The sequence below is a fragment of the Salvelinus fontinalis genome, chromosome 10, assembly GCF_029448725.1.
Source record: "Salvelinus fontinalis isolate EN_2023a chromosome 10, ASM2944872v1, whole genome shotgun sequence".
NCBI classification, from domain to species: Eukaryota; Metazoa; Chordata; class Actinopteri; order Salmoniformes; family Salmonidae; genus Salvelinus; species Salvelinus fontinalis.
This window is the reverse complement of record NC_074674.1, coordinates 38,652,785-38,796,963: the sequence shown is the minus strand read 5'-3', so window position 1 is coordinate 38,796,963 and position 144,179 is coordinate 38,652,785. Positions and strand designations below refer to the sequence as shown.

Below are 144,179 nucleotides of genomic sequence, written 5' to 3'. Positions count from 1 at the left end.
AAGTTACACTTCAGTGGGTGTGTTTTTGTGGGTTCTTCTATCCTTGTGGGGAGCTAAAATTATTTATTTATTTATTTAACACTTTTCTGGTTACTAGATGATTCCATATATATGTGAGGGGGGGGATAATGTGAGGGGGGGGATAATGTGAGGGGGGGAATAATGTGAGGGGGGGAATAATGTGAGTGGGAGGGATATTGTGAGTGGGGGGGGGTATTGTTAGTGGGGGGATACTGTGAGTGGGGGGGATACTGTGAGTGGGGGGATATTGTGAGTGGGGGGATATTGTGAGTGGGGGGGGGGATATTGTTAGTGGGGGGATACTGTGAGTGGGGGGGATACTGTGAGTGGGGGGATACTGTGAGTGGGGGGATATTGTGAGTGGGGGGATACTGTGAGAAGGGGGGATATTGTGAGTGGGGGGATAATGTGAGGGGGGGGATACTGTGAGTGGGGGGATACTGTGAGTGGGGGGGATACTGTGAGTGGGGGGGATACTGTGAGTGGGGGGGGATACTGTGAGTTGGGGGGATACTGTGAGTGGGGGGGATAATGTGAGTGGGGGGGATACTGTGAGTGGGGGGGATACTGTGAGTGGGGGGGATACTGGGAGTGGGGGGGCACAATGTGAGTGGAGGGGGGATTCTGTGAGTGGGGGGATACTGTGAGTGGGGGGGATACTGTGAGTGGGGGGGGATACTGTGAGTGGGGGGGATACTGTGAGTTGGGGGGATACTGTTAGTTGGGGGATACTGTGAGTGGGGGGGATACTGTGAGTGGGGGGGATACTGTGAGTGGGGGGGATACTGTGAGTGGGGGGGGATACTGTGAGTGGGGGGGATACTGTGAGTGGGGGGGATACTGTGAGTGGGGGGATACTGTGAGTGGGGGGATACTGTGAGCTGGGGGGGATACTGTGAGTGGGGGGATACTGTGAGTGGGGGGATACTGTGAGTGGGGGGGATACTGTGAGTGGGGGGATACTGTGAGTGGGGGGATACTGTGAGTGGGGGGATACTGTGAGTGGGGGGGATACTGTGAGTGGGGGGGGATAATGTGAGTGGGGGGATACTGTGAGTGGGGGGGGATACTGTGAGTGGGGGGATACTGTGAGTGGGGGGATACTGTGAGTGGGGGGGATACTGTGAGTGGGGGGGGGATAATGTGAGTGGGGGGATACTGTGAGTGGGGGGATACTGTGAGTGGGGGGGGATACTGTGAGCTGGGGGGGATACTGTGAGTGGGGGGATACTGTGAGTGGGGGGATACTGTGAGTGGGGGGGGTACTGTGAGTGGGGGGATACTGTGAGTGGGGGGATACTGTGAGTGGGGGGATACTGTGAGTGGGGGGGATACTGTGAGTGGGGGGGGGATAATGTGAGTGGGGGAACAGATGAAAACTCTATTGGTAGATTTAAGAGAGTAATTTATGAAGAGACACCCCTCCGCCTTCGTCCGATTGTGTCTTTGCATGTCCTACGTACATAGTCATCCAGCCACGTCTCTGCAAGCAAGAGAGAGAGAGAGAGAGAGAGAGAGAGAGAGAGAGAGAGAGAGAGAGAGAGAGAGAGAGAGAGAGAAAGAGAGAAAGAGAGAAAGAGAGAAAGAGAGAGAGAAGAATTTCTACCCAACACAGCTATGATTTCAAAGTAAAACAGATTTTAACTTGTATTATAAGCTCCACTAAAGCCCCATGAGGTTTGAGGTTTAATGTTAAACCACAGAGAATGTGTCCCAAACGGCACCCTATTCCCTAATAGTACACTACTTTAGACCAGAGCCCTATGGCACCCTATTCCCTATATAGTGCACTACTTTAGACCAGAGCCCTATGGCACCCTATTCCCTATTACAGTACACTACTTTAGAACAGAGCCCTATGGCACCCTGTTCCCTATATAGTGCACTACTTTAGACCAGAGACCTATGACACCCTTTTCCCTATATAGTGCACTACAGAGGGGTGGAGAGAGAGTTCTCATTCAGAGAGGTGGAAAAAGGAATCTCATGCCAGATCTCTGCCTTTTGTTATCTACACACACGCACGCACACACACAACCACACGCACACACACACACAACCACACGCACACACACACACAACCACACGCACACACACACACCACCATCCCTTTTACAGGCTGTTATCCTGGGATACAGTATTGAAGATGTCGGACAATGATAATAGTGACAGAGTAAACGTATGGCGGTATCTGCTGTAATCTATAGGTTTTTTTACTGGTTCTGTAGTGGAACACTTTGTGTCTGTTCCTACGGTGGGCTGGGAGGGACAGACCTAACACGACATGGAGAGACGAGGCGAGGTGTTGACAGATCCCGTACAGTGTAAAGTCAATAACTTACACTGTAACCCAATGTTTACATATTCTGCATTACTCATCTCATATGTATATACTGTATTCTATCCTATTCTACTGTATCTTAGTCTATGTATTACTCATCTCACATGTATATACTGTATTCTATCCTATTCTACTGTATCTTAGTCTATGTATTACTCATCTCATATGTATATACTGTATTCTATACTATTCTACTGTATCTTAGTCTATGCTGCTCCGACATGGCTCATCCAAATATTTATGTATTCTTTATTCAATTCCTTTAACTTTAGATTGTGTGTATTGTTAGATATCACTTGTTAGATATCACTGCGCTGTTGGAGCTAGAAACACAAGCATTTTTTCCCCCCCTACGCCCTGCAAAAACATATGCTAAACACGTGTATGTGACTAATAAATAAGATTTGATTCGATCCATATACAGGAGCAATTAAAAACTACCTGAGAATCAGATGGAAAAGTAGAAGTTATATCTTTAAATAATATTTAAAGTTTTAAATCAATTTAAATAATACTCAACTTGATTTGTTTTATGACCATTCCTATACTGAACAATAAAATATAAACTCAACATGTAACGATTTCAAGGATTTTTTTACTGAATTACAGTTCATATAAGGAAATGAGGCCATTTACATAAATTCATGAAGCTCTAAGCTATGGACTTCTACGTGACTGGGAATACAGAGACAAAGCCTACAAGCCACTGACACAGACTTTTGGAACATCTACATATTTAAAAAGTCTAATAAATTAATTTAATATAGCCTACACCATCACAATAAATCCATAATTTATTTTAGACCGGTCTAATGAAACATATGAAGAAATGTAGCCTATTTCAGAAAAACAGAATATGTCGTCCTTTTGTTAGGCCCTGATACGGCTGCGGGCTACGCTAGTTAACTTAGCAGACAAGATTTGCTTAGAATTCCGTGGCATTTAAACAAAAATAAAGGTTTTTATTTTATAGGATGAAGAATACAATTGAACAATACAACAGAAAGGATATTTTCTCCAAATGATTTGAGGAAGTGCAAACATGCAACTATTCTGTGTTGAGCGGTTACAGTTTTTTACAATCACTTTTCGGGAACCTTGATGTCCTTTTCGGGAACCTTGATGTCCTTTTCGGGAACCTTGATGTCCTTTTCGGGAACCTTGATGTCCTTTTCGGGAACCTTGATGTCCTTTTCGGGAACCTTGATGTCCTTTTCGGGAACCTTGATGTCCTTTTCGGGAACCTTGATGTCATTTTTTCACAACTCGGGACACAAAACTCACAATCAATAATCAAAATGCACATTTTTCAAAACTCTAACACTTTTTCCAGTTGCTTGGATACAATACACATGAAGCTAAGATCATTTGTTCATTGAACTAAAATCACCTGTTCAAAATTACACAACTTAACATCAAAGTATTACCATTTCAAAATGAAAGTCACACATTACATCTGAAATGACTGTCTATTCATTTCATTACAATGATCTAACTATCAATTGATACAACGGCTCAAAATGATAAGTAACTGTTGCATTACACTTAATTATGGCTGGGGGGGCAGTATTGAGTAACTTGGATGAATAAGGTGCCCAGAGTAAACTGCTTGCTACTCAGGCCCAGAAGCTAAGATATGCATATTATTAGTATATTTGGATAGAAAACACTCTGAAGTTTCTAAAACTGTTTGAATGATGTCTGTGAGTATAACAGAACTCATATGGCAGGCAAAAACCTGAGAAAAAATCCAACCAGGAAGAGGGAAATCTGAGGTTTGTAGGTTTTCAAGTCTTTGCCTATCTAATATACAGTGTAAAATCTGGTCCGATTGCACTTCCTAAGGCTTCCACTAGATGTCAACAGTCTTTAGAACCTTGTTTCAGGCTTCTACTGTGAAGGGGGAGAGAATAAGAGCTGATTGAGTCAGGTGTCTGACAGAATGCCCTGAGCTCAGTCTTGTCCGTGAGAGGTAGCTGCGTTCCTTTTCCTTTCTAAAGAGAAGACAAAGGAATTGTCCGGTTGGAATATTATTGAAGATTTATGTTAAAAACATCCTAAAGATTGATTCTATACATCGTTTGACATGTTTCTACGAACTGTAATACAACTTTTTTGACTTTTCGTCTGAACTAAGCGATCGCGCATTGAGCATTTGGATAACTGGGCTAAACGCACGAACAAAAGGAGATATTTGGACATAAATTATGGACTTTATCGAACAAAACAAACATTTATTGTGGAACTGGGATTCCTGGGAGTGCATTCTGCTGAAGATCATCAAAAGTAAGTGAATATTTATAATGCTATTTCTGACTTCTGTTGACTCCACTACATGGCGGGTGTCTGTATGGCTTGTTTTGGTCTCTGAGCGCTGTACTCAGATTACTGCATGGTGTGCTTTTTCTGTAAAGTGTTTTTGAAATGTGACACAGCGGTTGCATTAATGCATAACACGTTAACCTTTTATCCATGTTTATTATGAGTATTTCTGTAAATTGATGTGGCTCTCTGCAAAATCACCGGATGTTTTGGAGGCAAAACATTACTGAATATAACTCGCCAATGTAAACTGAGATTTTTGGATATAAATATGAACTTTATCGAACAAAACATCCATGTATTGTGTAACATGAAGTCCTATGAGTGTCATCTGATGAAGATCATCAAAGGTTAGTGATTCATTTTATCTCTATTTCTGCTTTTTGTGACTCCTCTCTTTGGCTGGAAAAATGGCAGTGTTTTTCTGTGACTAGGTGCTGACCTAACATAATCGTTTGGTGTGCTTTCGTCGTAAAGCCTTTTTGAAATCGGACAGTGTGGCTGGATTTACAACAATCTTTAAAATGGTGTATAATACTTGTATGAGGAAATTAAATTATGAGATTTCTGTTGTTTGAATTTGGCGCCCTGCACTTTCACTGGCTGTTGTCATATCGATCCCGTTAACGGGATTTCAGCCGTAAGAAGTTTTAATGTTTTATGGAAACTGACAAACAATATTCCATGTTTAGATCATGAAAGTTTCAGGATACCGAGATCCATTGACACCAATTACCGTAGAACATGAACCAATTGGACTACATTATCTATGGCTGTAATATTTCATCATCATTCTTTATCAGACACTGTTTCTATGGTCCCATGTACCACTTTTCCAGACCATGTTTTCAAATGTGACATTACTGTATGCTCACCGGCCACTTTATTATCTAGTAATGAGTAGGACCCCTTCTGCCTCCACAAGAGCCTGAATTATTCATGGTGTTGTACGTTAAGAGATGCCATTCTGCACACCATTGTTTTAAACAGCTGTTATTTTAGCATTTGTGGCCTTTCTGTTAGCTTGAATGAGTCTGGACGTTCTCTTCTGACCTCTCTAATATAGAAGTACAGTAATCAATCCTTTGTTTTGCTTTTTACAGTAAGCCAGGTGAGGAACACTACAGTTGATGTTTTACAGTAAGCCAGGTGAGAAACACTACAGTTGATGTTTTACAGTAAGCCAGGTGAGGAACACTACAGTTGATGTTTTACATTAAGCCAGGTGAGGAACACTATAGTTGATGTTTTACAGTAAGCCAGGTGAGGAACACTACAGTTGATGTTTTACAGTAAGCCAGGTGAGGAACACTACAGTTGATGTTTTACAGTAAGCCAGGTGAGGAACACTACAGTTGATGTTTTACAGTAAGCCAGGTGAGGAACACTACAGTTGATGTTTTACAGTAAGCCAGGTGAGGAACACTACAGTTGATGTTTTACAGTAAGCCAGGTGAGAAACACTGCAGGTCATGTTTTACAGTAAGCCAGGTGAGGAACACTGCAGGTCATGTTTTACAGTAAGCCAGGTGAGGAACACTGCAGGTCATGTTTTACAGTAAGCCAGGTGAGGAACACTGCAGGTCATGTTTTACTGTAGTTTTTTTTGTAGCTAATTATTTTGCTTTGATTCAAAGAAACCTATGTTGTGATTTTATTGTATTTCATCAATAAATTTTATATTTTGTTCAATGATTCCACTGTGTCTGTAGTATTCTCTCTACTAGTCCTTTTACAGTGATGTATTTATGTGTAGTACCATAATGAAACATGTATCACATATTTTGTACTACAATATTTAATGATTGTACGAAGAACTACAAAGTGAAACTATAGGTATCTTGTGTGTGGGTGATCTAAATGAATGTTCCTTTGCTATTTCATGATTAATGAGTTATTTGAACCAATGATTGTGAAATTGCAAGGTTTCTTTAAAGATATGAATACACAATGCAATGTTTTGAACATTGGACAGCCTGTGTTACAAGTGATGACCGTTTTTGAGTTTTGAAAAATGACCACTAGGTTCTGAAATTAGTGACAAAGTGATTGTAAAAACACTGTAACAAAAAAGCAGGTCCTCCTATATGATTAATTTTGAGTTATTTATTGAACTTTAGTTGTGCTACAAAAAGTTGGGCCATATACTCGATTTTTAATACATTCTCCTGAAGTCCACGATCAGCTCCTTTGTTTTGTTTGACGTTGATGTATTCACTGTGGTCTAGTGTGCTTTCTACGTTTTTCCAGCTGACTGGAAAGCCGCGGTCCTAACTCCCAGACTCCTCCAGGTTCCATTCTATCAAACTATCAATCATGAATCATAAATCTAGTATCAATTAGTTCCATGGCACAGCACACGGTTTTCCCCTATTAAGGCATAGTGCAGTGTTGTTTTAACGGCATGGCGTAGTGTTTTCAGAGAGGAGTGTGTGTGTGTGTGTGTGTGTGTGTGTGTGTGTGTGTGTGTGTGTGTGTGTGTGTGTGTGTGTGTGTGTGTGTGTGTGTGTGTGTGTGTGTGTGTGTGTGTGTGATTGTCCACGTGTGTGTGTGCGATTGTCCACGTGTGTGTGTGTGTGTGTGTGTGTGTGTGTGTGTGTGTGTGTGTGTGTGTGTGTGTGTGTGTGTGTGTGTGTGTTTGTGTGTATGTGTTTGTGTGTGTGTGTGCTGCTGTTCCTCTGTTGTACAGTTTTAGCATCACTGGTCCAAAGACAAGGCTGTTGACTTTAGTTCTCTATCTCTATCTATCTGGCTGGAACAGCGGGAACAACTGGAGGAAGGAGAGAGGGAAAGAGGGAGAGAATCAAGTCAGCGAGAGAGAGAATGAGAGAGAGAATCAAGTCAGAGAGAGAGAGAGAGAGAATGAGAGAGAATCAAGTCAGAGAGAGAGAGAGAATGAGAGAGGGAATCAAGTCAGAGAGAGAGTAAGACAATGAGAATGAGAATCAAGTCAGAGAGAGAGAGAATGAGAGAGAGAATCAAGTCAGAGAGAGAGAGAATGAGAGAGAGAAACAAGTCAGAGAGAGAGAGAATGAGAGAGAGAATCAAGTCAGAGAGAGAGAGAGAATGAGAGAGAGAATCAAGTCAGAGAGAAAGAGAATGAGAGAGAGAATCAAGTCAGAGAGAGAGAGAATGAGAGAGAGAATCAAATCAGAAAGAGAGAGAATGAGAGAGAAGTCAGAGAGAGAGAGAATGAGAGAGAGAATCAAGTCAGAGAGAGAGAATGAGAGAGAGAATCAAGTCAGAGAGAGAGAGAATGAGAGAGAGAATCAAGTCAGAGAGAGAGAGAATGAGAGAGAGAATCAAGTCAGAGAGAGAGAATGAGAGAGAGAATCAAGTCAGAGAGAGAGAGAATGAGAGAGAGAATCAAGTCAGAGAGAGAGAATGAGAGGGAGAATCAAGTCAGAGAGAGCGAGAATGGGAGAGAGAATCAAGTCAGAGAGAGAGAATGAGAGGGAGAATCAAGTCAGAGAGAGAGAGAATGAGAGAGAGAATCAAGTCAGAGAGAGAATGAGAGAGAGAATCAAGTCAGTGTGTGTGTGTGTGTGTGTGTGTGTGTGTGTGTGTGTGTGTGTGTGTGTGTGTGTGTGTGTGTGTGTGTGTGTGTGTGTGTGTGTGTGTGTGTGTGTGTGATTGTCCACGTGTGTGTGTGCGATTGTCCACGTGTGTGTGTGTGTGTGTGTGTGTGTGTGTGTGTGTGTGTGTGTGTGTGTGTGTGTGTGTGTGTGTGTGTGTGTGTGTGTGTGTGTGTGTGTGTGTGTGTGTGTGTGTGTGTGTGTGTGTGTGTGTGTGTTTGTGTGTATGTGTTTGTGTGTGTGTGTGCTGCTGTTCCTCTGTTGTACAGTTTTAGCATCACTGGTCCAAAGACAAGGCTGTTGACTTTAGTTCTCTATCTCTATCTATCTGGCTGGAACAGCGGGAACAACTGGAGGAAGGAGAGAGGGAAAGAGGGAGAGAATCAAGTCAGCGAGAGAGAGAATGAGAGAGAGAATCAAGTCAGAGAGAGAGAGAGAGAGAATGAGAGAGAATCAAGTCAGAGAGAGAGAGAGAATGAGAGAGGGAATCAAGTCAGAGAGAGAGTAAGACAATGAGAATGAGAATCAAGTCAGAGAGAGAGAGAATGAGAGAGAGAATCAAGTCAGAGAGAGAGAGAATGAGAGAGAGAAACAAGTCAGAGAGAGAGAGAATGAGAGAGAGAATCAAGTCAGAGAGAGAGAGAGAATGAGAGAGAGAATCAAGTCAGAGAGAGAGAGAATGAGAGAGAGAATCAAGTCAGAGAGAGAGAATGAGAGAGAGAATCAAGTCAGAGAGAGAGAGAATGAGAGAGAGAATCAAGTCAGAGAGAGAGAATGAGAGGGAGAATCAAGTCAGAGAGAGCGAGAATGGGAGAGAGAATCAAGTCAGAGAGAGAGAATGAGAGGGAGAATCAAGTCAGAGAGAGAGAGAATGAGAGAGAGAATCAAGTCAGAGAGAGAATGAGAGAGAGAATCAAGTCAGAGAGAGAGAGAATGAGAGAGAGAATCAAGTCAGAGAGAGAGAGAATGAGAGGGAGAATCAAGTCAGAGAGAGCGAGAATGGGAGAGAGAATCAAGTCAGAGAGAGAGAATGAGAGGGAGAATCAAGTCAGAGAGAGAGAGAATGGGAGAGAGAATCAAGTCAGAGAGAGAGAATGAGAGAGGGAATCAAGTCAGAGAGAGAGAGAGAATGAGAGAGGGAATCAAGTCAGAGAGAGACAGAGAATGAGAGAGAGAGAATGAAAGAGAAGGAGGGTGGGGTAAGGGCCTGAGCTGTACATTGATTGATTAAGTGACCAAAGAAGGCTTCCAGCTAGAAAGTAGACCCCCCCCCCCTACAGTACCCAGAGAGAGACCAGAACAACACCCCCTCTACAGTACCCAGAGAGAGACCAGAACACCCCCCTACAGTACCCAGAGAGAGACCAGAACACCCCCCTACAGTACCCAGAGAGAGACCAGAACAACACCCCCCCCTACAGTACCCAGAGAGAGACCAGAACACCACCCCCCTACAGTACCCAGAGAGAGACCAGAACACCACCCCCCCCCCCTAAAGTAACCCAGAGAGAGACCAGAACACCCCCCTACAGTACCCAGAGAGAGATCAGAAAACCACCCCCCCTACAGTACCCAGAGAGAGACCAGAACAACAACCCCCCCCCCCTACAGTACCCAGAGAGAGACCAGAACACCCCCCCCCCCGTACAGTACCCAGAGAGAGACCAGAACAACACCCCCCCCCCCCCCTACAGTACCCAGAGAGAGACCAGAACAACACCCCCCCACAGTACCCAGAGAGAGACCAGAACACCAACCCCCCCACCTACAGTACCCAGAGAGAGACCAGAACACCACCCCCTACAGTACCCAGAGGGAGACCAGAACACCACCCCCCCCCCCCCCCACCCCACTACAGTACCCAGAGAGAGACCAGAACAACACCCCCCCTACAGTACCCAGAGAGAGACCAGAACAACACCCCACCCCCCCTACAGTACCCAGAGAGAGACCAGAACAACACCCCCCCTACAGTACCCAGAGAGAGACCAGTACACCACCCCCCCCCCCCTACAGTACCCAGAGAGAGACCAGAAAAACACCCCCCCCTACAGTACCCAGAGAGAGACCAGAACACCACCCCCCCCCCCCCACCCCACTACAGTACCCAGAGAGAGACCAGAACAACACCCCCCCCCCCCCCTACAGTACCCAGAGAGAGAGACCAGAACACCCCCCCTACAGTACCCAGAGAGAGACCAGAACACCACCCCCCCCCCTACAGTACCCAGAGAGAGACCAGTACACCACCCCCCCCCCCCCTACAGTACCCAGAGAGAGAGACCAGAACACCCCCCCTACAGTACCCAGAGAGAGACCAGAACACCACCCCCCCCCTACAGTACCCAGAGAGAGACCAGAACACCACCCCCCCCCTAAAGTAACCCAGAGAGAGACCAGAACAGCACCCCCCTACAGTACCCAGAGAGAGACCAGAACACCCCCCCCTACAGTACCCAGAGAGAGACCAGAACACCACCCCCCCCCCTACAGTACCCAGAGAGAAACCAGAACCACCCCCCCCCTACAGTACCCAGAGAGAGACTAGAACAACACCCCCCCCCCCCCCTACAGTACCCAGAGAGAGACCAGAACAATACCCCCCCTACAGTACCCAGAGAGAGACCAGAGACTAGTAGAGGAACCCAGTCCAGCTAGTAGAGGAACCCAGTCCAGCTACTAGAGGAACCCAGTCCAGCTACTAGAGGAACCCAGTCCAGCTAGTAGAGGAACCCAGTCCAGCTACTAGAGGAACCCAGTCCAGCTACCAGAGGAACCCAGTCCAGCTACCAGAGGAACCCAGACCAGCTACCAGAGGAACCCAGTCCAGCTACCAGAGGAACCCAGTCCCGCTACCAGAGGAACCCAGTCCAGCTACCAGAGGAACCCAGTCCACCTACTAGAGGAACCCAGTCCAGCTACCAGAGGAACCCAGTCCAGCTAGTAGAGGAACCCAGTCCAGCAACCAGAGGAACCCAGTCCAGCTACCAGAGGAACCCAGTCCAGCTACCAGAGGAACCCAGTCCAGCTACCAGAGGAACCCAGTCCACCTACTAGAGGAACCCAGTCCAGCTAGCAGAGAACCTAGTCCAGCTAGTAGCGGAACCCAGTCCAGCTACCAGAGGAACCCAGTCCAGCTACCAGAGGAACCCAGTCCAGCTACCAGAGGAACCCAGTCCACCTACTAGAGGAACCCAGTCCAGCTAGCAGAGAACCTAGTCCAGCTAGTAGAGGAACCCAGTCCCGCTACCAGAGGAACCCAGTCCAGCTACCAGAGGAACCCAGTCCAGCTACCAGAGGAACCCAGTCCAGCTACCAGAGGAACCCAGTCCAGCTACCAGAGGAACCCAGTCCAGCTACCAGAGGAACCCAGTCCAGCTACCAGAGGAACCCAGTCCAGCTAGTAGAGGAACCCAGTCCAGCTACCAGAGGAACCCAGTCCAGCTACCAGAGGAACCCATTCCAGCTACCAGAGGAACCCAGTCCAGCTACCAGAGGAACCCAGTCCAGCTACCAGAGGAACCCAGTCCAGCTACCAGAGGAACCCAGTACAGCTACCAGAGGAACCCAGTACAGCTACCAGAGGAACCCAGTCCAGCTACCAGAGGAACCCAGTCCACCTACTAGAGGAACCCAGTCCAGCTACCAGAGGAACCCAGTCCAGCTATTAGAGGAACCCAGTCCAGCAACCAGAGGAACCCAGTCCAGCTACCAGAGGAACCCAGTCCAGCTACCAGAGGAACCCAGTCCAGCTACCAGAGGAACCCAGTCCACCTACTAGAGGAACCCAGTCCAGCTAGCAGAGAACCTAGTCCAGCTAGTAGAGGAACCCAGTCCAGCTACCAGAGGAACCCAGTCCAGCTACCAGAGGAACCCAGTCCAGCTACCAGAGGAACCCAGTCCACCTACTAGAGGAACCCAGTCCAGCTAGCAGAGAACCTAGTCCAGCTTGTAGAGGAACCCAGTCCCGCTACCAGAGGAACCCAGTCCAGCTACCAGAGGAACCCAGTCCAGCTACCAGAGGAACCCAGTCCAGCTACCAGAGGAACCCAGTCCAGCTACCAGAGGAACCCAGTCCAGCTACCAGAGGAACCCAGTCCAGCTACCAGAGGAACCCAGTCCAGCTAGTAGAGGAACCCAGTCCAGCTACCAGAGGAACCCAGTCCAGCTACCAGAGGAACCCAGTCCAGCTACCAGAGGAACCCAGTCCAGCTACCAGAGGAACCCAGTACAGCTACCAGAGGAACCCAGTCCAGCTAACAGAGGAACCCAGTCCAGCTAACAGAGGAACCCAGTCCAGCTAACAGCAATATAGGAGAAGGTGAGAAGGCTGAGGTGTGACAATGAACTACAACCAATCGTGAGAGAGCTAGCCCCCCCCCCCCCCCCCCCCCCCCCCACCCCCCCCCACCAGAGAATCCACAGAACAGCCCACATCAGACCTCGACCACAGCCCTAAAACCACAGCAGGACAGACATGGCAGGATCTACCAACCCAGCAGACTCCCCCACCTGTCAACGCCCCCTGTCAGCCCACCGGACAGCCCCCCCTGTCAGCCCACCGGACAGCCCCCCATGTCAGCCCCCCCTGTCAGCCCACCGGACAGCCCCCCCTGTCAGCCCACCGGACAGCCCCCCCTGTCAGCCCACCGGACAGCCCCCCCTGTCAGCCCACCGGACAGCCCCCCCTGTCAGCCCCCCCCCCCCGTCAGCCCTCCCTGTCAGCCCACCGGACAGCCACCCCTGTCAGCCCTCCCTGTCAGCCCACCGGACAACACTCCCACACCCACTGAGGACCAATAACCAGAGATCGTGCTCCTCATTGACTCAAATGGGAAATACATTAATGAGAGGAAACTTTTTACAAAACACCAAGTGGCTAAACTCTGGTGTACGAACACCCGGCGTGCCCTGGAGCTACTGTCAGAGGACCGACTAGGGTCCCCCAGCAACATCATAATACACACAGCCACAAACGACCTGAAAGCACAGCAGGAAACAGTGGCTACAATACTCAAGGGAATTATTGAAAAAGCTTCTTCCACTTTCTCCACCCTGCTACCACGAGAAGACTTTCACCCTGCCATCATGCAGTGGGTGAATGCGAGCATTTCCCGGAAATGTGCCGCAAAACCAATTGTCTACCTGGCCCAGCACTCCACCCTGGACTTGAACAGCCTTTAGGACCAGGTCCACCTCTACAAGGCTGCAGGCCCCAAATTTTGCCAGGACCCTGAAGGACGTCACCCTCAACCGCAGTCGCCAGAACCTCATACAGGATCAACAGAGAAACGGACACCCTCCCAGAACAGCGAGACCCCACTGGAGGAATTGCACCAAGAGGACAAAACACCAAGAGGACCTGCACGCAGAGGATATAACACCAAGAGGACTTACAACAAGAGGATAAAACACCAAGAGGACCTACACCAAGAGGATAAAACACCAAGAGGATAAAACACCAAGAGGATAAAACACCAAGAGGATAAAACACCAAGAGGATAAAACACCAAGAGGATAAAACACCAAGAGGATAAAACACCAAGAGGATAAAACACCAAGAGGACCTACACCAAGAGGATAAAACACCAAGAGGATAAAACACCAAGAGGATAAAACACCAAGAGGATAAAACACCCAGAGGACCTGCACCAAGACCAGAGCACCACCACCACCAGCCACATTTCCAACCCAACAAGTCGACCCCTCCACCCCAAAAACACACCCTATAGAGTTCCCGCCAGACCCCTTCTGTCCCCCCCGCCCCCTGCAGCAAGGACCTCAACATGAGAGCAGGACATATGCCCAGGCCAAGAGGTAGAGCAACAGGCTCAACCCCCACTATTACATCACCCCAAGCCCCATCCTGCAACAGGTCCAACCCCCACTAATACACCTTCCCAAGCCCCATCCTGCAACAGGTCCAACCCACACTAATACACCCCGCAAGCCCCATCATGCAACAGGTCCAACCCACACTAATACACCGCCCAAGCCCGATCCTGCAACAGGTCCAATCCCCACTAATACACCCCCCAAGCCCCATCCTGCAAGAGACCCAACCCCCACTAATACACCCCCCCCCCCCAAGCCCCATCCTGCAACAGGCCCAACCCCCCCTAATACACCCCCCCCCCCCCCAAGCCCCATACTGCAACAGGCCCAACCCCCACTAATACACCCCCCCCCCCCAAGCCCCATCCTGCAACAGCCCCAACCCCCACTAATACACCCACCCCAGCCCCATCCTGCAAGAGACCCAACCCCCACTAATACACCCCCACCCCCCAAGCCCCATCCTGCAACAGGCCCAACCCCCACTAATACACCCCCCCCCCAAGCCCCATACTGCAACAGGCCCAACCCCCACTAATACACCCCGGCCCCCCCCAAGCCCCATCCTGCAACAGGCCCAACCCCCACTAATACACCTTCCCCAAGCCCCATCCTGCAACAGCCCCAACCCCCACTAATACACCCACCCCGGCCCCATCCTGCAACAGCCCCAACCCCCACTAATACACCCCCACCCCCCAAGCCCCATCCTGCAACAGGCCCAACCCCCACTAATACACCCGCCCAAGCCCCATCCTGCAACAGGCCCAACCCCCACTAATACACCTGCCCAAGCCCCATCCTGCAACAGGCCCAACCCCCACTAATACATGACCACAACTATAAATTCCATCTAGACACAGTTGCCCTAGAGCACACAAAGAACTATACCTACCTCGGCCTAAACATCGGCACCACAGGTAACTTCCACAAAGCTGTGAACGATCTGAGAGACAAGGCAAGAAGGACCTTTTACGCAATCAAAAGGAAGATAACATTCAACATACCATTTAGGATCTGGCAAAAAATACTTGAATCAGTTATAGAACCCATTGCCCTTTAAGGTTGTGAGGTCTGGGGTCCGCTCACCAACCAAGAATTCTTTAAATGTGACAAACACAAAATTGAGACTCTGCATGCATTCTGCAAAAATATCCTCCGTGTACAACGTAAAACAACAAATAATGCATGCAGAGCAGAATTAGGCCGATACCCACTAATTATCAAAATCCAGAAAAGAGACATTAATTAAATTCTACAACCACCTAAAAGGAAGCGATTCCCAAAACTTCCATAACAAAGCCATTACTTACAGAGAGATGAACCTGGAGAAGAGTCACCTAAGCAAGCTGGTCCTGGGCTCTGTTCAAAAACACAAACAGACCGCACAGAGCCCCAGGACAACAGCACAATTAGACCCAACCAAATCATGAGAAAACAAAAAGATAATTACTTGACACATTGGAAAGAATTAACAAAAAAACAGAGTAAACTAGAATGCTTTTTGGCCCTAAACAGAGAGTACACAGTGGCAGAATACCTGACCACTGTGACTGACCCAAACTTAAGTAAAGCTTTGACCTGGTACAGCCTCAGTGAGCATAGCCTTGCTATTGAGAAAGGCCGCCGTAGGCAGACATGGCTCTCAAGAGAAGACAGGCTATGTGCACACTGCCCACAAAATGAGGTGGAAACTGAGCTGCACTTCCTAACCTCCTGCCAAATGTATGACCATATTAGAGACACATATTTCCTTCAGATTACACAGACCCACAAAGAATTTGAAAACCAACCCAATTTTGATAAACTCACATATCTACTGGGTGAAATACCACAGTGTGCCATCACAGCAGCAAGATGTGTGACCTGTTGCCACAAGAAAAGAGCTTCAGGTGAAGAACAAACACCATTGTAAATACAACCCATATTTATGTTTATTTATTTTCCCTTTTGTACTTTAACTATTTGCACATAATATGACATTATTCTTTTGGAACTTTTCTGAGTGTAATGTTTCACTTATTTTATTATCTATTTCTATAATGTTAACATATGTTTCCCATGACAATAAATCCCTTAAATTGAATTGAGAGGGAGGGAGGGAGCTAGGGAGGGAGAGAGAGAGGGAAAGAGAGGGAGATATATATATATATATATATATATATATATATATATATATATAACAGGGCAGTGCTCATGATTTCTGGCTTGAAACTGATTACTGAGTACCAAGTCCTAGTTCCATGACAGTTGTTCCAGGAAAAGCCCACGACAGTAGGAGAGTGATTTATCCTGTACCCCCATCTTTCCTTTCTCTCTCCCCTTTCTCCCTTCTCTCTCTCCTCTCTCCTCTCTCCTCTCTTTTCTCTCTTCTCTCTGAGATGATTGTGAGATGTGGGGTGAGATGAGGGGTGAGGTGAGGGGTGAGATGAGGGGAGAGATGAGGGGAGAGATGAGGGGTGAGATGAGGGGTGAGATGAGGGGAGAGATGAGGGGAGAGATGTGGGGAGAGATGTGGGGAGAGATGAGGGGTGAGATGAGGGGTGAGATGAGGGGAGAGATGAGGGGTGAGATGAGGGGAGAGATGAGGGGAGAGATGAGGGGTGAGATGAGGGGTGAGGTGAGGGGTGAGATGAGGGGAGAGATGAGGGGAGAGATGAGGGGTGAGATGAGGGGTGAGATGAGGGGAGAGATGAGGGGAGAGATGTGGGGAGAGATGAGGGGTGAGATGAGGGGTGAGATGAGGGGATAGATGAGGGGTGAGATGAGGGGAGAGATGTGGGGAGAGATGAGGGGTGAGATGAGGGGAGAGATGAGGGGAGAGATGAGGGGAGAGATGAGGGGAGAGATGTGGGGTGAGATGAGGGGAGAGATGAGGGGTGAGATGAGGGGAGAGATGAGGGGAGAGATGAGGGGAGAGATGAGGGGAGAGATGAGGGGAGAGATGAGGGGTGAGATGAGGGGAGAGATGAGGGGAGAGATGAGGGGAGAGATGAGGGGGAGAGATGAGGGGAGAGTGGTCTTCTACCCAGTACACTCAGCTCTGGACAGGAATGATTATGCATTAGCTTCATCATATTATCATATCTCCTTCTTACTTCCCATAAAAGTATAACTTTATCTCTGTGTTTCCATTCCTGTGACCTGTGAACGCGTGTGTGGCCTAAGTATTTGTTGACATGAAGATATGAAAGATGGGAAATGGTTTTTAGCTCAAGAAACACAATATCCGATCCTGTTGAAGGCAAATGAAGTCAACATGAACCTCATCAGAACATGTAGACATAATGATCTTGGAGAGAATGACCACAGACTCTCTAACGACTGCCACAGACTGATCAATCCACTAGCTGTTTTCCGACTCGTAGCTCAGCCTAGAAGTACATTGAGCTCAACATTGGAAGCTTTTCCTGGAACAGCTGTCATGGACCTATGACTTGGTACTCAGTAGTCAGTTTGAAGCCAGAAACCATGAGCACTGCCTCATAGACTCTCTCTCTCTCTCTCTCTCTCTCTCTCTCTCTCTCTCTGGCTCTCTCTCTGTCTCTCTCTCTGTCTCTCTCTCTGTCTCTCTCTCTGGCTCTCTCTCTGTCTCTCTCTCTGGCTCTCTCTCTGTCTCTCTCTCTGTCTCTCTCTCTCTGTGTCTCTGTCTCTCTCTCTATGTCTCTCTCTCTGTCTCTCTCTCTCTGTCTCTCTCTCTGTCTCTCTCTCTCTGTGTCTCTGTCTCTCTCTCTCTGGCTCTCTCTCTGTCTCTCTCTCTCTGTCTCTCTCTCTGTCTCTCTCTCTCTGTGTCTCTGTCTCTCTCTCTGTGTCTCTGTCTCTGTGTCTCTGTCTCTCTCTCTCTCTCTCTCTCTCTCTCTCTCTGTCTCTCTCTCTCTCTCTCTCTCTGTCTCTCCCTCTGTCTCTCTCTCTCTCTCTCTCTCTCTCTCTCTCTCTCTCTCTCTCTCTCTCTCTCTCTCTCTCTGTCTCTCTCTCTCTCTCTGTCTCTCTCTCTCTCTCTGTCTCTCTCTCTGTCTCTCTCTCTGGCTCTCTCTCTGTCTCTCTCTCTGGCTCTCTCTCTGTCTCTCTCTCTGTGTCTCTGTCTCTCTCTCTCTGTCTCTCTCTCTGTCTCTCTCTCTGTCTCTCTCTCTGTCTCTCTCTCTCTGTGTCTCTCTCTCTCTGTGTCTCTGTCTCTCTCTCTCTGGCTCTCTCTCTGTCTCTCTCTCTCTGTCTCTCTCTCTGTCTCTCTCTCTGTCTCTCTCTCTCTGTGTCTCTGTCTCTCTCTCTGTGTCTCTGTCTCTGTCTCTGTCTCTCTGTCTCTGTCTCTCTCTCTCTCTCTCTCTCTCTCTCTCTGTCTCTCTGTCTCTCTGTGTCTCTGTGTCTCTGTGTCTCTCTCTCTCTCGACTCCAGGCTAGCTGATTGACTCCTGACAGGCTAAATGGGCCGTTTGCTCTCAGTACCATGTCAAATACCTGTAATCTACAAACGGCACCCTATCCCTTACTGTATCTAGGGCACTACTTTTGATCAGAGCCCTATAGGACCTAGTCAGGAGTAGTGCACTATAAAGGGAATAGGGTCCCACTATGAGGGCGGCAAGTAGCCTAGTGGTTAGAGTGTTGGGCCAATAACCGTAAAGGTTGCTAGATCGAAACCCCGAGCTGACAAGGTAAAAATCTGTCTTTCTGCCCCTGAACAAGGCAGTTAACCCACTGTTCCCCGCTAGGCCGTCATTGAAAATAAGAATTTGTTCTTTAACAGACATGCCTAGTTAAAATAAAGGTTAAAAATAATAATAATAGTAATAATTGGGACGCAAGACATATTTCATAAGACCTGCCAGGAAATCTCTAGAGAGATGTTTACAGCTCAACCATTTGGTATTCGTATGTTCGTCACTGATGAATTTGTCAACCCTGCATTCCAAATAAACTATTTGTTAAATACTTAGATGAATACATCTTCCTGTGGTCTTCTCTTTCTAAACAGAGAGTTTGGCGGAAAAGCCCCAAACCCAGAGATATAATTGAATGAGTCTGACCGAGTGCAAACAGTTTCTCGAAATACACATTTTTTTTTTTTATATAAATGTTTCTCGTAATTCGTAAAGTGAACTTTTGTTTTGGCCAGTTAAATACTACTCCTTGATTAGACCGATTTAAGTCTTAAGCCAAAGAGACTGGACTACAGACTACATACCATACAAAGGGTGTATCCCCTATGGCACCCTATTCCCTATATAGTGCACTACTTTAGACCAGAGCCCTATGGCACCCTATTCCCTACATAGTGCACTACTTTAGACCAGAGCCCTATGGCACCCTATTCCCTATATAGTGCACTACTTTAGACCAGAGCCCTATGGAACCCTATTCCCTATGTAGTGCACTACTTTAGACCAGAGCCCTATGGAACCCTATTCCCTATGTAGTGCACTACTTTAGACCAGAACCCGATGGGAACATACAGTATATAAGGAATTTGGGAAGTCATGTTTAATAGACCTATTAGTTACATTAAGGACCATTAACAGAGTCAAAAGTCATCTAAAGAATAACACACACACACACACACACACACACACACACACACACACACACACACACACACACACACACACACACACACACACACACACACACACACACACACACACACACACACACACACAGACACAGACGCACACACACGCGCACAATCTTCATCATAAGAGTTGAAAATTTCAAAGGTTGTTGGAAGGACACTTAAGGAAACAAAAGCACCTTCTCTACACAGTCAGGCTGTCCATAGCGGCTGAAACAGAGCACTACCTTCTAGCCAGTCATTTTGCTCTAGTTTTAGGAAGGCCTGCAATGTGAATGGCCATGCACCATAAGCCTACGTAGGTGGCCCAGACTGCCAACCTGCGTCTGATCCCAAACTGACTAGGAGTGACATGAAGAGGCTGATCCCAACCTGACTAGGAGTGACATGAAGAGGCTGATCCCAACCTGACTAGGAGTGACCAAGAAGAGGCTGATCCCAACCTAACTAGGAGTGACATGAAGAGGCTGACCCCAACCTGACTAGGAGTAACATGAAGAGGCTGATCCCAACCTGACTAGGAGTGACATGAAGAGGCTGGTCCCAACCTGACTAGGAGTGACATGAAGAGGCTGATTCCAAAGTGACTAGGAGTGACATGAAGAGGCTGATCCCAACCTGACTAGGAGTGACATGAAGAGGCTGATCCCAACCTGACTAGGAGTGACATGAAGAGGCTGATCCCAACCTGACTAGGAGTGACATGAAGAGGCTGATCCCAACCTGACTAGGAGTGACATGAAGAGGCTGATCCCAACCTGACTAGGAGTGACATGAAGAGGCTGATCCCAACCTGACTAGGAGTGACATGAAGAGGCTGATCCCAACCTGACTAGGAGTGACATGAAGAGGCTGATCCCAACCTGACTAGGAGTGACATGAAGAGGCTGATCCCAACCTGACTAGGAGTGACATGAAGAGGCTGATCCCAACCTGACTAGGAGTGACATGAAGAGGCTGATCCCAACCTGACTAGGAGTGACATGAAGAGGCTGATCCCAACCTGACTAGGAGTGACATGAAGAGGCTGATCCCAACCTGACTAGGAGTGACATGAAGAGGCTGATTCCAAAGTGACTAGGAGTGACATGAAGAGGCTGATCCCAACCTGACTAGGAGTGACATGAAGAGGCTGATCCCAACCTGACTAGGAGTGACATGAAGAGGCTGATCCCAACCTGACTAGGAGTGACATGAAGAGGCTGATCCCAACCTGACTAGGAGTGACATGAAGAGGCTGATTCCAAAGTGACTAGGAGTGACATGAAGAGGCTGATCCCAACCTGACTAGGAGTGACATGAAGAGGCTGATCCCAACCTGACTAGGAGTGACATGAAGAGGCTGATCCCAACCTGACTAGGAGTGACATGAAGAGGCTGATCCCAACCTGACTAGGAGTGACATGAAGAGGCTGATCCCAACCTGACTAGGAGTGACATGAAGAGGCTGATTCCAAAGTGACTAGGAGTGACATGAAGAGGCTGATCCCAACCTGACTAGGAGTGACATGAAGAGGCTGATCCCAACCTGACTAGGAGTGACATGAAGAGGCTGATCCCAACCTGACTAGGAGTGACATGAAGAGGCTGATCCCAACCTGACTAGGAGTGACATGAAGAGGCTGATCCCAACCTGACTAGGAGTGACATGAAGAGGCTGATCCCAACCTGACTAGGAGTGACATGAAGAGGCTGATCCCAACCTGACTAGGAGTGACATGAAGAGGCTGATCCCAACCTGACTAGGAGTGACATGAAGAGGCTGATCCCAACCTGACTAGGAGTGACATGAAGAGGCTGATCCCAACCTGACTAGGAGTGACATGAAGAGGCTGATCCCAACCTGACTAGGAGTGACATGAAGAGGCTGATCCCAACCTGACTAGGAGTGACATGAAGAGGCTGATCCCAACCCAACTAGGAGTGACATGAAGAGGCTGATCCCAACCTGACTAGGAGTGACATGAAGAGGCTGATCCCAACCTGACTAGGAGTGACATGAAGAGGCTGATATTTAAAGAGCTGGTCAGAAAAGGCTCAACGTAACAATCCAATGAGAAGGCCGCTTTCAAAATCAGCACCTCCCTCTGGACTCCCCGACAACAACAATATATTGATTGTCCGCACACACACACACACACACACACACACACACACACACACACACACACACACACACACACACACACACACACACACACACACACACACACACACACACACACACACACCTCCCAGGCATTCTTGAATGTTCCTGACCCTCTCAGGTCTGTTAACATGTGAACTGTTAAACACAGTCCTATCAGTCCTATCAGTCCTATCAGTCCTATCATACACATCAGGCGGACAGTCCTATCAGTCCTATCAGTCCAATCATTCCTATCAGTCCAATCAGTCCTATCAGTCCTATCATACACATCAGGTGAACAGTCCTATCAGTCCTATCAGTCCAATCAGTCCAACCTATCAGTCCTATCAGTCCAATCAGTCCAATCAGTCCTATCAGTCCTATCATACACATCAGGTGAACAGTCCTATCAGTCCTATCAGTCCTATCAGTCCTATCATACACATCAGGTGGACAGTCCTATCGTTCTCTGGTCCGATGGGATCCTTATTCTTATAGGGTTCTGGTCAAAAGTAGTTTGGGGTGCAGCCTCGTTCTCCTTGATAGGCACGAGAAAAACACATGATCAGTCCACATGATCAGTCCACATGATCAGTTCACATTATCAGTCCACATTATCAGTCCACATTATCAGACCACATTATCAGTCCACATTATCAGTCCACATTATCAGTCCACATTTGCAGTCCACATTATCAGTCCACATTATCAGTCAACATTATCAGTTAACATTATCAGTCCACGTTATCAGTCCACATTATCAGCCCACATTATGAGTCCACACTATCAGTCCACATTATCAGTCCACATTATCAGGCCACATTATCGGGCCACATTATCGGGCCACATTATCAGTCCACATTATCGGTCCACATTATCAGTCAATATTATCGGGCCACATTATCAGTCCACATTATGAGTCCACACTATCAGTCCACATTATCAGTCCACATTATCAGGCCACATTATCGGGCCACATTATCAGTCCACATTATCGGTCCACATTATCAGTCAATATTATCGGGCCACATTATCAGTCCACATTATCAGTGCACATGATCAGTCAACATTATCAGGCCACATTATCAGGCCACATTATCGGGCCACATTATCAGCCCACATTATCATTCGACATTATCAATCCACATTATCAGTCAATATTACCGGGCCACATTATCAGTCCACATTATCAGTCAACATTATCAGTCAACAATACCGGGTCAACATTATCAGTCCACATTGCCAATCCACATTATCAGTCCACATTAACAGGCCACATTATCAGTCAATGTTAGCGGACCACATTGCCAGTCCACATTATCTGTCAACATTATTGAGCCACATTATCAGTCCCCCATATCAGTCAACATTATCAGTTAACATTATCTGTTCACATGATCAGTGAACGTTACCAGTCAACATTATCGGGTCACATTATCAGTCAACATGATCAGTCATCGTTATTCGACGTTATCGGTCAACAATATCACTCAACATTATCAGTCAACATTATCAGTCCACAAAGCATTGGAAACAGTAATATGATGGGTCAGTAAGAGGACCTGTAACTAACCAGGTATTGAAGCCAAGTCTTCCATATTAAAGACAACATTAACTCTCTGAGTTAAAGCTTTTATGTTAGACACATCTCAGACAAGGTTAAGACTACTGAAATCACAGTAGGATAAGAGGAGGAGAGACAGAGAAGAGAACAGAGGAGAATGGCAGAGGAACAAAGAGTAGGAAAGAAGAAGAGGAGAAGAGAGGAGGAGAGGAACAGAGAGGAGGAGAGAAGGAGAAGAGAGGAGGAGAGAAGGAGAAGAGAGGAGGAAAGAAGAAGAGGAGAAGAGAGGAGAAGAGGAACAGAGAGGAGGAGAGAAGGAGAAGAGGGGAGGAGAGAAGGAGAAGATAGGAGGAGAGAAGAAGAGGAGAAGAGAGGAGGAGAGGAACAGAGAGGAGGAGAGAAGGAGAAGAGAGGAGGAGAGAAGGAGAAGGAGAAGAGAGGAGGAGAGAAGAAGAGGAGAAGAGAGGAGGAGAGGAACTGAGAGGAGGAGAGAAGGAGAAGAGAGGAGGAGAGAAGGAGAAGAGAGGAGGAGAGAAGAAGAGGAGAAGAGAGGAGGAGAGGAACAGAGAGGAGGAGAGAAGGAGAAGAGAGGAGGAGAGAAGGAGAAGAGAGGAGGAGAGAAGAAGAGGAGAAGGAAGGAGGAGAGGGATGAAGAGGAGAAGAGAAGAAGAGGAGAAGAGGGGAAGAGAGGGACAGAGAGGAGGGAAGAAGAGAGGGGAAGAGAAGAAGAGAGGAGGAGAGGGACAGAGAGGGGGAGAGAAGAAGATGAGAAGGGAGGAGGAGAGGGATAGAGAGGAGGAGAGGGACAGAGAGGAGGAGAGAAGAAGAGAAGAGAGGAGGTGAGGAGGAAGAGAAGAAGAGAGGAGGAGAGAGGAGAGAAGAAGAGAGGAGGAGAGAGGAGGAGAGAAGAAGAGAAGAGGAGAGAGGAGGAGAGAAGGAAAGGAGAGGAGAAGGAATTGCCACATAGGGAGAGATGAGATCAGCTACACACGCAGCTGTCTAGTAATGAGAAGCAGGAGCGTTTGGTTAGGACAATAACATGAAAGGTTGGTTAAGGACAATAACTTGAAGGGTTGGTTAGGACAATAACATGAAGGGTTGGTTAGGACAATAACATGAAGGGTTGGTTAGGGCAATAACATGAAGGGTTAGTTAGGACAATAACATGAAGGGTTGGTTAGGACAATAACATGAAGGGTTGGTTAGGACAATAACATGAAGGGTTGGTTAGGAAAATAACATGAAGGGTTGGTTAAGGACAATAACCTTTCAATATCAAAGAGTTTCTTCTTTTTGTTTTCAGTGTCTTCTTCGTTCTCTCTCCTAATACTATCTGTCTGCCTGTCTCACTTTATCCCCACCCAGCTAGCACAATTGGTTCCCTGGAAGTTGTGGGAATGTATGATATTGGTTTAAAATTGGTTGTGGTAACGAAGCCATATGTTTCCTGAGCAGTAAAACTGAATGATTTGTAAACGTTTTGAGAAAGGAAGTGAACATTTTGTCTCTTCTGGGAATGTTTATTTTCTGGTTGCAGGGAGGCTCAGAGAACGTTTATTTTTAGGTTGCAGGAAGGTTCGGAGAACATTTTAGGTTGCAGGAAGGTTCTGAGAACATTTATTTGTAGGTTGCAAGGAGGTTCTGAGAACATTTTAGGTTGCAGGAAGGTTCTGAGAACATTTTAGGTTGCAGGAACATTTATTTGTAGGTTGCAAGGAGGTTCTGAGAACGTTTATTTTTAACGTGACCTGGCGTTGTTGTGACCTGGCGTTGTTGTGACCTGGCGTTGTTGTGAGTGACCTGGCGTTGTTGTGAGTGACCTGGCGTTGTTGTGAGTGACCTGGCGTTGTTGTGAGTGACCTGGCGTTGTTGTGACCTGGCGTTGTTGGGACCTGGCGTTGTTGTGAGTGACCTGGCGTTGTTGTGACCTGGCGTTGTTGTGACCTGGTGTTGTTGTGACCTGACGTTGTTGTGACCTGACGTTGTTGTGACCTGGCGTTGTTGTGACCTGGCGTTGTTGTAACCTGACGTTGTTGTGACCTGACGTTGTGACCTGGTGTTGTTGGGACCTGACGTTGTTGTAACCTGACGTTGTTGTGAGTGACCTGGCGTTGTTGTGACCTGACGTTGTTGTGACCTGGCGTTGTTGGGACCTGACGTTGTTGTGACCTGGCGTTGTTGGGACCTGACGTTGTTGGGACCTGGCGTTGTTGTGACCTGACGTTGTTGTGACCTGACGTTGTTGTGACCTGACGTTGTTGGGACCTGACGTTGTTGGGACCTGACGTTGTTGGGACCTGGCGTTGTTGTGACCTGACGTTGTTGTGACCTGACGTTGTTGTGACCTGACGTTGTTGGGACCTGACGTTGTTGTGACCTGGCGTTGTTGTGACCTGACGTTGTTGTGACCTGGCGTTGTTGGAACCTGACGTTGTTGGGACCTGACGTTGTTGGGACCTGACGTTGTTGGGACCTGGCGTTGTTGTGACCTGACGTTGTTGTGACCTGACGTTGTTGTGACCTGACGTTGTTGTGACCTGGCGTTGTTGGGACCTGACGTTGTTGTGACCTGACGTTGTTGTGACCTGACGTTGTTGTGACCTGGCGTTGTTGTGACCTGGCGTTGTTGTGACCTGACGTTGTTGTGACCTGACGTTGTTGTGACCTGACGTTGTTGTGACCTGGCGTTGTTGGGACCTGACGTTGTTGTGACCTGACGTTGTTGTGACCTGACGTTGTTGTGACCTGGCGTTGTTGTGACCTGGCGTTGTTGTGACCTGACGTTGTTGTGACCTGACGTTGTTGTGACCTGACGTTGTTGGGACCTGACGTTGTTGGGACCTGACGTTGTTGGGACCTGACGTTGTTGGGACCTGACGTTGTTGGGACCTGGCGTTGTTGGGACCTGGCGTTGTTGGGACCTGACGTTGTTGTGACCTGACGTTGTTGTGACCTGACGTTGTGAGTGACCTGACGTTGTTGTGACCTGACGTTGTTGTGACCTGGCGTTGTTGTGACCTGACGTTGTTGTGACCTGACGTTGTTGTGACCTGACGTTGTGAGTGACCTGGCGTTGTTGTGACCTGACGTTGTTGGGACCTGACGTTGTTGTGACCTGACGTTGTTGGGACCTGACGTTGTTGGGACCTGACGTTGTTGGGACCTGACGTTGTTGGGACCTGACGTTGTTGGGACCTGACGTTGTTGGGACCTGACGTTGTTGTGACCTGACGTTGTTGTGACCTGGCGTTGTTGTGACCTGACGTTGTTGGGACCTGACGTTGTTGGGACCTGGCGTTGTTGTGACCTGACGTTGTTGTGACCTGACGTTGTTGTGACCTGACGTTGTTGTGACCTGGCGTTGTTGGGACCTGACGTTGTTGTGACCTGACGTTGTTGTGACCTGACGTTGTTGTGACCTGGCGTTGTTGTGACCTGGCGTTGTTGTGACCTGACGTTGTTGTGACCTGGCGTTGTTGTGACCTGACGTTGTTGGGACCTGACGTTGTTGTGACCTGACGTTGTTGGGACCTGACGTTGTTGGGACCTGACGTTGTTGGGACCTGACGTTGTTGGGACCTGACGTTGTTGGGACCTGACGTTGTTGGGACCTGGCGTTGTTGTGACCTGGCGTTGTTGGGACCTGACGTTGTTGTGACCTGACGTTGTTGTGACCTGACGTTGTGAGTGACCTGACGTTGTTGTGACCTGACGTTGTTGTGACCTGGCGTTGTTGTGACCTGACGTTGTTGTGACCTGACGTTGTGAGTGACCTGGCGTTGTTGTGACCTGACGTTGTTGGGACCTGACGTTGTTGTGACCTGACGTTGTTGTGACCTGACGTTGTTGGGACCTGACGTTGTTGGGACCTGACGTTGTTGGGACCTGACGTTGTTGGGACCTGACGTTGTTGTGAGTGACCTGGCGTTGTTGTGAGTGACCTGACGTTGTTGTGACCTGACGTTGTTGTGACCTGACGTTGTTGTGACCTGACGTTGTTGTGACCTGACGTTGTTGTGACCTGACCTTGTTGTGACCTGACGTTGTTGTGACCTGGCGTTGTTGTGACCTGGCGTTCTTGTGACCTGACGTTGTTGTGACCTGGCGTTGTTGTGACCTGACGTTGTTGGGACCTGACGTTGTTGTGACCTGACGTTGTTGGGACCTGACGTTGTTGGGACCTGACGTTGTTGGGACCTGACGTTGTTGGGACCTGACGTTGTTGGGACCTGACGTTGTTGGGACCTGACGTTGTTGGGACCTGGCGTTGTTGTGACCTGGCGTTGTTGGGACCTGACGTTGTTGTGACCTGACGTTGTTGTGACCTGACGTTGTGAGTGACCTGACGTTGTTGTGACCTGACGTTGTTGTGACCTGGCGTTGTTGTGACCTGACGTTGTTGTGACCTGACGTTGTGAGTGACCTGGCGTTGTTGTGACCTGACGTTGTTGGGACCTGACGTTGTTGTGACCTGACGTTGTTGTGACCTGACGTTGTTGGGACCTGACGTTGTTGGGACCTGACGTTGTTGGGACCTGACGTTGTTGTGAGTGACCTGGGGTTGTTGTGAGTGACCTGACGTTGTTGTGACCTGACGTTGTTGTGACCTGACGTTGTTGTGACCTGACGTTGTTGTGACCTGACGTTGTTGTGACCTGACGTTGTGAGTGACCTGACGTTGTTGTGACCTGACGTTGTTGTGACCTGGCGTTGTTGTGACCGAGGAGCTTTCACTCAGATTGGAACCAAGTTTCAGCTGTTGTGCAACATTGACCTCCTTCCTCCCAGAGACGTGAAGTTAAATAAAAAGTATTTTATTGTTGAAATGACTTCTTAGTCAATAGGCTACGCTGCCGCCCTAACCTGGTGTGTTAATGTTCAGAGAATCCATTTTGGCAATTTGGTGAAGGTATTTCGTTTTCTAAATATGTTTCTCAAGGATTAATGTAGAGCAAGTCGGGAAAATCAAAGCAACATTTTTGAATACCTTTTTCTCCTAAATGGGATTCTACGTTTATCAACTGTTAAAGCTGCACTACTTTCCCATGTTTCCTCCAACTACCGTGCGTGATGTCATTTAGAATCTCTGAGTCATTACTTCCCCGTGTTTCCTCCAACTACCGTGCGTGATGTCATTTAGAATCTCTGAGTCATTACTTCCCCGTGTTTCCTCCAACTACCGTGCGTGATGTCATTTAGAATCTCTGAGTCATTACTTCCCCGTGTTTCCTCCAACTACTGTGCGTGATGTCATTTAGAATCTCTGAGTCATTACTTCCCCGTGTTTCCTCCAACTACCGTGCATGATGTCATTTAGAATCTCTGAGTCATTACTTCCCCGTGTTTCCTCCAACTACCGTGTATGATGTCATTTAAAAGCTGTACTTTTATCCCATGTAAGAAAAAAATATTTAAAAAAACACTATTTAAAATGTTGTAACGTAAGACTGAAAAGAGACGGTGGGTCACATTTGACAACATGACTTTAAATAGAACCATGTAGGGAAACCTGTAGGAACCGTTAGGCTGAAGTACGGGGTAGTTACTGCGCTTGGCAACCCTACTGCTATTCCCCACACACATTTCATTAATCCACTTCCTCTCCGTTCTGCCAGTGTAATCACATTTTAGAAATCTCATGTGCCTGCTTGTGTCTTTAAAAATTAACGATATGAGGAAATGAGGCTTGATATTATTACAGCCATTCACGAGCAGTTTTAAATAAGTCATATAAATAAGCATTGAATATTAAATGTTCCACGAATCAAATTTAATTTTGGACATTTTGGTACTGTGCACATGCTAAATGCATCCTATTTTGTCTATGTAGAGTAAAATGGTTGACAAGAATCTTCAATTAGTAGGCAGAAACCACCTGATTATTGATCTTAATTAGATTTGTATTGAAGGTTTGGTGATTTAGATAAATCATTTATAACAAGAACATGTTCCAAACCCCCAGCACTTGAGAAACATAGATCAGGACACAACCCAACAAGGATCACAACCCTCCTGGAGAGCAAACAGGATTTTTCTTCCAAGCCCTATTTTAAAGAGATAGTTCACCCAAATGATTAAATGTTTGTGTCCTTACCTTGAAAGCAGTCTTACGAACAAGGAGACTGCAATCTCCGATTTGGTTACCGACCGTCATCAACCATTAATATTAGTACTTCCTGTTCAGGAGCTTTGGTGTAGTGGTAATACTCCGTGTCACATGGACCTTTCCACCTGATAACAGGGATCAATCCCTGCTTCCAACCCTTCCCACTGTTTCTCCCATTAGCCTGTCTCCCCATTTCATTACTGTCTGAATAAAGTGCCAACCCACCTAAAAAAAACAATATAAAATATGATGATAAATTTCACCTTCCAAAAAAATCACAAAGTCGTCAAATTTTGGGTGTTCATTTGGGGTGGCAGGTAGCCTAGTGGTTAGAGCGTTGGATTGATAACTGAAAGGTTGCACGATCAAATCCCCGAGCTGACAAGGTAAAAATCTGTCGTTCTGCCCCTGAACAAGGCCATTATTGAAAATAAGAATTTGTTCTTAACTGACTAGTTAAAATAAATACAACATTGAAAGCATCCTGAGCTGTGGTTTTTATTTTAAAGTTTTTCCACGTTGGTCAGAGGCCTAAATCAAGTCAAAATACGATGAGTTGCAGGAAATCGAGCTTTAAAACAGTAAAATGTTCCCCCATCTGAGGGTTGTGGGGCCACGAAATTCACAATCCAAGCTTCTTCAAAAGTTGGCTGCCCTGGAAATGGTATGTTGAAGTACTGCAATTCCCACCTGAAAAACTTAGTTTCTTAATTTTTTAAAAAACGATTTGATGTTTAATGTTTAAAAGACAGATCGAAATGTACTGGGGGAGGGGTGGTCCAAAACATCTATGTAATTGTAGATGTATTTATGTATAAAAAAAATTGGGACTACAATGAAAATAAGTCCCCAACTTTATTGTGTAATCTCGATCACAATTTTTTTTTTTGGGGGGGGTTGACAAATACAATCAATCAATCATTCCAAACTGTGCAGCGGCCAATTGATGAATGGAAAGAGACATCTGTTACGAAACATCAAAAAGTTTATTGACATTCGGACATTGTCAAGTCAAGCCTTAGATACTGGGTAAGCCAACAAGGTAGGGATAGATGTATATACACTGCTCAAAAAAATAAAGGGAACACTTAAACAACACAATGTAACTCCAAGTCAATCACACTTCTGTGAAATCAAACTGTCCACTTAGGAAGGAACACTGATTGACAATAAATGTCACATGCTGTTGTGCAAATGGAATAGACAACAGGTAGAAATTATAGGCAATTAGCAAGACACCCCCAATAAAGGAGTGCTTCTGCAGGTGGTGACCACAGACCACTTCTCAGTTCCTATGCTTCCTGGCGGCTGATGTTTTGGTCACTTTTGAATGCTGGCGGTGCTCTCACTCTAGTGGTAGCACGAGACGGCGTCTACAACCCACACAAGTGGCTCAGGTAGTGCAGCTCATCCAGGATGGCACATCAATGCAAGCTGTGGCAAGAAGGTTTGCTGTGTCTGTCAGCGTAGTGTCCAGAGCATGGAGGCGCTACCAGGAGACAGGCCAGTACATCAGGAGACGTGGAGGAGGCCATAGGAGGGCAACAACCCAGCAGCAGGACCGCTACCTCTGCCTTTGTGCAAGAAGGAGCAGGAGGAGAACTGCCAGAGCCCTGCAAAATGACCAAGCCCTGCAAAAAGAAACTGCCCTGCAAAAAGAAACAGACTCCATGAGGGTGATATGAGGGCCCGACGTCCACAGGTGGGGGTTGTGCTTACAGCCCAACACCGTGCAGGACATTTGGCATTTGCCAGAGAACACCAAGATTGGCAAATTCGCCACTGGCGCCCTGTGCTCTTCACAGATGAAAGCAGGTTCACACTGAGCACATGTGACAGACGTGACAGAGTCTGGAGACGCCGTGGAGAACGTTCTGCTGCCTGCAACATCCTCCAGCATGACCGGTTTGGCGGTGGGTCAGTCATGGTGTGGGGTGGCATTTCTTTGGGGGGCCGCACAGCCCTCCATGTACTCGCCAGAGGTAGCCTGACTGCCATTAGGTACCAAGATGAGATCCTCAGACCCCTTGTGAGACCATATGCTGGTGCGGTTGGCCCTGTGTTCCTCCTAATGCAAGACAATTCTAGACCTCATGTGGCTGGAGTGTGTCAGCAGTTCCTGCAAGAGGAAGGCATTGATGCTATGGACTGGCCCGCCCGTTCCCCAGACCTGAATCCAATTGAGCACATCTGGGACATCATGTCTCGCTCGATCCACCAACGCCACGTTGCACCACAGACTGTCCAAGAGTTGGCGGATGCTTTAGTCCAGGTCTGGGAGGAGATCCCTCAGGAGACCATCCGCCACCTCATCAGGAGCATGCCCAGGCATTGTAGGGAGGTCATACAGGCACGTGGAGGCCACACACACTACTGAGCCTCATTTTGACTTGTTTTAAGGACATTACATCAAAGTTGGATCAGCCTGTAGTGTGGTTTTCCACTTTAATTTTGAGTGTGACTCCAAATCCAGACCTCCATGGGTTGATACATTTGATTTCCATTGATCATTTTTGTGTGATTTTGTTGTCAGCACATTCAACTATGTAAAGAAAAAAGTATTTAATAAGAATATATCATTCATTCAGATCTAGGATGTGTTATTTTAGTGTTCCCTTTATTTTTTTATTTTTTTTTTCCATAAATGTGCTGAGAATGTTCCAAAGCCTAACAACTATCCTGCACTATTCACAGAAAGATGTGGCAAGGTTGTCTGCAAATTAACAATAGGACAACCCCACTTTCACCATGCTCTAAGAAACAAGTGGTTCTCAGAACGTTATGTGTTATCTCGGCTGTCCCTCTCTCCTTCTTGCTCTACCCCGTCTTATCCTCTCTCTGTCTCTGTCTCTGTCTCTGTCTCTGTCTCTGTCTCTGTCTCTGTCTCTGTCTCTGTCTCTGTCTCTGTCTCTGTCTCTGTCTCTCTCTCTCTCTCTCTCTGTCTCTCTCTCTCTCTCTCTCTCTCTTTCTCTGTCTCTCTCTCTCTGTCTCTCTCTGTCTCTCTCTGTCTCTCTCTCTCTCTCTCTCTTTTTAACCCCCCACTCTCTCCCATTCTCCTCTATCTCCCCTCCTTCCCTCCCTCCATAGTCCTGAGTGACTGTAGTGGGGCAGTGGTCTCCAGCAGGGTCAGTGTAAATGAGATCCAGCCCTAGTCAGGCTCAGCTGGCTCCTTTTTCCTGTCACTTTCTAACTCCGTGAACCCACAGACAAAAAAGAGAAAGAAACAACAAACCGATAGAAAAAAAGAGCTCCCGAAATAGTTAGTCAGATATGATGAGTCAGAGAGAATCAGAGATTTAGAGAGAGTCAGAGAGAGTCAGAGAGATTCATAGATCATGAGTCAGAGAGAATCAGAGAGAGTCAGAGAGATTCAGACAGCGTCAGAGAGATTCAGAGAGAGTCAGAGAGAATCAGAGAGAATCAGAGAGAGTCAGAGAGAATCAGAGAGAGTCAGAGAGAATCAGAGAGATTCAGAGAGAGTCAGAGAGAATCAGAGAGTCAGAGACTCTTTCCTCCACCTTTCCTGCTAGTCACGCAACTCAGCATGGCAAGACCAGGGAGGGGATGGGGAGAGAAAGAGGGATGGGGGAGAGAGAGAGGGGGGAGAGAGAAAAGCAAGAGGGTGAGACAGGAAGAAGAAGAACAGGTTGGTGTGCTGGTCAAGGATTCATCTAACAGACTCTAGAGAAGTATCCGTACGAGCAGCAACAGGGGAATCAGGGACAGTTCTGAAACTGCACAATGGAATTTAGACCTGAGCGGAAGTGTCTTACACACAAGCACACAGCCACGCACATGTTACGGACGTCATGCCAAATCCTCCTGACTCAGCTCATACCTGGCTTTAACTCAGCACCTCTGCTTTGCTAATGCAAAAGTCATGCAGAAGAGTACCAGGTGTTAACTGGTCTATAAGTCAGGCAGAAGGTGTTTGAACTTTCTGTAGCAGCAACATTCCCAGATACTGTGTGTGTGTGTGTGTGTGTGTGTGTGTGTGTGTGTGTGTGTGTGTGTGTGTGTGTGTGTGTGTGTGTGTGTGTGTGTGTGTGTGTGTGTGTGTGTGTGTGTCTCAGCTGAGGCAGTTTAGACATTCTGGAATCTCCTCACTCCCAGACGCCAACTAGCTTTCGAAGTCTCACGTCAAGATTAGATGTTCAGCCATGTTTTCTCAAACTTTCACTTATTTACAGCAGGTATTGAATGTGGCAAGCTAGTTTAGCCTACTCAAACACCCGGCTCATACAGAGAGCGATGCTAGGTTAGCTAGCTGGCTGTGGCTATCCAACACTGGAACTCCTCCAAGTCAAGGTAAGCTTTTGGTTTTATTAATTATTGCCACCGGGGCCCGCCCGGTGTAACTGCTAAACTGCTTGCTGACTGTACTGGATGATTCTGGAGGGTTAAGTAATGCGTTAGTTCTAGTAGTTATGTTGTTGACTTGACGCTAGCTAATATGTTGACAACGATGTATGCTGTGTATAGCGATTAGCGTTTATAATATGAAGGTTTGGCTTGGAAAGGGTTTTTCGCCTGGTCACAGACAGCTGATGTGTTGTGGACTGAAGTCCACAATCGAAGGGAAAAGGTGAGCGGAGGAGAGCGTGTGGATGTGAGAAGGAATTATACAACGATTTGGCTGCTGTGAAAGTGAACTGTGTTTGCGTGTGATCAGGGTTCATTCCGACGATTCTGTTTGAAAAACTTTTCTTAAACGAAAGCAAACGGAACGAAACCGGGATAAACATACCTGAATTCGACCAATAGAAACTCTCTTTTGCAACTGTTGGACTAATGAATACACCCTAGATCAGCTAGATGCAGGCAAGAGTGTACGAGGCGGCATTGAATGTGTCAACATTTGTCACATTGATTATTCTATTTCCTCTCGACCTGTGTGCACCTACGTTGTAAACTTTCATTCATAGGCTAGGTTGTAGCCACCTCATGATGGGTACAGAGAAAATTAGAGTATTGTGTAGTAGCCTAAACCTATCCCTGTTACATTGAACTGGGTGAATATGAATGACAGTAGCCTAAACCTGTCACTGTTACATTGAACTGGGTGAATATGAATGACAGTAACCTAAACCTGTCACTGTTACATTGAACTGGGTGAATGGAATATGAATGACAGTAACCTAAACCTATCACTGTTACATTGACCTGGGTGAATATGAATGATAGTAACCTAAACCTGTCACTGTTACATTGAACTGGGTGAATATGAATGACAGTATCCTAAACCTATCACTGGTACATTGAACTGGGTGAATATGAATGACAGTAACCTAAACCTATCACTGTTACATTGAACTGGGTGAATATGAATGACAGTAACCTAAACCTGTCACTGTTACATTGAACTGGGTGAATATGAATGACAGTAACCTAAACCTGTCACTGTTACATTGAACTGGGTGAATATGAATGACAGTAACCTAAACCTGTCACTGTTACATTGAACTGGGTGAATATGAATGACAGTAACCTAAACCTATCACTGTTATATTGAACTGGGTGAATATGAATGACAGTAACCTAAACCTGTCACTGTTACATTGAACTGGGTGAATATGAATGACAGTAGCCTAAACCTATCACTGTTACATTGAGCTGGGTGAATATGAATGACAGTAACCTAAACCTATCACTGTTACATTGAACTGGGTGAATATGAATGACAGTAACCTAAACCTATAACTGTTATATTGAACTGGGTGAATATGAATGACAGTAACCTAAACCTATCACTGTTACATTGAACTGGGTGAATGGAATATGAATGACAGTAACCTAAACCTATCACTGTTACATTGAACTGGGTGAATATGAATGACAGTAACCTAAACCTATCACTGTTACATTGAACTGGGTGAATGGAATATGAATGACAGTAACCTAAACCTATCACTGTTACATTGAACTGGGTGAATATGAATGACAGTAACCTAAACCTATCACTGGTACATTGAACTGGGTGAATGGAATATGAATGACAGTCATCCGATACACTGTAAAAGGAATACGACCGTGCTCATTCAAATTATAATCTTCCTCCCTCATCATAAACGGCACCGACCGCCACTGGTGTGTGTGTGTGTGTGTGTGTGTGTGTGTGTGTGTGTGTGTGTGTGTGTGTGTGTGTGTGTGTGTGTGTGTGTGTGTGTGTGTGTCTCAGCTGAGGCAGTTTGGACATTCTGTAACCTCATCTCTCCCAGATATGGCAGCTTTTCAGGGCTGTAGGATCAGGGCTGTAGGATCAGGGCTGTAGGACCAGGGCTGTAGGACCAGGGCTGTTAATTCAGGGCTGTAGGACCAGGGCTGTTGCATCAGGGCTGTAGGACCAGGGCTGTAGGATCAGGGCTGTTGGACCAGGGCTGTTGCATCAGGGCTGTAGGACCAGGGCTATAGGACCAGGGCTGTAGGACCAGGGCTGTAGGACCAGGGCTGTAGGACCAGGGCTGTTGCATCAGGGCTGTAGGACCAGGGCTGTTGCATCAGGGCTGTAGGACCAGGGCTGTAGGATCAGGGCTGTTGGACCAGGGCTGTTGCATCAGGGCTGTAGGACCAGGGCTGTTGCAGGGCTGTAGGACCAGGGCTGTATGATCAGGGCTGTTGCATCAGGGCTGTTGGACCAGGGCTGTTGCATCAGGGCTGTAGGACCAGGGCTGTAGGATCAGGGTTGTAGGACCAGGGCTGTAGGAGCAGGGCTGTAGGACCAGGGCTGTAGGACCAGGGCTGTAGGATCAGGGCTGTAGGATCAGGGCTGTAGGACCAGGGATGTAGGACCAGGGCTGTAGGACCAGGGCTGTAAGACCAGGGCTGTTGCATAAGGGCTGTAGGATCATTGCTGTAAGACCAGGGCTGTAGGATCAGGGCTGTTGGACCAGGGCTGTAGCAGGGCTGTAGGACCAGGGCTGTAGGATCAGGGCTGTAGGACCAGAGCTGGCTAGAGTGTGGAGATGAGGCCCTCGCTCCCTGGCATCCTGCCCCGCTAATAGGTTTTTAATGAAGGGAGACTCTGACACAGGTAGCGTCCCAGACCGCACCATAATCTCATTTTAGTACACTATTTTTGACCAGGGCCTATAGTAGTACACTACTTTTAACCAGGACCTATAGTAGTACACTACTTTTGACCAGGACCTATGGTAGTGCACTACTATTGACCAGGACCTATGGTAGTGCACTACTATTGACCAGGACCTATGGTAGTGCACTACTTTTGATCAGGGCCTATAGTAGTGCACTACTTTTGACCAGGGCCTGTGGTAGTGCACTACTATTGACCAGGGCTTACAGTAAAACACTACTTTTGACCAGGGCCTATGGTAGTGCACTACTATTGACCAGGGCTTACAGTAAAACACTACTTTTGACCAGGGCCTATGGTAGTGCACTACTATTGACCAGGGCTTACAGTAAAACACTACTTTTGACCAGGGCCTATGGTAGTGCACTACTTTTGACCAGGGCCTATGGTAGTGCACTTATTTTGACCAGGAACCTATAGTAGTGCACTACTTTTGACCAGGACCCTATAGTAGTGCACTATTTTTGACCAGGACCTATAGGGTAGTGCACGGTATAGGGGATAGGGTACCATCTGGGCCTCAGACTCTGTCTCTACATCTTAACTGTTCAAAAGACCAGAGAGACTCTGTTACACTTGGATTAGTTTTTAATTCCCTCAAATGGAATATAACTTTATTTTCAGAGTCAGAAAAGAGAGGAAAGAAACAGACTCCCGTTTGTCAAAAGAGACCAGTATGAATTTATTCTCTGCTTTTTCAAATACATATACAGACGATTTCTGTTCTGTGTGCTGCTGAATCGTTGGCAGCAGTCTTCAATTTTGAATTTCATATGGAACCCTATTCCCTATATAGTGCACTACTTTAGACCAGAGCCCTATGGCACCCTATCCCCTATATAGTGCACTACTTTAGACCAGAGCCCTATGGCACCCTATTCCCTATATAGTGCACTACTTTAGACCAGAGCCCTATGGCACCCTATTCCCTATATAGTGCACTACTTTAGACCAGAGCCCTATGGGCTATACAGGGATTAGGGTGCCATTTGGGACTCACAGCAAGAGAACTACAACACGAAGGCACTGTGTTGATGGTCTGCTGCTATGAAGCCAGACTCATCCCATGTCTAGTGGTCTGACCAGGTTAGTGAGAGGCCAGGCTCATCCCATGTCTAGTGGTCTGACCAGGTTAGTGAGAGGCCAGGCTCATCCCATGTCTAGTGGTCTGACCAGGTTAGTGAGAGGCCAGGCTCATCCCATGTCTAGTGGTCTGACCAGGTTAGTGAGAGGCCAGGCTCATCCCATGTCTAGTGGTCTGACCAGGTTAGTGAGAGGCCAGGCTCATCCCATGTCTAGTGGTCTGACCAGGTTAGCGAGAGGCCAGGCTCATCCCATGTCTAGTGGTCTGACCAGGTTAGTGAGAGGCCAGGCTCATCCCGTGTCTAGTGGTCTGACCAGGTTAGTGAGAGGCCAGGCTCATCCCATGTCTAGTGGTCTGACCAGGTTAGTGAGAGGCCAGGCTCATCCCATGTCTAGTGGTCTGACCAGGTTAGTGAGAGGCCAGGCTCATCCCATGTCTAGTGGTCTGACCAGGTTAGTGAGAGGCCAGGCTCATCCCATGTCTAGTGGTCTGACCAGGTTAGTGAGAGGCCAGGCTCATCCCATGTCTAGTGGTCTGCTGCTATGAAGCCAGGCTCATCCCATGTCTAGTGGTCTGACCAGGTTAGTGAGAGGCCAGGCTCATCCCATGTCTAGTGGTCTGACCAGGTTAGTGAGAGGCCAGGCTCATCCCATGTCTAGTGGTCTGACCAGGTTAGTGAGAGGCCAGGCTCATCCCATGTCTAGTGGTCTGACCAGGTTAGTGAGAGGCCAGGCTCATCCCATGTCTAGTGGTCTGACCAGGTTAGTGAGAGGCCAGGCTCATCCCATGTCTAGTGGTCTGACCAGGTTAGTGAGAGGCCAGGCTCAAACCATGTTTTTAAATGTAACCTTTATTTTAACTAGGCAAGTCAGTTATGAACAAATTCTTATTTACAATGACGGCCCACCGGGGAACAGTGGGTTAACTGTCTTATTAAGGGGTAGAACAACAGATTTTTTACCTTGTCAGCTCAGGGATTCGATCCAGCAACCTTTCGGTTAGTGGCCCAACGCTCTAACCACTAGGCTACCTGCCGCCCGTTTAGCTGGCTGACAGAGTTAGAGCCAGGTTAGCGAGGGGCAAGCAGACAGTTGTTGGTATGGTAACATGATATCATCAGGCATGCAGCACAGCGGAGTTAACCAAACTATCCCGTATGGTGCTTTTCAAGACAACTGGTAACTCGGGGAAAAAACCTATGTAGAATCATGACGTCAGTGATCTTCAGGTCGGAAAGTCAAAGTTCTAGATAGATGCCCGAGTTTCTGACTTGGAATTCTACGTTGGATAACGGTTCAATTTTTTTTTCCCAGATCGGAGCTCGTTTTTTTTTTTAAGAGTTCCCAGTTGTTTTGAACACACTGAGTTTGGAAGTCTGAGATTCCCGAGGATCCGAGTTCCCAGTTGAGTTGAAAGCGGCATGTGAAGAACAGGAGAGCATTACATTGCTGCTGATCACCCCTTACTGACTCAACAGAGACTGAACTAAACAACAGGAAGAGTAATCTGGAGAAGACAGTCTGTGTGTCCCAATTGGCACCATATTACCTATATAGTGCCCTCTGAACAGAACTCTCTGGTCAGAACCCTCTGGTCAGAACCCTCTGAACAGAACCCTCTGGTCAGAACCCTCTGGTCAGAACCCTCTGAACAGAACCCTCTGAACAGAACCCTCTGGTCAGAACCCTCTGAACAGAACCCTCTGGTCAGAACCCTCTGAACAGAACCCTCTGGTCAGAACCCTCTGGTCAGAACCCTCTGAACAGAACCCTCTGAACAGAACCCTCTGGTCAGAACCCTCTGAACAGAACCCTCTGAACAGAACCCTCTGGTCAGAACCCTCTGGTCAGAACCCTCTGAACAGAACCCTCTGAACAGAACCCTCTGAACAGAACCCTCTGGTCAGAACCCTCTGGTCAGAACCCTCTGAACAGAACCCTCTGAACAGAACCCTCTGGTCAGAACCCTCTGAACAGAACTCTCTGGTCAGAACCCTCTGAACAGAACTCTCTGAACAGAACCCTCTGGTCAGAACCCTCTGAACAGAACTCTCTGAACAGAACCCTCTAGTCAGAACCCTCTGGTCAGAACCCTCTGAACAGAACACTCTGGTCAGAACCCTCTGGCCAGAACCCTCTGAACAGAACTCTCTGGTCAGAACCCTCTGAACAGAACCCTCTGAACAGAACTCTCTAGTCAGAACCCTCTGAACAGAACCCTCTGGTCAGAACCCTCTGAACAGAACTCTCTGGTCAGAACCCTCTGAACAGAACCCTCTGGTCAGAACCCTCTGATCAGAACCCTCTGAGCAGAACTCTCTGAACAGAACCCTCTGAACAGAACTCTCTGGTCAGAACCCTCTGGTCAGAACCCTCTGAACAGAATCCTCTGGTCAGAACCCTCTGAACAGAACTCTGTTCAGAACCCTCTGGCTAGAACCCTCTGGTCAAAAGTAGTGCATTATACAGGGAATAGGGTGCCATTTGGGACACATTTAGTGTTGCGGTAAAGCTGTGTGCCTCTGGCCTGCTAGGGTAACAGATGTCCAGGACGGAGCCCCAACAATGGGAGCGTGGAGAGGACACAGAGGGTGTGGTGATGAGAGAAACACATGGACCCTGGATAACCTCCTCTATACCTACCCTACCTCCTGGTAAAACACATCTAACAACAGATCTAGAACTGTAGCATTGAAACCATAGAAATAGAATGCATAGATAGAACACACAGTATGTTGATTTTGGAAGCAATCATTTGGGAGCGTGACAGGTCTAATTGAAGTTAAATGATTGAGCTGCTACCTTTAAAAGTAGTTGTGTAAACCTCTTCTAACCATTCTACAATCTATATTCTATGCATTGTATTTCTATGGTATGAAGTTGAACCACTTCACAGTTACAAGTCATCATACGGAGCGATGACATCACATCATTGACCTTTGTGTTGAGCCGGAAGCACTTCATACAAAAGACACAAGAGGTGAACAGGAAAAGGAATTCTCCATGAATTCCAGAGAGAATGTGTGCTGCTGTGTAAGCCAGTTTACTTACACTGAGTCTCGTGTATATGTCACAGGCGGGATCTGAACCCTGGTCTCCGACATGGAGAACCAACGTCTTAAACATTAAGCCAAGAGGACATTCCCTCTTGGACCGGGGTGACACAGATTTTCATCACAAGAGCGTGAGTCCGGTTCACCTCCGCTACATATCAGTTATAACAGTTTACTAACAAGGAGAACAGGTCTGGTTTTGGTCACAGAGTTTGAGGGCGAGTGACCAATGATCTCTGATCGTCTTTACAAAGTTTTGCCGGGATTTTGAGAAGATCTTCATTTTGACAAAAAAATTAAACGTTTTTTTTTCAGATACAATACAGCATGGTGAAAAGTGAACGTGGTTGCCTGCTGTCAACATGGCCAGCAGTTCAAATCCTTCATATAAATAATTATCAAAACACAAAATGTTCCCCACTCACTCACGTCACAAATGTCACGAGTCCACAAAGACACAAGACGGTGGCTCTAAAATCTATGACAGGGAAACACATAGATAATGTGGCTAGCGTACATACACATCCATACAAATATACATATATCTAAATGGAACGAAACGATAACCTGGCATTTCACATCAGAAATCAAAGGTCAATATAAAAATATATAAAAAATACAACCAAAGAGAAAATAATGCGTCTTCTGTAGCAACAAAGTAAAACATGAGCCTCAGTCCCCGTTTCCAACGTACAAAACACTGGCTAGTGTATAATGTCTTTTTCAACACACGTGTACTTGGTCCATTGGATCCACAGAAGGGGAAACGGCAGCCATTTTGAAAGCAGACATTTTGTCTGTTATGTAAGCAGCCATTTTGTCTGTTATGTAAGCAGCCATTTTGTCTGTTATGTAAAGCAGTCATTTTGTTTGTGAGAACACCACAACGGAACACTGGTCACATTCTAGATCTCAACTTTAATTGAGATCTAGAATGTGAAGAGACGGAAGTCACAGAGAGGAATAGTGGAATCCTTTATCTCTCTGACCAGCCAGCGAGGAGTGACCTGAAAACTACTGAAAATCTACTGTGTCTACGGACTTCATGACAGAGGGCCTTCTGTCTGCAGGGAGGGTCAGTCTGCAGCCGATACGTCAGTTTATCTCTACTGGGGGCCTTCTGTCTGCAGGGAGGGTCAGTCTGCAGCCGATACGTCAGTTTATCTCTACTGAGGGCCTTCTGTCTGCAGGGAGGGTCAGTCTGCAGCCGATACGTCAGTTTATCTCTACTGAGGGCCTTCTGTCTGCAGGGAGGATCAGTCTGCAGCCGATACGTCATTTTATCTCTACTAAGGACCTCTGTCTGAAGGGATGGTCAGTCTGCAGCTGCAGGGTTGGATTCAAGTCATGGTTGTTCGATGCCGAGAGGTTGGGTAATCTCCTAACCCTGTAGCAATTCTCAGAGGCCTGCGTCATGATGTACAAGTAGGGGAGGAGAGGGCTGGTCTGTTGTCAATGCGAACCTCCCCTACCCCACAACACGGTCCACCACTCCGTAGAGGGATATCTGAGGTGAGAAATTACATCCTGTAGAAAATGATAATCCACATGTCCCCTTCAGAAAAGAGGGTGAATGTGACCTCTCATAATATTAGTGTTCATCTTCTCGAGCCTCATCTTGGCAATCACTCGGTCTCACTAATACAAAATGTTCCCACGCTATATTCCTCTTCCGTTTTGAGGAAATACGGCCTAAAACTCATCTGAAGAAACTACATCAGAGAAACATGTCTCTGAAGCCCGAAAACACTTTGTTCAACTTCCTCACGTGTCATAGGAGCTGATATAACATCCAGATCTCAGCACCCTTTACTTTGTCATGTGATAAAAACATAAATTATAGAAACGTCTCTAAAAAAACCCTCAAAAACAACGTCATCCTCAGATCCTCATCTCGTGATCGGGGCTGTGGTCCAGCATGGGATCCCTGGTACTGATCATGGAGGTCGAGGGGCCCTGGGTTACTCCGAATGGGGAGACGGCGGGGGAGCGGGCGGCGAGAGGGGAGAGAGAGGGGGAGAAGCTGGGGGACATGGCTGCTGAGGAGATGGAGCCCTCGTGGCTGATGGGGGACCGTCGTAGGGTGGCCAGGTGGGGGAAGGTGCGTCCGATAACAGGGACCTTCGGGGGGACGGACTTGGCCCCAGGGTGGGCGACGGCGGTGATGAGGGGCGGTGGGTCGATGCGAGGCTTGGGGTCCGTCTTGGCTTTGGGCTGTAAGGGCTGGCGTGGGTTGGTCTGGTTCTGTGGGGCTGTCTCGTCTTTGAGCCTGGCTATCTCTGTGAAGACGTTGGCTAGTGGTTGGAACTGAGGGCACCAGTTGAGCAGGTAGTCCCAGTTATAACTACCCCTTAGCTCTTCGTCACTGGCCACTATGGCTGTCAGAGACCCGTCCACCAAGGGCTTCCCATCCTCTGGGAAGGCGTACTCTTTAGGATGGGAGATATTGAGTCCCCTCCCCACCCCCAGATACCCTCCTCCCAGCTCGTCTCTGTAGACAGGTAGCTGTCCAGACAGCATGGTTCCACTGAGACTCCCTCCCAGCTTCTTGCCTTTGAACCAGGTGCTTCCTTCCAGGGCGGCCGGCTCACAGGAGATGTCCGACAGCTGGTCAGCATCCTGCTGGATGCCAGAGTCCGGCCCGCGGGCTGAGATGTGCTCCTGCATGGACGAGGAGATGGACGCTACGCGGGGGTACTCGTTGATCATCCTGATCTCATCGTCCTCCGCCGCCTCGGCTGAGCCACGCCCGCTGGAGTGTGAGGGGTCAAGGGAACCCCCCCGGGGGTAGGGCCCGGCCCCTGCTCCACCTTGGTCGCCGGCGTACCCTGGTAACGTCTGATGATAGATCCTCTCAGATCCTCCAGATTTGGAATCGTCCAGTTTCTGCAGAGTGGTTCCCGAGGCCACGGTACTGTTGTCCCGTCCTTTGTTCTTCCTGCGTCTCTTTGACTTGACCAGGAAGATGACCACAGCCATGACCACCAGTAGCAGGACGACCCCCAGGGACACGGCGATGATGATAATCAGCAGGACGTTGAGGTCTGCCCCCAGGCCGAAGGACGTGTTGGTCACATCAATGGTCAGCTGGGCTGTGGTGACCCGGGACGTGTCCAGAGGGCTGTGGGCGTGAACGTCCAGAGTCATGGTCCTGGTCTCCCTTTTGGACCGCCCCCCGCTGTTGCTGCTGCGACTAGAAGACCCGTCCATCTTGAGGAAAACCACCCCGGTTGTTTTGTTGACGTCAAAGTACAGGGAGGGGCTTGGGAGCGAGAAGAGGACGATACCGTCTACACCTCCGTCCTCGTCGTTTGCCTGGACCTGTCCGATGCTTTGGCCCCTCTTCGCTCCCTCTGGAACCTCAAAGGAGAACTCTGGGGAGACGAATAGTGGGTCGTACTCATCCTCACCAGTCACGTACACCTGGACCGTCACCGTGGCCGAGTGGTTACCGGCGTCCATCGCCAGAGCAACAAAATTAAATGAGTTTACCTTCTCAAAGTCAAAAGTCATCTTAGCCCTGACCTCTCCTGAACTCTGGTCCACGGTGAAGGCCTCTCGCCCTGTAATTCCTGACCCTTGACCTCGCTCCACCATGTAGTATCTCAGCTGGCCGTACATCCCAGTGTCGTGGTCTATGGCGTGGAGTATGGTCACGGCTGAGTTGACCGGCTGGTTCTCTCTGATGCTAGCCGTCAGAGTCTCGATGGGGAAGAACGGTCTGTTATCATTCACATCTTTGACCTCTACGCTGATCGGGGTCAGGGCGACATGACCGTGGCCATCCGTGGCCTGGACGATGACCACGTGGGAGGACTGGTGCTCGCGGTCGAGCTGTCGCTGTAACCGCAGCGCCCCGGTCCACTGGTCAATCATGAACAGGTCCATCTCATCGCCTGAGCTGATGCTGTACTTGACCTCTGCGTTGGGGGCCGAGTCTGGGTCTGGGGGAAAGGGAGAGATGGAGGGAGAGATGGGGGGGGGGGAAGGACAGAAAGAAAAGCATTTAATACTGTGTCATAATAAAACAAACAGATGCTTGCAGCTGCACAACAAGAACGACATAAAGACACGGAGACATTTCAGAAAAACAAAATGGTCTCCATTATCACCAGCCATCTCCTCTCCACCGTTTACATTTCTAACCCCATAGTGTAATTATTTATAGTCACCTGAGGCGAGAGATGTGTGTGTGTGTGTGTGTGTGCCTATTCCCTCACCTGTGGCAGTGAGTCGTATTATCTCAGTCCCGGCGCCCGCTCCTTCACTCAGTGACACGGCGTACTCCGCCCTGCCGAATGCCGGCGGGTTATCGTTTACATCGCCAACGGTTATCACCGCGGCAACGCTAGAACTCCGCTGTGGAACCCCTCTGTCCGACACCACCACCGTCAGGTTATAGAGGGGCACAGCCTCGAAGTCCAGCACCTCGGCCAATAGGAGCGTCCCTACAGTCTGGAAGCCCCGCCCCTCCAGGAAGCGCACGCTGCTCTCGATCTGGAAGACGTTCCCAGTGTTGCCATTGGCAATGGCGAAGTCGAAGCCGCAGTTGTCCCGAGAGAAATCAGCGTCCATGGCCTCCAGGGTCAGGATGGTCGCCCCGGGGATGGAGTCCTCCAACACCGTCGCCCTGGAAACACAATGATCAGAATAAATCATTTGGATCAGAATAAGAACTAATTGGTAATCCTTAATATTAACATATTATATGTTACATTAACATGTATAGTATATATTAGCTTCATGTATCTATAGGGCCCTAAAGGGCGCAGCATTCTAAGGCATTGTATCTCAGTGCTAGAGGCGTCACTACAGACCCTGGTTCGATCCCGGGCTGTATCACAACTGGCCGTGAACGGGAGTGCCATAGAGTGGCGCACAATTGGCCCAGAGGCGTCCGGGTTAGGGGAGGGTTTGTCCGGGGTAGGCCGTCATTGTAAAATAAGAATTTGTTCTTAAATAACCTGCCTGGTTAAATTTATTTTTTAAATAAATCTATAGAGTAACTAGCTTCATAAATATACAGAGTAACTAGCTTCATATATCTATAGAGTAACTAGCTTCATAACTCTATAGTGTAACTAGCTTCATATATCTACAGAGTAACTAGCTTCATAAATCTACAGAGTAACTAGCTTCATATATCTACAGAGTAACTAGCTTCATATATCTACAGAGTAACTAGCTTCATAAATCTACAGAGTAACTAGCTTCATAAATCTACAGAGTAACTAGCTTCATAAATCTATAGAGTAACTAGCTTCATAAATCTGTTGAGTAACTAGCTTCATAAATCTACAGAGTAACTAGCTTCATAAATCTACAGAGTAACTAGCTTCATAAATCTACAGAGTAACTAGCTTCATAAATCTGTTGAGTAACTCGCTTCATAAATCTATAGAGTAACTAGCTTCATAAATCTGTTGAGTAACTAGCTTCATAAATCTACAGAGTGACTAGCTTCATATATATACAGAGTAACTAGCTTCATAAATCTACAGAGTAACTAGCTTCATAAATCTATAGAGTAACTAGCTTCATAAATCTATAGAGTAACTAGCTTCAAAAATCTACAGAGTAACTAGCTTCATAAATCTATAGAGTAACTAGCTTCATAAATCTGTTGAGTAACTAGCTTCATAAATCTACAGAGTAACTAGCTTCATAAATCTATAGAGTAACTAGCTTCAAAAATCTACAGAGTAACTAGCTTCATAAATCTATAGAGTAACTAGCTTCATAAATCTGTTGAGTAACTAGCTTCATAAATCTACAGAGTAACTAGCTTCATATATCTATAGAGTAACTAGCTTCAAAAATCTACAGAGTAACTAGCTTCATAAATCTATAGAGTAACTAGCTTCATAAATCTGTTGAGTAACTAGCTTCATAAATCTATAGAGTAACTAGCTTCATAAATCTGTTGAGTAATAACTAGCTTCATAAATCTATAGAGTAACTAGCTTCATATATCTATAGAGTAACTAGCTTCATAAATCTACAGAGTAACTAGCTTCATAAATCTATAGAGTAACTAGCTTCATATATCTATAGAGTAACTAGCTTCATAAATCTATAGAGTAACTAGCTTCATAAATCTGTTGAGTAACTAGCTTCATAAATCTATAGAGTAACTAGCTTCATAAATCTGTTGAGTAACTAGCTTCATAAATCTATAGAGTAACTAGCTTCATATATCTATAGAGTAACTAGCTTCATAAATCTACAGAGTAACTAGCTTCATAAATCTGTTGAGTAACTAGCTTCATAAATCTGTTGAGTAACTAGCTTCATAAATCTACAGAGTATCTAGCTTCATATATCTATAGAGTAACTAGCTTCATAAATCTGTTGAGTAACTAGCTTCATAAATCTGTTGAGTAACTAGCTTCATAAATCTACAGAGTATCTAGCTTCATAAATCTACAGAGTAACTAGCTTCATAAATCTATAGAGTAACTAGCTTCATATATCTACAGAGTAACTAGCCTCATTGTAAACATGCCAGGATATGCTAGATACAGAAACTGCTGAAAGCCAATGAATCTGTGCAGGATCTACCCTTTATCATGATAAAAAAGATGACAGCCACCTATTGGTAGATGACAGGACCTACCTGTACTCTGATTGGTGCAAAACAGGACCTACCTGTACAATCAATTGGTGGAAGACGGGAGCATTATGACATACCTGTACTCTGATTGGTGGAAGACGGGACCTACCTGTACTCTGATTGGTGGAAGACGGGAGCATTGTCATTGACATCTGATAGCTGGACCTGTACTGTGGTCACGGAGGAGAGGGGCGGGGATCCCCCGTCACAGGCCTCGATGACCACGCTGACTGACGGGTTCTCCGGGTCGAACTCTGCCCTCTCCCTGATGAACAGGGTGCCTGTAGGGAGACGAGATAAATCATTTGAAAAGTTTTGAATAAAACACAGGTTTGAAACCCATTCACTTGGACTTCACCTACACGCCAGTCCTATTCAGTCCTTTTAAAATGTATATTTTAGTCATTTAGCAGACACTCTTATCCGGAGCGATTCATTTTTGTGGCTGAGTCGGCTCGGGGATTCAAACCAGCAAACGTTAAGTTACTGGCCCAACGCCCAACTTGCCCAACGCCCAACTGGCCCAACGCCCAAGCTACTTGCCGTCAGAATACAGTAATAGCCTACAGTACAGAAGATAGTTTTCCCATGGTAACAGCACAGCAGTGGTAACAACAGTAATGTGTCTTTGTTCTGTGTGTGAACGGTAGGAAAGAGAATTGAATCGTGTACCGTTGCTGGGGTCGACGTAGAAGCCACCTCGCGTTGACGACGTCACTCTGTAGGTGACCTTTCCATTCTCACCCGAATCACGGTCGGTCGCCGTCACCGTGACAACGGGACTGCCTGGCGGGGAATGTTCTGGCAGTGTAACCTGGGAAACACAGACACAGCTTTAACAACCTCCATAATAGTCAACACAACAACACAACAATCAACAGAAATCTAACGGAATGAATAGAAGCTACACCTCTGGTGAAACAGCGTCCCTGATAACTCAACTACAGGATGACAATAGACTGTCAGCAAAGAGAGGGACAGTTAAGGGTAGAGGAGACGAGACGAGTCTGAAATGGCACCCTATTTCCTATCAAAGTGCACTAGTTTTGACCAGAGCCGTATGGGGACTGTACCCTATAATAGGGAATAGGGTACAATAGGGTTCTGGTCTAAAGTAGTCCACTATATAGGGAACAGGGTGCCATAGGGCTCTGGTCTAAAGTAGTCCACTATATAGGGAATAGGGTGCCATAGGGCTCTGGTCTAAAGTAGTGCACTATATAAGGAATAGGGTGCCATAGGGCTCTGGTCTAAAGTAGTGGACTATATAGGGAATAGGGTTCCATAGGGCTCTGGTCTAAAGTAGTGCACTATATATAGGGAATAGGGTTCCATTTGGGACTGACACAATGTTTAATTGTGTTGTTGTTAACGTGTGGTAAAAGTGAAATTCATATCTTGTCTACAGTTGTAAACATTGTTTTGTTGTTAACCTGCAGTAAAGCTGAAGTCATATCCTGTTTACAATAGTAAACGTACTGAGCTCATATGAACCTTTCCCCAACCCAGACACAGTCGTGATTAGACTTTTATCACCCCCCTCAGTGTGTGTGTGTGTGTGTGTGTGTGTGTGTGTGTGTGTGTGTGTGTGTGTGTGTGTGTGTGTGTGTGTGTGTGTGTGTGTGTGTGTGTGTGTGTGTGTGTGTGTGTGTGTGTGGGTGTGCATGTGTGTGTGTGTGTCCCTGCATTTGCATTCATACGTGTGCTAGTGTGTGTGTGTGTGGTTGGGGGGGGGGGGGGGGGGGGGGGTTGGGGGGAGGGGGAAGCATGTGTGTGTGTGTGTGGGGGGGGGTGCATGTGTGTGTGTGTCCCTGCATTTGCATTCATACGTGTGCTAGTGTGTGTGTGTGTGGTTGGGGGGGGGTTGGGGGGAGGGGGAAGCATGTGTGTGTGTGGGGGAGGGGGGGAGGGGGGGGTGCATGTGTGTGTGTGTGTCCCTGCATTTGCATTCATACGTGTGCTAGTGTGTGTGCTAGTGTGTGTGTGTGTGTGTTCCAGTGTGTGTGTGTGTGTGTGTGTTCCAGTGTGTGTGTGTGTGTGTGTGTGTGTGTGTGTGTGTGTGTGTGTGTGTGTGTGTGTGTGTGTGTGTGTGTGTGTGTGTGTGTGTGTGTGTGTGTGTGCGTGCAGGTGCTTTAATACATCCTGAGTGTCCTGGGAGCTATGACCTTGTGAAGCTAATTGTCCCCGCTGTTTATCAAGTTTAACTAGGTGTGAAGACCTGGAGAGGTAAACGCCTTCTGGTTGACATGTTTAGTGGGCACCTCCTCCTTCCCCTCTCTCCTGCCCCTCTCTCCTGCCCCTCTCTCCTGCCCCTCTCTCCTGCCCCTCTCTCCTGCCCCTCTCTCCTTCCCCTCTCTCCTGCCCCTCTCTCCTTCACCTTTCAACAGATGACATGGGGACATAAATCTACCGTAAATGGCTACCCTATTCCTTAATAGTGCACTACTTTAGACCAGAGCCCTATGGCACCCTATTCCCTATATAGTGCACTACTTTAGACCAGAGCCCTATGGCACCCTATTCCCTATATATAGTGCACTACTTTAGACCAGAGCCCTATGGCACCCTATTCCCTATATAGTGCACTACTTTAGACCAGAGCCCTATTCCCTATATATAGTGCACTACTTTAGACCAGAGCCCTACGGCACCCTATTCCCTATATCACAGGTGTCAAACTCATTCCACGGGGGGCCGAGTGTCTGCGGGTTTTCGCTCCTCCCTTGTACTTGATTGATGAATTAACATCACTAATTAGTTAGGAACTCCCCACACCTGGTTGTCTAGGGCTTTATTGAAAGGAAAAACCAAAAACCTGCAGACACTAGGCCCTCCGTGGAATGAGTTTGACACCCCTGCCCTATATAGTGCACTACTTTAGACCAGAGCCCTATGGCACCCTTTTCCTTATATAGTGCACTACATTAGACCAGAGACCTATGGGTAAAAAATAGTGCACTGTTATAGAGAATAGGGTGCCATTTGAGATAAACTACCAGGGGACAAGGACCTCGTCTCTCCTTTACTACAGAGCTGCTGAGGAAAACGGACCATACAGGAAATGAACAATATCATTTTGTTATAAAACAAACTACTGATAGGAGAACAAATGTTACTTCTACGATATAACTAAATACTTTTGTGTAGTAGTAGTAGTAGTAAGTAGTAGTAGTTAGTAGTAGTAGTTAGTAGTAGTAGTAGTAGTAGTAGTAGTAGTAGTAGTTAGTAGTCGTTGTTAGTAGTAGTAGTTAGTAGTTGTAGTTAGTAGTAGTAGCTGGGTGTTTGTGGGGTTATGAAGGTGGACCAATTGATTGTTTGATTGATTGGTTGATTGAACATCACCTAAAATCCATTTGCCTGCTATAGATCCTGTGTGAACACCAGAACATGTGAATAGATTGATTGACCGATTGATGAATTAACTGATTGATTAACAGTTACCTGGTATAGATCCTGTGTGAACACCAGAAGGTGTGAATTGATTGATTGACTGATTGGTAAATGAACTGATTGATTAACAGTTACCTGGTATAGATCCTGTGTGAAAGCAGGAGCGTTGTCATTGACGTCCTCCACCAATATGGTGATATTAGCCTCAGTGTGGTGTTGGGAGTCAGTAGCCCTGACGGTCAGTGTGTACCAGGTCCTGTCCTCGTAGTCCAGAGGGGCGGTCAGAGACAACCCTCCACTGTAGCGGTGAATCCCAAACTTCCCCTGGGACGACCCGTCCAGCTGGAGGCTGTAGGACAGGGCCGGGCTGGAGTCCACGTCATTACCCGTTACCGAGGTGATCTCTGTGCCGATCAGGGTGTCTAGGGAGGGGAGGGGGGTGGAGGAACGGGTAGGAGACAGAGACATGTTACTGAGAGTGTTGAGGGGTTAGGATATACTGTGCAGTACATTCAGAAAGTTTTCAGACCTCTTGTCTTTTTCCACATTTTGTTATGTTACAACCTTATTCTAAAATGTATTAAATACTTTTCCCCCCTCATCAATCTACACATAATAGCCCATAATGACAAAAAAAAAAAAAAAATGTGTGCAAATGTATATATATTAAAAAAATTGAAATATCACATTTACATAAGTCTTCAGAGCCTTTACTCTGTACTTTGTTGAAGCACCTTTGGCAGCGGTTACAGCCTCGAGTCTTCTTGGGTGTGACGCTACAAGCTTGGCACACCTGTATTTGGGGAGTTTCTCCCATTCTTCTCTGCAGATCCTCTCAAGCTCTGTCAGGTTGGATGGGGAGCGTTGCTGCACAGCAATTTTCAGGTCTCTCCAGAGATGTTCGATCGGGTTCAAGTCTGGGCTCTGGCTGGGCCACTCAAGGACATTCAGAGACTTGTCCTGAAGCCACTCTGGCGCTGTCTTGGCTGTGTGCTTAGGGTCGTTGTCCTGTTGGAAGGTGAACCTTCACCCCAGTCTGTGGTCCTGAGTGCTCTGGAGAAGGTTTTCATCAAGCATCTCACTGTACTTTGCTCCGTTCATCTTTCCATCGATTCGGACTAGTCTCCTAGTGTCTGCCACTGAAAAGCATCCCAACAGCATGATGCTGCCACCACCACCATGCTTCACCATAGGGATGGTGCCAGGTTTCCTCCAGACGTGACGCCTGGTATTCAGGGCAAAGAGTTCAATCTTGTTTCTCATGGTCTGAGAGTCCTTTAGGTGCCTTTTGGCAAACTCCAAGTGGGGTGTCATGTGCCTTTTACTGAGGAGTGGCTTCCGTCTGGCCATTCTACCATAAAGGCCTGATTGGTGGAGTGCTGCAGAGATGGTTGTTCTTCTGGAAGGTTCTGCCATCTCCACAGAGGAACTCTGGAGCTCTGTCAGAATGACCATCGGGTTCTTGGCCACCTCCCTGACCAAGGCCCTTCTCCCCCGATTGGTCAGTTTGGCCGAGCGGTCAGCTCTAGGAAGAGTCTTGGTGGTTCCAAACTTCTTCCATTTAAGAATGATGGAGGCCACTGTGTTCTTGGGGACCTTCAATACTGCAGAAATGTTTTGGTACCCTTCCCCAGATCAGTGCCTTGACACAATCCTGTCTCGGAGCTCTACAGACAATTCCTTTGACCTCAGGGCTTGGTTTTTGCTCTGACATGTATTGTCAACTGTGTGACCTTATATAGACAGGTGTATGCCTTTCTAAATCATGTCCAATCAATTGAATTGACCACAGGTGGACTCCAATATATATATATATATATATATATATATATATATATATATATATATATATATATATATATATATATATATATAGCCCTTATTGCATGGAACTCCCTTCCATCTCATATTGCTCAAAGGAACAGCAAACCTGGTTTAAAAGACAGATAAAGCAACACCTCACAGCACAACGCCTCTCCTCTATTTGATCTGGATAGTTTGTGTGTCTGTATTGATATGGAGGCCAGGCGTGCCTTATTTAAATTGTATGTAGTTTTAATACATTTGCAAACATTTCTAAAAACCTGTTTTCGCTTTGTCATTATGGGGTATTGTGTGTAGATTGATGAGAGGAAACATATATTTAATCTATTTTAGAATAAGGCTGTAACGTAACAAAATGTTGGAAAAGGTCAAGGGGTCTGAATACTTTCCGAATGCCGCTGTACGTGAGTCCTGTACTACGTAAAGAGGCCTATTGGAAATAAAGACGTTATATGAATGTATCATCGTACAGGTCAAAGGTCAAAGGTGACTCACTTTCAGGAATGCGGACCTCCCGGGGCAGAGGGATTGTTGGACTGTTGTCGTTGAGGTCTACGATGATCACTGTGAGTGTGGCCGAACCGGCCAATCGCGGGCTGCCCCTGTCCGTCGCTGTGACGACCAGCCTTTCGACAAGACAAAACAAAACAATCATCAGTGTGATGGTCTGAGGTTCATTACTCAGTGTGATGGACTGAGGTTCATTACTCAGTGTGATGGTCTGAGGTTGGGGTTCATTACTCAGTGTGATGGTCTGAGGTTCATTACTCAGTGTGATGGTCTGAGGTTCTTTACTCAGTGTGATGGTCTGAGGTTCATTACTCAGTGTGATGGTCTGAGGTTCATTACTCAGTGTGATGGTCTGAGGTTGAGGTTCATTAATCAGTGTGATGGTCTGAGGTTCATTACTCAGTGTGATGGTCTGAGGTTCATTACTCCGTGTGATGGTCTGAGGTTCATTACTCAGTGTGATGGTCTGAGGTTCATTACTCAGTGTGATGGTCTGAGGTTGAGGTTCATTAATCAGTGTGATGGTCTGAGGTTCATTACTCAGTGTGATGGTCTGAGGTTCATTACTCAGTGTGATGGTCTGATGTTCATTACTCAGTGTGATGGTCTGAGGTTTATTACTCAGTGTGATGGTCTGAGGTTGGGGTTCATTACTCAGTGTGATGGTCTGAGGTTCATTACTCAGTGTGATGGTCTGAGGTTCATTACTCAGTGTGATGGTCTGAGGTTGGGGTTCATTACTCAGTGTGATGGTCTGAGGTTGAGGTTCATTACTCAGTGTGATGGTCTGAGGTTGGGGTTCATTACTCAGTGTGATGGTCTGAGGTTGGGGTTCATTAATCAGTGTGATGGTCTGAGGTTCATTACTCAGTGTGATGGTCTGAGGTTCATTACTCAGTGTGATGGTCTGAGGTTCATTACTCAGTGTGATGGTCTGAGGTTCATTACTCAGTGTGATGGTCTGAGGTTGGGGTTCATTACTCAGTGTGATGGTCTGAGGTTCATTACTCAGTGTGATGGTCTGAGGTTGGGGTTCATTACTCAGTGTGATGGTCTGAGGTTGAGGTTCATTACTCAGTGTGATGGTCTGAGGTTGGGGTTCATTACTCAGTGTGATGGTCTGAGGTTGGGGTTCATTAATCAGTGTGATGGTCTGAGGTTCATTACTCAGTGTGATGGTCTGAGGTTCATTACTCAGTGTGATGGTCTGAGGTTCATTACTCAGTGTGATGGTCTGAGGTTCATTACTCAGTGTGATGGTCTGAGGTTGGGGTTCATTACTCAGTGTGATGGTCTGAGGTTCATTACTCAGTGTGATGGTCTGAGGTTCATTACTCAGTGTGATGGTCTGAGGTTCATTACTCAGTGTGATGGTCTGAGGTTCATTACTCAGTGTGATGGTCTGAGGTTGGGGTTCATTACTCAGTGTGATGGTCTGAGGTTGAGGTTCATTACTCAGTGTGATGGTCTGAGGTTGGGGTTCATTACTCAGTGTGATGGTCTGAGGTTCATTACTCAGTGTGATGGTCTGAGGTTGGGGTTCATTACTCAGTGTGATGGTCTGAGGTTGAGGTTGTACGTTACTCTCTTCTCCACCATTCATACACTAGCTACACCTTGCAGCCAGTTCCACTGCTTTTTTCCCCATTCTACCCCTATTTTCAGGAAGTGATTAAGACCTGGGACATGAGCTGGATGCCATTCTTCCCCTATATTCAGGAAGTGATTAAGACCTGGGACATGAGGTGGATGAAGTATCAGATAGAAGGACAGCAGTACATCAAGACCTGATTTTTTTTCCCAAACCTCTCGTCAGGGACACCTAGCCGTTAATTTATATTACACATCCACCACACCTGATGCAACTCGTAACTCGTCCGCTAATCGTCAATTCCTTGATAAGGTGAATCTGGTGAGCTAGTTCAGGGCAACAAACAAAATTGTGAAAATGTCTGGGAGTCCCCGAGGAGAGGTCTGAGAACCACTGAGCTAGACTACTGTATGTCTAAGCCACACTGAGCTAGACTACTGTATGTCTAAGCCACACAGAGCTAGACTACTGTATGTCTAAGCCACACTGAGCTAGGCTACTGTATGTCTAAGCCACACTGAGCTAGGCTACTGTATGTCTAAGCCACACTGAGCTAGGCTACTGTATGTCTAAGCCACACTGAGCTAGGCTACTGTATGTCTAAGCCACACTGAGCTAGACTACTGTATGTCTAAGCCACACTGAGCTAGACTACTGTATGTCTAAGCCACACTGAGCTAGGCTACTGTATGTCTAAGCCACACTGAGCTAGGCTACTGTATGTCTAAGCCACACTGAGCTAGACTACTGTATGTCTAAGCCACACTGAGCTAGGCTACTGTATGTCTAAGCCACACTGAGCTAGACTACTGTATGTCTAAGCCACACTGAGCTAGACTACTGTATGTCTAAGCCACACAGCACAAGAGTGACTACAAATACATGTTACATGTACATTTAGCAGGTGGTCGTATCCGTAGCAACTTACAACCACATACCAAAGACATAAAGTTAGAACAAATAAGATCCCTTCATCAGCCTTAGAAATAAGGGTTGGAATTTTAAAAGAAAGAGAAAGAGAAAGAGGAGGGAGTATTGGGCTGTGCTATGCTGTATTGGGCTGTGCTATGCTGTATTGGGCTGTGCTATGCTGTATTGGGCTGTGCTATGCTGTATTGGGCTGTGCTATGCTGTATTGGGCTGTGCTATGCTGTATTGGGCTGTGCTATGCTGTATTGGGCTGTGCTATGCTGTATTGGGCTGTGCTATGCTGTATTGGGCTGTGCTATGCTGTATTGGGCTGTATTGGGCTGTGCTGGGCTGTATTGGGCTGTGCTATGCTGTATTGGGCTGTGCTGGGCTGTGCTATGCTGTATTGGGCTGTGCTGGGCTGTATTGGGCTGTGCTGGGCTGTGCTATGCTGTATTGGGCTGTGCTGGGCTGTATTGGGCTGTGCTATGCTGTATTGGGCTGTGCTGGGCTGTATTGGGCTGTGCTATGCTGTATTGGGCTGTGCTGGGCTGTGCTATGCTGTATTGGGCTGTGCTGGGCTGTATTGGGCTGTGCTGGGCTGTGCTATGCTGTATTGGGCTGTGCTGGGCTGTATTGGGCTGTGCTGGGCTGTGCTATGCTGTATTGGGCTATGCTGGGCTGTATTGAGCTGTGATGGGCTGTGATGGGCTGTATTGGGCTGTGATGGGCTGTATTGAGCTGTGATGGGCTGTGATGGGCTGTATTGGGCTGTGATGGGCTGTGATGGGCTGTATTGGGCTGTATTGGGCTGTATTGGGCTCTATTGGGCTGTGATGGGCTGTATTGGGCTGTGATGGGCTGTGATGGGCTGTGATGGGCTATATTGAGCTGTGCTATGCTGTATTGGGCTGTGCTATGCTGTATTGGGCTGTAGTGGGTTGTATTGGGCTGTGCTATGCTGTATTGGGCTGTGCTATGCTGTATTGGGCTGTGCTATGCTGTATTGGGCTGTGCTATGCTGTAAGTCGCTCTGGATAAGAGCGTCTGCTAAATGACTTAAATGTAAATATAAATGTATTGGGCTGTATTGGGCTGTATTGGGCTGTGCTATGATGTATTGGGCTGTGCTATGCTGTATTGGGCTGTGCTATGCTGTATTGGGCTGTGCTATGCTGTATTGGGCTGTGCTATGCTGTATTGGGCAGTATTGGGCTGTGCTATGATGTATTGGGCTGTGCTATGATGTATTGGGCTGTGCTATGATGTATTGGGCTGTGCTATGATGTATTGGGCTGTGCTATGCTGTATTGGGCTGTGCTATGCTGTATTGGGCTGGGCTATGATGTATTGGGCTGTGCTATGCTGTATTGGGCTGGGCTATGCTGTATTAGACTGTGCTATGCTGTATTGGACTGTGCTATGCTGTATTGGGCTGTGCTATGCTGTATTGAGCTGTGCTATGCTGTATTGGGCTGTGCTATGCTGCATTGGGCTGTATTGGGCTGTGCTATGATGTATTGGGCTGTGCTATGCTGTATTGGGCTGTGCTATGCTGTATTGGGCTGGGCTATGATGTATTGGGCTGTGCTATGCTGTATTGGGCTGTGCTATGCTGTATTGGGCTGTGCTATGCTGTATTGGGCTGTGCTATGCTGTATTGGGCTGTGCTATGCTGTATTGGGCTGTGCTATGCTGTATTGGGCTGTGCTATGCTGTATTGGGCTGTGCTATGCTGTATTGGGCTGTGCTATGCTGTATTGGGCTGTGCTATGCTGTATTGGGCTGTATTGGGCTGTGCTGGGCTGTATTGGGCTGTGCTATGCTGTATTGGGCTGTGCTGGGCTGTGCTATGCTGTATTGGGCTGTGCTGGGCTGTATTGGGCTGTGCTGGGCTGTGCTATGCTGTATTGGGCTGTGCTGGGCTGTATTGGGCTGTGCTATGCTGTATTGGGCTGTGCTGGGCTGTATTGGGCTGTGCTATGCTGTATTGGGCTGTGCTGGGCTGTGCTATGCTGTATTGGGCTGTGCTGGGCTGTATTGGGCTGTGCTGGGCTGTGCTATGCTGTATTGGGCTGTGCTGGGCTGTATTGGGCTGTGCTGGGCTGTGCTATGCTGTATTGGGCTATGCTGGGCTGTATTGAGCTGTGATGGGCTGTGATGGGCTGTATTGGGCTGTATTGGGCTGTGATGGGCTGTATTGAGCTGTGATGGGCTGTGATGGGCTGTGATGGGCTGTATTGGGCTGTGATGGGCTGTGATGGGCTGTGATGGGCTGTATTGGGCTGTGATGGGCTGTATTGTGCTGTGATGGGCTGTATTGGGCTCTATTGGGCTGTGATGGGCTGTATTGGGCTGTGATGGGCTGTGATGGGCTGTGATGGGCTATATTGAGCTGTGCTATGCTGTATTGGGCTGTGCTATGCTGTATTGGGCTGTAGTGGGTTGTATTGGGCTGTGCTATGCTGTATTGGGCTGTGCTATGCTGTATTGGGCTGTGCTATGCTGTATTGGGCTGTGCTATGCTGTAAGTCGCTCTGGATAAGAGCGTCTGCTAAATGACTTAAATGTAAATGTAAATGTATTGGGCTGTATTGGGCTGTATTGGGCTGTGCTATGATGTATTGGGCTGTGCTATGCTGTATTGGGCTGTGCTATGCTGTATTGGGCTGTGCTATGCTGTATTGGGCTGTGCTATGCTGTATTGGGCAGTATTAGGCTGTGCTATGATGTATTGGGCTGTGCTATGATGTATTGGGCTGTTCTATGATGTATTGGGCTGTGCTATGATGTATTGGGCTGTGCTATGCTGTATTGGGCTGTGCTATGATGTATTGGGCTGTGCTATGCTGTATTGGGCTGTGCTATGCTGTATTGGGCTGTGCTATGCTGCATTGGGCTGGGCTATGATGTATTGGGCTGTGCTATGCTGTTTTGGGCTGTATTGGGCTGTGCTATGCTGTATTGGGCTGTGCTATGCTTTATTGGGCTGTATTGGGCTGTGCTATGATGTATTGGGCTGGGCTATGATGTATTGGGCTGTATTGGGCTGTGCTATGCTGTGTTGGGCAGTATTGGGCTGTATTTGGCTGTGCTATGCTGTATTGGGCAGTATTGGGCTGTATTTGGCTGTGCTATGCTGTATTTGGCTGTGCTGGGCCCTGTTGGGCTGTGTTGGGCCCTGTTGGGCTGTGTTGGGCTGTATTTGTCTGTGTTGGGCCCTGTTGGGCTGTGTTGGGCTGTATTTGGCTGTGCTGGGCCCTGTTGGGCTGTGTTGGGCCCTGTTGGGCTGTGTTGGGCCCTGTTGGGCTGTGTTGGGCTGTATTTGGCTGTGCTGGGCCCTGTTGGGCTGTGTTGGGCTGTGCTGGGCTGTATTGGGCCCTGTTGGGCTGTGTTGGGCTGTATTTGGCTGTGCTGGGCCCTGTTGGGCTGTGTTGGGCCCTGTTGGGCTGTGTTGGGCTGTGCTGGGTTGTATTGGGCCCTGTTGGGCTGTGTTGGGCTGTATTTGGCTGTGTTGGGCCCTGTTGGGCTGTGTTGGGCCCTGTTGGGCTGTGTTGGGCTGTGTTGGGCTGTATTTGGCTGTGCTGGGCCCTGTTGGGCTGTGTTGGGCTGTATTTGGCTGTGCTGGGCCCTGTTGGGCTGTGTTGGGCCCTGTTGGGCTGTGTTGGGCTGTGTTGGGCTGTATTTGGCTGTGCTGGGCCCTGTTGGGCTGTGTTGGGCTGTATTTGGCTGTGCTGGGCCCTGTTGGGCTGTGCTGGGCTGTATTTGGCTGTGCTGGGCCCTGTTGGGCTGTGCTGGGCTGTATTTGGCTGTGCTGGGCCCTGTTGGGCTGTGTTGGGCCCTGTTGGGCTGTGTTGGGCCCTGTTGGGCTGTGTTGGGCCCTGTTGGGCTGTGTTGGGCTGTATTTGGCTGTGCTGGGCCCTGTTGGGCTGTGTTGGGCTGTATTTGGCTGTGCTGGGCCCTTTTGGGCTGTGTTGGGCCCTGTTGGGCTGTGTTGGGCTGTGTTGGGCTGTATTTGGCTGTGCTGGGCCCTGTTGGGCTGTGTTGGGCTGTATTTGGCTGTGCTGGGCCCTGTTGGGCTGTGTTGGGCTGTATTTGGCTGTGCTATGCTGTGTTGGGCTGTATTTGGCTGTGCTATGCTGTGTTGGGCTGTGTTGGGCTGTGTTGGGCTGTATTTGGCTGTGTTGGGCCCTGCTGGGCCCTGTTGGGCTGTGTTTGTCTGTGCTTGGCCCTGTTGGGCTGTGTTTGTCTGTGCTGGGCCCTGTTGGGCTGTATTGGGCCCTGTTGGGCTGTGTTGGGCCCTGTTGGGCTGTGTTGGGCTGTATTGGGCCCTGTTGGGCTGTGCTGGGCCCTGTTGGGCTGTGCTGCAGTCGAAGGTATGAAGCAAACCTTGATCTGTTATTTAAAGCGCAACTCACCTGGTCTGAGTACAGATCTCTCTGCCACACACACACACCATTATCCCCTCACCTGGTCTGAGTACAGATCTCTCTGCCACACACACACACCATTATCCCCTCACCTGGTCTGAGTACAGATCTCTCTGCCACACACACACACCATTATCCCCTCACCTGGTCTGAGTACAGATCTCTCTGCCACACACACACACCATTATCCCCTCACCTGGTCTGAGTACAGATCTCTCTGCCACACACACACACCATTATCCCCTCACCTGGTCTGAGTACAGATCTCTCTGCCACACACACACACCATTATCCCCTCACCTGGTCTGAGTCCAGATCTCTCTGCCACACACACACACCATTATCCCCTCACCTGGTCTTAGTCCAGATCTCTCTGCCACACACACACACCATTATCCCCTCACCTGGTCTGAGTACAGATCTCTCTGCCACACACACACACCATTATCCCCTCACCTGGTCTGAGTACAGATCTCTCTGCCACACACACACACACCATTATCCCCTCACCTGGTCTGAGTACAGATCTCTCTGCCACACACACACACCATTATCCCCTCACCTGGTCTTAGTCCAGATCTCTCTGTCCATGATGGCGGCGGTGGTGATGCTTCCTGTGACAGGGTTGATCTTGAACAGGCCGCTCATGCCTCCCGATGATTGGATAGAGTAAGTCACCTGACCGTTCTGCCCCTGGTCCACGTCCTCTGCCACCACCTGACAGATGAGACAGGAAGTAGCGGGATAGTGAGTGTGTGTTCCTGTGAGAGAGTGTGCATATATATATATATATATATAAATAAGAGAGAGAGAGAGAAAGAAAGAAAGAGAAAGAGAGAGAGAACGAAAGAGAGAGAGAACGAAAGAGAGAACGAAAGAGAGAGAGAACGAAAGAGAGAGAGAACGAAAGAGAGAGAGAACGAAAGAGAGAACGAAAGAGAGAGAGAGAACGAAAGAGAGAACGAAAGAGAGAGAGAGAATGAAAGAGAGAACAAAAGAGAGAGAGAGAACGAAAGAGAGAACGAAAGAGAGAGAGAGAACGAAAGAGAGAACGAAAGAGAGAACGAAAGAGAGAGAGAGAGAGAGTGTGTGTGTCTGCTAGTGTCCACCATACCTGTATGATTGGCATGTCGTAACCCTGGGCCTCTCTCATGTAGGCTACGTAGTTCTGGAGCTGGAAGCGAGGCAGGTTGTCATTGATGTCCTGCAGGATCAGGTTAACGGCCATGAAGGAGCTGGACGAAGCCGTCTCAGCCTTCACTACCAGGCGGAGTCGGGGAGTGTCCTCAAAGTCCAGACCCAACGACCTCTGAACCCAGATTTCACCTGGGGGACAGGGAGGGGGACAGGGAGGGGGACAGGTGAGTAAGAGGTAAGGGAGAGTTGAGAGACAGTGACAGGGTTAGGAGTATGTTGGAGTATGGTGGGGTATGGTGGTGTATGGTGGTGTATGGCAGTGTATAGTGGAGTATGTTGGGGCATGGTGGGGTATGTTGGTGTATGGCAGGGCATAGCGGAGTGTGGTGGAGTATGGTGGAGTATGGCAGGGTATGGCGGGATACGGCGGAGTACGGGGGAGTATGGCGGGGCATGGTGAAGCATGGCGGAGTTTGGCGGAGCATGGCGGGGGGGGTTATGGCGGGGTATGGCGGAGCATGGCAGAGCACGGGGGGGGTATGGCGGGGTATGGCGGAACACGATGGAGCATGGTGAAGTATTGTGGAGTATGGCGGCGTATGGTGGAGTATGGTGGAGCATGGAGAAATATTTTGACGTATGATGGAGTATGGTGGAGTACGATGGAGTATGGTGGATTATGGTGACGTATGGTGGAGTATGGTGGAGTATGGTGACGTATGGTGGAGTATGGCGGAGTACGGTGACATATGGTGGAGTACGGTGGAGTATGGTGGAGTATGGTGGATTATGGCGACGTATGGTGGAGTATGGTGGAGTATGGTGACGTATGGTGGAGTATGGTGGAGTATGGTGACGTATGGCGGAGTATGGTGGAGTATGGTGACGTATGGTGGATTATGGTGACGGATGGTGGAGTATGGCGGAGTATGGTGGAGTATGGTGGAGTATGGCGACGTATGGTGGATTATGGTGACGTATGGCGGAGTATGGTGGAGTATGGTGGAGTATGGTGACGTATGGTGGAGTATGGTGGAGTATGGTGGAGTATGGTGACGTATGGTGGATTATGGTGACGTATGGTGGAGTATGGTGACGTATGGTGGATTATGGTGGAGTATGGTGGAGTATGGTGACGTATGGCGGAGTATGGTGGATTATGGTGGAGTATGGTGGATTATGGTGGAGTATGGTGGAGTATGGTGGATTATGGTGGAGTATGGTGGAGTATGGTGGATTATGGTGACGTATGGTGGAGTATGGTGGAGTATGGTGACGTACGGCGGAATATGGATTATGGTGGAGTATGGTGGAGTATGGTGGATTATGGTGACGTATGGTGGAGTATGGTGGAGTATGGTGGAGTATGGTGGCGTATGGCGGAGTATGGTGGAGTATGGCGGCATATGGTGGAGTATGGTGGATTATGGTGGAGTATGGTTGAGTATGGTGGAGTATGGTGGAGTATGGTGGAGTATGGTGACGTATGGTGGAGTATGGTGAATTATGGTGGATTGTGGTGGATTATGGTGGAGCATGGTGGAGTATGGTGATGTACGGCGGAGTATGGTGGATTATGGTGGAGTATGGTGGAGTATGGTGGAGTATGGTGGCTTCCGTGATCTTATTAGAACACTGGAACAGATAGTACATGTTGAGCATAAACTCTAGACATTTGTGTTGAAATACACTATATATACAATCAATCAAGTATTCATAAAGACAGAATTTATAAAGCAGAAGAGATATACAGTACACTATATAAACAAAAGTATGTGGACACCCCTTCAAATTAGTGGATTCGACTGTTTCAGCCACACCCATTGCTGACAGGTGTATAAAATCGAGCACACAGCCATACAATCTCCATAGACAAACATTGGCAGTAGAATGGGCCTTACTGAAGAGCTCAATGACTTTCAACGTGGCACCGGCATAGGATGCCACCTTTGCAACACGTCAGTTTGTGAAATGTCTACCCTGCTAGAGCTGCTCCGGTCAACAGTAAGTGCCAAAAGGAAACGTCTGGGAGCAACAACGGCTCAGCCGCGAAGTGGTAGGCCACACAAGCTCACAGAACGGGACCACCGAGTTCTGAAGCGCGTAAAAATCGTTTGACCTCATTTGCAAAACTCACTGCCGAAAACTGCCTCTGGAAACTGCCTCTGGAAGCAACGCTTCACCATCTGGCAGTCTGACGGACAAATCTGGGTTTGGTGAATGCCAGGAGAACGCTCCCCTCCCCAATGCACAGTGCTAACTGTAAAGTTTGGTGGAGGAAGAATAATAGTCTGGGGCTGTTTTTCATGGTTCGGGCTAGGCCCCTTAGTTCCAGTGAAGGAAAATCTTAATGCTACAGCATACAATGACATTGACGATTCTGCGCTTCCAATTTTGTGGCAACAGTTTGTGGAAGGCCCTTTCCTGTTTCAGCATGACAATGCCCCCATGCACAAAGCAAGGTTCAAACGGAAATGGTTTGTCGAGATTAGTGTGGAAGAACTTGACTGGCCTGCACAGAGCCCTGACCTCAACCCCATCGAACACCTTTGTGATGAATTGGAACACCGACTGCGAGCCAGGACTAATCGCCAAACATCAGTACCCAACATCACTAATGCTCTTGTGGCAGAATGGAATCATGTCCCTAGCAGCAATGTTCCAACATCTGCTGGAAAGCCTTCCCAGAAGAGTGGAGGCTGTTATAGCAGCAATGTTCCAACATCTGCTGGAAAGCCTTCCCAGAAGAGTGGAGGCTGTTATAGCAGCAAAGGGGGGACCAACTCCATATTAATGCCCATGATTTTGGAATGAGATGTTCGATGAGCAGGTGTCCACATACTTTGGTCATGTAGTGCATGTCCCTACTGCGTCCACTGTCTGTTTACAGAGAAGAGTCATATTCCTCTACACTGTGTTGTTAACCCGATGCGTGTTGTAATAAAATAATATTAACTCTGTGATGTAGTATAGTAATATTAACTCTGTGATGTAGTATAGTAATATTAACTCTGTGAGTGATGTAGTATAGTAATATTAACTCTGTGAGTGTTGTAATACAGTAATATTAACTCTGTGATGTAGTATAGTAATATTAACTCTGTGAGTGATGTAGTATAGTAATATTAACTCTGTGAGTGTTGTAATACAGTAATATTAACTCTGTGATGTAGTATAGTAATATTAACTCTGTGTTGTAGTATAGTAATATTAGATCTGTAAGTGATGTAATACAGTAATATTAACTCTGATGTAGTATAGTAATATTAACTCTGTAAGTGATGTAATACAGTAATATTAACTCTGTGATGTAGTATAGTAATATTAACTCTGTGAGTGATGTAGTACAGTACTATTAACTCTGTGAGTGATGTAGTACACTAATATTAACTCTGTGAGTGTTGTAGTACAGTAATATTAACTATGTGAGTGATGTAATACAGTAATATTAACTCTGAGTGATGTAGTATAGTAATATTAACTATGTGATGTAGTATAGTAATATTAACTCTGTGATGTAGTATAGTAATATTAACTCTGTGAGTGTTGTAGTATAGTAATATTAACTCTGTGAGTGTTGTAATACAGTAATATTAACTCTGAGTGTTGTAGTATAGTAATATTAACTCTGTGAGTGATGTAGTATAGTAATATTAACTCTGTGAGTGTTGTAGTACAGTAATATTAACTCTGTGAGTGATGTAATACAGTAATATTAACTCTGAGTGTTGTAGTATAGTAATATTAACTCTGTGAGTGATGTAGTACAGTAATATTAACTCTGTGTGTGTTGTAATACAGTAATATTAACTCTGTGATGTAGTATAGTAATATTAACTCTGTGAGTGATGTAGTATAGTAATATTAACTCTGAGTGTTGTAGTATAGTAATATTAACTCTGAGTGATGTAGTATAGTAATATTAACTATGTGAGTGATGTAATACAGTAATATTAACTCTGTGAGTGTTGTAGTATAGTAATATTAACTCTGTGTGTGTTGTAATACAGTAATATTAACTCTGTGATGTAGTATAGTAATATTAACTCTGTGAGTGATGTAGTATAGTAATATTAACTCTGTGAGTGTTGTAGTACAGTAATATTAACTCTGAGTGTTGTAGTATAGTAATATTAACTCTCTGAGTGATGTAGTATAGTAATATTAACTATGTGAGTGATGTAATACAGTAATATTAACTCTGTGAGTGTTGTAGTATAGTAATATTAACTCTGTGTGTGTTGTAATACAGTAATATTAACTCTGTGATGTAGTATAGTAATATTAACTCTGTGAGTGATTTAGTATAGTAATATTAACTCTGTGAGTGTTGTAGTACAGTAATATTAACTCTGTGAGTGTTGTAGTATAGTAATATTAACTCTGTGAGTGATGTAGTATAGTAATATTAACTCTGTGATGTAATACAGTAATATTAACTCTGTGAGTGTTGTAGTACAGTAATATTAACTCTGTGATGTAATACAGTAATATTAACTCTGTGAGTGTTATAGTACAGTAATATTAACTCTGTGATGTAGTATAGTAATATTAACTCTGTGATGTAGTATAGTAATATTAACTCTGTGTTGTAATACAGTAATATTAACTCTGTGAGTGATGTAGTATAGTAATATTAACTCTGTGAGTGATGTAATACAGTAATATTAACTCTGAGAGTGATGTAATACAGTAATATTAACTCTGTGTTGTAATACAGTAATATTAACTCTGTGAGTGATGTAATAGAGTAATATTAACTCTGTGATGTAATACAGTAATATTAACTCTGTGAGTGTTGTAGTATAGTAATATTAACTCTGTGTTGTAATACAGTAATATTAACTCTGTGATGTAGTATAGTAATATTAACTCTGTGAGTGATGTAATATAGTAATATTAACTCTGTGAGTGTTGTAGTATAGTAATATTAACTCTGTGATGTAGTACAGTAATATTAACTCTGTGAGTGATGTAATACAGTAATGTTAACCCTGTGATGTAGTATAGTAATATTAACTCTGTGATGTAGTATAGTAATATTAACTCTGTGATGTAGTATAGTAATATTAACTCTGTGAGTAATGTAGTATAGTAATATTAACTCTGTGAGTGATGTAGTATAGTAATATTAACTCTGTGAGTGTTGTAGTATAGTAATATTAACTCTGTGAGTGTTGTATTACAGTAATATTAACTCTGAGTGTTGTAGTATAGTAATATTAACTCTGTGAGTGTTGTAGTACAGTAATATTAACTCTGTGATGTAGTATAGTAATATTAACTCTGTTGTAATACAGTAATATTAACTCTGAGTGTTGTAGTATAGTAATATTAACTCTGTTGTAATACAGTAATATTAACTCTGTTGTAATACAGTAATATTAACTCTGAGTGTTGTAGTACAGTAATATTAACTCTGTGATGTAGTATAGTAATATTAACTCTGTTGTAATACTGTAATATTAACTCTGTTGTAATACAGTAATATTAACTCTGTGATGTAGTATAGTAATATTAACTCTGTGAGTGATGTAATACAGTAATATTAACTCTGAGTGATGTAGTATAGTAATATTAACTCTGTGAGTGATGTAGTACAGTAATATTAACTCTGTGAGTGATGTAGTACAGTAATATTAACTCTGTGAGTGTTGTAATACAGTAATATTAACTCTGTGAGTGATGTAATATAGTAATATTAACTCTGTGAGTGATGTAATATAGTAATATTAACTCTGTGAGTGTTGTAATACAGTAATATTAACTCTGTTGTAATACAGTAATATTAACTCTGTGAGTGATGTAATACAGTAATATTAACTCTGTGATGTAGTATAGTAATATTAACTCTGTGTTGTAGTATAGTAATATTAGATCTGTAAGTGATGTAATACAGTAATATTAACTCTGATGTAGTATAGTAATATTAACTCTGTAAGTGATGTAATACAGTAATATTAACTCTGTGATGTAGTATAGTAATATTAACTCTGTGAGTGATGTAGTACAGTACTATTAACTCTGTGAGTGATGTAGTACACTAATATTAACTCTGTGAGTGTTGTAGTACAGTAATATTAACTATGTGAGTGATGTAATACAGTAATATTAACTCTGAGTGATGTAGTATAGTAATATTAACTCTGTGATGTAGTATAGTAATATTAACTCTGTGATGTATTATAGTAATATTAACTCTGTGAGTGTTGTAATACAGTAATATTAACTCTGAGTGTTGTAGTATAGTAATATTAACTCTGTGAGTGATGTAGTATAGTAATATTAACTCTGTGAGTGTTGTAGTACAGTAATATTAACTCTGTGAGTGATGTAATACAGTAATATTAACTCTGAGTGTTGTAGTATAGTAATATTAACTCTGTGAGTGATGTAGTACAGTAATATTAACTCTGTGTGTGTTGTAATACAGTAATATTAACTCTGTGATGTAGTATAGTAATATTAACTCTGTGAGTGATGTAGTATAGTAATATTAACTCTGAGTGTTGTAGTATAGTAATATTAACTCTGAGTGATGTAGTATAGTAATATTAACTATGTGAGTGATGTAATACAGTAATATTAACTCTGTGAGTGTTGTAGTATAGTAATATTAACTCTGTGTGTGTTGTAATACAGTAATATTAACTCTGTGATGTAGTATAGTAATATTAACTCTGTGAGTGATGTAGTATAGTAATATTAACTCTGTGAGTGTTGTAGTACAGTAATATTAACTCTGAGTGTTGTAGTATAGTAATATTAACTCTCTGAGTGATGTAGTATAGTAATATTAACTATGTGAGTGATGTAATACAGTAATATTAACTCTGTGAGTGTTGTAGTATAGTAATATTAACTCTGTGTGTGTTGTAATACAGTAATATTAACTCTGTGATGTAGTATAGTAATATTAACTCTGTGAGTGATGTAGTATAGTAATATTAACTCTGTGAGTGTTGTAGTACAGTAATATTAACTCTGTGAGTGTTGTAGTATAGTAATATTAACTCTGTGAGTGATGTAGTATAGTAATATTAACTCTGTGATGTAATACAGTAATATTAACTCTGTGAGTGTTGTAATACAGTAATATTAACTCTGTGAGTGTTGTAGTATAGTAATATTAACTCTGTGAGTGATGTAGTATAGTAATATTAACTCTGTGAGTGTTGTAGTACAGTAATATTAACTCTGTGATGTAATACAGTAATATTAACTCTGTGAGTGTTATAGTACAGTAATATTAACTCTGTGATGTAGTATAGTAATATTAACTCTGTGATGTAGTATAGTAATATTAACTCTGTGTTGTAATACAGTAATATTAACTCTGTGAGTGATGTAGTATAGTAATATTAACTCTGTGAGTGATGTAATACAGTAATATTAACTCTGAGAGTGATGTAATACAGTAATATTAACTCTGTGTTGTAATACAGTAATATTAACTCTGTGAGTGATGTAATAGAGTAATATTAACTCTGTGATGTAATACAGTAATATTAACTCTGTGAGTGTTGTAGTATAGTAATATTAACTCTGTGTTGTAATACAGTAATATTAACTCTGTGATGTAGTATAGTAATATTAACTCTGTGAGTGATGTAATATAGTAATATTAACTCTGTGAGTGTTGTAGTATAGTAATATTAACTCTGTGATGTAGTACAGTAATATTAACTCTGTGAGTGATGTAATACAGTAATGTTAACCCTGTGATGTAGTATAGTAATATTAACTCTGTGATGTAGTATAGTAAATTTAACTCTGTGAGTAATGTAGTATAGTAATATTAACTCTGTGAGTGATGTAGTATAGTAATATTAACTCTGTGATGTAGTACAGTAATATTAACTCTGTGAGTGATGTAATACAGTAATGTTAACCCTGTGATGTAGTATAGTAATATTAACTCTGTGATGTAGTATAGTAATATTAACTCTGTGAGTAATGTAGTATAGTAATATTAACTCTGTGAGTGATGTAGTATAGTAATATTAACTCTGTGAGTGTTGTAGTATAGTAATATTAACTCTGTGAGTGTTGTATTACAGTAATATTAACTCTGAGTGTTGTAGTATAGTAATATTAACTCTGTGAGTGTTGTAGTACAGTAATATTAACTCTGTGATGTAGTATAGTAATATTAACTCTGTTGTAATACAGTAATATTAACTCTGAGTGTTGTAGTATAGTAATATTAACTCTGTTGTAATACAGTAATATTAACTCTGTTGTAATACAGTAATATTAACTCTGAGTGTTGTAGTACAGTAATATTAACTCTGTGATGTAGTATAGTAATATTAACTCTGTTGTAATACAGTAATATTAACTCTGTTGTAATACAGTAATATTAACTCTGAGTGATGTAGTACAGTAATATTAACTCTGTGAGTGATGTAGTACAGTAATATTAACTCTGTGAGTGTTGTAATACAGTAATATTAACTCTGTGAGTGATGTAATATAGTAATATTAACTCTGTGAGTGATGTAATATAGTAATATTAACTCTGTGAGTGTTGTAATACAGTAATATTAACTCTGTTGTAATACAGTAATATTAACTCTGTGAGTGATGTAATATAGTAATATTAACTCTGTGAGTGTTGTAATACAGTAATATTAACTCTGTGATGTAGTATAGTAATATTAACTCTGTGAGTGATGTAGTACAGTAATATTAACTCTGTGAGTGTTGTAGTATATTAATATTAACTCTGTGAGTGATGTAGTATAGTAATATTAACTCTGTGAGTGTTGTAGTACAGTAATATTAACTCTGTGAGTGATGTAATACAGTAATATTAACTCTGAGTGTTGTAGTATAGTAATATTAACTCTGTGAGTGATGTAGTACAGTAATATTAACTCTGTGTGTGTTGTAATACAGTAATATTAACTCTGTGATGTAGTATAGTAATATTAACTCTGTGAGTGATGTAGTATAGTAATATTAACTCTGAGTGTTGTAGTATAGTAATATTAACTCTGAGTGATGTAGTATAGTAATATTAACTATGTGAGTGATGTAATACAGTAATATTAACTCTGTGAGTGTTGTAGTATAGTAATATTAACTCTGTGTGTGTTGTAATACAGTAATATTAACTCTGTGATGCAGTATAGTAATATTAACTCTGTGAGTGATGTAGTATAGTAATATTAACTCTGTGAGTGTTGTAGTACAGTAATATTAACTCTGTGAGTGTTGTAGTATAGTAATATTAACTCTGTGAGTGATGTAGTATAGTAATATTAACTCTGTGATGTAATACAGTAATATTAACTCTGTGAGTGTTGTAATACAGTAATATTAACTCTGTGAGTGTTGTAGTATAGTAATATTAACTCTGTGAGTGATGTAGTATAGTAATATTAACTCTGTGAGTGTTGTAGTACAGTAATATTAACTCTGTGATGTAGTATAGTAATATTAACTCTGTGATGTAGTATAGTAATATTAACTCTGTGTTGTAATACAGTAATATTAACTCTGTGAGTGATGTAGTATAGTAATATTAACTCTGTGAGTGATGTAATACAGTAATATTAACTCTGAGAGTGATGTAATACAGTAATATTAACTCTGTGTTGTAATACAGTAATATTAACTCTGTGAGTGATGTAATAGAGTAATATTAACTCTGTGATGTAATACAGTAATATTAACTCTGTGAGTGTTGTAGTATAGTAATATTAACTCTGTGTTGTAATACAGTAATATTAACTCTGTGATGTAGTATAGTAATATTAACTCTGTGAGTGATGTAATATAGTAATATTAACTCTGTGAGTGTTGTAGTATAGTAATATTAACTCTGTGATGTAGTACAGTAATATTAACTCTGTGAGTGATGTAATACAGTAATGTTAACCCTGTGATGTAGTATAGTAATATTAACTCTGTGATGTAGTATAGTAAATTTAACTCTGTGAGTAATGTAGTATAGTAATATTAACTCTGTGAGTGATGTAGTATAGTAATATTAACTCTGTGATGTAGTACAGTAATATTAACTCTGTGAGTGATGTAATACAGTAATGTTAACCCTGTGATGTAGTATAGTAATATTAACTCTGTGATGTAGTATAGTAATATTAACTCTGTGAGTAATGTAGTATAGTAATATTAACTCTGTGAGTGATGTAGTATAGTAATATTAACTCTGTGAGTGTTGTAGTATAGTAATATTAACTCTGTGAGTGTTGTATTACAGTAATATTAACTCTGAGTGTTGTAGTATAGTAATATTAACTCTGTGAGTGTTGTAGTACAGTAATATTAACTCTGTGATGTAGTATAGTAATATTAACTCTGTTGTAATACAGTAATATTAACTCTGAGTGTTGTAGTATAGTAATATTAACTCTGTTGTAATACAGTAATATTAACTCTGTTGTAATACAGTAATATTAACTCTGAGTGTTGTAGTACAGTAATATTAACTCTGTGATGTAGTATAGTAATATTAACTCTGTTGTAATACAGTAATATTAACTCTGTTGTAATACAGTAATATTAACTCTGAGTGATGTAGTACAGTAATATTAACTCTGTGAGTGATGTAGTACAGTAATATTAACTCTGTGAGTGTTGTAATACAGTAATATTAACTCTGTGAGTGATGTAATATAGTAATATTAACTCTGTGAGTGATGTAATATAGTAATATTAACTCTGTGAGTGTTGTAATACAGTAATATTAACTCTGTTGTAATACAGTAATATTAACTCTGTGAGTGATGTAATATAGTAATATTAACTCTGTGAGTGTTGTAATACAGTAATATTAACTCTGTGATGTAGTATAGTAATATTAACTCTGTGAGTGATGTAGTACAGTAATATTAACTCTGTGAGTGTTGTAGTATAGTAATATTAACTCTGTGAGTGATGTAGTATAGTAATATTAACTCTGTGAGTGTTGTAGTACAGTAATATTAACTCTGTGAGTGATGTAATACAGTAATATTAACTCTGAGTGTTGTAGTATAGTAATATTAACTCTGTGAGTGATGTAGTACAGTAATATTAACTCTGTGTGTGTTGTAATACAGTAATATTAACTCTGTGATGTAGTATAGTAATATTAACTCTGTGAGTGATGTAGTATAGTAATATTAACTCTGAGTGTTGTAGTATAGTAATATTAACTCTGAGTGATGTAGTATAGTAATATTAACTATGTGAGTGATGTAATACAGTAATATTAACTCTGTGAGTGTTGTAGTATAGTAATATTAACTCTGTGTGTGTTGTAATACAGTAATATTAACTCTGTGATGTAGTATAGTAATATTAACTCTGTGAGTGATGTAGTATAGTAATATTAACTCTGTGAGTGTTGTAGTACAGTAATATTAACTCTGAGTGTTGTAGTATAGTAATATTAACTCTCTGAGTGATGTAGTATAGTAATATTAACTATGTGAGTGATGTAATACAGTAATATTAACTCTGTGAGTGTTGTAGTATAGTAATATTAACTCTGTGTGTGTTGTAATACAGTAATATTAACTCTGTGATGTAGTATAGTAATATTAACTCTGTGAGTGATGTAGTATAGTAATATTAACTCTGTGAGTGTTGTAGTACAGTAATATTAACTCTGTGAGTGTTGTAGTATAGTAATATTAACTCTGTGAGTGATGTAGTATAGTAATATTAACTCTGTGAGTGTTGTAGTACAGTAATATTAACTCTGTGATGTAATACAGTAATATTAACTCTGTGAGTGTTATAGTACAGTAATATTAACTCTGTGATGTAGTATAGTAATATTAACTCTGTGATGTAGTATAGTAATATTAACTCTGTGTTGTAATACAGTAATATTAACTCTGTGAGTGATGTAGTATAGTAATATTAACTCTGTGAGTGATGTAATACAGTAATATTAACTCTGAGAGTGATGTAATACAGTAATATTAACTCTGTGTTGTAATACAGTAATATTAACTCTGTGAGTGATGTAATAGAGTAATATTAACTCTGTGATGTAATACAGTAATATTAACTCTGTGAGTGTTGTAGTATAGTAATATTAACTCTGTGTTGTAATACAGTAATATTAACTCTGTGATGTAGTATAGTAATATTAACTCTGTGAGTGATGTAATATAGTAATATTAACTCTGTGAGTGTTGTAGTATAGTAATATTAACTCTGTGATGTAGTACAGTAATATTAACTCTGTGAGTGATGTAATACAGTAATGTTAACCCTGTGATGTAGTATAGTAATATTAACTCTGTGATGTAGTATAGTAATATTAACTCTGTGAGTAATGTAGTATAGTAATATTAACTCTGTGAGTGATGTAGTATAGTAATATTAACTCTGTGATGTAGTACAGTAATATTAACTCTGTGAGTGATGTAATACAGTAATGTTAACCCTGTGATGTAGTATAGTAATATTAACTCTGTGATGTAGTATAGTAATATTAACTCTGTGAGTAATGTAGTATAGTAATATTAACTCTGTGAGTGATGTAGTATAGTAATATTAACTCTGTGAGTGTTGTAGTATAGTAATATTAACTCTGTGAGTGTTGTATTACAGTAATATTAACTCTGAGTGTTGTAGTATAGTAATATTAACTCTGTGAGTGTTGTAGTACAGTAATATTAACTCTGTGATGTAGTATAGTAATATTAACTCTGTTGTAATACAGTAATATTAACTCTGAGTGTTGTAGTATAGTAATATTAACTCTGTTGTAATACAGTAATATTAACTCTGTTGTAATACAGTAATATTAACTCTGAGTGTTGTAGTACAGTAATATTAACTCTGTGATGTAGTATAGTAATATTAACTCTGTTGTAATACAGTAATATTAACTCTGTTGTAATACAGTAATATTAACTCTGAGTGATGTAGTACAGTAATATTAACTCTGTGAGTGATGTAGTACAGTAATATTAACTCTGTGAGTGTTGTAATACAGTAATATTAACTCTGTGAGTGATGTAATATAGTAATATTAACTCTGTGAGTGATGTAATATAGTAATATTAACTCTGTGAGTGTTGTAATACAGTAATATTAACTCTGTTGTAATACAGTAATATTAACTCTGTGAGTGATGTAATATAGTAATATTAACTCTGTGAGTGATGTAATATAGTAATATTAACTCTGTGAGTGATGTAATATAGTAATATTAACTCTGTGAGTGTTGTAATACAGTAATATTAACTCTGTTGTAATACAGTAATATTAACTCTGAGTGTTGTAGTATAGTAATATTAACTCTGTGAGTGTTGTATTACAGTAATATTAACTCTGTGAGTGTTGTAATACAGTAATATTAACTCTGTAAGTGATGTAATATAGTAATATTAACTCTGTGAGTAATGTAGTATAGTAATATTAACTATGTGAGTGATGTAATACAGTAATATTAACTCTGAGTGATGTAGTATAGTAATATTAACTCTGTGATGTAGTATAGTAATATTAACTCTGTGAGTGATGTAATACAGTAATATTAACTCTGAGTGATGTAGTATAGTAATATTAACTCTGTGAGTGATGTAGTATAGTAATATTAACTCTGTGAATGTTGTAGTACAGTAATATTAACTCTGTGAGTGATGTAATATAGTAATATTAACTCTGTGAGTGATGTAATATAGTAATATTAACTCTGTGAGTGATGTAGTTAACTCTGTGAGTGTTGTAGTATAGTAATATTAACTATGTGAGTGTTGTAGTATAGTAATATTAACTCTGTGATGTAGTATAGTAATATTAACTCTGTGAGTGATGTAGTATAGTAATATTAACTATGTGAGTGATGTAATACAGTAATATTAACTCTGTGAGTGATGTAGTATAGTAATATTAACTCTGTGAGTGTTGTAGTATAGTAATATTAACTCTATGAGTGATGTAGTTAACTCTGTGAGTGTTGTAGTATAGTAATATTAACTCTGTGAGTGTTGTAATACAGTAATATTAACTCTGAGTGATGTAGTATAGTAATATTAACTCTGTGAGTGTTGTAATACAGTAATATTAACTCTGAGTGATGCAGTATAGTAATATTAACTCTGTGAGTGATGTAGTTAACTCTGTGAGTGTTGTAATATAGTAATATTAACTCTGTGAGTGTTGTAATACAGTAATATTAACTCTGTGAGTGATGTAGTATAGTAATATTAACTCTGTGAGTGTTGTAGTACAGTAATATTAACTCTGTGAGTGTTGTAGTATAGTAATATTAACTGTGTGATGTAGTATAGTAATATTAACTCTGTGAGTGATGTAGTATAGTAATATTAACTCTGTGAGTGTTGTAGTACAGTAATATTAACTCTGTGAGTGTTGTAGTATTGTAATATTAACTCTGAGTGATGTAGTATAGTAATATTAACTCTGTGATGTAGTACAGTAATATTAACTCTGTGAGTGTTGTAATATAGTAATATTAACTCTGTGAGTGATGTAGTACAGTAATATTAACTCTGTGAGTGATGTAGTATAGTAATATTAACTCTGTGAGTGATGTAGTACAGTAATATTAACTCTGTGAGTGATGTAGTACAGTAATATTAACTCTGTGAGTGTTGTAGTACAGTAATATTAACTCTGTGAGTGTTGTAGTACAGTAATATTAACTCTGAGTGATGTAGTATAGTAATATTAACTCTGTGAGTGATGTAGTATAGTAATATTAACTCTGTGAGTGTTGTAGTACAGTAATATTAACTCTGTGAGTGTTGTAGTACAGTAATATTAACTCTGTGAGTGATGTAGTATAGTAATATTAACTCTGTGAGTGATGTAGTATAGTAATATTAACTCTATGAGTGATGTAGTTAACTCTGTGAGTGTTGTAGTATAGTAATATTAACTCTGTGAGTGTTGTAATACAGTAATATTAACTCTGAGTGTTGTAGTATAGTAATATTAACTCTGTGAGTGTTGTATTACAGTAATATTAACTCTGTGAGTGTTGTAATACAGTAATATTAACTCTGTAAGTGATGTAATATAGTAATATTAACTCTGTGAGTAATGTAGTATAGTAATATTAACTATGTGATTGATGTAATACAGTAATATTAACTCTGAGTGATGTAGTATAGTAATATTAACTCTGTGATGTAGTATAGTAATATTAACTCTGTGAGTGATGTAATACAGTAATATTAACTCTGAGTGATGTAGTATAGTAATATTAACTCTGTGAGTGATGTAGTATAGTAATATTAACTCTGTGAATGTTGTAGTACAGTAATATTAACTCTGTGAGTGATGTAATATAGTAATATTAACTCTGTGAGTGATGTAATATAGTAATATTAACTCTGTGAGTGATGTAGTTAACTCTGTGAGTGTTGTAGTATAGTAATATTAACTATGTGAGTGTTGTAGTATAGTAATATTAACTCTGTGATGTAGTATAGTAATATTAACTCTGTGAGTGATGTAGTATAGTAATATTAACTATGTGAGTGATGTAATACAGTAATATTAACTCTGTGAGTGATGTAGTATAGTAATATTAACTCTGTGAGTGTTGTAGTATAGTAATATTAACTCTATGAGTGATGTAGTTAACTCTGTGAGTGTTGTAGTATAGTAATATTAACTCTGTGAGTGTTGTAATACAGTAATATTAACTCTGAGTGATGTAGTATAGTAATATTAACTCTGTGAGTGTTGTAATACAGTAATATTAACTCTGAGTGATGCAGTATAGTAATATTAACTCTGTGAGGGATGTAGTTAACTATGTGAGTGTTGTAGTATAGTAATATTAACTCTGTGAGTGTTGTAATACAGTAATATTAACTCTGTGAGTGATGTAGTATAGCAATATTAACTCTGTGAGTGTTGTAGTACAGTAATATTAACTCTGTGAGTGTTGTAGTATAGTAATATTAACTGTGTGATGTAGTATAGTAATATTAACTCTGTGAGTGATGTAGTATAGTAATATTAACTCTGTGAGTGTTGTAGTACAGTAATATTAACTCTGTGAGTGTTGTAGTATAGTAATATTAACTCTGAGTGATGTAGTATAGTAATATTAACTCTGTGATGTAGTACAGTAATATTAACTCTGTGAGTGTTGTAATATAGTAATATTAACTCTGTGAGTGATGTAGTACAGTAATATTAACTCTGTGAGTGATGTAGTATAGTAATATTAACTCTGTGAGTGATGTAGTACAGTAATATTAACTCTGTGAGTGATGTAGTACAGTAATATTAACTCTGTGAGTGTTGTAGTACAGTAATATTAACTCTGTGAGTGTTGTAGTACAGTAATATTAACTCTGAGTGATGTAGTATAGTAATATTAACTCTGTGAGTGATGTAGTATAGTAATATTAACTCTGTGAGTGTTGTAGTACAGTAATATTAACTCTGTGTTGTAATACAGTAATATTAACTCTGTGAGTGATGTAATAGAGTAATATTAACTCTGTGATGTAATACAGTAATATTAACTCTGTGAGTGTTGTAGTATAGTAATATTAACTCTGTGTTGTAATACAGTAATATTAACTCTGTGATGTAGTATAGTAATATTAACTCTGTGAGTGATGTAATATAGTAATATTAACTCTGTGAGTGTTGTAGTATAGTAATATTAACTCTGTGATGTAGTACAGTAATATTAACTCTGTGAGTGATGTAATACAGTAATGTTAACCCTGTGATGTAGTATAGTATTATTAACTCTGTGATGTAGTATAGTAAATTTAACTCTGTGAGTAATGTAGTATAGTAATATTAACTCTGTGAGTGATGTAGTATAGTAATATTAACTCTGTGATGTAGTACAGTAATATTAACTCTGTGAGTGATGTAATACAGTAATGTTAACCCTGTGATGTAGTATAGTAATATTAACTCTGTGATGTAGTATAGTAATATTAACTCTGTGAGTAATGTAGTATAGTAATATTAACTCTGTGAGTGATGTAGTATAGTAATATTAACTCTGTGAGTGTTGTAGTATAGTAATATTAACTCTGTGAGTGTTGTATTACAGTAATATTAACTCTGAGTGTTGTAGTATAGTAATATTAACTCTGTGAGTGTTGTAGTACAGTAATATTAACTCTGTGATGTAGTATAGTAATATTAACTCTGTTGTAATACAGTAATATTAACTCTGAGTGTTGTAGTATAGTAATATTAACTCTGTTGTAATACAGTAATATTAACTCTGTTGTAATACAGTAATATTAACTCTGAGTGTTGTAGTACAGTAATATTAACTCTGTGATGTAGTATAGTAATATTAACTCTGTTGTAATACAGTAATATTAACTCTGTTGTAATACAGTAATATTAACTCTGAGTGATGTAGTACAGTAATATTAACTCTGTGAGTGATGTAGTACAGTAATATTAACTCTGTGAGTGTTGTAATACAGTAATATTAACTCTGTGAGTGATGTAATATAGTAATATTAACTCTGTGAGTGATGTAATATAGTAATATTAACTCTGTGAGTGTTGTAATACAGTAATATTAACTCTGTTGTAATACAGTAATATTAACTCTGTGAGTGATGTAATATAGTAATATTAACTCTGTGAGTGTTGTAATACAGTAATATTAACTCTGTGATGTAGTATAGTAATATTAACTCTGTGAGTGATGTAGTACAGTAATATTAACTCTGTGAGTGTTGTAGTATAGTAATATTAACTCTGTGAGTGATGTAGTATAGTAATATTAACTCTGTGAGTGTTGTAGTACAGTAATATTAACTCTGTGAGTGATGTAATACAGTAATATTAACTCTGAGTGTTGTAGTATAGTAATATTAACTCTGTGAGTGATGTAGTACAGTAATATTAACTCTGTGTGTGTTGTAATACAGTAATATTAACTCTGTGATGTAGTATAGTAATATTAACTCTGTGAGTGATGTAGTATAGTAATATTAACTCTGAGTGTTGTAGTATAGTAATATTAACTCTGAGTGATGTAGTATAGTAATATTAACTATGTGAGTGATGTAATACAGTAATATTAACTCTGTGAGTGTTGTAGTATAGTAATATTAACTCTGTGTGTGTTGTAATACAGTAATATTAACTCTGTGATGTAGTATAGTAATATTAACTCTGTGAGTGATGTAGTATAGTAATATTAACTCTGTGAGTGTTGTAGTACAGTAATATTAACTCTGTGAGTGTTGTAGTATAGTAATATTAACTCTGTGAGTGATGTAGTATAGTAATATTAACTCTGTGATGTAATACAGTAATATTAACTCTGTGAGTGTTGTAATACAGTAATATTAACTCTGTGAGTGTTGTAGTATAGTAATATTAACTCTGTGAGTGATGTAGTATAGTAATATTAACTCTGTGAGTGTTGTAGTACAGTAATATTAACTCTGTGATGTAATACAGTAATATTAACTCTGTGAGTGTTATAGTACAGTAATATTAACTCTGTGATGTAGTATAGTAATATTAACTCTGTGATGTAGTATAGTAATATTAACTCTGTGTTGTAATACAGTAATATTAACTCTGTGAGTGATGTAGTATAGTAATATTAACTCTGTGAGTGATGTAATACAGTAATATTAACTCTGAGAGTGATGTAATACAGTAATATTAACTCTGTGTTGTAATACAGTAATATTAACTCTGTGAGTGATGTAATAGAGTAATATTAACTCTGTGATGTAATACAGTAATATTAACTCTGTGAGTGTTGTAGTATAGTAATATTAACTCTGTGTTGTAATACAGTAATATTAACTCTGTGATGTAGTATAGTAATATTAACTCTGTGAGTGATGTAATATAGTAATATTAACTCTGTGAGTGTTGTAGTATAGTAATATTAACTCTGTGATGTAGTACAGTAATATTAACTCTGTGAGTGATGTAATACAGTAATGTTAACCCTGTGATGTAGTATAGTAATATTAACTCTGTGATGTAGTATAGTAAATTTAACTCTGTGAGTAATGTAGTATAGTAATATTAACTCTGTGAGTGATGTAGTATAGTAATATTAACTCTGTGATGTAGTACAGTAATATTAACTCTGTGAGTGATGTAATACAGTAATGTTAACCCTGTGATGTAGTATAGTAATATTAACTCTGTGATGTAGTATAGTAATATTAACTCTGTGAGTAATGTAGTATAGTAATATTAACTCTGTGAGTGATGTAGTATAGTAATATTAACTCTGTGAGTGTTGTAGTATAGTAATATTAACTCTGTGAGTGTTGTATTACAGTAATATTAACTCTGAGTGTTGTAGTATAGTAATATTAACTCTGTGAGTGTTGTAGTACAGTAATATTAACTCTGTGATGTAGTATAGTAATATTAACTCTGTTGTAATACAGTAATATTAACTCTGAGTGTTGTAGTATAGTAATATTAACTCTGTTGTAATACAGTAATATTAACTCTGTTGTAATACAGTAATATTAACTCTGAGTGTTGTAGTACAGTAATATTAACTTTGTGATGTAGTATAGTAATATTAACTCTGTTGTAATACAGTAATATTAACTCTGTTGTAATACAGTAATATTAACTCTGAGTGATGTAGTACAGTAATATTAACTCTGTGAGTGATGTAGTACAGTAATATTAACTCTGTGAGTGTTGTAATACAGTAATATTAACTCTGTGAGTGATGTAATATAGTAATATTAACTCTGTGAGTGATGTAATATAGTAATATTAACTCTGTGAGTGTTGTAATACAGTAATATTAACTCTGTTGTAATACAGTAATATTAACTCTGTGAGTGATGTAATATAGTAATATTAACTCTGTGAGTGTTGTAATACAGTAATATTAACTCTGTGATGTAGTATAGTAATATTAACTCTGTGAGTGATGTAGTACAGTAATATTAACTCTGTGAGTGTTGTAGTATAGTAATATTAACTCTGTGAGTAATGTAGTATAGTAATATTAACTCTGTGAGTGTTGTAGTACAGTAATATTAACTCTGTGAGTGATGTAATACAGTAATATTAACTCTGAGTGTTGTAGTATAGTAATATTAACTCTGTGAGTGATGTAGTACAGTAATATTAACTCTGTGTGTGTTGTAATACAGTAATATTAACTCTGTGATGTAGTATAGTAATATTAACTCTGTGAGTGATGTAGTATAGTAATATTAACTCTGAGTGTTGTAGTATAGTAATATTAACTCTGAGTGATGTAGTATAGTAATATTAACTATGTGAGTGATGTAATACAGTAATATTAACTCTGTGAGTGTTGTAGTATAGTAATATTAACTCTGTGTGTGTTGTAATACAGTAATATTAACTCTGTGATGTAGTATAGTAATATTAACTCTGTGAGTGATGTAGTATAGTAATATTAACTCTGTGAGTGTTGTAGTACAGTAATATTAACTCTGAGTGTTGTAGTATAGTAATATTAACTCTCTGAGTGATGTAGTATAGTAATATTAACTATGTGAGTGATGTAATACAGTAATATTAACTCTGTGAGTGTTGTAGTATAGTAATATTAACTCTGTGTGTGTTGTAATACAGTAATATTAACTCTGTGATGTAGTATAGTAATATTAACTCTGTGAGTGATGTAGTATAGTAATATTAACTCTGTGAGTGTTGTAGTACAGTAATATTAACTCTGTGAGTGTTGTAGTATAGTAATATTAACTCTGTGAGTGATGTAGTATAGTAATATTAACTCTGTGAGTGTTGTAGTACAGTAATATTAACTCTGTGATGTAATACAGTAATATTAACTCTGTGAGTGTTATAGTACAGTAATATTAACTCTGTGATGTAGTATAGTAATATTAACTCTGTGATGTAGTATAGTAATATTAACTCTGTGTTGTAATACAGTAATATTAACTCTGTGAGTGATGTAGTATAGTAATATTAACTCTGTGAGTGATGTAATACAGTAATATTAACTCTGAGAGTGATGTAATACAGTAATATTAACTCTGTGTTGTAATACAGTAATATTAACTCTGTGAGTGATGTAATAGAGTAATATTAACTCTGTGATGTAATACAGTAATATTAACTCTGTGAGTGTTGTAGTATAGTAATATTAACTCTGTGTTGTAATACAGTAATATTAACTCTGTGATGTAGTATAGTAATATTAACTCTGTGAGTGATGTAATATAGTAATATTAACTCTGTGAGTGTTGTAGTATAGTAATATTAACTCTGTGATGTAGTACAGTAATATTAACTCTGTGAGTGATGTAATACAGTAATGTTAACCCTGTGATGTAGTATAGTAATATTAACTCTGTGATGTAGTATAGTAATATTAACTCTGTGAGTAATGTAGTATAGTAATATTAACTCTGTGAGTGATGTAGTATAGTAATATTAACTCTGTGATGTAGTACAGTAATATTAACTCTGTGAGTGATGTAATACAGTAATGTTAACCCTGTGATGTAGTATAGTAATATTAACTCTGTGATGTAGTATAGTAATATTAACTCTGTGAGTAATGTAGTATAGTAATATTAACTCTGTGAGTGATGTAGTATAGTAATATTAACTCTGTGAGTGTTGTAGTATAGTAATATTAACTCTGTGAGTGTTGTATTACAGTAATATTAACTCTGAGTGTTGTAGTATAGTAATATTAACTCTGTGAGTGTTGTAGTACAGTAATATTAACTCTGTGATGTAGTATAGTAATATTAACTCTGTTGTAATACAGTAATATTAACTCTGAGTGTTGTAGTACAGTAATATTAACTCTGTGATGTAGTATAGTAATATTAACTCTGTTGTAATACAGTAATATTAACTCTGTTGTAATACAGTAATATTAACTCTGAGTGATGTAGTACAGTAATATTAACTCTGTGAGTGATGTAGTACAGTAATATTAACTCTGTGAGTGTTGTAATACAGTAATATTAACTCTGTGAGTGATGTAATATAGTAATATTAACTCTGTGAGTGATGTAATATAGTAATATTAACTCTGTGAGTGTTGTAATACAGTAATATTAACTCTGTTGTAATACAGTAATATTAACTCTGTGAGTGATGTAATATAGTAATATTAACTCTGTGAGTGATGTAATATAGTAATATTAACTCTGTGAGTGATGTAATATAGTAATATTAACTCTGTGAGTGTTGTAATACAGTAATATTAACTCTGTTGTAATACAGTAATATTAACTCTGAGTGTTGTAGTATAGTAATATTAACTCTGTGAGTGTTGTATTACAGTAATATTAACTCTGTGAGTGTTGTAATACAGTAATATTAACTCTGTAAGTGATGTAATATAGTAATATTAACTCTGTGAGTAATGTAGTATAGTAATATTAACTATGTGAGTGATGTAATACAGTAATATTAACTCTGAGTGATGTAGTATAGTAATATTAACTCTGTGATGTAGTATAGTAATATTAACTCTGTGAGTGATGTAATACAGTAATATTAACTCTGAGTGATGTAGTATAGTAATATTAACTCTGTGAGTGATGTAGTATAGTAATATTAACTCTGTGAATGTTGTAGTACAGTAATATTAACTCTGTGAGTGATGTAATATAGTAATATTAACTCTGTGAGTGATGTAATATAGTAATATTAACTCTGTGAGTGATGTAGTTAACTCTGTGAGTGTTGTAGTATAGTAATATTAACTATGTGAGTGTTGTAGTATAGTAATATTAACTCTGTGATGTAGTATAGTAATATTAACTCTGTGAGTGATGTAGTATAGTAATATTAACTATGTGAGTGATGTAATACAGTAATATTAACTCTGTGAGTGATGTAGTATAGTAATATTAACTCTGTGAGTGTTGTAGTATAGTAATATTAACTCTATGAGTGATGTAGTTAACTCTGTGAGTGTTGTAGTACAGTAATATTAACTCTGAGTGATGTTGTATAGTAATATTAACTCTGTGAGTGTTGTAATACAGTAATATTAACTCTGAGTGATGCAGTATAGTAATATTAACTCTGTGAGTGATGTAGTTAACTCTGTGAGTGTTGTAATATAGTAATATTAACTCTGTGAGTGTTGTAATACAGTAATATTAACTCTGTGAGTGATGTAGTATAGTAATATTAACTCTGTGAGTGTTGTAGTACAGTAATATTAACTCTGTGAGTGTTGTAGTATAGTAATATTAACTGTGTGATGTAGTATAGTAATATTAACTCTGTGAGTGATGTAGTATAGTAATATTAACTCTGTGAGTGTTGTAGTACAGTAATATTAACTCTGTGAGTGTTGTAGTATTGTAATATTAACTCTGAGTGATGTAGTATAGTAATATTAACTCTGTGATGTAGTACAGTAATATTAACTCTGTGAGTGTTGTAATATAGTAATATTAACTCTGTGAGTGATGTAGTACAGTAATATTAACTCTGTGAGTGATGTAGTATAGTAATATTAACTCTGTGAGTGATGTAGTACAGTAATATTAACTCTGTGAGTGATGTAGTACAGTAATATTAACTCTGTGAGTGTTGTAGTACAGTAATATTAACTCTGTGAGTGTTGTAGTACAGTAATATTAACTCTGAGTGATGTAGTATAGTAATATTAACTCTGTGAGTGATGTAGTATAGTAATATTAACTCTGTGAGTGTTGTAGTACAGTAATATTAACTCTGTGAGTGTTGTAGTACAGTAATATTAACTCTGTGAGTGATGTAGTATAGTAATATTAACTCTGTGAGTGATGTAGTATAGTAATATTAACTCTATGAGTGATGTAGTTAACTCTGTGAGTGTTGTAGTATAGTAATATTAACTCTGTGAGTGTTGTAATACAGTAATATTAACTCTGAGTGTTGTAGTATAGTAATATTAACTCTGTGAGTGTTGTATTACAGTAATATTAACTCTGTGAGTGTTGTAATACAGTAATATTAACTCTGTAAGTGATGTAATATAGTAATATTAACTCTGTGAGTAATGTAGTATAGTAATATTAACTATGTGATTGATGTAATACAGTAATATTAACTCTGAGTGATGTAGTATAGTAATATTAACTCTGTGATGTAGTATAGTAATATTAACTCTGTGAGTGATGTAATACAGTAATATTAACTCTGAGTGATGTAGTATAGTAATATTAACTCTGTGAGTGATGTAGTATAGTAATATTAACTCTGTGAATGTTGTAGTACAGTAATATTAACTCTGTGAGTGATGTAATATAGTAATATTAACTCTGTGAGTGATGTAATATAGTAATATTAACTCTGTGAGTGATGTAGTTAACTCTGTGTGTGTTGTAGTATAGTAATATTAACTATGTGAGTGTTGTAGTATAGTAATATTAACTCTGTGATGTAGTATAGTAATATTAACTCTGTGAGTGATGTAGTATAGTAATATTAACTATGTGAGTGATGTAATACAGTAATATTAACTCTGTGAGTGATGTAGTATAGTAATATTAACTCTGTGAGTGTTGTAGTATAGTAATATTAACTCTATGAGTGATGTAGTTAACTCTGTGAGTGTTGTAGTATAGTAATATTAACTCTGTGAGTGTTGTAATACAGTAATATTAACTCTGAGTGATGTAGTATAGTAATATTAACTCTGTGAGTGTTGTAATACAGTAATATTAACTCTGAGTGATGCAGTATAGTAATATTAACTCTGTGAGGGATGTAGTTAACTATGTGAGTGTTGTAGTATAGTAATATTAACTCTGTGAGTATTGTAATACAGTAATATTAACTCTGTGAGTGATGTAGTATAGTAATATTAACTCTGTGAGTGTTGTAGTACAGTAATATTAACTCTGTGAGTGTTGTAGTATAGTAATATTAACTGTGTGATGTAGTATAGTAATATTAACTCTGTGAGTGATGTAGTATAGTAATATTAACTCTGTGAGTGTTGTAGTACAGTAATATTAACTCTGTGAGTGTTGTAGTATAGTAATATTAACTCTGAGTGATGTAGTATAGTAATATTAACTCTGTGATGTAGTACAGTAATATTAACTCTGTGAGTGTTGTAATATAGTAATATTAACTCTGTGAGTGATGTAGTACAGTAATATTAACTCTGTGAGTGATGTAGTATAGTAATATTAACTCTGTGAGTGATGTAGTACAGTAATATTAACTCTGTGAGTGATGTAGTACAGTAATATTAACTCTGTGAGTGTTGTAGTACAGTAATATTAACTCTGTGAGTGTTGTAGTACAGTAATATTAACTCTGAGTGATGTAGTATAGTAATATTAACTCTGTGAGTGATGTAGTATAGTAATATTAACTCTGTGAGTGTTGTAGTACAGTAATATTAACTCTGTGAGTGTTGTAGTACAGTAATATTAACTCTGTGAGTGATGTAGTATAGTAATATTAACTCTGTGAGTGATGTAGTACAGTAATATTAACTCTGAGTGTTGTATTACAGTAATATGTAGTATAGTAATATTAACTCTGTGTTGTAGTATAGTAATATTAACTCTGAGTGTTGTAGAATAGTAATATTAACTCTGTGTTGTAGTATAGTAATATTAACTCTGTGTTGTAGTATAGTAATATTAACTCTGAGTGTTGTAGTATAGTAATATTAACTCTGTGAGTGATGTAGTACAGTAATATTAACTATGTGAGTGATGTAGTATAGTAATATTAACTATGTGAGTGTTGTATTACAGTAATATGTAGTATAGTAATATTAACTCTGTGAGTGATGTAGTATAGTAATATTAACTCTGTGAGTGTTGTAGTATAGTAATATTAACTCTGTGAGTGATGTAGTACAGTAATATTAACTCTGTGAGTGATGTAGTACAGTAATATTAACTCTGTGAGTGTTGTAGTACAGTAATATTAACTCTGTGAGTGTTGTAGTACAGTAATATTAACTCTGAGTGATGTAGTATAGTAATATTAACTCTGTGAGTGATGTAGTATAGTAATATTAACTCTGTGAGTGTTGTAGTACAGTAATATTAACTCTGTGAGTGTTGTAGTACAGTAATATTAACTCTGTGAGTGATGTAGTATAGTAATATTAACTCTGTGAGTGATGTAGTATAGTAATATTAACTCTATGAGTGATGTAATTAACTCTGTGAGTGTTGTAGTATAGTAATATTAACTCTGTGAGTGTTGTAATACAGTAATATTAACTCTGAGTGTTGTAGTATAGTAATATTAACTCTGTGAGTGTTGTATTACAGTAATATTAACTCTGTGAGTGTTGTAATACAGTAATATTAACTCTGTAAGTGATGTAATATAGTAATATTAACTCTGTGAGTAATGTAGTATAGTAATATTAACTATGTGAGTGATGTAATACAGTAATATTAACTCTGAGTGATGTAGTATAGTAATATTAACTCTGTGATGTAGTATAGTAATATTAACTCTGTGAGTGATGTAATACAGTAATATTAACTCTGAGTGATGTAGTATAGTAATATTAACTCTGTGAGTGATGTAGTATAGTAATATTAACTCTGTGAATGTTGTAGTACAGTAATATTAACTCTGTGAGTGATGTAATATAGTAATATTAACTCTGTGAGTGATGTAATATAGTAATATTAACTCTGTGAGTGATGTAGTTAACTCTGTGAGTGTTGTAGTATAGTAATATTAACTATGTGAGTGTTGTAGTATAGTAATATTAACTCTGTGATGTAGTATAGTAATATTAACTCTGTGAGTGATGTAATACAGTAATATTAACTCTGAGTGATGCAGTATAGTAATATTAACTCTGTGAGTGATGTAGTTAACTCTGTGAGTGTTGTAGTATAGTAATATTAACTATGTGAGTGTTGTAATACAGTAATATTAACTCTGTGAGTGATGTAGTATAGTAATATTAACTCTGTGAGTGTTGTAGTACAGTAATATTAACTCTGTGAGTGTTGTAGTATAGTAATATTAACTGTGTGATGTAGTATAGTAATATTAACTCTGTGAGTGATGTAGTATAGTAATATTAACTCTGTGAGTGTTGTAGTACAGTAATATTAACTCTGTGAGTGTTGTAGTATAGTAATATTAACTCTGAGTGATGTAGTATAGTAATATTAACTCTGTGATGTAGTACAGTAATATTAACTCTGTGAGTGTTGTAATATAGTAATATTAGCTCTGTGAGTGATGTAGTACAGTAATATTAACTCTGTGAGTGATGTAGTATAGTAATATTAACTCTGTGAGTGATGTAGTACAGTAATATTAACTCTGTGAGTGATGTAGTATAGTAATATTAACTCTGTGAGTGATGTAGTATAGTAATATTAACTCTGTGAGTGTTGTAGTACAGTAATATTAACTCTGAGTGATGTAGTATAGTAATATTAACTCTGTGAGTGATGTAGTATAGTAATATTAACTCTGTGAGTGTTGTAGTACAGTAATATTAACTCTGTGAGTGTTGTAGTACAGTAATATTAACTCTGTGAGTGATGTAGTATAGTAATATTAACTCTGTGAGTGATGTAGTATAGTAATATTAACTCTGTGAGTGATGTAGTACAGTAATATTAACTCTGAGTGTTGTATTACAGTAATATGTAGTATAGTAATATTAACTCTGTGTTGTAGTATAGTAATATTAACTCTGAGTGTTGTAGTATAGTAATATTAACTCTGAGTGTTGTAGTATAGTAATATTAACTCTGTGAGTGATGTAGTACAGTAATATTAACTATGTGAGTGATGTAGTATAGTAATATTAACTATGTGAGTGTTGTATTACAGTAATATGTAGTATAGTAATATTAACTCTGTGAGTGATGTAGTATAGTAATATTAACTCTGTGAGTGTTGTAGTATAGTAATATTAACTCTGTGAGTGATGTAGTATAGTAATATTAACTCTGTGAATGTTGTAGAATAGTAATATTAACTCTGAGTGATGTAGTTAGTATCTGTGAAGTATCTCTACCATTGGAAGCTGCTGAGGGGAAGACGGCTCAAAATAATTGTTTAGAACGGAGCAAACGGAACGGCATCAAACACATGGAAACCACGGAAACCATGTGTTGATAGTGTCGATATCTTTCCAACTATTCCGCTCCAGCCCCCCCCCTCCCCCCCCCCCCCCTCCCCAACGTCCTGTGATCTGTAAGGTACCTGTGCTAGTGCCGATGCTGAAGGCCTGCAGTCTGTTTCCTGAGAAGAGGCTATAGCTGATCCCTCTTCTTGTTCCATCAGGGTACTCGGCCTGATCCTGAGCTACAGACGTACCTGTAGAGAGACAGGTTCAGACGTACAGAGTACAGCATGACCAGGCAGGAATGTTATGCATTTCAACAAGAATCCAATATAACATGAACAGAACCCAACTGAACAATAACACAGTGGTCACCAACTGGTCAATCGTGACCGACGGGTCGATCTTCAAGGCATTCCTAGTCGATCACCAAACATTTCTGTATTCAAGTCAATGATAAAGGCATGAAGGACACTGGGTAGGCAAAGCATTTCCTATTTTTAACCGTTTCATTTGTCTGAAAAGACTAACTCCGCCTACCTGGTGGACCGGGAGATCTGTGGCTCAATCAGGTGTGCCTACTGGGCTGACCAATCAGATAGCTCATAGGCCTACCGAGAGATTCCACGGCCCCGGTCACAGCAAAGTTTGATACTAGACTACGCGAGACTTCGTAACCATGACCAGAGAGAGAGACTGTCAAAGAATACAGCAAAGAGCTACTGTTTTTATGAGTTCAAATCTAAGTTTTATTCAATAATGTTTTTATTCAACACTATTACAAAACATAAAAATATGCTTCTCTCTACTTCCATTCGCGCTGCAGCGAGAAGCCGAGTGTATCGATAGCTCTGCGGTTTCGTTGTTGTTATTATTATTGGAAAAAGACAAAGGAACCAGCACACTGCTCTTAACAGTATCTTTAATAAGCTTTACGTATCGGCCTCATGGTCTTCGTCAGAGCTTTTTCCAAAGCTTTACCTATCGGCCTCACGGTCTTCGTCAGAGCTTTACGTATCGGCCTCATGGTCTTCGTCAGAGCTCTCTCCAAAGCTTTACGTATCGGCCTCATGGTCTTCGTCAGAGCTCTCTCCAAAGCTTTACGTATCGGCCTCATGGTCTTCGTCAGAGCTCTCTCCAAAGCTTTACGTATCGGCCTCATGGTCTTCGTCAGAGCTCTCTCCAAAGCTTTACGTATCGGCCTCATGGTCTTCGTCAGAGCTTTACGTATCGGCCTCATGGTCTTCGTCAGAGCTCTCTCCAAAGCTTTACGTATAGGCCTCATGGTCTTCGTCAGAGCTTTTTCCAAAGCTTTACGTATCGGCCTCATGGCCTTCGCCATAAGCTTTTTCCAAAGCTTTACGTATCGGCCTCGTGGCCTTCGTCAGAGCTTTTTCCAAAGCTTTACGTATCGGCCTCATGGTCTTCCTCAGAGCTTTTTACAAAGCTTTACGTATCTGCCTCATGGTCTTCGTCAGAGCTTTTTCCAAAGCTTTACGTATCGGCCTCATGGCCTTCGTCAGAGCTTTTTCCAAAGCGTTACGTATCGGCCTCATGGCCTTTGTCAGAGCTTTTTCCAAAGCTTTACGTATCGGCCTCATGGTCTTCGTCAGAGCTTTTTCCAAAGCTTTACGAATCGGCCTCATGGTCTTCGTCAGAGCTTTTTCCAAAGCTTTACGTATCGGCCTCATGGTCTTCGTCAGAGCTTTACTTATCGGCCTCATGGTCTTCGTCAGAGCTTTACGTATCGGCCTCATGGTCTTCGTCAGAGCTTTACGTATCGGCCTCATGGTCTTCGTCAGAGCTTTTTCCAAAGCTTTACTTATCGGCCTCATGGTCTTCGTCAGAGCTTTACGTATCGGCCTCATGGTCTTCGTCAGAGCTTTTTCCAAAGCTTTACGTATTGTCCTCATGGTCTTCGTCAGATCTTTTTCCAAAGCTTTACGTATCGGCCTCATGGTCTTCGTCAGAGCTTTTTCCAAAGCTTTACTTATCGGCCTCATGGTCTTCGTCAGAGCTTTACGTATCGGCCTCATGGTCTTCGTCAGAGCTTTTTCCAAAGCTTTACGTATTGTCCTCATGGTCTTCGTCAGAGCTTTTTCCAAAGCTTTATGTATCGGCCTCATGGACTTCGTCATAAGCTTTTTCCAAAGCTTTACCTATCGGCCTCGTGGTCTTCGTCAGAGCTTTTTCCAAAGCTTTACGTATCGGCCTCATGGTCTTCGTCAGAGCTTTTTCCAAAGCTTTACGTATCGGCCTCATGGTCTTCGTCAGAGCTTTTTCCAAAGCTTTACGTATCTGCCTCATGGTCTTCGTCAGAGCTTTACGTATCGGCCTCATGGTCTTCGTCAGAGCTTTACGTATCGGCCACATGGTCTTCGTCAAAGCTTTTTCCAAAGCTTTACGTATCGGCCTCATGGTCTTCCTCAGAGCTTTACGTATCGGCCTCATGGTCTTCCTCCGAGCTTTACGTATCGGCCTCATGGTCTTCGTCAGAGCTTTTTCCAAAGCTTTACGAATCGGCCTCATGGTCTTCGTCAGAGCTTTACGTATCGGCCTCATGGTTTTCCTCAGAGCTTTACGTATCGGCCTCATGGCCTTCGTCAGAGCTTTACGTATCGGCCTCATGGTCTTCGTCAGAGCTTTACGTATCGGCCTCATGGTCTTCCTCAGAGCTTTACGTATCGGCCTCATGGTCTTCCTCAGAGCTTTTTCCAAAGCTTTACGTATCGGCCTCATGGTCTTCGTCAGAGCTTTTTCCAAAGCTTTACTTATCGGCCTCATGGTCTTCGTCAGAGCTTTACGTATCGGCCTCATGGTCTTCGTCAGAGCTTTTTCCAAAGCTTTACGTATCGGCCTCATGGTCTTCGTCAGAGCTTTTTCCAAAGCTTTACTTATCGGCCTCATGGTCTTCGTCAGAGCTATACGTATCGGCCTCATGGTCTTCGTCAGAGCTTTTTCCAAAGCTTTAAGTATCGGCCTCATGGTCTTCGTCAGAGCTTTATCCAAAGCTTTACGTATCGGCCTCATGGTCTTCGTCAGAACTTTACGTATCGGCCTCATGGCCTTCGTCAGAGCTTTACGTATCGGCCTCATGGTCTTCGTCAGAGCTTTACGTATCGGCCTCATTGTCTTCGTCAGAGCTTTTTCCAAAGCTTTACGTATCGGCCTCATGGTCTTCGTCAGAGCTTTTTCCAAAGCTTTACGTATTGTCCTCATGGTCTTCGTCAGAGCTCTCTCCAAAGCTTTACGTATAGGCCTCATGGTCTTCGTCAGAGCTTTACGTATCGACCTCATGGTCTTCGTCAGAGCTTTTTCCAAAGCTTTACGTATCGGCCTCATGGTCTTCGTCAGAGCTTTTTCCAAAGCTTTACGTATTGTCCTCATGGTCTTCCTCAGAGCTTTTTCCAAAGCTTTACCTATCGGCCTCGTGGTCTTCGTCAGAGCTTTTTCTAAAGCTTTGCATATCGAACCTCGTGGTATTCGTCAGAGCTTTTTCCAAAGCTTTACTTATCGGCCTCATGGTCTTCGTCAGAGCTTTTTCCAAAGCTTTACGTATTGTCCTCATGGTCTTCGTCAGAGCTTTTTCCAAAGCTTTACGTATCGGCCTCATGGTCTTCGTCAGAGCTTTACGTATCGGCCTCATGGTCTTCGTCAGAGCTTTACGTATCGGCCTCATGGTCTTCCTCAGAGCTTTACGTATCGGCCTCATGGTCTTCCTCAGAGCTTTTTCCAAAGCTTTACGTATCGGCTTCATGGTCATCGTCAGAGCTTTTTCCAAAGCTTTACTTATCGGCCTCATGGTCTTCGTCAGAGCTTTACGTATCGGCCTCATGGTCTTCGTCAGAGCTTTTTCCAAAGCTTTACGTATCGGCCTCATGGTCTTCGTCAGAGCTTTTTCCAAAGCTTTACTTATCGGCCTCATGGTCTTCGTCAGAGCTATACGTATCGGCCTCATGGTCTTCGTCAGAGCTTTTTCCAAAGCTTTACGTATCGGCCTCATGGTCTTCGTCAGAGCTTTATCCAAAGCTTTACGTATCGGCCTCATGGTCTTCGTCAGAACTTTACGTATCGGCCTCATGGCCTTCGTCAGAGCTTTACGTATCGGCCTCATGGTCTTCGTCAGAGCTTTACGTATCGGCCTCATTGTCTTCGTCAGAGCTTTTTCCAAAGCTTTACGTATCGGCCTCATGGTCTTCGTCAGAGCTTTTTCCAAAGCTTTACGTATTGTCCTCATGGTCTTCGTCAGAGCTCTCTCCAAAGCTTTACGTATAGGCCTCATGGTCTTCGTCAGAGCTTTACGTATCGACCTCATGGTCTTCGTCAGAGCTTTTTCCAAAGCTTTACGTATCGGCCTCATGGTCTTCGTCAGAGCTTTTTCCAAAGCTTTACGTATTGTCCTCATGGTCTTCCTCAGAGCTTTTTCCAAAGCTTTACCTATCGGCCTCGTGGTCTTCGTCAGAGCTTTTTCTAAAGCTTTACATATCGGCCTCGTGGTCTTCGTCAGAGCTTTTTCCAAAGCTTTACTTATCGGCCTCATGGTCTTCGTCAGAGCTTTACGTATCGGCCTCATGGTCTTCGTCAGAGCTTTTTCCAAAGCTTTACGTGTTGTCCTCATGGTCTTCGTCAGAGCTTTTTCCAAAGCTTTACGTATCGGCCTCATGGTCTTCGTCAGAGCTTTACGTATCGGCCTCATGGTCTTCGTCAGAGCTTTTTCCAAAGCTTTACGTATCGGCCTCGTGGCCTTCTTCAGAGCTTTTTCCAAAGCTTTACGTTTCGGCCTCATGGTCTTCCTCAGAGCTTTTTCCAAAGCCTTACGTATCGGCCTCATGGTCTTCCTCAGAGCTTTTTCCAAAGCTTTACGTATCGGCCTCATGGTCTTCATCAGAGCTTTTTCCAAAGCTTTACGTATCGGCCTCATAGTCTTCGTCAGAGCTTTTTCCAAAGCTTTACGTATCGGCCTTATGGTCTTCGTCAGAGCTTTTTCCAAAGCTTTACGAATCGGCCTCATGGTCTTCGTCAGAGCTTTTTCCAAAGCTTTACGTATCGGCTTCATGGTCTTCGTCAGATCTTTACTTATCGGCCTCATGGTCTTCGTCAGAGCTTTACGTATCGGCCTCATGGTCTTCGTCAGAGCTTTACGTATCGGCCTCATGGTCTTCGTCAGAGCTTTACGTATCGGCCTCATGGTCGGTCTTCGTCAGAGCTTTACGTATCGGCCTCATGGTCTTCGTCAGAGCTTTACGTATCGGCCTCATGGCCTTCGTCAGAGCTTTACGTATCGGCCTCATGGTCTTCGTCAGAGCTTTACGTATCGGCCTCATGGTCTTCGTCAGAGCTTTTTCCAAAGCTTTACGTATCGGCCTCATGGTCTTCGTCAGAGCTTTACGTATCGGCCTCATGGTCTTCGTCAGAGCTTTTTCCAAAGATTTACGTATCGGCCTCATGGTCTTCCTCAGAGCTTTACGTATCGGCCTCATGGTCTTCGTCAGAGCTTTACGTATCATTCTCATAGTCTTCGTCAGAGCTTTTTCCAAAGCTTTACGAATCGGCCTCATGGTCTTCGTCAGAGCTTTACGTATCGGCCTCATGGTCTTCCTCAGACCTTTACGTATCGGCCTCATGGCCTTCGTCAGAGCTTTACGTATCGGCCTCATGGTCGGTCTTCGTCAGAGCTTTACGTATCGGCCTCATGGTCTTCGTCAGAGCTTTACGTATCGGCCTCATGGCCTTCGTCAGAGCTTTACGTATCGGCCTCATGGTCTTCGTCAGAGCTTTACGTATCGGCCTCATGGTCTTCGTCAGAGCTTTTTCCAAAGCTTTACTAATCGGCCTCATGGTCTTCGTCAGAGCTTTACGTATCGGCCTCATGGCCTTCGTCAGAGCTTTACGTATCAGCCTCATGGACTTCGTCAGAGCTTTACGTATCGGCCTCATGGTCTTCGTCAGAGCTTTACGTATCGGCCTAATGGTCTTCGTCAGAGCTTTACGTATCGGCCTCATGGTCTTCCTCAGAGCTTTTTCCAAAGCTTTACGAATCGGCCTCATGGTTTTCGTCAGATGCTGTGTTCAAAACAACTAGGAACTTGGATATCTCCGAAAACCGACTTCAGTGTATTCAAGACAACTGGGAACTCGGGGGGGGAAACAAGATCCGACTGGGGAAAATCATTTTGAATGGTCATCCAACTCAGAAACTCAAGCATCTTTCTAGAGCTCCAAACTTTCTGACCTGAAGTTCACTGGCGTCATGATTTGACCTCGTTTTCTTCTGAGTTCCCAGTTGTCTTGAAAGCACCATGACCATCAGTCCAGTAAAATTATAAACATTTACACCTTCTTATCACCTTCTGATCAACAGAACCCAATGCCACATCAACAGAAATTAACATAACTTTAATACTTAAAAGTCTATTGAAAAAGTCTATTGAGTCAATCCAAGTAACAATAAATCCCCATCAAAATCTGTCATTTGCATGAGCTGCGTGTCAATCCACGGCATCCGCCTACGACCCCCACAAGTGTCACGGGACTGAAGGTAACCCATACAATGTAACCCATACAAGGTAACCCATACAAGGTAACCCATACAAGGTAACGCATACAATGTAACCCATACAAGGTTTCCCATACAAGGTAACCCATACAAGGTTTCCTATACAAGGTAACCCATACAAGGTAACACATACAAGGTAACCCATACAAGGTAACCCATACAAGGTAACCCATACAAGGTAACACATACAAGGTGACCCATACACGGTAACCTTTACAAGGTAACCCATACAGGGTAACCCATACAAGGTAACCCATACAAGGTAACACATACAAGGTGACCCATACACGGTAACCCATACAAGGTAACCCATACAGGGTAACCCATACAAGGTAACACATACAAGGTAACCCATACAAGGTAACCCATACAAGGTAACACATACAAGGTGACCCATACACGGTAACCTTTACAAGGTAACCCATACAGGGTAACCCATACAAGGTAACCCATACACGGTAACCCATACAAGGTAACCCATACAGGGTAACCCTTACAAGGTAACCCATACAAGGTAACCCATACAGGGTAACCCTTACACGGTAACCCATACAAGGTAACCCATACAAGGTAACCCGTACAAGTTAACCCATACAAATGAATGAAAGTATGAAGGTCATTTTGTGTAAAAAGCTTTCGTACATCTCCTAAATAGAAAACAGACACTTCAAAACCTTATTCCTCATGATTTATTTTGTGACTGTCTTTTTTTGCCATTTATGAATGTGTTATTCAATGTGTTTCTAGGGGCTTTAGTAGTAAAGGCAAAATTCAATATTTCATAAAATATCTAGATTTGTATAAATGTGTGATACCTAAAGGGGTCCTAAAAATATAAATCAAAGTGCTAACTGATCCATGGTATGACCATCTTAAAACAATTCCATTTGTCCGCTTAGTAACCCCCTCCCATAGCCCAAAAATTATTCTTTTTTAACAGAACCCAACATAATAATAACAGAAACAAATAGAACGTCAACCGAACCCGTTTGAATGTCAAATGAAACCAATAGAACGTCAACAGTACCCAATAGAACGTCAACAGAACCCGATTGAATATCAAATGAAACCAATAGAACGTCAACAGTACCCAATAGAACATCAACAGAACCCAATAGAACATCAACAGAACCCAATAGAACGTCAAATGAAACCAATAGAACGTCAACAGTACCCAATAGAACATCAACAGAACCCAATAGAATGTCAACAGAACCCAATAGAACGTCAAATGAAACCAATAGAACGTCAACAGTACCCAATAGAACATCAACAGAACCCAATAGAACATCAACAGAACCCAATAGAACGTCAAATGAAACCAAAAGAACGTCAACAGATCCCAATAGAACGTCAACAGAACCCAATAGAACGTCAACAGAACCCAATATTGGACGATTCCACGACAGTGGAACATGTTTTGAGGTAACTCGCGTTGTTCTGGCAGTTCTCACAAAGAAACTTCACTGGGGAAGTGGGATGTTTAACATGCTGTTTACATTTGTATCACAACCGCCTGTTTGTTGTTGTTGAAAACCATGATGAAAGTGGCCCTTTCAGTCCCGTCTCAGACCTTTACCTTCTGTAAGACCCTGTGATCTGTGAACCAGACATGATACAGACAATATCTTGGTGTCGTTATACTCCTTATTGTGTTGCTCAAACACGGAGTATGTCTAAATTCTGAAATACACATTTTTCACATTTATTTATTTAACATAGAAAATATAAACACGGCATTTAAAACATTTTTAAAAAACAATGTTTGTAACTCTATAATCTTCAAACACGTCGACATTCCAGAGTGGTGCTCGCTGGTACTTTTAATAACGTGACCCATTCTATACAGAGACGTGATACGTGATATCACGTGATACGTGATACGTCATTAACCAATCAGAGCCCTCCATTATGATGGCACGTTCATCAAGTCACCTGCAGAGGAAGTTACCTTTGAATCCATTTTCGGTTCCCAGATTATTGCGTCTTACAAAGGTCTAAAAAAGGACAGAAATGGCCACTTTCATCAGGATTTTCTACAAAATGGTTTGTGATAGAAATGTAAAAGGCATTTCAAACATCTTTTTACCCAATTAAGTTTCTATGTGAGAATGTCCAGAAAAATCAGATACCAAAAAGATTTTCTGCTGGCGTGGAATCTCCCTACGTCAACTGAACCCAATAGAACGTCAACGGAACCCAATAGAACGTCAACAGAACCCAAAAGAACGTAAACAGAATCCAACAGAACGTAAACAGAATCCAACAGAATCCAACAGAACGTCAACAGAATCCAACAGAACGTCATCAGAACATGAACAGAATCCAACAGAACGTCAACAGAATCCAACAGAATCCAACAGAACGTCAACAGAATCCAACAGAATCCAACAGAACGTCAACAGAATCCAACAGAACGTCAACAGAATCCAACAGAACGTCAACAGAATCCAACAGAATCCAACAGAACGTCAACAGAACATGAACAGAATCCAACAGAACGCCAGCAGAATCCAATCGAAAGTCAACAGAACATGAACAGAATCCAATCGAATGTTAACCGAATCCAACAGAACGTCAACAGAATTCTGAGTAACAGGCAACAGTTCCAACAGATGACGTGTTAGCGACAGTCTAGTCTATTGATAGTGAGTTGAGCATTTACAGTTGAGACTTTCCAAATAAGGTTATCCACAAACCTTTGGCGGCATTCTCCTGTATGCTGACATCTCTGGCGTTCCTTGAGAACCTGATGCCTGTATACACCTGTTCCTTTACATAGACCACCACCACCCCCAGGCTGGACTGGGCCGGGGTTCCCTGGTCCATAGCCTCCACCATGAGGGTCCTCTGGGCCTGATTCAGCCTGTCTATCCCCTCCGTCCCCTGGATCTCTCCTGTTAGGGAGTTGATGCTGAAACCCCTCACCGGACCGGCGAAACGGTAGAACACAGAACCGTTGGCACCAAAGTCCTTGTCCTCGGCCCGCATGGTGGCCAGGACCCGATGTGATTGGCTGGCCGAGACCTCGACGACGAGGGGGTCTTGGATGAAGAATGGAGCGTTGTCGTTTATGTCCAGGATCGTCACTGTGACCTGGGTTACGAAGAAGCGGAGAATGAAAAGGGGGTTTGGGTTGGGAAAAGGAGCGAGGATAGAGGGTTGGGAGAGAGAGGAGGAGAGAGGGTTAGGAGAGAGAGGGAGGAGAGAGGATAGGGTTGGGAGAGAGAGGGAGGAGAGAGGAGAGGGTTGGGAGAGAGAGGGTTGGGAGAGAGAGAGGAGAGAGGGTTGGGAGAGAGAGAGGAGAGAGGTTTGGGAGGAGAGAGGGTTGGGAGAGAGAGAGAGGAGAGAGATTTGGGAGGAGAGAGGGTTGGGAGAGTGTTGGGAGAGAGAGGGACGAGAGATGGTTCGGGGAGAGAGGGAGGAGAGGGTTGGGAGAGAGAAGGAGGAGAGGGTTGGGGGAGAGAGGGAGGAGAGGGTTGGGAGAGAGAGGGAGGAGAGAGGGTTGGGAGAGAGAGGGACGAGAGAGAGTTGGGGGAGAGAGGGAGGAGAGGGTTGGGAGAGAGAGGGAGGAGAGGGTTGGGGGAGAGAGGGAGGAGAGGGTTGGGAGAGAGAGGGAGGAGAGGGTTGGGGGAGAGAGGGAGGAGAGGGTTGGGAGAGAGAGGGAGGAGAGAGGGTTGGGAGAGAGAGGGACGAGAGAGAGTTGGGGGAGAGAGGGAGGAGAGGGTTGGGGGAGAGAGGGAGGAGAGAGGGTTGGGAGAGAGAGGGACGAGAGAGAGTTGGGGGAGAGAGGGAGGAGAGGGTTGGGAGAGAGAGGGAGGAGAGGGTTGGGGGAGAGAGGGAGGAGAGGGTTGGGAGAGAGAGGGAGGAGAGGGTTGGAGGAGATGTGATGGTAAAGTTATCCTCTGAGGAAGGTAGTATGCCAATATAAAATACATATTGTTCTTCACATAAAGTATTTATTGACATCAATGATGTGTTGTCGTCTGGCCCTGTTACCTGAGCTGAGGTGTTTCTGGGCTCTGCAGGTGACAGGTCCACAGCGAACACATGGAAGCTGTACGACGCCCTCTTCTCCCGGTCCACCGGCGACGCCGTAGTGATACGCCCAGTGTTTTCGTCAACGGTGAAAGCGCCCCTCGCCTCTTGACTCAGGAAATACAGAACCTTCCCGTTCTCCCCCTCGTCTGCGTCTGTGGCCGTGACCTGTGGCCGTCACCAATATTAGATTTTTTGGTGTGAAAGTTATGGACCTATTATGACCTAGCTTTAATACTGCAGATAGATTGTAGCTTCCATCAATGTAATTGTCTGTATCAGGCGACTATATTGATCAAAGTCACCTTGTCCTAAAGAGATTTACACGGTTATGAAAACGTCACGCCAGGTTAAAGCCTGCAAGAAACCCAGCCCTTATTGTAAGTGTTTCTACTATCCCCTACGGGGGAAAAATGAATGTTGGAGAAACGATTGGAACCTTTTCCCTGTTTGACCGCTAGGTTTTATGGGTATTATGACACCCCCAAACCACACATTCAAATGTTAAATACTGAAGTGAGACTGTTGATGGTGTAGCTGCCGCTATCACATTGTATTGGATTTAGTTGCACCTTAACTTAGTTTTAACCAAAGGGTGGAGTTGCGATCCTATTGTATTTCATCACATCTGAACATAAATGATCCTATCTTACCTCTAAGACTGTAGTTCCCTGGGCGGCGTCCTCTGAGACGTCTACGGTGTAGCTGCTGCTGCTGAAGGATGGACTGTTATCATTTACATCCAGCACCCTCACCTCCACTGTGGCTGTGCTGCTCAGAGCAGGAGAACCACGGTCCAGGGCCACCACCTGCAGGTTGTACCCTGCCCGCAGCTCCCGATCCAGGGGACGAGACGTGGACAGGGCCCCTGTACTGACATGGAGTTGGAAGTCTCCGTCTGGGTCTCCAGCTATAGGAGGGAGGAGAAGAGAGACAGCTGTCATGGTGACACCTGGTAACATTGACTAGATTTAATTTCAGTTCAGATAGTGAAGTTTTCAATTTCCGTGAACATCAGATCTATTCATCATCATCGAGTCGCTCATGAGAGACGGTCTGGCGTCGACCTCTAGAGAGACGGTCTGGCGTCGACCTCTAGAGAGACGGTCTGGCGTCGACCTCTAGAGAGACGGTATGGCGTCGACCTCTAGAGAGACGGTATGGCGTCGACCTCTAGAGAGACGGTCTGGCGTCGACCTCTAGAGAGACGGTCTGGCGTCGACCTCTAGAGAGACGGTCTGGCGTCGACCTCTAGAGAGACGGTCTGGTGTTCGACCTCTAGAGAGACGGTCTGGTGTTCGACCTCTAGAGAGACGGTCTGGCGTCGACCTCTAGAGAGACGGTCTGGCGTCGACCTCTAGAGAGACGGTCTGGCGTCGACCTCTAGAGAGACGGTCTGGAGTCGACCTCTAGAGAGACGGTCTGGCGTCGACCTCTAGAGAGACGGTCTGGCGTCGACCTCTAGAGAGACGGTCTGGCGTCGACCTATAGAGAGACGGTCTGGCGTCGACTTCTAGAGAGACGGTCTGGTGTTCGACCTCTAGAGAGACGGTCTGGCGTCGACTTCTAGAGAGACGCCCCACTCCCAAGGTCTTACCAGTGATCCTGTCTCCAGGTCTTACCAGTGATCCTGTACTCTATTTCTCCAGGTCTTACCAGTGATCCTGTACTCTATGTCTCCAGGTCCTAACTGTGATCCTGTCTCCAGGTCTTACCAGTGATCCTGTCCTCTATGTCTCCAGGTCTTACCAGTGATCCTGTCCTCTATGTCTCCAGGTCTTACCAGTGATCCTGTCCTCTATGTCTCCAGGTCTTACCAGTGATCCTGTCCTCTATGTCTCCAGGTCTTACCAGTGATCCTGTCCTCTATGTCTCCAGGTCTTACCAGTGATCCTGTACTCTATGTCTCCAGGTCTTACCAGTGATCCTGTCCTCTATGTCTCCAGGTCTTACCAGTGATCCTGTCCTCTATGTCTCCAGGTCTTACCAGTGATCCTGTCCTCTATGTCTCCAGGTCTTACCAGTGATCCTGTCTCCAGGTCTTACCAGTGATCCTGTACTCTATGTCTCCAGGTCTTACCAGTGATCCTGTACTCTATGTCTCCAGGTCTTACCAGTGATCCTGTCCTCTATGTCTCCAGGTCTTACCAGTGATCCTGTCTCCAGGTCTTACCAGTGATCCTGTACTCTATGTCTCCAGGTCTTACCAGTGATCCTGTACTCTATGTCTCCAGGTCTTACCAGTGATCCTGTCCTCTATGTCTCCAGGTCTTACCAGTGATCCTGTCTCCAGGTCTTACCAGTGATCCTGTACTCTATGTCTCCAGGTCTTACCAGTGAACCTGTCCTCTATGTCTCCAGGTCTTACCAGTGATCCTGTCTCCAGGTCTTACCAGTGATCCTGTACTCTATGTCTCCAGGTCTTACCAGAGATCCTGTCCTCTATGTCTCCAGGTCCTAACTGTGATCCTGTCCTCTATGTCTCCAGGTCTTACCAGTGATCCTGTCTCCAGGTCTTACCAGTGATCCTGTACTCTATGTCTCCAGGTCTTACCAGTGATCCTGTCCTCTATGTCTCCAGGTCTTACCAGTGATCCTGTACTCTATGTCTCCAGGTCTTACCAGTGATCCTGTACTCTATGTCTCCAGGTCCTAACAGTGATCCTGTCTCCAGGTCTTACCAGTGATCCTGTACTCTATGTCTCCAGGTCTTACCAGTGATCCTGTCCTCTATGTCTCCAGGTCCTAACTGTGATCCTGTCCTCTATGTCTCCAGGTCTTACCAGTGATCCTGTCTCCAGGTCTTACCAGTGATCCTGTACTCTATGTCTCCAGGTCTTACCAGTGATCCTGTCCTCTATGTCTCCAGGTCTTACCAGTGATCCTGTACTCTATGTCTCCAGGTCTTACCAGTGATCCTGTACTCTATGTCTCCAGGTCCTAACAGTGATCCTGTCTCCAGGTCTTACCAGTGATCCTGTACTCTATGTCTCCCGCGGGTCCCGTGTCTGCGTCAGCAGCCCTGACAATACACAGCTCCACGGGGCTCTGGCTCTCAGGGACCTCTAGGCCGTACCAGGGCCTGGCGAACACCGGCACGTTGTCGTTCTCATCCTGCACCAACACACGCACCACCACCTTGGCAAAGTTAGGAGGCAGGCCCCCGTCCCTGGCAGACACTGGTGGGAGGACGGATAGAGAGTGTGAACAGATTGGACTGCAACTTCCCGTCAGTTCATTTGCTGATGTGTTATAAAGAAGGACCAATCACAAGCTGATTCAGTTAAACAAACAAAATGCACGTGGAAAATTTAGCAGACACTCTTATCCAGAGCGATTTACAGTAGTGAGAGCATACATTTTACATATATTTCCATATTAGTCCCTCTTGGGAAGTGAACCCACAACCTGGCATTGTAAGTGTCATACTATACCAACTGTGCCACACAGCACTTTCTGAGACTATCAACGCCAAGGAATTAACCCCTTTATACATTCTTCCAATCTTTTGAACACTGAACTGGTAGAGGGATTACTCTTACCTGTGAGTGTGTAGTGGTCCCGAGTCTCTCTGTCCAGGGTCTTGGTAGTACTGATGACCCCTGTCACAGGGTTGATGGTGAAGCCTTCCTCTGTTACACCTCCATATGTCACCTGGCCATTAGAACCTAGAGACAGAGAGAGACAGAGACAGAGACAGAGACAGAGACAGAGACAGAGACAGAGACAGAGACAGAGACAGAGAGAGACAGAGACAGAGACAGAGACAGAGACAGAGACAGAGACAGAGACAGAGACAGAGACAGAGACAGAGACAGAGACAGAGACAGAGACAGAGACAGAGACAGAGAGCGAGAGACAGAGACAGAGACAGAGACAGAGACAGAGACAGAGACAGAGACAGAGACAGAGAGAGACAGAGACAGAGACAGAGACAGAGACAGAGACAGAGACAGAGACAGAGACAGAGACAGAGACAGAGACAGAGACAGAGACAGAGACAGAGACAGAGACAGAGACAGAGAGCGAGAGACAGAGACAGAGACAGAGACAGAGAGCGAGAGACAGAGACAGAGACAGAGAGCGAGAGAGAAAACATAAAACATAAAAATCACAAAGTCAATATTACATCTCATCTGGACTCTTTTCCTAGTCTCCTCTCCATCATCTGCAAAATAACTGGAATCGGATCTCAGGTAGAAACTATTGCAAAGGGCTATTATGTATGTGTTGTTATCTATGCTGTTCTGTCAAGTCATTTTAGATGAAGCACAGGAGATGATGAGAGAGCCATTGAAGACCATTCAGATGTGTCAAACTAACACACAGCTGAGAGGAACAAACACTAGATTATAAATCTGTGTTACTGCTCTGACCTTCATCACTAGCTCATTGAACACTGTGGTTGATGGGGGAAATTAATTGGCATTGAAAACCCTCTATATCTCTCTCCCCACCCCCTCTCTCCATTGTTCTGTTCCTCTCTACCAATCTCTGCTAGGTATCACCCTTTCCCTTTCCTTTCTCTCACCCAATCTCTTTCCCTCACCCAAACTAACCCGTCCCCCTCCCTTCCTTCTCTCCAAGTTCTTCCTCATTCCATTATTCTACCCCACCCCACCCTCCTCTTTCCCTTCTCTGTCTCTCTTTCCTCTCCCACCCTTTCCTCTCCCTCCTTCTCCTCTCTCTCTCTATCAGTGGCATTAAGTTGCCTGGTTGCGTGCTAGAAGCAGAGATGGTTTTTGGCACTCTCACATATTTACTTCAGAAATAACTCCTGGGGAAAATTAGAGTCATGTTAACTGCAATGAAACACCTTAAAGTAGACCTAGTAGATCTGTCCGGGAAAAATATGACTTCAAATATATATTAATATATGTGTGTTTGCCAAGCGAGCACTTACGGTAGATATGGTAATTTTCACGTTTTAATACATGTATAGAATGTTTGGGAATGAGAAGAGTAGGGCATGTGTATAAATTCTATAGCAATATAGAGTGGGATAGCGGTCGTGCTTTTGGATAATTAATAGACTCCGCAGTAAATAAAACCTAATAAAAACATCTGTCTTGTCTGAAATAAGCCATTTTCCACAACGGTCTGCCTTCATTCACTTTGAACTGGGGGGGGGGGGGGGGGGGGGGGGGGGGGGGGGGGGGGCGCTGTGTGTGTGTGGGGGGGGCGCTGTGTGTGGGGGGGGGGGGGGGGGGGGCGCTGTGTGTGTGTGTGTGTGTGGGGGGGGGGGGGGGGCTGTGTGTGTGTGTGTGGGGGGGGGGGGGGGGGGCTGTGTGTGTGTGTGTGTGTGTGGGGGGGGGGGGGCTGTGTGTGTGTGTGGGGGGGGGGGGGGGGGTTGGTCATTCACCCAGTCCTCCGATGACATGGCATCCATGGCATAGTGTGATTGTGTTGACATTCATAGTTACAGTCGTCCGTTTTTGTTCAAAATACTTAAGTCATTGAAACGCATCCCGACTGGAGGCAGCAAACTATGGACAAGGATTTACAATTTTACAATTTACAACCTCATAGTCATATTCTTGGACCAAATAAATGTATTGGTGGATTATATGAATAATGCATTGAACTACATCCATCTATTCTGACAACTATGCCTTACTGTACGTCATGGAAGGTTCAATCAAAAATAACCTATTTTAAAAACCTCATATAAAGTTGATTTTGAAGCATAAACTGTGAATTTTATATTTTTGACTGATATTACGATTGTCTGTTTGTTTCACATCTGCAAAGTAGTTATTAAAACGCTGTCAATTCCACTTTTTTACATGAAATATTTCGCCAGTCTTAAAAAGCAATGGACATTCAATAAAGTGATTATTTATTAACCAACCAGTTCGGATTTGAAGATGGCGTGTATCGTTTTATTCGGACAGACCCTCCAAGACACAAGAGTGTTTGTGTACCTGCCTTCCCCTTTTGTCTTACCTTGGTCTCTGTCCGTTGCCGTGACGGTGATCACCGTGGTTCCCGCTTCCTGGTTCTCTCTGACCTCCGCCTCTAGCTCCTCCCCCTGGAAAAGCGGCGGCTCATCGTTCACATCAATCACGTGGACAGACAGAACCTGATTGGTGGACAGCTGGGGCATCCCATGATCCTCAGCTATGATGGTCAGGTTAAACACTTCCTGGTCCTCACGATCTAGAGCCTTCAGAATGGACAGAGAGCCTGGAGGAAAGGAGATGAGGGGAGGAAATGAGAGGAGAGGAGATGGGAAGGATAGGAGAGGAGAGGAGAGGGGAAGGATAGGAGAGGAGAGGAGAGGGGAGGAGAGGAGATGAGAGGGGAAGGATAGGATAGGAGAGGATGAAAACATTAATTGGTTGACTAGATGGAACCATGTATCCAGCTCATTTATATCTGTAAACTATTGGTAAGGAAATATCATATTTTTCAGACCTGGAAAAGGCAACGTTTTACTGCAGTTGAGAGACAATACTGTACCAAAAAAGTGTACAAGGTTGATCAGCCCTAAGAAATGATTGATAGAGAAAACTATTCATTTTAATAAGAAAACCTTTATTCTCCAATGTCTTCCTGATTCACATACACTGATAGACTACTAAGAATGACAGCCAGCCAATTCAGAAAAAAAGATCGCTCGCTCACTCTCTCTCTCTCTCTCTCTCTCTCTCTACTCTCTACTCTCTACTCTCTACTCTCTACTCTCTACTCTCTACTCTCTACTCTCTCTGCTCTCTCTGCTCTCTCTGCTCTCTCTGCTCTCTCTGCTCTCTCTGCTCTCTCTGCTCTCTCTGCTCTCTGCTCTCTGCTCTCTGCTCTCTGCTCTCTGCTCTCTGCTCTCTGCTCTCTGCTCTCTGCTCTCTGCTCTCTACTCTCTACTCTCTACTCTCTACTCTCTACTCTCTCTACTCTCTCTACTCTCTCTACTCTCTCTACTCTCTCTACTCTCTCTACTCTCTCTACTCTCTCTACTCTCTCTGCTCTCTGCTCTCTGCTCTCTGCTCTCTGCTCTCTCTACTCTCTCTGCTCTCTGCTCTCTGCTCTCTGCTCTCTCCTCTCTCCTCTCTACTCTCTACTCTCTACTCTCTACTCTCTACTCTCTCTGCTCTCTGCTCTCTGCTCTCTACTCTCTCTGCTCTCTGCTCTCTGCTCATCTGTGCAGATTAACCTCGGTGTTTCAAACTGCTTTTCTCATGAAGGATAGACTAGTTTCCAACATGCTGCTCTCATAAAGGTCTTTACTTTACAACACTAACACAATCACCAGGACATGCTCTCTGCTTTGTACTTTCTGCTGAAACAAGAACAGGTAAACATAGCTAACGTTAGCTAGCCAACTCAACGTACCTCTCTTGGCGAGTTAGCTTGCTAGCTAACTTAACTTTTATTTGAGTGAATACTGGAGCAGCTCTGTGAATGCATACTGGAGCAGCTCTGTGAATACATACTGGAGCAGCTCTGTGAATGTATACTGGAGCAGCCCTGTGAATGCAGACTGGAGCAGCTCTGTGAATGCATACCGGAGCAGCTCTGTGAATGCATACTGGAGCAGCTTTGTGAATGCATACTGGAGCAGCCCTGTGAATGCAGACTGGAGCAGCTCTGTGAATGCATACTGGAGCAGCTCTGTGAATGCATACTGGAGCAGCTCTGTGAATGCATACTGGAGCAGCTCTGTGAATGCATACTGGAGCAGCTCTGTGAATGCATACTGGAGCAGCTCTGTGAATGTATACTGGAGCAGCTCTGTGAATGCATACTGGAGCAGCACTGTGGCAAAATATGGCAACTTCCTAAAACAACTAAAGCACACCCTATCAGACACCCTATCAGACAGGCTATCAGACAGTATATCAGACAGGATATCAGACAGGATATCAGACACCCTATCGACAGGATGTCAGACAGGCTATCAGACAGGCTATCAGACAGGATATCAGACAGACTAGCAGACAGACTATCTGACAGTATATCAGACAGAATATCAGACAGAATATCAGACAGAATATCAGACAGTATATCAGACAGGATATCAGACAGGATATCAGACAGGATATCAGGCACACTATCAGACACCCTATCAACAGGATGTCAGACAGGCTATCAGACAGGCTATCAGACAGTATATCAGACAGTATATCAGATAGGCTATCTGACAGGATATCAGACCCGTTACTGTCCTTGTTGATGCAATAAAGGAGTGAAGATGTCTTGGATCACGGTGTGTGTGTGTGTGTGTGTGTGTGTGTGTGTGTGTGTGTGTGTGTGTGTGTGTGTGTGTGTGTGTGTGTGTGTGTGTGTGTGTGTGTGTGTGTGTGTGTGTGTGTGTGTGTGGAACATACATGTTCTGTTGAACATGGGGAAGCAGTGGTATTTACATGTCTGCAGAGCCAGTTCAACCAATGCAGAGTTTCCACTATAAGACAGAGACACACACACACACACACACACACACACACACACACACACACACACACACACACACACACACACACACACACACACACAGACAGACACACACACAGACACAGACAGACACACAGACACACAGAGACACAGACAGACACACAGACACACAGAGACACACACACACACAGACAGACACACACACAGACAGACACAGACAGACACACAGACAGACACACACACAGACAGACACACAGACACACAGAGGCACAGACAGACACACAGACACACAGAGACACACACACACACAGACAGACACAGACAGACACAGACAGACACACAGACAGACACACACACACACACAGACAGACACACACAGACAGACACACAGAGACACACACAAACACAGACAGACACACACACAGACAGACACAGACAGACACAGACAGACACACAGACACACATACAGACACACACACACAGACAGACACAGACAGACACACACACACACAGACAGACACACAGACACACAGAGACACACACACACACACAGACACACAGACACAGACAGACACACACACACACACACACAGACAGACAGACACACAGACACACAGAGACACACACACACACACAGACAGACACACACACAGACAGACACAGACAGACACAGACACACACACAGACAGACACACACACAGACAGACACACACACACACACAGACAGACACACAGACACACAGAGACACACACACAGACACACAGACACACAGAGACACACACACACACAGACAGACACAGACAGACACAGACAGACACACAGACAGACACACACACACACACAGACAGACACACACAGACAGACACACAGAGACACACACAAACACAGACAGACACACACACAGACAGACACAGACAGACACAGACAGACACACAGACACACATACAGACACACACACACAGACAGACACAGACAGACACACACACACACAGACAGACACACAGACACACAGAGACACACACACACACACAGACACACAGACACAGACAGACACACACACACACACAGACAGACAGACACACAGACACACAGAGACACACACACACACACAGACAGACACACACACAGACAGACACAGACAGACACAGACACACACACAGACAGACACACACACAGACAGACACACACACACACACAGACAGACACACAGACACACAGAGACACACACACAGACACACACACAGACAGACACACACACAGACAGGCACACACAGACACAGACAGACACAGACACAGACACAGACACAGACAGACAGACACACACAGACAGACACACACACAGACACAGACAGACACAGACAGACCCCTCACTCCAACTGGAACTATACTGAACAAAAATATTTTAAAAAATCTAAGATTTTACTGAGTTACAGTTCATGTAAAGAAATCAGTCAATTAAATTAAAATTAATTCATTAGGCCCTAATCTATCAATTTCACATGACTGGGCAGGGGCACAACCATGGGTGGGCCTGGGTGGGCCTGGGAGGGCATAGGCCCACCCTCTTTGGAGCCATCTCCACCCACTGGGGAGCCAGACCCAGCCAATCAGAATTAGTTTTTCCCCACAAAAGGGCTTCATGACAGACAGAAATACTCCTCAGTTTCATCAACTGTCCAGGTGGCTGGTCTCAGACGATCTCGCAGGGGATGAAGCCAGATGTGGAGGTCCTGGGCCAACGTGGTCTGTGGTTGTGAGGCCAGTCGGACATACTATCAAATTCTCCAAAACAATGTTGGAGGCGGCATATGGTAAAGAAATTAACATTACATTTTCTAGCAATAGCTCTGGTGGACATTCCTGCAGTCAGCATGCCAATTTGCACGCTCCCTCAAAACTTGAGACATCTGTGTTGTGTGACAAAACTGCTAGTTTTAGAGTGGCCTTTTATTGTCCCCAGCACCTGTGTAATTATCATGCTGTTTAATCAGCTTCTTGATAAGCCACACTTGTCAGGTGGATGGATTATCTTGGCAAAGCTTTTTGTACTTCTCCTCTCTCCATCTCTTCCCCTCTTTCCATAACTTTCCATCTCTCAATCTCTTCTCTCCTTCTCTCCATATCTTTCCTCCTCTCCTCCTCTCCTCTCTTTCCTTCTCTCCTTCTCTCCTCTCTTTCCATCTCTTCTCTTCTTTCCTTCTCTCCATATCTTTCCTTCTCTCCATATCTCTCCATATCTTTCATTCTCTCCATCATTAGCATGTCTCCTACTCCCCCTATAAAGCCTGAGTGACCCCCCCCCCATCTATAATACAGGCTGAGGAGTGACAGAAACCAGAAGTTAAACATTAGCGGTGGGTAATTCAGCAGCCTCATCAGTAATGGCTTAAAGAAACTAAGCTAGACTCATCTGGAACTGTCATTAACTGTCCCTCTGTACTGTAGACTACCCCTCTGTTACATTACCTGTCCCTTTGTACTGTAGACTACCCCTCTCTGTCCCTCTGTACTGTAGACCACCCCTCTGTTACATTACCTGTCCCTCTGTACTGTAGACTACCCCTCTGTTACATTACCTGTCCCTTTGTACTGTAGACTACCCCTCTGTTACATTACCTGTCCCTCTGTACTGTAGACTACCCCTCTCTGTCTCTCTGTACTGTAGACTACCCCTCTGTTACATTACCTGTCCCTTTGTACTGTAGACTACCCCTCTGTTACATTACCTGTCCCTCTGTACTGTAGACTACCCCTCTCTGTCCCTCTGTACTGTAGACTACCCCTCTGTTACATTACCTGTCCCTCTGTACTGTAGACTACCCCTCTCTGTCCCTCTGTACTGTAGACTACCCCTCTGTTACATTACCTGTCCCTTTGTACTGTAGACTACCCCTCTCTGTCTCTCTGTACTGTAGACTACCCCTCTCTGTCCCGCTGTACTGTAGACTACCCCTCTGTTACATTACCTGTCTCTCTGTACTGTAGACTACCCCTCTGTTACATTACCTGTCTCTCTGTACTGTAGACTACCCCTCTGTTACATTACCTGTCCCTCTGTACTGTAGACTACCCCTCTGTTACATTACCTGTCCCTCTGTACTGTAGACTACCCCTCTGTTACATTACCTGTCTCTCTGTACTGTAGACTACCCCTCTCTGTCCCTCTGTACTGTAGACTACCCCTATGTTACATTACCTGTCCCTCTGTACTGTAGACTACCCCTCTGTTACATTACCTGTCTCTCTGTACTGTAGACTACCCCTCTCTGTCCCTCTGTACTGTAGACTACCCCTCTGTTACATTACCTGTCTCTCTGTAATGTAGACTACCCCTCTGTTACATTACCTGTCTCTCTGTACTGTAGACTACCCCTCTCTGTCTCTCTGTACTGTAGACTACCCCTCTGTTACATTACCTGTCCCTCTGTACTGTAGACTACCTTTCTCTGTCCCTGTGTACTGTAGACAACCCCTCTGTTAATTCCAAGCAGCGTGGGATGTGTGTGTGTGTGTGTGTGTGTATGTAGTGTATCACACACAGAGGCCTCCATTATATTACCCAGTGCTGATGATTGAGAAACGACATGTTAATATATACATATATAACATATCAAAGGGTTTCCTCTGCTTCTCCAGCCATAATAAAACCAGGTTCCCATGAACACATCTGTCATTAGAGGACAACCAAAGAATTCACATGCATCTTAAATGGCACCCTATTCCCTCCATAGTGCACTACTTTAGACCAGAGTCCTATGACACCCTATTCCCTATATAGTGCACTACTTTTCACTGGGACTCTATGGGCCATTTGGGACTCAGAGGTACACAGCAATTACGGTTAAGGTGCCTTGCTCAAGGGCACATCGACTGATTTCTTTTCTTCACGTAGTCGGCTCGGAGATTCAAACCAGCGACCTTTCGGTTACTGTGCCCAACCCTCTTGATATTGCTCTGAGGCATTGAAAGATGTTGAATGAGCTGAGAGGTTAAGGGATGTTTTAACAGCCAGGGGCTCTGTTGAATGAGCTGAGGGGTTAAGGGATGTTTTAACAGCCAGGGGCACATCTGGGTTGGAATCACAGGAGGCTGTTGAGAAGGAGAACGGCTCATAAAAGTAGTCTGGAATGGAGCCAATGGACTTTCAAACACATGGAACCCTGTCACCATCTGTTCTGTTTCACCTATCTTTGTGATTGTCTCCACCCCTCTTCCAGGTGTCATCCATCTTCCCCATTATCCCCTGTGTATTTATACCTGTGTTCTCTGTTTGTCTGTCGCCAGTTCGTTTTTGTTTCGTCAAGCCTACCAGCTTGTTTCGTCAAGCCTTCCCCCTCGGCTCCTATCTCTCGGTTGTTCCTGTTCTCTGGTTTTCCGGTGTTGACCTCTACCTGACCCTGAGCCTGCCTGCCGTCCTGTACCTCTGCCCCACTACTCTGGATTATTGACCCCTGCCTGACCTTGACCTGTCGTTTTACCTGCCCCTGTTTAAAGAATCAACTTTAGTTTCTTCAAACACTGTCTGCACCTGGGTCATACCTTAAAACGTGATAGAAACCAAAGTGTTTGATGTATTTATAATACCATTCCACTGATACTGCTCCAGCCATTACCACGAGACCGTCCTCCCCAATTAAAAGGTGCCACCAATCACCTGTGGCTGAAATAATATTTCATTTTTTAAATAAAACTCTATCTGGGCTTGATTGAGCTTGACTGGCGCAATAGAAACAATAGAACAGTGACACGGGTTACAAATCCCGCCCATCCAGGAAGACAAGAAGAAAAAAATGCCCGAAAGTACCTGAAAAATTTCAAATAGTATTTAAGCCCAGCTCAAGAGTGGGAAGTAATGACTTGTAAACGTGTGGTAGTTCATGCCCCTTATGGGAGGGATAATGATTAAGGTCAATGATGTAAATGTATAGAATAAGCCTACATGATAAAGACTAAAATGTGTTACATCAATTAGGGATACACTCCAGAATAATACTACAGTAGTGAAACATGAATCCAGACCAACACGTGTACTGTAGGGCATCTCTAAAGACTGTAAAATGTTGAAATCTGTACCCTGCTTGTAAATAAATATACAGAGCTTCGGAAAGTATTCAGAGCCCCTGACTTTTTCCTAATTTTGTTTCAGCCTGATTCTGAAATTGACTAAATCCCCCCCCCCCCCCCTTCTTATCAATCTAAACACACTACCCTATAATGACCAAGCAAAAACAGTTTTTTGTAAATGTTTGCTAATTCATAAAAAATTAAAAAATAATAATAATATTCAGTACCTTTACTCTGCACTTTGTTGGAACACCTTTGGCAGCAATTACATCCTCAAGTCTTCTTGGGTATGATGCTACAAGCTTGGCACACCTGTATTTGGGGAGTTTCTCCCATTCTTCTCTGCAGATCCTCTCAAGCTCTGTCAGGTTGGATGGGGAGCGTCGCTGCACATATATTTTCAGGTCTCTCCAGAGAAGTCCGATCGGGTTCGAGTCTGGGCTCTGGTTGGGCCACTCAAGGACATTCAGAAACTTGTCCCGAAGCCACTCCTGCTTGTCTTGGCTGTGTATTTAGGGTCATTGTCCTGTTGGAAGGTGAACCTTCACCCTAGTCTGAGGTCCTGAGTGCTCTGGAGCAGGTTTCCATCAAGCATCTCTCTGTACTTTGCTCTGTTCATCTTTCCCTCGATCCTGACTAGTCTCCCAGTCCCTGCCACTGAAAAGCATCCCCACAGAATGATGCTGCCACCACCATGCTTCACCATAGGGATGGTGCCAGGTTTCCTCCAGATGTGACGCCTGGACTTTATTTAATTTAACAGGCATGCCTCAGCAATTTCTTCGACCTCATGGCTTGGTTTTTCCTCTGACATGCACTTTTAACTGTGGGACCTTATATAGACAGGTCTGTGACTTTCCAAATCATGTCCAATCAATTGAATTTACCACAGGTGGACTCCAATCAAGTTGTAGAAGCATCTCAAGGATGATCAATGGAAACAGGATGCACTTGAGCTCAATTTCAAGTCTCATAGCAAAGTGTCTGTTTTTTCATTTTTAATACATTTGTAAGAATTTCTAAAAACCTGTTTTTGCTTTGCCATTATGGGGTATTTGTGTGTAGATTGCTGAGGAATTAATTTGATTTAATCAATTTTAGAAGTAGGCTGTAAACGTAACAAAATGTGTAAAAAGTGAAGGGTACTGAACACTTTTCCGAAGGAACTGTATATGATTCTCCCTGTTCTGGGGTCTGAGACAGAGGTCGCAGTGTTAGGTTTAGGAGGACTACAGGTGTAGGATCTTAATTTGACCTCTATTGACGTAGCAAAAATAATCCCGCTGCAACAAGATTTGAACATTTAGTCCATAATGTTGGTTGATATGTGGTTAGGCTATTAGCTGGTTAAAATGAGGCTACATAAAATGTGGAATACTGTTAACATAACAGCTTTCAGTGAATTTATGCCTTTCCTGCGGCTCAGGAACAAAAGAGTGATCAAATTAAGATCCTCTATCTGTAGGATGGAGTCTGTGTTGGAAGTCACAGTAGTGTTAGGGTCTTACTCCTGTCAGAGGCCAGGGGTCAGGGGTCAGAGGTCTTACCGGTGTTGGGGTTCAGGCTGAAACGTCCAGCGCTGTTCCCTGATTGGATGCTGTAGGACACTCGTCCGTTCTCTCCCTCATCCTCGTCACGAGCCATCGCGTACACAACCACGAACCTGACAATACACAGAAACACACAGCAGCTAGTCAGGACCTAGACCTTAAAAGTCAAGCTAGGTTTTTGGTATCAATCTTTCACTTTCCTTTGTGATTCAGGCCTCATCCATGTCTCCTCTTGACAAGGTCTACAGATTTCTCCTTATGTCTGTAACGGTTGTTCTCCTCCTCTTCGTCCGAAGAGGAGGAGTAGGGATTGGACCAAAGAGCAGCGTTGTTATATGACATACTGAAGTTTATTAAAGTCAAGACGAAACACGAAACACTTTAATAGACTACAAAACAAATAAACGATGTAGACAGACCTGACTTGAGAACTAACAAACTACGAAGAACGCACGAACAGGAACAGACTACATACACAAACGACAAACGAAACAGTCCCGTGTGGTAAACATACAGACACGGAAGACAACCACCCTCAACAAACAATGTGAAACAACCTACCTATACATTTACATTTACATTTAAGTCATTTAGCAGACGCTCTTATCCAGAGCGACTTACAAGTACATACATTCATACTTTTTTTTGTACTGTATATGGTTCTCAATCAGAGGAAAACGTAAACCACCTGCCTCTGATTGAGAGCCATACAAGGTCAATTAACACTGACACTTAACATAGAACAAACAACACAGACTGCCCACCCAGCTCACGTCCTGACCCACTAAACACAACTATACAAAAGGAAAACAAGGTCAGGACCGTGACCATGTCTCCTCTTGACCATGTCTACAGATTTCTCCTTATGTCTCCTCTTGACAAGGTCTACAGATGCATACACGGTATCTGGACTAGACGATGGACAGCTCAACTTCTTACATTATGGAGGTCAATTCTCCCCTATAACTTTGTGCTTTTAATCATTTTAATGAGATACGCCTCCTAGTGAATGTGTTGCTCACCCGACAGGCTGGTCCTCCATGACACTGACGGCGGAGGATGAGCTGAACACGGGAGCGTTGTCGTTCTCGTCCGTCACAAACACCCGGGCCGTCACTGACCCCCAGCGCCGCGCGGACACGTCCTCCGCCTGGTCGGTCGCCCTGACAACCAGGTAGAGGGAAGACGTGGTCTCGTGATCTAACTCCTGACCCAAGGTCAGGACCCCAGTGGAAGGGTCAAGGGTCAGGAGGTGAAGGGAGTCGGGCCAGCGGTGCTGGATGGAGTAACGCAGTTCGCTGTTGGGACCGCTGCCGTCCTAAAGGAACAGACACACGAGGACATCTGATTAACGTAATAACACCTAAAGTATGATTTGTTTTAGGGACAAGACATGACCTTATCAGCCCAACTCCTGAGATGTTGATAGTTAATAGCAACAAAATCATTGAACCTGAAGAGACATCTTAACTCCTACAGTGAGGTAACGCCAACATGCTATCTCTTCTCCCCCATTTCTCAATTCATCAGATTATTGATTATATTTTACTATTTTATCCTACAGTGAGGTAACTCCAACATGCTATCTCTTCTCCCCCATTTCTCAATTCATCAGATTATTGATTATATTTTACTATTTTATCCTACAGTGAGGTAACTCCAACATGCTATCTCTTCTCCCCCATTTCTCAATTTATCAGATTATTGATTATATTTTACTATTTTATTATCATATGTAAAGCTGTTTATTTTATTATTTAACATACTACTGTCCCACCTTATCAGCAGCCTGGAAGGTGTAGATGGAGGCTCCCGGCTGGGTGTTCTCTGGTATCACTATGGTAACGGGGTCCTCGGTGAACTGGGGGGCGTGGTCATTGCTGTCTTGGACGATAATGTCCAGCTGTACTCTGTGACTGCTGGGGTACGCCAGCGTGAAATCTGATACCTCCACATGCAGAGTGTACCTGGAAGGAGAGAGGGATGGATGGATGGATGGGAGAGAGAGAGAGAGAATGAGAGAGAGAGAATGAGAGAGAGAGAGAAACAGAGAGAGAGAGAGAGACAGAGAGAGAGAGAGAGACAGAGAGAGAGAGAGCGAAATAGAGAGAGCGAATGAGAGAGGGAGAGAGAAATAGAGACAGAGAAATAGAGAGAGCGAATGAGAGAGGGAGAGAGAATGAGAGAGAGAGAGAGAGAGAGAGAGAGAGAGAGAGAGAGAGAGAGAGAGAGAGAGAGAGACAGAGAGAGAGAGAGAGAGAGAGAGAGAGAGAGAGAGAGAGAGAGACAGAGAGAGACAGAGAGAGAGACAGAGAGAGACAGAGAGAGACAGAGAGAGAGAATGAGAGAGAGAGAGAAACAGAGAGAGAGAGAAATAGAGAGAGAAATAGAGAGAGAAATAGAGACAGAGAAATAGAGAGAGCGAATGAGAGAGAGAGAGAGAGAGAAACAGAGAGAGAGAGAAATAGAGAGAGAAATAGAGACAGAGAAATAGAGAGAGCGAATGAGAGAGAGAGAGAGAGAGAGAGAGAGAGAGAGTCAAGTCACAGTCAAGTCAAATTGAGATAAAAGTAACTGATAGAAAAATGAAATCTCCTCTAAACTCCCAGATGTATCCCGTATAATAGGTTTAATAAAGATGTAAATGAAGAATAGGATAAACTAGCAGGTTCACCTATCCCCTTCCTCATAGTCCAGTTCTCTGACCAGGTACACGTCTCCCGTAACCCGGTCAACCATGAACGTCCCCTTCCGGTCCGTCCCGTCCACCACCACGTACGTCACCTGGCCGTCCAATGACAGCGTGTCACTCTGGTCATGTGACCGGACAGAACCAATGACAGAGCCTGGGGCGACGCCCTCCACTGAGTTGAGAGTCATGGAGAGAGTGTTCTTAGCAGAAGACTTACTGGAGCTCAGAACCTGCAGGGGAAGACAGACAGGGTGTGTTCAAACCAGTTCAAACCAGTTCAATCCAGTTCAATCCAGTTTATTTCAATTTAATTCAATGCAACTGGGAATCATTTAAAATGGGTGGGAAAGTAGAACAAAGTACTTAGAGTACCAGTCAAAAGTTTGGACACATCTTGTCATTCAAGAGTTTTTCTTCATGTTTTACTATTTTATACATTGTAGAATAATAGTGAAGACATCAAAACTATGAAATAACACACTTGGAATCATGTAGTAACCAAAAAAGTGTTAAACAAATGAAAATATATTTTTGATTTTTAGATTCTTTAAAGTAGCCACCCTTTTCATTGACAGTTTTGCACACTCTTGGAATTCTCTCAACCAGCTTCATGAGGTCGTCACCTGGAATGCATTGTTAAAAGTTCATTTGTGGAATTTCTTTCCTTCTTAATGTGTTTGAGCCAGTTGTGTTGTGACAAGGTAGGGGGGTATACAGAAGATAGCCCTATTTGGTAAAAGACCAAGTCCATATTATGGCAAGAACAGCTCAAATAAGCAAAGGGAAACGACAGTCCGTCATTACTTTAAGACATGAAAGGCAGTCAATGCAGCCGCAAAAACTATCAAGCTCTATGATGAAACTGGCTCTGATGAGGACCGCCACAGGTAAAGAAGACCCAGGGTTACCTCTGCTGCAGAGTTCATTAGAGTTTTGACCCTTTTGGCACGACAGGTAGTCTAGTGGTTAGAGCGTTGGGCCGGTAACCGAAAGGTTGCTGGATCAAATCCCCGAGCTGACAAGGTAAAAATTATCCCTGGTAGGGGAGGAATTTGTTCTTAACTGACTTGCCTAGTTAAAAAAGGTTACATTTAAAAAATGTATATTTATATTAAAAAAATATAAAAAATGTGAGATACCAGCATCAGACATTGCAGCCCAAATAAATGCTTCACAGAGTAACAGACGCATCTCAACATCAACTGTTCGGAGGAGACTGTGTGAATCAGACCTTCCTGGTTGAATTGCAGCAAAGAAATCAATAAGAAGAGACTTGCTTGGGCCAGGAAACACGAGCAATGGACATTAGGCCAGTGGAAATCTGTGTCCTTGTGAGAATTGAACAGGTGAACAGGTGATCTCTGCATGTGTCGTTCCCACTGTGAAGCATGGAGGAGGAGGTGTTATGGTGTATGGGTGCTTTGCTGGTGACACTGTCAGTGATTTATTTACAATTCAAGGCACGCTTAACCAGCAACACTACCACGGCATTCTGCAGCGATACGCCATCCCATCTAGTTTGCACTTAGTGGGTCTATCATTTGTTTTTCAACAGGACAATGTCCCAACACACGTCCAGGCTCTCCTCCAAGAAGGAGAGTGATGGAGTGCTGCATCAGATGACCAGGCCTCCACAATCACCCAACCTCAATCCAATTGAGATGGTTTGGAATGAGTTGGACCGCAGAGTGAAAGAAAAGCAGCCACCAAGTGCTCAGCATATGTGGGAACTACTTCAAGACTGTTAGAAAAGCATTCCAGGTGAAGCTGGTTGAGAGAATGCTAAGAATGTGCAAAGCAGTCATCAAGGCAAAGGGTGGCTACTTTGAAGAATTTAAAATCTAAAATATATTTTTATTTATTTAACACTTTTCTGGTTACTCCATGATGTATTCCCTTATATTATTCTACAATGTAGAAAATAGTAAAAAATAAAGAAAACCCTTGAATGAGTAGGTGTGTCCAAACTTTTGACAGACACTGTATATTTCAACTCAATTCACTGTAATACAATTCATCTTGTGCTTTATGCCTGTCAAAATGAATTGACTCAGACCGACAAGTCCCCCCAGGTTTGAACGGATGAAATACCCCTCTAAAGAAATAGGTCATGTCTGGGTGGACAGTGACAGACCGACAGTTGGCCAGATGTTGTCTGTCAGTGACTATAACCGTAAAAAATGTTTTTTTGTCCCCACAGCCTTAAACCATGATTTTCCAATAGACATAGTTGTGTCCCAATTGGCACCCTATACAGTGCACTACTTTAGACCAGGTCCCATCGGGCTCTGGTTAAAAGTAGTGCACCCTATACTGTAGGGAATCAGGTGGCGTTAGGAACACAGGTATAATATTGAACTGTGGTGTTCAATACAAAAAATCAATGATGGGAGGACAAAAAAATGAAACAAGTGTGTTAACATTCCCTTTCAGAGACATGCTCCCACACATGCTATCGGTCAGGCTAACATGCTATCAGTCAGTCCAACAAGCTATCGGTCAAGCCAACAAGCTATCGGTCAAGCCAACAAGCTATCGGTCAGGCTAACATGCTATCGGTCAGGCTGACATGCTATCGGTCAGACTAACAAGCTATCGGTCAGGCTAACATGCTATCGGTCAGGCAAACAAGCTATTGGTCAGGCTAACATGCTATCGGTCAGGCCAACAAGCTATCGGTCAGGCCAACAAGCTAGCGGTCAGGCCAACAAGCTAGCGGTCAGGCCAACAAGTTCTCTCAGTCTCACTGCAGAATTAGACGTTTCTCCTCAAACATCACATTTTCGAAGGTTAATGTATTTTTTTTGGAGGGGGGGGGGGGTTAAAACATTACGTTTAGGCACTCATTCCAAATAGTTAGGGTAAAAGTCACGGTATGGGATTGGGTTAAAACAAAAAACATTTTAAACGAGTGTCCACTACAGGCAAACTTCCGGTCCAGAATAATGGGATTACGCCGATCCAGCACATCCGTTCACAACACCCTAGCTAGCTAAACCCAATCTGATGGTAATAGAGCCTTCTGTTGACCCTAGCTAGCTAAACCCTATCTGACGGTAATAGAGCTCTCTGTTGACCCTAGCTAGCTAAACCCTATCTGATGGTAATAGAGCTCTCTGTTGACCCTAGCTAGCTAAACCCTATCTGATGGTAATAGAGCTCTCTGTTGACCCTAGCTAGCTAAACCCTATCTGGTGGTAATAGAGCTCTCTGTTGACCCTAGCTAGCTAAACCCTATCTGATGGTAATAGAGCTCTCTGATGACCCTAGCTAGCTAAACCCTATCTGATGGTAATAGTGGTGGGGATGGTAATAGTGGTGGGGATGGTAATAGTGTTGACCCTAGTGTTGGGGATGGTAATAGTGGTGGGGATGGTTATAGTGTTGACCCTAGTGGTGGGGATGGTAATAGTGTTGACCCTAGTGTTGGGGATGGTAATAGTGTTGACCCTAGTGGTGGGGATGGTAATAGTGTTGACCCTAGTGGTGGGGATGGTAATATTGTTGACCCTAGTGGTGGGGATGGTAATAGTGTTGACCCTAGTGGTGGGGATGGTAATAGTGTTGGGGATGGTAATAGTGGTGGGGATGGTAATAGTGTTGACCCTAGTGGTGGGGATGGTAATAGTGTTGACCCTAGTGGTGGGGATAGTAATAGTGGTGGGGATGGTAATAGTGTTGACCCTATTGTTGGGGATGGTAATAGTGTTGACCCTAGTGGTGGGGATGGTAATAGTGTTGACCCTAGTGGTGGGGATGGTAATAGTGTTGACCCTAGTGGTGGGGATGGTAATAGTGGTGGGGGTGGTAATAGTGTTGACCCTAGTGGTGGGGGTGGTAATAGTGTTGACCCTAGTGTTGGGGATGGTAATAGTGTTGACCCTAGTGTTGGGGATGGTATTAGTGGTTGGGGATGGTAATAGTGGTGGGGATGGTAATAGTGTTGGCCCTAGTGTTGGGGATGGTATAAGTGGTTGGGGATGGTATTAGTGGTTGGGGATGGTAATAGTGTTGGGGATGGTAATAGTGGTGGGGATGGTAATAGTGGTGGGGGTGGTAATAGTGTTGACCCTAGTGGTGGGGATGGTAATAGTGTTGACCCTATTGTTGGGGATGGTAATAGTGGTGACCCTATTGTTGGGGATGGTAATAGTGGTGACCCTAGTGTTGGGGATGGTAATAGTGGTTGGGGATGGTAATAGTGTTGACCCTAGTGATGGGGATGGTAATAGTGGTGGGGATGGTATTAGTGTTGACGCTAGTGGTGGGGATGGTAATAGTGTTGACCCTAGTGGTGGGGATGGTAATAGTGTTGACCCTAGTGTTGGGGATGGTAATAGTGTTGACCCTAGTGGTGGGGATGGTATTAGTGTTGACCCTAGTGGTGGGGATGGTAATAGTGTTGACCCTAGTGGTGGGGATGGTAATAGTGTTGACTCTAGTGGTGGGGATGGTAATAGTGTTGACTCTAGTGGTGGGGATGGTAATAATGTTGGGGATGGTAATAGTGTTGACCCTAGTGGTGGGGATGGTAATAGTGTTGACTCTAGTGGTGGGGATGGTAATAGTGTTGACTCTAGTGGTGGGGATGGTAATAGTGGTGGGGATGGTAATAGTGTTGACCCTAGAGGTGGGGATGGTAATAGTGGTGGGGATGGTAATAGTGTTGACCCTAGTGGTGGGGATGGTAATAGTGTTGACTCTAGTGGTGGGGATGGTCATAGTGTTGACCCTAGAGGTGGGGATGGTAATAGTGGTGGGGATGGTAATAGTGTTGACCCTAGTGGTGGGGATGGTAATAGTGTTGACCCTAGTGGTGGGGATGGTAATAGTGTTGACTCTAGTTGTGGGGATGGTAATAGTGTTGACCCTAGTGGTGGGGATGGTAATAGTGTTGACTCTAGTGGTGGGGATGGAAATAGTGTTGGGGATGGTAATAGTGTTGGGGATGGTAATAGTGTTGACCCTAGAGGTGGGGATGGTAATAGTGGTGGGGATGGTAATAGTGTTGACCCTAGTGGTGGGGATGGTAATAGTGGTGGGGATGGTAATAGTGTTGACCCTAGTGGTGGGGATGGTAATAGTGTTGACCCTAGTGGTGGGGATGGTAATAGTGTTGACCCTAGTGTTGGGGATGGTAATAGTGTTGACCCTAGTGGTTGGGATGGTAATAGTGTTGACTCTAGTGGTGGGGATGGTAATAGTGTTGACTCTAGTGGTGGGGATGGTAATAGTGTTGACCCTAGTGGTGTGGATGGTAATAGTGTTGACTCTAGTGGTGGGGATGGTAATAGTGTTGACCCTAGTGGTGTGGATGGTAATAGTGTTGACTCTAGTGGTGGGGATGGTAATAGTGTTGACCCTAGTGGTGGGGATGGTAATAGTGTTGACCCTAGTGGTGGGGATGGTAATAGTGTTGACCCTAGTGGTGGGGATGGTAATAGTGTTGACCCTAGTGGTGGGGATGGTAATAGTGTTGACCCTAGTGGTGGGGATGGTAATAGTGTTGACCCTAGTGGTGTGGATGGTAATAGTGTTGACTCTAGTGGTGGGGATGGTAATAGTGTTGGGGATGGTAATAGTGTTGACCCTAGAGGTGGGGATGGTATTAGTGTTGACCCTAGTGGTGTGGATGGTAATAGTGTTGACTCTAGTGGTGGGGATGGTAATAGTGTTGGGGATGGTAATAGTGTTGAACCTAGAGGTGGGGATGGTATTAGTGTTGACCCTAGTGGTGGGGATGGTAAGAGTGTTGACCCTAGTGGTGGGGATGGTAATAGTGTTGACCCTAGTGGTGGGGATGGTCATAGTGTTGGGGATGGTAATAGTGTTGACTCTAGTGGTGGGGATGGTAATAGTGTTGGGGATGGTAAGAGTGTTGACCCTAGTGGTGGGTATGGTAATAGTGTTGGGGATGGTAATAGTGTTGACCCTAGAGGTGGGGATGGTATTAGTGTTGACCCTAGTGGTGTGGATGGTAATAGTGTTGACTCTAGTGGTGGGGATGGTAATAGTGTTGGGGATGGTAATAGTGTTGACCCTAGAGGTGGGGATGGTATTAGTGTTGACCCTAGTGGTGGGGATGGTAAGAGTGTTGACCCTAGTGGTGGGGATGGTAATAGTGTTGACCCTAGTGGTGGGGATGGTCATAGTGTTGACTCTAGTGGTGGGGATGGTAATAGTGTTGACTCTAGTGGTGGGGATGGTAATAGTGTTGACTCTAGTGTTGGGTATGGTAATAGTGTTGACCCTAGTGGTGGGGATGGTAATAGTGTTGGGGATGGTAATAGTGTTGACCCTAGTGGTGGGGATGGTAATAGTGTTGACCCTAGTGGTGGGGATGGTAATAGTGTTGACCCTAGTGTTGGGGATGGTAATAGTGTTGACTCTAGTGGTGGGGATGGTAATAGTGTTGGGGATGGTAATAGAGGTGGGGATGGTAATAGTGGTGGGGATGGTAATAGTGTTGACCCTAGTGGTGGGGATGGTAATAGTGTTGACTCTAGTGGTGGGGATGGTAATAGTGTTGACCCTAGTGGTGGGGATGGTAATAGTGGTGGGGATGGTAATAGTGTTGACCCTAGTGGTGGGGATGGTAATAGTGGTGGGGATGGTAATAGTGTTGACTCTAGTGGTGGGGATGGTAATAGTGTTGACTCTAGTGGGGGGGATGGTAATAGTGTTGACCCCAGTGGTGGGGATGGTAATAGTGTTGACTCTAGTGGTGGGGATGGTAATAGTGTTGACTCTAGTGGTGGGGATGGTCATAGTGTTGACTCTAGTGGGGGGGATGGTAATAGTGTTGACCCTAGTGGTGGGGATGGTAATAGTGTTGACTCTAGTGGTGGGGATGGTCATAGTGTTGACTCTAGTGGTGGGGATGGTAATAGTGTTGACTCTAGTGGTGGGGATGGTAATAGTGTTGACTCTAGTGGTGGGGATGGTAATAGTGTTGACTCTAGTGGTGGGGATGGTAATAGTGTTGACCCTAGTGGTGGGGATGGTCATAGTGTTGACTCTAGTGGTGGGGATGGTAATAGTGTTGACTCTAGTGGTGGGGATGGTAATAGTGTTGACTCTAGTGTTGGGGATGGTAATAGTGTTGACCCTAGTGGTGGGGATGGTAATAGTGTTGACCCTAGTGGTGGGGATGGTAATAGTGTTGACCCTAGTGGTGGGGATGGTAATAGTGTTGACCCTAGTGGTGGGGATGGTAATAGTGTTGACCCTAGTGGTGGGGATGGTAATAGTGTTGGGGATGGTAATAGTGTTGGGGATGGTAATAGTGTTGACCCTAGTGGTGGGGATGGTAATAGTGTTGACTCTAGTGGTGGGGATGGTAATAGTGTTGACCCTAGTGGTGGGGATGGTAATAGTGTTGACTCTAGTGGTGGGGATGGTAATAATGTTGGCCCTAGTGGTGGGGATGGTAATAGTGTTGACTCTAGTGGTGGGGATGGTAATAGTGTTGACTCTAGTGGTGGGGATGGTAATAGTGTTGACTCTAGTGGTGGGGATGGTAATAGTGTTGACTCTAGTGTTGGGGATGGTAATAGTGTTGACTCTAGTGGTGGGGATGGTAATAGTGTTGACTCTAGTGGTGGGGATGGTAAAAGTGTTGACTCTAGTGTTGGGGATGGTAATAGTGTTGACTCTAGTGGTGGGGATGGTAATAGTGTTGACCCTAGTGGTGGGGATTTTAATAGTGTTGACCCTAGTGGTGGGGATGGTAACAGTGTTGACTCTAGTGGTGGGGATGGTAATAGTGTTGGGGATGGTAATAGTGTTGACCCTAGTGGTGGGGATGGTAATAGTGTTGACAATAGTGGTGGGCATGGTAATAGTGTTGACTCTAATGGTGGGGATGGTAATAGTGTTGACTCTAGTGGTGGGGATGGTAATAGTGTTGACTCTAGTGTTGGGGATGGTAATAATGTTGGCCCTAGTGGTGGGGATTGTAATAGTGTTGACCCTAGTGGTGGGGATGGTAATAGTGTTGACTCTAGTGGTGGGGATGGTCATAGTGTTGACTCTAGTGGGGGGGATGGTAATAGTGTTGACCCTAGTGGTGGGGATGGTAATAGTGTTGACTCTAGTGGTGGGGATGGTCATAGTGTTGACTCTAGTGGTGGGGATGGTAATAATGTTGACTCTAGTGGGGGGATGGTAATAGTGTTGACTCTAGTGGTGGGGATGGTAATAGTGTTGACTCTAGTGGTGGGGATGGTAATAGTGTTGACTCTAGTGGTGGGGATGGTCATAGTGTTGACTCTAGTGGGGGGGATGGTAATAGTGTTGACCCTAGTGGTGGGGATGGTAATAGTGTTGACTCTAGTGGTGGGGATGGTCATAGTGTTGACTCTAGTGGTGGGGATGGTAATAGTGTTGACTCTAGTGGTGGGGATGGTAATAGTGTTGACTCTAGTGGTGGGGATGGTAATAGTGTTGACTCTAGTGGTGGGGATGGTAATAGTGTTGACCCTAGTGGTGGGGATGGTCATAGTGTTGACTCTAGTGGTGGGGATGGTAATAGTGTTGACTCTAGTGGTGGGGATGGTAATAGTGTTGACTCTAGTGTTGGGGATGGTAATAGTGTTGACCCTAGTGGTGGGGATGGTAATAGTGTTGACCCTAGTGGTGGGGATGGTAATAGTGTTGACCCTAGTGGTGGGGATGGTAATAGTGTTGACCCTAGTGGTGGGGATAGTAATAGTGTTGACCCTAGTGGTGGGGATGGTAATAGTGTTGGGGATGGTAATAGTGTTGGGGATGGTAATAGTGTTGACCCTAGTGGTGGGGATGGTAATAGTGTTGACTCTAGTGGTGGGGATGGTAATAGTGTTGACCCTAGTGGTGGGGATGGTAATAGTGTTGACTCTAGTGGTGGGGATGGTAATAATGTTGGCCCTAGTGGTGGGGATGGTAATAGTGTTGACTCTAGTGGTGGGGATGGTAATAGTGTTGACTCTAGTGTTGGGGATGGTGATAGTGTTGACTCTAGTGGTGGGGATGGTAATAGTGTTGACTCTAGTGGTGGGGATGGTAATAGTGTTGACTCTAGTGTTGGGGATGGTAATAGTGTTGACTCTAGTGGTGGGGATGGTAATAGTGTTGACTCTAGTGGTGGGGATGGTAAAAGTGTTGACTCTAGTGTTGGGGATGGTAATAGTGTTGACCCTCGTGGTGGGGATGGTAATAGTGTTGACCCTAGTGGTGGGGATTTTAATAGTGTTGACCCTAGTGGTGGGGATGGTAATAGTGTTGACTCTAGTGGTGGGGATGGTAATAGTGTTGGGGATGGTAATAGTGTTGACCCTAGTGGTGGGGATGGTAATAGTGTTGACCCTAGTGGTGGGGATGGTAATAGTGTTGACTCTAATGGTGGGGATGGTAATAGTGTTGACTCTAGTGGTGGGGATGGTAATAGTGTTGACTCTAGTGTTGGGGATGGTAATAATGTTGGCCCTAGTGGTGGGGATGGTAATAGTGTTGACCCTAGTGGTGGGGATGGTAATAGTGTTGACTCTAGTGGTGGGGATGGTAATAATGTTGACTCTAGTGGTGGGGATGGTAATAGTGTTGACTCTAGTGGTGGGGATGGTAATAGTGTTGACTCTAGTGTTGGGGATGGTAATAGTGTTGACTCTAGTGGTGGGGATGGTAATAGTGTTGACTCTAGTGGTGGGGATGGTAATAGTGTTGACTCTAGTGTTGGGGATGGTAATAGTGTTGACTCTAGTGGTGGGGATGGTAATAGTGTTGACTCTAGTGGTGGGGATGGTAAAAGTGTTGACTCTAGTGTTGGGGATGGTAATAGTGTTGACCCTCGTGGTGGGGATGGTAATAGTGTTGACCCTAGTGGTGGGGATTTTAATAGTGTTGACCCTAGTGGTGGGGATGGTAATAGTGTTGACTCTAGTGGTGGGGATGGTAATAGTGTTGGGGATGGTAATAGTGTTGACCCTAGTGGTGGGGATGGTAATAGTGTTGACCCTAGTGGTGGGGATGGTAATAGTGTTGACTCTAATGGTGGGGATGGTAGTAGTGTTGACTCTAGTGGTGGGGATGGTAATAGTGTTGACTCTAGTGTTGGGGATGGTAATAATGTTGGCCCTAGTGGTGGGGATGGTAATAGTGTTGACCCTAGTGGTGGGGATGGTAATAGTGTTGACTCTAGTGGTGGGGATGGTAATAATGTTGACTCTAGTGGTGGGGATGGTAATAGTGTTGACTCTAGTGGTGGGGATGGTAATAGTGTTGACTCTAGTGGTGGGGATGGTAATAATGTTGACTCTAGTGGTGGGGATGGTAATAGTGTTGACTCTAGTGGTGGGGATGGTAATAGTGTTGACTCTAGTGGTGGGGATGGTATTATTGTTGACCCTAGTGGTGGGGATGGTAATAGTGTTGACTCTAGTGGTGGGGATGGTATTAGTGTTGACCCTAGTGGTGGGGATGGTAATAGTGTTGACTCTAGTGTTGGGGATGGTCATAGTGGTGGGGATGGTAATAGTGTTGACCCTAGTGTTGGGGATGGTAATAGTGGTGGGGATTTTAATAGTGTTGACTCTAGTGGTGGGGATGGTAATAGTGTTGACTCTAGTGGTGGGGATGGTAATAGTGTTGACCCTAGTGATGGGGATGGTAATAGTGGTGGGGATGGTAATAGTGTTGACTCTAGTGGTGGGGATTTTAATAGTGTTGACCCTAGTGGTGGGGATGGTAATAGTGGTGGGGATGGTAATAGTGTTGACCCTAGTGTTGGGGATGGTAATAGTGTTGACTCTAGTGGTGGGGATGGTAATAGTGTTGACCCTAGTGATGGGGATGGTAATAGTGGTGGGGATGGTAATAGTGGTGACCCTAGTGTTGGGGATGGTAATAGTGGTGGGGATTTTAATAGTGTTGACCCTAGTGGTGGGGATGGTAATAGTGGTGGGGATTTTAATAGTGTTGACCCTAGTGGTGGGGATGGTAATAGTGTTGACTCTAGTGGTGGGGATGGTAATAGTGTTGACCCTAGTGATGGGGATGGTAATAGTGGTGGGGATGGTAATAGTGTTGACCCTAGTGTTGGGGATGGTAATAGTGTTGACCCTAGTGGTGGGGATGATAATAGTGTTGGGGATGGTAATAGTGTTGACCCTAGTGTTGGGGATGGTAATAGTGTTGACCCTAGTGGTGGGGATGGTAATAGTTTTGACCCTAGTGGTGGGGATGGTATTAGTGTTGACCCTAGTGGTGGGGATGGTAATAGTGTTGACCCTAGTGGTGGGGATGGTAATAGTGTTGACCCTAGTGGTGGGGATGGTAATAGTGTTGACCCTAGTGGTGTGGATGGTAATAGTGTTGACCCTAGTGGTGGGGATGGTAATAGTGTTGGGGATGGTAATAGTGTTGACCCTAGTGGTGGGGATGGTAAAAGTGTTGACCCTAGTGGTGGGGATGGTAATAGTGTTGACCCTAGTGATGGGGATGGTAATAGTGTTGATCCTAGTGGTGGGGATGGTAATAGTGTTGACCCTAGTGGTGGGGATGGTAATAGTGTTGGGGATGGTAATAGTGTTGACCCTAGTGGTGGGGATGGTAATAGTGTTTGGGATGGTAATAGTGTTGACCCTAGTGGTGGGGATGGTAATAGTGTTGGGGTTTTGAAGGCATTTTCCGACCTCCTCAGGAAAACAATAGAGGTAGAAGTCACTCTTGAGCGATCTGCCTGATGACTCAGCAACACACAGACGGGGAACAAATGTATGTGGTGTGTGTGTGTGTGTGTGTGTGTGTGTGTGTGTGTGTGTGTGTGTGTGTGTGTGTGTGTGTGTGTGTGTGTGTGTGTGTGTGTGTGTGTGTGTGTGTGTGTGTGTGTGTAAAACACATCAGAGCTTTTGCAGCTGACTGGCAATAATATTCCCATTTCCTCTGATGTCTGCATAGTGTAAATATCTGAAGACCAGTGGAGGAAAAGAGTCATGATAATTAACATGAGGCAGCGATTTAGTGTAATGTCCCAAACAGCTCCCTATTCCCTAGATAGTGCACTTCTGTTGACCAGGGCCTTAGGTAATAGAGGGCTGTTTGGGACAGGGAGAGATGGGTTTAAAGGACATTTAGACAACCACAGCAGACACACAGAGCACCCCAAGTCATGAGTGTGTGTGTGGTGGTGTGTGTGTGATCTTACTGCCAGACACACAGAGCAGAGTACCCCAAGTCATGCGTGTGTGTGTGGTGTGTGTGTGTGTGTATATGTGTGTGTGTGTGTGTGTGTGTGTTTGGGTGTGGGTGTGTGTGTGTGGTGTGTGTGTGTGTGTGTGTGTGTGTGTGTGTGTGTGTGTGTGTGTGTGTGTGTGTGTGTGTGTGTGTGTGTGTGTGTGTGTGCGTGCGTGCGTGCGTGCGTGCGTGCGTGCGTGCGTTTGTGTGTGTGTGTGTGATGTGTGTGTGTGTGTGTGTGTGTCTGTGCGGTGTGTGTCTGTGATCGTACTGCCAGTCACGCAGAGCAAAGTAGCACTGCTAATGCTGACAGGCGTAACCACATATCTAGGATCAGATTACCCAGTCCCCAGTCCTAACCTTAACACACCACTAGCGTTAACCACTGGAGGTTTAAGTAAATCATCTGAACCTGTATCAGTTTAATGGGGTGTACGTGCGCAGACAGACAGACAGACATTATTGGAGGTGAATTCCTGATTTATTGATACAGAGCAGTGTTTCCTAGGACACCCCTAGTTGAATCAGGTGAATCAGGTGAATCAGGTGAATCAGGTGAATCAAGTGAATCAGGTGAATCAGGTGAATCAGGTGAATCAAGTGAATCAGGTGAATCAGGTGAATCAAGTGAATCAGGTGAATCAGGTGAATCAAGTGAATCAAGTGAATCAGGTGAATCAGGTGAATCAAGTGAATCCGGTGAATCCGGTGAATCAGGTGTGTTAGGGCTGGACTAGAGCAATGGCAAGAGCATCCGACTGTGCGAGTTCAGAAAGACTGACGCAGAAGGACAACTCTCAGGTAGATTAATGGGTTATGTGTGTGTGTGTGTGTGTGTGTGTGTGTGTGTGTGTGTGTGTAACAGTATAACTTTACGTCGTCCCCTCGCCCCGACACGGGCGCGAACCAGGGACCCTCTGCACACATCGACAACAGTCACCCACGAAGCAGCGTTACCCATCGCTCCACAAAAGCCGCGGCCCTTGCAGAGCAAGGGGCAACCCTACTTAATGTCTCAGAGCAAGTGACGTAACTGATTGAAATGCTACTAGCGCGCACCCGCTAACTAGCTAGCCATTTCACATCCGTTACACTCACCCCCCTTTCAACCTCCTCCTTTTCCGCAGCAACCAGTGATCCGGGTCAACAGCATCAATGTAACAGTATAACTTTACGTCGTCCCCTCGCCCAGACACGGGCGCGAACCAGGGAACCTCTGCACACATCAACAACGGTTGCCCACGAAGCATCGTTACCCATCGCTCCACAAAGGCCGCGGCTCTTGCAGAGCAAGGGGCAACCCTACTTAACCTGTTAGGGGCTATAGGGGGCGTTTTGGAAAAACTGGAAAATATGTGCTAATTTTCAAACGGCCTCCTAATATATTTTTGCTCTTACAATATGTATATTGTTAATACTATCGGATAGAAAAGAGTCTATAGTTTCTAAAACCGTTTTAATTTTTTCTCTGAGGGGAACACAAGTCCTTTGGCAGCACTTTCCCCGACCAGGAAGTAAAATGCAAGATGTTTATGCTCGCTTCAACGCTCTGCCTATACATGGTCATGCCAACTATGACCCGAAACACACCTCGTACGCCTTCCTCTGGGTGTCAAGAGGACGTCAGAAGAGAAATCTTGCGTTTATCTTGTTCTGACGTGAAATAAGACCTATTTCTTTGGCGTGACCGTCAATTTCAGGAAGTCAGAAGCGCGCGACTTGGGAGAGATATCATGTTTTGTTTTGCTGCCGTTTCTGATATGAACTATCTCCAGCTCGGATTTGATTTGATAAATGAGACCATGTCATCGTAATGTATGTTTTTTCAATATAGTTTAATCAGATTATTTGAATTTTTTCGGGAGTTTTGCCGTGTTCCGTAATGTTTCCTTTGTTTACGTTGGAGAGATCCATGCCACTCGACTAGTACCCCTGCTAAATGAAGATGGAAAGTTGCCATTCTGAATGGATTGAACGACTCTTCTGGACTAAGGACAACTTGATCAACATTCTGATGAAAGATCAGCCAAAGTAAGACCAAATTTATAATGTTATTTCATATATCTGTCGTGCATGTCAACTGGTCGCGCGCGCCGAAGTGTGTCTGTCTGGCGTGGCTATGCTAATTTAGCGCTACATTTAGTTTTCGATGTAAAACATTTCATAAATCGGAAATATTGTCTGGAATCACAAGAATCCTGTTTTTCAATTGCTGCACAGTATGTATTTCTCAGAAATGTTTTATGAGGAGTAATTAGGTATTTGATGTTGGTGTCTGTAAATGTTATGGCTGCTTTCGGTGCCATTTTTGAGTGTAGCTGAAATGTAATTTCTGATTTATACCATAAATATGCACATTTAAAAAAAAAACATATGCTATACAATAAATATGTTATCAGACTGTCATCTTAGGAAGTTGTTTCTTGGTTAGTGGCTATATATATCTTCATTTGGTCGAATTAGTGATAGCTGGTGATGGACGTAAAAACTGATTGGTGTTAGAAAGTGGTGTCTTTTGCTAAGGTGGTTAGCTAATAGATTTACATATTTTGTCTTCCCTGTAAAACATTTTAAAAATCGGACATGTTGGCTAGATTCACAAGATGTCTGCCTTTCATATGCTTTATTGGACTTGTTAATGTGTGAAAGTTAAATATTAAAAAAAAATGTATTTTTTGAATTTGCCGCTCTGCCTTTTCAATGGAGTGTGGGAGGAGTGCCGCTAGCGGCACCCCTGTCCTATTAATGTCTCAGAGCAAGTGACGTAACTGATTGAAATGCTACTAGCGCGCACCCGCTAACTAGCTAGCCATTTCACATCCGTTACATGTGTGTGTGTGTGTGTGTGTGTGTGTCGGTGCGTTACCTGAATGCGTAGGGGACAGGTAGAAATGTGTGTGGAGGTGTGTTACCTGAATGCGTAGGGGACAGGTGGAGGTGTGTGGAGGTGTGCCGAGGTCAGAAGCCGACACCGTCAGGTTGTACTCAGTCATCTCACCGTGTCTCAGAGAGGACGAGTAACGCAGTTCTCCTGTGGTGGGGTTCAATGAGAAGCACTCCACTCTGGAACCTGGACAGGACAAACCAGACACAGAGATCTCCTGTAGAGTTACAACTAAAACGGCTAAATACACATGATACACAGACAATATGTATCTCTTTCTATGAAAGTGAGACACGTTATCCAACATGGATAATATCGTCTCAACCCACTGGGTAAAGATGTCAGTTCAATGTCTACTTTTGATTTTGTCGTCAACTAACTCAAATTATTTAATCATTCAAAGTGAAATCAACCCCCAAAAAATCGAAAACAATGTAATTGGATTTAGGTCGAAGGTCGGATAAAAATACAAAAGTAAATTAATGTACGTTGATTATACACTAATACATTTTCCCTGACACCCAAAAGTACTAGTTACATTTTGAATGCTTAAAACTTCTTATGGCTGCAGGGGCAGTATTGAGTAGCTTGGATGAAAGGTGCACAGAGGTGCCCATAGCAAACTGCCTGCTCCTCAGTCCCAGTTGCTAATATATGCATGGTATTATTCATATTGGATAGAAAACACTGAAGTTTCTAAAACTGTTTGAATTATGTCTGTGAGTATAACAGAACTCATATGGCAGGCAAAAACCTGAGAAGTTCCAATTCCTGTTTGAATTGTTTCTGAGGTGGCAGATTTTCCACCAAGCTCTCATTGAAATTACAGCGAGATATTGATGAGTTTTCACTTCCTACGGCTTCCACTAGATGTCAACAGTCAATAGAACTTTGTCTGATGACTCTAATGTGAACGGGGGCCGAAGGAGACAGGAATGAGTAATCACTGCCACGAGCTGACCATGCTTTTACATGCGCATTCACATGAGGAGGACCTCCGTTCCACCGCTCATCTGAAGTCAATCTAATTATCCGGTTGGAACGTTATTCAAGATGTATGTTAACAACATTATAAAGATTGATTCAATACATCGTTTGACATGTTTCTACTGACTGTTACGGAACTTTTGGACATTTCGTCACGTTATAGTGGATGCGCTTTGTGACTTTGGAATTGTTTACCGCTAACGCGCTAACCAAAGTAGCTAATTGGACATAAATAACGGACATTATCGAACAAATCAAGCATTTATTGTGGACCTGGGATTCCTAGGACTGCATTCTGATGAAGTTCATCAAAGGTAAGGGAACATTTATCATGTATTTTCTGGTTTCTGTTAACCCCAACATGGCGGCTAATTTGGCTATTGTTCTGAGCTCCGTCTCAGATTATTGCATGATTTGCTTTTTCCGTAAAGTTTTTTTTAAATCTGAGACAGCGGTTGCATTAAGGAGAGGTATATCTATAATTCTATGTGTATAACTTGTATTATCATTTACATTTATGATGAGTATTTCTGTTGAAACGATGTGGCTATGCAAAATCACTTGATGTTTTTGGAACTAGTGAATGTAACGCACCAATGTAAACTCAGATTTTTTGTTATAAACATGAACTTGATCAAACAAAACATGCATCATGTATTGTGTAACATGAAGTCCTATGAGTGTCATCTGATGAAGATAATCAAAGGTTAGTGATTAATTTCATCTCTATTTCTGCTTTTTGTGAAAGCTATCTTTCGCTGGAAAAATGGCTGGGCTTATTGTGGTTTGGTGGTGACCTAACATAATCGTTTGTAGTGCTTTCGCTGAAAAGCATATTTGAAATCGGAGACTTTTGTGGGATTAACAACAAGATTACCTTTAAAATTATATAAGACACATGTATGTTTGAGGAATTTTAATTATGAGATTTCTGTTGTTTGAATTTGGCGCACTGCACTTTCACTGGCTGCTGTCATATCGATCCCGGTAGCGGGATGCAGCCATAAGAAGTTTTAACAGAACAGGAAAATGGTCCAATTCAAACATCAAAATAACATTCCTGGTTATCCCTATGCCTCTTATCCACCCGACTCACTAAACACATGTCCCTGGTTATCCCTACTGCCTCTTATCCACCCGACTCACTAAACACATGTCCCTGGTTATCCCTACTGCCTCATCCACCCGACTCACTAAACACATGTCCCTGGTTATCCCTACTGCCTCTTATCCACCCGACTCACTAAACACATGTTCCTGGTCATCCCTACTGCCTCTTATCCACCCGACTCACTAAACACATGTTTCGTTTGTAAATGATGTCTGCTTTGCTTAATATAATATATTTTATACTTTTACTTTTAATACTTAAGTATATTTAATACAAAAAAAAACTTTTACTCAAGTAATAATTTACTGGTTGACTTTCACTTTTACTTGAGTCATTTTCTATTATTAATGTATCTTTACTTTAACTCAAGTATGACAATTGGGTGTGTGGGTGTTTGTTAAGTCTTACCTGACAGTGAGTAATGGATTGTTCCGTTCTCTCCCTCATCAGGATCTTTAGCTGTTACTGTCCCCAAGACTGTACCAGGCTGGGATTCCTCCATCATCTACAGAGAGAGAGAGAGAGAGAGTATTATTAATCTGCCCTCGAGCCAAAACGTTTGTCCAACCCTGGTGTAAGGGATGCAATTTGGGATTGGACGTCCCTCTCTTACCTGTATGAGCAGTTCCCTGTCGGGGTGGGCGTGGCTAAAGACAGGGGCGTTGTCGTTCTCATCCAATACGGTGATGTGGGCAGTACCCGTAGCGCTGCGAGGGGGCGTGCCTCCGTCTTGTACCACAACCACCAGCTGGTAGCTAGACTGCTGCTCTCTGTCTAGAGATAACCTAGTACTGATCTCACCTAGAGAGAGAGAGAGGGAGGAGGGAGAGAGAGAGAGAGACGAGGAGGGAGAGAGAGAGAGAGAAAGATGAAGAGGGAGGGAACGAGAGAAAAAGAGAGACACCAAGAGAGCGAGAGAGGGAGAGCAAGAGCGAGAGCGAGAGAGAAAGAGAGAGAGAGAGAGAGAGACGAAGAGGGAGGGAAGGAGAGAGAGGGAGATAGAGAGAGAGAGAGAGAGAGAGAGAGACGAAGATGGAGGGAAGGAGAGAGAGGAAGAGAGGGGGAGGGGGGGCGAGAGAGGGGGAGGGGGGGAGGGGGGGCGAGAGAGAGAGATGAAGAGGAAGGGAAGGAGAGAAAGAGAGAGAGAAAGAGAGAGTGAGTGAGTGAGAGAGAGAGAGAGAGAGTGAGAGAGAGAGAGAGAGTGAGAGAGAGAGAGAGAGAGAGAGAGAGAGAGAGACAGAGAGACAGAGAGACAGAGAGACAGAGAGAGAGCAAGGAAGGGGGGAGAGAGAGAGAGAGAGAGAGAGAGAGAGAGAGAGAGAGAGAGAGAGAGAGAGAGAGAGAGAGAGATAATAAAAGATAGAGGGAGAATGGAGGTTAGAGAGAGTTAAAGTAAAGGAACACAAGGACAGTAGGATAGACACACATTAGACAGGTTTAAATGACTACTGTTTATCTACAGAGTTGATCTACATGTCTGCTGCCAGGTCAACTAACAATCTCAGTAAGTCCTGGGCCCGTATTCATAAAGCAGCTCATAGCAGGAGGGCTGATCTAGGACCAGTTCTGCCTTTTTTTATTTTTAGATCACAATTAATTAGATTAATATGGACAGATCCCAGATCAGCACTCGTACTTGTACACCCGTGGTGTTCCTCACCTGTGTTTGCGTTGATCTGGAAGTGTCTGTCAGTGTGCAGGAGTCTGAAGGTCAGTCTGGCGTTCAGTCCTGCGTCTCTGTCGGTAGCCGACACGTGGCCGAACCCCGTACCCGCCGGAAGGTTCTCTCTCACAGCCAGAAACACCCTCTCCTGACTCAGACGGGGACTGTTGTCGTTCTCATCCGTCACAGAGACCCTCACCGTGGCACTGCCAGTCCTGCCCGCCCCAGCCACCCCCTGCGCAGAAGAGAATTAACATACAGTAGATGAAGATATGTTAGACGAAACCTGTGTGTTCTATGTGTTGTACACGGGTCTCTAAACCAGTCTCGCAGACAGACTAAGCAATGGAGAAGGTAAACCACAAGTCTACATGAAGGTAAACCACAAGTCTACATGAAGGTAAACCACAAGTCTACATGAAGGTAAACCACAAGTCTACATGAAGGTAAACCACAAGTCTACATGAAGGTAAACCACAAGTCTACATGAAGGTAAACCACAAGTCTACATGAAGGTAAACCACAAGTCTACATGAAGGTAAACCACAAGTCTACATGAAGGTAAACCACAAGTCTACATGAAAGTAAACCACAAGTCTACATGAAGGTAAACCACAAGTCTACATGAAGGTAAACCACAAGTCTACATGAAGGTAAACCACAAGTCTACATGAAGGTAAACCACAAGTCTACATGAAGGTAAACCACAAGTCTACATGAAGGTAAACCACAAGTCTACATGAAGGTAAACCACAAGTCTACATGAAGGTAAACCACAAGTCTACATGAAGGTAAACCACAAGTCTACATGAAGGTAAACCACAAGTCTACATGAAGGTAAACCACAAGTCTACATGAAAGTAAACCACAAGTCTACATGAAGGTAAACCACAAGTCTACATGAAGGTAAACCACAAGTCTACATGAAGGTAAACCACAAGTCTACATGAAGGTAAACCACAAGTCTACATGAAGGTAAACCACAAGTCTACATGAAGGTAAACCACAAGTCTACATGAAGGTAAACCACAAGTCTACATGAAGGTAAACCACAAGTCTACATGAAGGTAAAATAAGACTGATCGTATGTCCTAAACTGCTGTGTTCCTCACCTGCCCTCCCGGTCCAGAGGTAGCCAACACCGTCAATAGATACATGTCCTTAGCCTCCCGGTCCAGAGAGCTACGAACATACAACCACCCACTATCTGGGGCGATCCCGAACCCTGCCGCGTCACCGTCCGGATGCAGTCTGTACGACACGGAGGAAGAGGAGGAGGAAGAGGCGGAGCTACCGCCGTTCCCAGCAGCCTCTCTGTTAAGGGCGCGGACCTGTAGGAAGCGTGTCTTTAGAGGCGTGTTCTCCTGTAGCTCCACGCGGTAGGTTAGCGTGTCGAATGCGGGGCCCTGCGCATCCTGAGCCTGGACATGTACAACTAACGTGAAGGTAGAGCTGAGCTGGGGGGCTCCACCATCTTTAGCTACCACCTGGGAGGAGGGGGGAGGGAGGCAGGGAGGAGGGGGGCAGGGAGGGAGGGAGGCAGAGAGGAGGGGGGCAGGGAGGCAGGGAGGGAGGGAGGCGGGGAGGGAGGCGGGGAGGGAGGGATGGATGGATGGAGGGGGGGCAGGGAGGGAGGCAGGGAGGGAGGCAGGGAGGGAGGGAGGCAGGGAGGGAGGGATGGATGGAGGGGGAGGGAGGGAGGGAGGCAGGGAGGGAGGGAGGGAGGGAGGAGGGGGGCAGGGAGGCGAGGAGGGGATGGATGGAGGGAGGGAGGGAGGGAGGCAGGGAGGGAGGGGGGAAGGCAGGAGGGAGGGAGGCAGAGAGGAGGGGGACAGGGAGGGAGGGAAGCAAGAAGGGGGCAGGGAGGGAGGGAGGGAGGCAGGGAGGGAGGGAGGGAGGAGGGGGGCAGGGAGGCGAGGGGGGGATGGATGGAGGGAGGGAGGGAGGCAGGGAGGGAGGGAGGGAGGCAGGAGGGAGGGAGGCAGAGAGGAGGGGGACAGGGAGGGAGGGAAGCAAGAAGGGGGCAGGGAGGGAGGGAGGGATGGAGGGAGGAGGAGGGGGAGGGAGGGAGGAGGGGGAGGGAGGGAGGCAGGGAGGCAGGGAGGGAGGAGGGGGGAGAGAGAGAAGATCAAGGAATAATCTAATTTAATATAGTACATATGACGGCCCTGTTGGTACATTCTTCAAATAAAAACTTTATTTGGGAGTTTATTTTACTATTTTATCTACATTAGATTTGAAAATCGCCCTAACCTGTAGGTCGTAGCGCGGAACACTTTCATAGTTCAGTCCACCAATCAGCTTCAGCTCCCCGCTTCCCCGGTCCACGCCAAACATCCTTTGACCGCTACTGCCCCCCGTGCCGATCGAGACCAGGTCAAAACTCAGCTGACCGTTTGGACCAGAGTCCCGGTCGGTGGCCTGAACACGGTACACCACCGTTCCCATTTTAGTCACCTCCGGGAGAAGGAGGGATTCGGAGGAGGAGGGAAGGAAGGAGGGATAGTTGTCATTGACGTCTGAGATGGTGATGCGTACGCGTGTGGTTCCGTAGGCGGGCGGCGAGCCGTAGCGAGCCTGGACTTCGAGGTCGAGACTGGGACAGGCCTCGTGATCCAGAGGGACAGAGGAACGGAGCGCCCCGGAGGTAGAGTCCATGGTGAAATAACCATCTGGATCCCCTGATGAGATGGAATACGAGATGTCCTGGGAATGACCTAAGAGAGGGATGGGGAGGGATGGGGAGGGATGGGGAGGGATGGAGGGGGATGGGGAGGGATGGGGAGGGATGGGGGTATGGAGGGATGGAGGGATGGGGAGGGATGGGGAGGGATGGAGGTATGGAGGGATGGAGGGATGGGGAGGGATGGGGAGGGATGGGGGTATGGAGGGACGGAGGGATGGGGAGGGATGGAGGTATGGAGGGATGGGGAGGGATGGAGGTATGGAGGGATGGAGGGATGGGGAGGAATGGAGGTATGGAGGGATGGAGGGATGGGGAGGGATGGGGAGGGATGGAGAGGAATGGAGGGATGGAGAGGGATGGGGAGGGATGGAGGTATGGAGGGATGGGGAGGGATGGGGAGGGATGGGGAGGGATGGAGGTATGGAGGGATGGAGAGGGATGGGGAGGAATGGGGAGGGATGGAGGTATGGAGGGATGGGGAGGGATGGGGAGGGATGGAGGTATGGAGGGATGGGGAGGGATGGGGAGGTATGGAGGTATGGAGGAATGGAGGGATGGGGAGGGATGGAGAGGAATGGAGGGATGGAGAGGGATGGGGAGGGATGGGGAGGGATGGAGGTATGGAGGGATGGAGGGATGGGGAGGGATGGAGAGGGATGGAGAGGGATGGGGAGGGATGGAGAGGGATGGAGAGGGATGGGGAGGGATGGAGAGGGATGGGGAGGGATGGGGAGGGATGGAGAGGGATGGGGAGGGATGGAGAGGGATGGAGAGGGATGGAGGTATGGAGGGATGGGAGGGATGGGGAGGGATGGAGAGGGATGGAGAGGGATGGAGGGATGGAGGGATGGATAGGGATGGAGGGATGGAGAGGGATGGGGAGGGATGGGGAGGGATGGGGAGGGATGGGGAGGGATGGAGGGATGGAGAGGGATGGGGAGGGATGGAGGGATGGAGAGGGATGGAGGGATGGAGAGGGATGGAGGGATGGAGAGGGATGGAGGGATGGAGAGGGATGGAGAGGGATGGGGAGGGATGGGGAGGGATGGAGAGGGATGGGGAGGGATGGAGAGGGATGGGGAGGGATGGAGAGGGATGGGGAGGGATGGAGAGGGATGGGGAGGGATGGAGAGGGATGGAGAGGAAGGAAGGAAGAAAGTAAGGAGGGAGGGAGGGAGGATCATAGTGGTTAATCCCGTGTGAAACAGAGAAGGCATTTAATAGCCTGTAATACAAACAGAGCATCAATCACAGTCAATTCCAAAATGTCCAATTCAACTCCTGTACTGAAAAGAGCTATGATGAAAGTGGATGTAGTGTTTGTTTACGGTTGTATTCTAAATATGTGTGACTGTCCTTGTCTATCCGTGTATCAGTGTTTTTTTTTTGTTACATTTTGTGTTTTGTGTGAATCCCAGGAAGAGTATCTGCTGCTTTTACAAAAGCTGATGTGGATCCTATTCAAAGCTACAGTCTCAATGACAGGAGATACAAAACAGTTAGAGTGGAAGGGGGGATAAGGGTACTTCAAGTCCACTCCACATGAGAGCACTTCTCTCCTGACTCTTACTCAAAAACACCTCTCATAGAAATCATTCTGCAGTTGTTCATTCCAAAAAAGCCAACTCGAGTTCTTTGTGGAAAAAAATCCACGTTAAATCAGTCAACCGAAAGGTGAGGAAGGAGTAGAGAGGGCATTTTAAGATCGGTTCCAAACGGCCCTCGACTTCGGACCGGAACCCGTAAGGTGAGCTGAGGATACCAGGGTAACTATTCTCTGACCAGAACTCGTAAGGTGAGCTGAGGATACCAGGGTAACTATTCTCTGACCAGAACTCGTAAGGTGAGCTGAGGATACCAGGGTAACTATTCTGTGACCAGAACTCGTAAGGTGAGCTGAGGATACCAGGGTAACCATTCTCTGACCGGAACCCGTAAGGTGAGCTGAGGATACCAGGGTAACCATTCTCTGACCGGAACCCGTAAGGTGAGCTGAGGATACCAGGGTAACCATTCTCTGACCAGAACTCGTAAGGTGAGCTGAGGATACCAGGGTAACCATTCTCTGACCAGAACTCGTAAGGTGAGTTGAGGATACCAGGATAACCATTCTCTGACCAGAACCCGTAAGGTGAGCTGAGGATACCAGGGTAACCATTCTCTGACCGGAACCCGTAAGGTGAGCTGAGGATATCAGGGTAACCATTCTCTGAAAAGAACTCGTAAGGTGAGCTGAGGATAGCAGGATAACCATACTCTGACCAGAACTCGTAAGGTGAGTTGAGGATACCAGGGTAACTATTCTCTGACCAGAACCCGTAAGGGGAGTTGAGGATACCAGGGTAACTATTCTCTGACCAGAACCCGTAAGGTGAGTTGAGGATACCAGGGTAACTATTCTCTGACCAGAACTCGTAAGGTGAGTTGAGGATACCAGGATAACTATTCTCTGACGACACCAAGACTCCAATGAATGTCTTATACAGATAGTGAGGTATGCAGAACTCATAGCCAATATGTGTCATTGTTTGAGAACCACTGTAGCCAACCGATTTAGCTAGAGTGAGACTGGACCCATGGACCAAGGCTTTACTATAAAAGCCCGGGACTTAGTCAGAGGCAGAACAACAGTATGGTAAACTGTTTAAGCCGTGTGTAAACACTACACCATTTAACTGCCCCAGATAAGTTTATTAGAGATCAGAGACTAAATCCCCATGTCGCTGCCTACTCGGGGCGCGTGGGCCGTTACCGACCTTCGTTTAATGTGAGCTGGTAAAGAGACGCAATCTGAGGGCTACCGATCCAGTCTTTGAGTCGTCCCAGACGTTCTGATATTTTCAAACGTTTGATTTTATCGGCACAGAATCTGAAATTCTATTGTCGTGTGACATAAAGATGTTTTGAGAAGTTTGATGAGTATTAGCCAATGAGAGCTGGCCTGGAGAGGAAGCCAGTGAAGCCATAATGACGTTGTTTCACATCACCCAGAACGTGTCGACTTTCCAGCTGAGGTCATGACCACTAGTATGCGTTTAAACTTTCCTTTATAACCAAAGTCAAAGTGTTCGAAATGTTACAGCTCTGAAGTTCACAAGCAATGTCCTTCAATTCAAAATGGTTGGCTAGAAATGTCAACGCCTGTATGGCAAGTGTGAATGTCTGACTGAAAAAAATGGTATGAGGCTGCTTTCAGCCACAGCCACATTAAATCTAATCACATCATCACTTCATTGTTTTAGAGAGACAACGTGGTACGGAGAATCCATTGTTTTAGAGAGACACCGGGGTACAGAGAATCCATTGTTTTAGAGAGACACCGGGGTACAGAGAATCCATTGTTTTAGAGAGACAACGGGGTACAGAGAATCCATTGTTTTAGAGAGACAACGGGGTACAGAGAATCCATTGTTTTAGAGAGACATCGTGGTACGGAGAATCCATTGTTTTATAGAGACATCGTGGTACAGAGAATCCATTGTTTTAGAGGGACATCGTGGTACGGAGAATCCATTGTTTTAGAGAGACAACGGGGTACAGAGAATCCATTGTTTTATAGAGACATCGTGGTACAGAGAATCCATTGTTTTATAGAGACATCGTGGTACAGAGAATCCATTGTTTTAGAGGGACATCGTGGTACAGAGAATCCATTGTTTTAGAGAGACACCGTGGTACGGAGAATCCATTGTTTTAGAGAGACACCGTGGTACGGAGAATCCATTGTTTTAGAGGGACATCGTGAGAACGGAGAATCCATTGTTTTAGAGGGACATCGTGAGAACGGAGAATCCATTGTTTTAGAGAGACATCGTGAGAACGGAGAATCCATTGTTTTAGAGGGACATCGTGAGAACGGAGAATCCATTGTTTTAGAGGGACACCGTGGTACGGAGAATCCATTGTTTTATAGAGACATCGTGGTACGGAGAATCCATTGTTTTAGAGAGACACCGTGAGAACGGAGAATCCATTGTTTTAGAGGGACATCGTGAGAACGGAGAATCCATTGTTTTAGAGGGACATCGTGGTACGGAGAATCCATTGTTTTAGAGAGACATCGTGGTACGGAGAATCCATTGTTTTAGAGAGACACCGTGAGAACGGAGAATCCATTGTTTTAGAGAGACAACGTGAGAACGGAGAATCCATTGTTTTAGAGAGACATCGTGGTACGGAGAATCCATTGTTTTAGAGAGACACCGTGAGAACGGAGAATCCATTGTTTTAGAGAGACAACGTGGTACGGAGAATCCATTGTTTTAGAGGGACATCGTGGTACGGAGAATCCATTGTTTTAGAGAGACATCGTGGTACGGAGAATCCATTGTTTTAGAGAGACATCGTGGTACGGAGAATCCATTGTTTTAGAGAGACACCGTGAGAACGGAGAATCCATTGTTTTAGAGAGACATCGTGGTACGGAGAATCCATTGTTTTATAGAGACATCGTGGTACGGAGAATCCATTTATAGAGACATCGTGGTACGGAGAATCCATTTATAGAGACAACGTGGTACGGAGAATCCATTTATAGAGACATCGTGGTACGGAGAATCCATTGTTTTATAGAGACATCGTGGTACGGAGAATCCATTGTTTTAGAGAGACATCGTGGTACGGAGAATCCATTGTTTTATAGAGACACCGTGGTACGGAGAATCCATTGTTTTAGAGGGACATCGTGGTACGGAGAATCCATTGTTTTAGAGAGACATCGTGGTACGGAGAATCCATTGTTTTAGAGGGACATCGTGGTACGGAGAATCCATTGTTTTAGAGGGACATCGTGGTACGGAGAATCCATTGTTTTAGAGAGACACCGTGGTACAGAGAATCCATTGTTTTAGAGGGACATCGTGGTACGGAGAATCCATTGTTTTATAGAGACATCGTGGTACGGAGAATCCATTGTTTTAGAGGGACATCGTGAGAACGGAGAATCCATTGTTTTAGAGGGACATCGTGGTACAGAGAATCCATTGTTTTAGAGGGACATCGTGGTACGGAGAATCCATTGTTTTAGAGAGACATCGTGGTACGGAGAATCCATTGTTTTAGAGAGACACCGTGGTACGGAGAATCCATTGTTTTATAGAGACACCGTGGTACGGAGAATCCATTGTTTTAGAGGGACATCGGGGTACAGAGAATCCATTGTTTTATAGAGACATCGTGGTACGGAGAATCCGTTGTTTATAGAGACAACGTGAGAACGGAGACAACGGAGAATCCTCACGGCCAAGTGAAGAATCTAGCAGTGTGTGTGACCCCTGTCAGTGTCAC

General features: G+C 43.9%; 1 protein-coding gene across 1 annotated transcript; it reads right to left on the bottom strand.

Annotated features, from left to right (window-relative positions):
- Positions 1-30,421: 30,421 nt before the first annotated feature.
- LOC129864131 (protocadherin-16-like) lies at positions 30,422-138,924 on the bottom strand (the record flags this gene model as incomplete). Its single annotated transcript, XM_055936780.1, is given in 25 exon segments — positions 30,422-44,627; positions 44,904-45,313; positions 47,406-47,577; positions 47,969-48,110; positions 50,822-51,108; positions 53,006-53,136; positions 60,513-60,667; positions 61,065-61,276; positions 89,204-89,317; positions 98,319-98,715; positions 99,619-99,825; positions 100,311-100,567; positions 102,627-102,836; positions 103,200-103,325; positions 105,604-105,843; positions 114,658-114,773; positions 115,683-115,978; positions 116,438-116,627; positions 117,335-117,582; positions 132,475-132,632; positions 134,953-135,049; positions 135,158-135,345; positions 136,205-136,442; positions 137,320-137,694; positions 138,461-138,924. Coding segments are annotated over 25 exon segments (7,493 nt in total), but the record flags the coding sequence as incomplete, so codon positions are not given.
- Between the last annotated feature and the right edge of the window lie 5,255 nt (positions 138,925-144,179).